Here is a 144179-nt window from a genome sequence, read left to right as displayed (position 1 = left end):
TAGAAGGTCGAGCCCTCGATCTCGAGGCTTGCCCTTATAAAGTTTGCTGCTGCAAAGGAGAGGCTAAGCAGAGAAAAGGACCTTTTAAAAGTTTTTTGGTCAATACATAGCAACTTATCTTACTCCAGAGCAATCCATTCTTACCATTCTTACCATCATATAGGAAAGAATTGGGTCCCAAATTTGTTCTTGACTTTTCTCCATGAATACTACTCAGCTCCATCATAGAAAAAAATGTCTATACACCTTTTATTGCACTTGCTGCCTTTCTTGTACATAAATGTTATCACTCACCCATCATCTGTAAGGCATGTGTATGGAATCAATTTCCTAGTAGAGATGGACTGACACTGCTGTCCTCCCTCCCTCGTGCTCAATGGTTGCATTTAGAAAAGCTCCAAGACTCTCTACTCTGAAGAAATATGGTGAATATCAACACCTATCATATCTGCTGAGGGAGGCCACAGAAACTGAAAATTCAGACAAACATGGATTTGCATATTGGTCCCAGAAATTATTTTGATTTGGAAGAAACTACCTAAGCTGTCTGAGTCTCATCTGAAAAATGATGACAATGGTTCTTGCCTCATTGGGCTCAGATGACAATCCCTAAGATGTTATGTTCAAGACACCAAACAAGAGATAGGGCGAAAGATAAACTCTCAATAAATGTTGTCTTTGCTATGCTTTTCTTCCCTTCCTTTAGTTAACAAATGTGCTTGGGGAGCTAAAGGCATCACTTCAGTTCTAATGGCTGCGTGTCCGTAGACCCAAACCTGAATCAAGTATCTTTGATCTAAAAGCAGAACATTATCATAAGTGACTGTGATCAAGAATGAAAGGATCCATTCTTCCTCTAAAATTTCACAGCATTGAGATGGAACTCATTGATTTCAGCTAACAGCTACAACTGGGCAAACCAGATGGAAACAAGTAAGGTGTGCTAATTAGTGAAACGGAATGAATAAAGGAATGGTGCAAGAGTTTCTGGTGTGGTTGTGTGGAAATCACCATCTTGGCCCAGCTTATTGGGAAAGGCTTTGGGAGAGAAGTGTGATTTGGGAATTATTTCAATATCGGTAGGAGGGAAGTTTTGAGCTAGGAGGGAAAGTGTGTCCCAGGTACCGGGTGTGTCCTGAGAGAGAGTTCAAAGGACAGACAGAGGTGAGCTTTTGAAGTGGGGAGGAGATGTCAAACCATAGCCAACATCGTTCAAAGTTGTTAACGCACGAGCAAATCCCAGAGCCCAGCCACTGGCTCATAAGAGACTATGATGGGGTCATTGGTTGAGTCTTCAGAGATGCATATCAGATGTTTCATCGAATGTGGATATTGCTTCAGTTTAGGGTCCCAAATTAGAATGAGAGGCAGGAGACGTGGGCAGTTTCAAAGAGGCCTAGCAATGGAAGTCCCCATGAGGAAAAGCCAAAGGGATTGGGTAATAGGACAGCAGAGGTTTAGGGGAGACTTTCTGCCTCTTCATTTTCTGAAAGCTGCTTTGAGAGTGGGGTGGCTGCTTCTTTTCCATCTCTATTAATGGCAGATGAGAAGAAATGTTTTAAATTTCAGCAGAAGAATATAATAGAGACAAAGATGAATCAGTGATTCATATATGGCTTATGAGACAAATAAAAATCTACACTACATATTTTAGATTCTTATAAAATGTAATTCCTATGAGTTCTCTCTGTATAGAAGAAACCCTCCTTGTCCTCATGCTACTATTGTTCATGATCCCTCGGTTCATGACACTCAATATACGAACATTTGTCAGATCCAAATCCATTAAGCAGAATATAACCGCAGCCTGCCGAGTACCCCGAGATCTGGCATTGTCTAAATTGCAGGTTCCCTTGAGCTTGCAGCTTAGGAAATCAGCCCCTGCACGTTGTCTTTCATGTCCTACCCCTTGGCGTTTCTTCAAACCTGTAATTTCCACCTGGGCTTCCAAACTGAATCTGAGCCACTAACCAGAGAGAAGAGATATTCCTCCGTTACAGAATGTGGAGACAGGAGGTCGCAAGCAGAGGGCTCTGTATAGCAGTTATGAATAAACACACACATGCACACACATACACACACACGATTCTTAAAAATGATGGTGTGGCAGACGCTGCTGTGTGTTCACCAAATTCCATCTCCTTTCCCCCGGCCTGTCTCATGGCCAGCGGGGCCACGAGGCTGCGTTCCGGGCGGTAATGACGTGGGTCACGCCCAGGCCCGGCCCTTAACAGTCTCTCCCAAGAGCCTCCGTGTTTCTCTTTCTTCCTGTGCCTGCCGGCCGGATACAGAGGATGCTGAGAAGGACTGCACAGCCCTAGGGGACAGCAGAGCCACCAACTGGAAGGAGCCTGAGTCTCTGCTGACCCTCTAGGACACCCCCAGCTCCCATTGACTCACACTGGACTGTGGCAGGAAAGAGAAATAAATCTCCATTGTGGTTAGCGACTGAGACTCAAGGGGATGTTTGTTATGATACTTGGTCTCCTGACTAATACACGTAGAGATGAGAGAGTGGCTTCTGTCTGGGCTATAGAAATGGCAGAGTGCATATTACAGTGAAGGACCTACAGAAAATCTGTTCCTGGAGGCCAGGTTATGGGGCCAGAAATGATGGAAGGAAATAAACTGAGGTTTAAAGAAATTGAGAGGAGCATTGGGTGAAAATGTAAGATAACATTTAAGCATATATTCCTTGCCCAGACAATTCAATAGGGAAAGAATAATCTTTTCAACAAACAGTGCTGGGACAAATGGATATCCACATGCAAAAGAATGAAGTTGGACAGAAAGTAGATTATGGGTTACAGGGGTGGGATGGAGCTGGGTTTAGGGGTGATGGGAATGGGGCCTGGTTGCTAATGGGTAGGGGGCTTCTTTTAGGGATGATGAAAATGTTCTAAGATTGACTGTGATGGTGATTACACAATTCTGTAAATATACTAAAAACCATTGAATTGTACACTTCAAATGGGTGAGTTATATGGTGTATGAATTACATCTCAATACAGCTTTTAAAAATCTTTTTTATTTGATTATATGACATGTTTCCACCTGCAGAGGGACATCACGGCCTCACACTCCTTAACAGGGCTGCAAAGGATAGTCTCAGTACCGTGGTCCAGCAAACACTGCTCCAGCCCCTGTCCTCCGAGTCCCCACGCTGGGCACCCCCAGCACCCCTAGGCCCTGGAAACTTAAGCAAGATCTTTCCCAAGAAACTTAGGAGGGCTCCTTGCAGTGACGTGCAGGTGGCTGACACTCTTGGCATTTGCCGATTTCCCTGGTACAAGCACTTCTCCCATGGCTGATCTCAAGTTACCAACATGGCATTGCTGAACACAGAGTTGGGGGAGAGATGGGCAGTACTAAACCACCATCCAGTATTTCCATTATACAGCTGTGACAGGTGCAAACAGCCTCGAGGGCATAACCAGTAGTAAAATGTCGTAAAATAATTAGGAAGTGATGAGTTGTGAGCATTTAATATCTCTGTCTTGAATATAATTCAATTGTAAGTTTGCATCATTTAATTTTGAGTAATGACTGTGTGCAAAATTTCTGAAAATTTAACCACTGGGCTGGTTTGAGTTGGCCCCAGCACCACTGGCCCCTTAGTTTATTTCAGGGGGTAGCTAGTCAGAGAGAGAAAGGGGGCAAATGGACAAAGTTTCTCGCCTCTGAGAACTCCATTCTCATCTTGCCCCCGCCCGTAGGTGAGCAGAAGTCCCTTGCCTCCCGATGCCAGACTCAGGCAGTCCTGAGAGGCTGAACATGGACTGGAGTTTTCTTTTCCTTCCTACCTAAATAAAGTTTCTAGCCTTAAGGTTCTATTCATCATCCTAATCTGCACCACCCCAGGTCCAGGCCCCAGGAAACCTCACAGGGGAACAAGAAAGGGCAGATAGGATGGCAGCTGGTTTAACCCCTTCTCTACGCTCTTCAGGAAACAAATGCTCAGGTTCCCGAAATTCACAGCGACCGCATTTTAAACTTATAAGAACTGTGGTTCGAATCTCTCACCCTCACCCTGGAGTCCAACGAGACTCATGGAAGAGCGATATTTACATGAAAATGTTCTACAGGGCTTTTTGGGCTGCTAGCCCTGACAACTTGAGGTCATATGTTTAGGACAGAATCCAGGCTTGTTGTGTTTGTTTGTCAAAACAAACGTCACTTTTCAAGATGGCGTGTGGGCTGCTCCTGGGCCACCTGGGAGGGAAAGGAGAGGATGCTCCCCCATCTCCTAATGCACCAGAGTCGCCCTGGACCTCCCAGGTAGGCTGACTCAGCATCTCCTCATGCTCCCACAGCCCCTTGTTGATCCCTGTCACTGCACTCAGTCCGTAAATATTTCTTGAGCACTCAGTATGTGCTAAGCAACTGGTTGTACAGTCATGAAAACACCAACCCAGTTTCTGTCCTTAGGGACCTTATACCTCTATTGAGAGAACTTACCACCTTGCATTATACCTATGTCTGCTAACACGGGTGCTTCCCACACACCTAGAAGTTTCTAGAACCCTGTAGGTGCTCAGTAACATTTGTTGGTGAATGAGCCACATCTGTAGAAGCAGACTCATCATGAGCCCAGGCCTCCAATAGGTCCTAATGAAAAGGGAACCTGAACCTCTCCAACCTCTCAGAATCAGGACACACATTTCTCCAGTTGCCATCTTCCCCATGACCTTCTAGCATCTTCCAGTCACTGGCCCCACCCACTTCATAGCCGCACATGAATGAATGAATATGTAAATCAGTAATTTAAGAGCAATTTTGATGACTGGGACACAAATATCCTGTGGAAAAAGCAAAATGATTACTCAAAAGAAGTTTTAAGATTCCTGGAGTTTGCAGGGTATGACTGCTGCGAGAAAGTCTATTTTTAACCAGCCATGGCACAAGAATTTAAGAAATGCTTTAAAAAAAAATGTGATGAAGACAAAAGGGGAACCAAGAAACAGACGGGAAGTTTCCAATGCTTTCCAGCGATACGCATATATCATCTGCATCACTGTTAATATATGGAACACAAAAACAAACATCTGTTGACTTCTAAGGGGTATTGGGTTTTTCTTTTTGGAGTAATGGAAATGATCTAAAATTAATTGTGATGAGGAACGCACAACTCTGTGATTATCCTAAAAGCCGTTGATTGTATACATTGGATTGAGTGGTGTGTGAATATATCTCAATAAAACTGCTTTAAAAAAAAAGAAATGGAAAAATAAAGCTATCTGGAATGGCAAAGTTAAAAAAAAAACAAAAAGAAAAAACATATAATCTTCTTAGTTTCAGCTCTTGCTCTGGGCTAAGGGATGTCAAGTTCAATCCTGACTGTCAACCAAGTTTATTGCTTTGAGCATTGCCAACAAATCTGTTTATTTGAGTCATTGATAAAATTCTAGAAATGTCAGGACCAGGTGAAGATCTCTAAAGCAGATCAACAGAAACCACCTTCTATGTTGGTTTCCACACCTAAGAGCATTCTGTGGGTACAGCTGATCAACACAGGGATGAGACCACATCCCAGACCTCATTTTTGCTTCTCGCCCACAAAGATTACTCAAGAGCCTAGTTGGTAAATGTGTTTCAGAAGGACTGTGTGTACATGAAACTTTGATGAGTCTGGTTTCATTTTAAATAGCCCTGGTTGCCTACAATCTAAAGGAATCATAGAGGAAATTTTTGGTACAGCACAGAACTCTTTAGTGAAACAAAAACTATAACCCAATTCGTCTGTTTTTTAAGTCTCGATTTTCATATATCGGGTTCCTGTATATTGGCTAAATACACATTACACATGAGGCAGAATACAAAAGTTGAAATTCTATGTTAGGTATTATAGTACTATAATAAGCCTTTTAAAATTATGACTAATGATGTGCATAACATGCATTTGAATTAAAACAGCTTTGGTGAGTGTTTCAACCAAAACACACACACAAAAACCCCACCTGTGAATGGATCATAAACACTGCGTGTGTACACACACTCACCAGAGACCCAGAGGCCCCACTCTTGACTTTTTGTTTCGACCAACGAGCTCATGAAGAGAGAAAAATATTTCATAAGTTACACTGAATAATCATTGCATAGGCGTAGTTCGTATAAACCCTCTGGGCTTTGGTTAATTAGATGCATGATCCGATAATGTTTAAAATGATCTCCTAATGTCTGATTTTATGCAAATCAAACAGGGCCTCCTTATTTGGGATCACTGTTTATCTCATGTAGTACACTCCTCCCTTCATCTATAGAGAAATAATGTGGAAAAGCCAAATGTTTAGGTCCTTTCCAAATAGCTTTCAATCTAACAGGAAAAATAGTTAGAAAACATACATAAGAATCCACCCACATAAGTCATCTTGGTTCGATGAGCTGCTGCCCATCACTACACGTAACTGTGTCACCTGTAGGAAGGAGTGAGGTCTTCAGAGCCACTCAGAGAATGTGGCTTTAGATTCTGTAGCACGAGGTCCATGAACTCACAGAATGAGCTAGAAGGGGTATGACAGATCTCTCTGTTTATAGGAGAGGAGATGAGGCATGCAGAAGTTATTGGAGTTACTGTCCATCAATGCCTTGATTAAACTCAACAGCTTGCTGCCTTTCTGATCTACTCTCTGTCTTACTTCTGCTCTTTGTTGTGGAAAGAACACCTGCAGGGTTCTCAAAATGTGGTTCTCAGCCCAGCAGCATGGGCATCATCTGGGACCTTGCTAGAAATGCAGATTCCCAGACCCCACCTTAGACCTACTGGATCAGCCATGGGGGTTTTCCCAAGCTCCCCAGGGGATGCTGACGCAGGCTAAAGTTAGAGCCACTGGGCCACCTGGAACAGGCGTCTTAGCCTTTGGCTTCCAATTGACCCTCTGCCAATGGGGAGCCTTGGCAGGAGATCCCGGACAGAAGGAGGAGGTATTTTCTCTCCTGGTTCCCTCCCCGTGGATTACCCAGGACTAGCAGGCCGCAGGTCTCCACCAAGTTCTCTGTACCTCTCAGGGCAGCCATTGAGCTGCCTTCTGCAGCCAGCGTCCACGCTTTCCCCTGAGCCGTGCCAGTCTGGGGAGGGAAACGTGCCATGTTACCAGCTCCAGAACGCTGCCCTATTGCTTGTAGTTCCCCAACACCACCCTCCACCCACACACACCTTTATAAAGGGTCCCCGTATTTAACCCTCTTCTAATTACTCTAATTTAAACGTGCCACCTGAGATGCTCAATGGAAGCACATTGAGACAGAAATCCGCTTGTCTGAGGCCGAGTGATGCGCAAAGAGTGTGGCGTGGTACAGTGGGAAGTTCAGTTCCTAACACAAATGGGAATCGACCATCCTCTCTTCAACCCCAATAGCATGAATGACACTGGGGTATTGCCAAATCCTAAATTTACTGTAAAATCACTTAAAATTTATTTATACCAAACATGACCATGCAGTTGGTTGTGTAATTTTGAAGACAAAATTTCTTTCTCCCCATGGATTACTTATCTTGAATTTCTTCTTTTTATCCTCTACCCCTCTCCTGGGTCCAGTTCTTCTGCATTGCATGGCAGATTTGGTGGATCCCTGGGCTCAGGGGAGTCTTCTTCCCTCTTAAATCCACTCTGCCCCTTCTCAGTTTTTTTTTTTTTTTTCCCACCTTAATGCTGATGCCTGCTCCTAGAATGTCCCCCCACATGACTATTTAAAGTCTCCAGAGTTGAGATTAATCTCCTCCTCCTTTGTATTCCCCTAACATTTCACACTTTTGTTTTAGCACTTACCACATTCTCCCTTATGCGCTAAGCATTTGCATCTGCCTATTTTCTCCATCTCGATGCTTGCTCCCCAGAGCCGACCGTCAGCCCAAGGCACTGCTCCTCTTAAAGCCTAAGATGCCAATGGACTCAAAATGCTGGGGATCATCACACTGGTGTCAGGACCAAAACCAGACCCAGGTTTCCTAACTCCCAGTCCGGGTCTCTTTCTGCTGCTGGGGGACAGTGGAGCCCCTTAAAGAAACTTTGCGTTGGGCTTGGAAATGAGATGTGGCTTCCTGACAGTAATGACTGGCTTTCAATTTCTTTAATACATTCACAATAAAAAATGCACATTGAATAACAAGGTTGTGCTCTCAAAGGCACAAAGTGCGTGCTGAAGCCCCGGTTTACGAGCTCCTGCAGGAGAACAGGGAATATTTTGGAATGGCTGGGTATCTGGCCATCAACTCTCAGTCCGTGGATGTCACCGTCTGGACCGACTGCGCAGCCTCTAGACCCAGCACAAACAGACGCTGCTGGAGTCTCCATCTCTATAGTTCATCCTGATGTGTTTTGCTTCTATCCTGATGTATTTTAATGGACTCTCTCCTCTGCAGGATTGATGCTCACGTGGCCTTCTTTTCCTGTAAGGATTTTAATGGTCTCACGGAAAATTGATAAGGTAAGGTAAAGGACAGGAAGGATGTCTATTCTAGTGTTGTCTTTTGCGGAGCTCTAACGCGCGGGCCCCACTCAGTCATCTGGAGGATGGGATAAGCAGTTGTTTTGCCTTCATGTCACCTTTCCACAGCTTTAGCCACAGGAGTCTCTTTGAGATTACGACGTAGACCCCGGATCAAGAAGGCAACACCCTGCTGACAAGACCTCCAGAAGCGCCGATGACCACTCAAATCTCTGGGAAACCAGGTCTTCTTATCGCTCCAAGGAAGAGGCCTCCCTTTGAGCACTCAAGTACAAAGTGAGATGGAGTGAGATCACAGGATAAAGGCCTACTTCCTGTCTTCATTCGCTTTGATTTCTTCTTTGGAGAATCTCAAGCGGAAAGTAGATAGTGATGGGAAAGTACGTGTTGTTGGCTTGAAACGTCTTCTCAGCACTTGTCAAGGTTTGTGTTAGTCATCCTTTGAACAGGGTTGTGAGAGAGTTAGAGGTCATAAGGAGCAATCTGATAAACTCCCATTTGACTGTTTCCTTCCTAAATCTCATTGCAGGGCCTGGGTGTAAGGCAAGCCATAGTAGCCAAAGTGTCTTGTCCTGTACATCCTAAGTGAAAGAATCAACAACTGTTGCTTCTGCAGGCATATTTCGATCCCTTTTGGTGGGTGCTGCCATCCTCCCACCACCAACAATTCGTGTCAGTGCCTGTCCCAGTGGGAGCACCACACAGCTGACCTCATCTGTGTCTTGGAGAGATAACACATGACAGATTTTCCAGGACTGTGTTTGCCATTTTCCATGAAAAATTCCAGGCGTTCTTTTGTTAAGCACAACTTCCTTTTATCACCAGCCTCCCTCCTTGTGAAACGTCCTGTCCTCAGTCAATTTCAAGCCTCCTCAGTCAAGGATTCCTTGACAAAGACTTCCCTCTCCCAGCTGTGGGTGCCTGCCCTCATTTCTGTGGGTTTGACCATAATCCAGAAGAAAAACATGGAGTGATTGCTGCTTGTTTGATTTCAAAATACTCTGAATGGAGGTCGAATCCAAGTCAAAGGTTTAATTTCTATACTTCGTTCACCTGCATGTCTACGCCACAATATTAAGATCATCCCTCCACCATAGGACAGGAAGACGGAAGTATTTACATACAAGGGTTACATATATTTACGTACAAATTAGAGGCGAAGGCTTCCAATCAGGCTGCCTGGGCTCATCCTTGTCTGTGCCATTACTTGTATGACCTTGGGCAAATTACTTGACCTCTCTACCTGTCCATTGTGCTCATCTGTAAAATAGAGACATTATTTCATTGAATCTCCAAGCCAATCGTGCAAAGCTAGGCCATGTAAAAATATTTAGTGAAGTACCAGGCACGTGGCAAGTAGTGGACGTTGGATTTATCTGGCATGAAGACACTAGTGAGCTGACAGAGGGTAACTCTAATGATGTAGCATGGTTTCCAGAACCCTCTCCCATACTCACATTTTAAACTGGAGCATCAAGCAGGACCCTTTAGGTTTATCCTCTACCTTTTACTGTTCTTGTTTTATGTACCCAGGCCATCCAATGCCCAGACCTACCCTTGTCCAGAAGCTCCGTGTCTTCCTCCCTGGCTATCCCATTCAGGACCTCATGGATGAAACCAGGTCAATGTAGGATCTAGTCCAAGATATGAACTCATTCAATACCCTTAGAGCATCTGTGAGGCCCAGTGCTAGACATTAGGGACACCACCTTGAGCCAGGCAGGCACGGTCTCTGACCTCACGGAGCTTACATCCTGGATGACAGGGTGATTCGGTCGGTCACTCTGCTCCAGCCACACTGGCTGCTTCAATGCTTCTTGAATATGGCAAGTGCATCCCTGCCTCAGGGCCATTGCACTGACTATTTCCACACCTTAGAATACTATGTCCCCAGATAACTTCATGGTTTGTTTCCTCAGTTCCTTCAAGTCTCTGCTTAAATGTTTCGTTATCAGGATGTCTTTTCCAACTGCTTTATCTACAGTAGCCTCCCCACCACACCCAGCCCATTCTGCTCTATCTGCCTTACCCTGCTTGGTTTTTCTTCATCACACTTATCAGCACCTGACACATTATATGGCTATGTCTCTTTGTTAATTGCTTATCCCTGTCCACTAAAATGCAATCTCCAGAGGGCAGGGATTTTGTCTGCTGCTTTAGCCCCAATTTCTTGAGCAGCCCCTAAGATGTCATGCATGCTCAATAAATATCGGTTGAAGGAATGAATAAATGCAAATAAGGACTTAAACAGCAATCACAGGCCAATGAGCTAAGCATGACAACTGGAGTTATCCAGGATGTTACAGGAGCACATGTGAAGGGTGCATGACTCAGATGTAGGGGGATAAAAAGTAAGCGCTGGGAAGGGAAAGTGTTTCAGGCAGGAGGAACAGCATGTGCAAAAAGACCAGGAAGTGAAAGGGATGGGGTGCACTTGAGGATCCGAAAGGCCTTGGGTTTGGTTGGAGTTTGTCCTAAAGAGCAAGAGATGAGGCAGGAGGGGCCAGATCCTGCAGAGCTGGGGGTGGGCGTCCCATCTTGGGGTCCCCCCTGCCAATCACACCTTTTTGTCCATTGGAGTCAGATAAGTAGCAATCAGGTAGTGACCCTAAGGGCTAGCATTAGAGAAGGAGCCACCGGTCTAGGCTGGGAAGGGAGTGAAACAGGAGACCACAAGGAACTTGCTATATCTTTGAGCTTGTGTTAAACTGAATGAATACATCCTATCGATTCATTCTTTAGTACTCTTTCATTTACTTTATTCTTTAATTCAGCAAATAGTGATCAAATACCCACTCCATGGCAGGCAGGCACTCGTAGTCACGAGGGTGACCGGCCATAAGGAGCTGAAGGAAATAAATAAGAGACAAATTGGCATGAACTCTGTGATGACAAGGTGGGCAGCAAGGGATGGTCAGGGGATGAGAAGATGGTCAAGTCGCAACTCTCATCATCACTCCTGGGGCTGAGGGCAATAGCCTCAGACGCTTCTGGGAGGGCCTGACCAGAGAACCGCCACTGTTGGCCGATGTGGGCACCCCATTTCATTCTGAAACTTCCCTTCCTCTCCATCTAATCACCGACCCTTTCTCCTTCCAGGATGCCCCGGGAGCCTCACCTCCTACCTCTGGTCCTTCACGGGGCAGCTCGGGCTGCCTCAACTGTCCCAGACGACTCCCCAGTGGCACCCTCCATTCTTTGGCCTTCAATTCCCTTAGGACCATGGGTATAAATACACCACCATCGCAGATTCTGCAGTGCAGGGTAGAGGGTCCGCCAAAGCCAGGGGCTCTCCTCTACCAAGTTAGATAAATGTGGTCCGTTAATGACCATTGAGGGGCAACCATCTTGGACGCTGTTCTGAACTCATTTCCCAGTTCCCACGGGATTCATTTTATGCTGAACGAAGGGCAAGGTGCCCCTTTCTGAGACTGTCCGTCAGGGGCCCCAAATATAAATCCACACTTCTGTCTTGACCCCCTCGGCGGCCGCAGTCTCCCCCTGGGGAGCTACCGCTCCGGCTGTACCTGTGATCTGGAGCCTCTCTCCTCCCCCACTCTACAAATTCCCCTTCTGCCTTGGACACAAGCTCTGAAATCTCTCTCTGCTCCCTGGGATCTCTTCTGTAGGAAAGATTCTTTCCCCAACTCCACCCTGTGGCAGCATGCGCCTCCCACGGCGGTCCCGTTCAACAGCCTGCTGCCGGCTGACGCCAGATGAATTGGCTTGTGTTCGTCTGTGAGCTCCTCTCCCGCCTGTGGGCTGCTTTATCACGAGCTTCCAGAGGTCAAGTACTGTCAGTTTATTTGCACGATTATGATTACAACGTAGATGTGTAAATGGAGCAAATGAGAGAACACATATAAACCGACCCGCAGAGCGTCTGTCCCAAAGTTGGGACAAGAGCTTGTTTGAACTCGGCATGCATTGTGTTTTTGAAGAAGTAATATATGAATATGGTATGAAAGGGTGAATCCTCTCCCCCGGCCATAGTTCCCCTCCCCAGGCAGCCACTGCTGCTGTTTCTTGTGTGTCCTTCCAGAGGCCAGGGGAAGAGGTTCTTAACATGTGAGGCTTTCTCTGTGGAGGAAAAATTACTATACTCTTGCTTCATTTGTTGTGCAGAAGCTACCCTCTTTCCCCTTTTCTGATCCCAGCCAAGCCCTGTTTTCACCTTGACATTCCCAGTCATTCCAATCTGAAAGAGAAAATAAATAACAAACGGGGTTTAAAGAGATGCAGACTCTCCACTTTGGGCAATTATAAGGCATTGTATGTAGCCAGGAGGTAGCAGGGCCTCCTAGATCCAAGCCTGAAGGAACTCTAAATGCAATTTGATCAGCATGAAAAGGGGTACAGAAATCTAATGTTTGATTTAATCATTATATATTTTAAAGTCTGTTTATAGAAAAAAAAGAAATAAACCAAATGCTCATTTACCAGCAAAAAAATTCACACACACACACACAAATATATATTTTAAGATGGTGGGACTATGAGTGGATAGTTTTCTTTCCTTTTTTTATTTTATAAATGTTCTTTAGTGTGCTTTTATAATGAAAAATATAGAATGTACTTTATGTTTTATAATATACTATTTGAATTTAATTTCATATATCTGGCTCTCACCCTGCATGCATATTTAAATATTAATTATACCACATTAGATGGGGAAAGATAACAAACTCTTCAATTCATTCAAATACATTCAGCAAATGAAATCATTCCATTCTTGCCTATAAGTTTATTTCTTGAGAGAACATAGAAACAAGGTGTATCCTTATAAGTCTCTCATTCTCTATCTTGCCAGAATATTGGGATCACCTGGAGAGTTTTAAAATATACTGCTGCTTCTTGCAGAGATTCTGATTTAGTTGGTCTGCAGTGTGCCCTGGGTTTGGGGATTTTTAAAAGCTACTCAAGTAATTCTAATGCTCATATGAGGTTGAGAACCAATGGCTTAAAGAAAGAAAAGAGGAACAAACCCCATTGAGAATCCATTGACGTAGACCTGTCTAATAAGAGAGTGTTTTTACAAACCACAACCAATCTTGTTCAAACTAAGAAGAGAGTATTTTGCAGTTTGAGAATGAAAAAATATCCCAGAATTTAAAATTTATTAGAAATAATAAGAGCCCCACAAATCAGGAGTGCCTGGCATTTTACACACACCCCCCTCTAAACCTCATGCACCCTCAGGAAGGTAAAGAGTATGTTACCACATTTCAAAGATTAGGCTCAAAGAAGTCAGGTAATTGTCCAAGGGCACAGCCTGACTCTCCTCCCATTCCCAGCCAACCTCTGTCTTCTGCTTGATATTCTTCTCATTGAGTTTTTCCAACCTGAAAGAGAAAATAAATCCACAGAGGGAGAAAGGGGCTTACACACAGGTCTGACGCCGAAGCCTGCCCCCATCTACTCCCCCATCTCACTTCCATCTAACAATAAAGCTGAACAGTGCACAGAATGGGATCCAGTTTTGCTTATGACACAAACAATCCTCAGTGTGAACACATAGAAAAAGGTCCAAAAGAAACCACAGTGGTTTCTTCTGAGGGGAGGAGGGTCCATATCACTTTTTACGTTAAGTACTTTAAATTTTCCTGCTCTTTGAGTCTTTTTTTAAACAATGAGCATGAATCATATTTGTAATTTATAAAAGCCCAAACAGTAAAAAGACGGAGCCATAGGGTGGGCAAAACCTCAAAAGTCCAGCTGAGGGGGCTACCTTCCCCCTCTCCCTCTTACCTACTGACTCCACGAGACCTTAGCTCCCTTCTGTGCCAGCCGGGGAGAACGGCAGTGCCAACCTCAGGGGTCTTGTGAAGATGTATAAGTTGCTATATGTGAGGTGCTTAGAACAGAGTCTGGAACACAGTAGGTGCTCAATAAATGCTACCCCCTATCATGATAATAATAGCCCATGTGGCTATTTACGCTGGACTATCTTTAAATTTCTCACTTAAACCTGGTAGCCAACATATGGTAACATCCCCTTGTTTGCATCTGGGAAGCCAATGTCTAACTCTCAATCATCTGATGGCTTTTAAGCACAGCTTCTGAAGATTCCTGATTCCAAATCTCCTTTCCAGCCCTGCTCCGCCTCTGAACTTCCAGGAGGTTCATGATTTCCCAAGAAGTAACACGGAATGGAGATAAGGTCATTTTTTTTAAAACTGCGCTTTCTTTTAAACATTAGGACATTAGAAAAGTCAAAATTAGTCAAAACAAAAACAGCAACCATATGTGTCCAGAGATGTCTGTGGAGAAACTAAAGATAAACAAGCCACCATCCTGCACTGCCGAACAGCAAACTGCCTCAGCAGGCTCTTCAAAGGCTGCACGGGGCCAAGTACTGGGCTTTCTCAAATCCCTTTTCTAAAACCCTCCTCTTCCATCCCCACAGCTGACCACAGGGGACCAGTTGCCCCTCTTGTGGTTTCTAAACGTTAGGTCAGGCCTTGGTCAAAGGAAGATCTGTGGTTTTCCTTTTTGCCTGACAGAGAACAAACCAACAGGGCAGACTGGCATCTGGAAGATCAAGGCCAGAGCTCCTGAGTATTGATGAGGGGTAAAAATCGCAAACCAGAAACACATTTAAATGGGCAGGAGAGCACAGGAGAACAGGCAAAATCATACGGCTAGACTGAGTGAAAGGACCTGCTTTTGAGTGCTTCTTAAAACCCATCAACTTCTCATATAGAAATAACCAATATGTAACCATCACTCTGACGTGGTGGAAAATAAACAACACCCTCTTCTCAAAGAAAAGCAACTGAAAGTTAAAGAGGAAGGACAGGCTGAGCTCTCCGCAGGAAGCAGGGATGCCCCGTCCCCTCACAGCCGTCTCACTCGAACACGTAGCTGGGGAAACCAGTGTCCAGTGGGGTTAATAATCAGTGTCGCCACCGGAGAAAGTTCCCAAGCAGGATGCCGAGGTGGAAGGAGAAAGCTCCTGGAGTGCACGTAGGGGCTCAGCTGCCCTGCTGGGCTCCTGACGGCCCATGGGATAAGGGATCTGGCAGTCAAGAGAGCAAAACAGGCACGTCAGAGAAAACACACGTGCTCTCTCGCACACACACGGAGGATGGGAACACAAAACAAGGGATCCAGCTGTGTAGACCAAATCCATTAATGGCAAGACATGTAATGATAAAAAAAACATTTCCTAATAAGCATCAGATTAGAAAATGCTGAAATGTTAGCACTCAGGTTACATACAGCCATGAAACTAAGGGACTAGGCAGTTTTATTTTGAAGGGAGAAAACTAATCAGTTAGGGGAGAGTGTGTGCAAAGGTTAAGGAAGGTGAAATTGTGGTGGGTGTGAAAGGTGTTTAACAGAGCCTGGGATCACATCTGGGAGCAGGAGTGTTTATCACAGAGAGGCCAAGGCCCAAGACCAGGTCCCTGGGATTAGAAAGGATGAAGCAGAACTTAGAATCAGGGAAATGAGGGGGTCTTAGGGGAGGAGCTCGGGGCAGCAGCTGACATGTAGGGAGCGGCTCAGAGAACCCAGCAGTGTCTTGCCATGTAGTGTCTCTTCTCTCCATGAACTTGAGGTGGGTTTATGGTTTCCATCTGAGTGAAGAATTCCGAGGCTCAGAGAGGGTGAGCAATAGGATCAGCTTGCACAGCCATGAGATTGGAGTGGGGTGGAAAGGGGAGCTCAACTCAGTTCTGCCAGATGCCCCTGCCCCTTACTCCATCCCCTCCACCACGTGGAAACTCAGGTGGGCACCACAGGACAGCTTCGAAGGAAGAATTTAAGAAAGCTGAGAGCAATGCAAAAGTAGCAAGTCAGCCTGGCAGACCCTGTCGGGGCCCTGACATCCTAAGGGGGACGGCAGCAGAGAAGATGGTTTGTCAGGGCCTTGCTTGTCCTACGTGACAAAGTGCCAGGATAGGCTACTTTAATATTTTGGCACATTGTCTTCCTGGGTGTGGTGCAGCATTGTTACGCACCGCACACCCAGACAACATTGTTAAAGGGTTGTTGCTTACCTGGAAACTCCGGGCACGGGGATTTTAACTGCAGGAGTCAGAAGGGGTCCGCCCTGGCCAGGTATCTTGCTGTAATAATAGCCAGTGGCTGTCCTTAACCCCGGACTTCGTGAAGATAACAAAGGAAGTATCGAGAAGGTCTGAAGCCAGGCTATGAATCGAAACCAAAGTTACTTCCAGCTAGCTTATAATTATATGCAACAACCCATAAGTGAACTGGAAAGGCATTGGAGCATACACTCCCAAATTCTTGTCACTGAGGAATAAGAAAAACTCTTAGCCAAGGGTGGCCTTAGGAATGTCCTCTTAGGAATGTTCTCTTAGGAATGTCCTCTGTTCTGGCCTGGTCTGAATTTCTCCACATCTTGGGTTTCCAGATTCTGGTGAGTCTCCTGGGCAGATTCCATATTCCATTGTCAAGGACCTGCAGTAAGGCCTCTGTCTCCACACTTCGGTATTTGTTCAAATTTCACCCAAAGCACCAGACATTCAGCAACGGTTCTCCTGAGGGGCTCGATCCTGCCCATCGGCCTGCAGAAACACCGGTTGCCTGTGGCTCATGGCTCTGCAAAGGGCTTTTCTATGTCCCCGAGGTGCAGCAGCCGGGCCCCTCGGGATTCTGGCCAGTGGCATTCCCTTCTGGTTGGAAGGGATTACGTTCAGCTTCTTTTGACAAAAAGAGGGACACCTTATTGGGGACCCTCCTCTGATCCCATGTGGTCCTGTTGCAACTCGTCTGGGTACAGCGGCTCAGGAGTGTCATGATTCGCCACTTCACCCTCACCGTGATGCCAGCACCATGATACGCTGCTAAAGGCCCAAAGACATCTGGGTCCTTGGGAGAAAACCGCTCAGGTCTTGCTGGTAGGGGAACTAAATTAGTATATTTACTTTAACTAAAATGTGCTAGGTGGTGCCAGGAGCTTTACATAATCGCTTTCATTGAGCCCTCAGGAGCTCTCTGTGAGGTAGGTGCTCTCTGCCCATCTTACAGATGAGTAAATGGGGATGTCAAGAAGTGAGCTGACTGTACAAGGTCAAGGTCAAGGTCAAGGTCACACAGCCACTACAACCAGCTCTAGGGCTTTAATCCAAGTCTGGGATTATCATCTGGTAATTACCAACTCCACGTTATACAGAAGATAGAAGCAAATGAGAAAGTGGTGTCCCGACCCTGCTCTTAACCTTCGAGCTCGGAGATGAGTCTCGTCTCCTTTCTCAGCAGCGTGCCCTCCCCACCCCTGCACTCACCTTCACAGGTTGTGTGGGCCACTCACTGCCCTCCCACCCTCAGACACACCTGACCTTCCCTCCTCTCTCCAGGCACGTACGACGGCTGGGAGCCATCTCGGCCCCAGTCTAAACAGCCCTGTGGCCGCCCCACCCTCCCGCAGCCGGCTTTGCTCTTGCCCAAGTTCGGCATCCCTGCAGGTTGTGCCACTGTCCCCTTGGCCAGTGACAGGCCTTGGGGCTCTTCATCATCTCTCTGGCTTTCGTCACACCCAGTCGGCTGCTCTCTTCTCCCCAGCCTGGCTCGTGTCTGCCCATATCTTCCCCCTCACCAAATCCTACCCAGACCCCTGCCCTGGCCCTGCAGGCTCCCTTGCACCTCCCGCAGAGAGCCCTCTCACCTTGGCCCCGTCAGTCTCGGGGCTCCTGCATGATTGTCGGATCGAATCAAACTCAGCACTGTCCCTTTCAAAGCTTTCCCCCAGCTGCTTCTCCACCTTGTCACCCACCTCTTCCTTGGTCTGCTTTGTTCTGATCAAGAGTATTTTCTGACCCCCACCCCCCCATCACCAATTTACACCCTTCACCTTCACTTCTAACCTGTGAACATGCATCCAAACCATCTCCAAGACCCGGACTCCTTTCCCTTACAAGGCCGAAGCAAATCCCTGCTAAGCTCTGCTTGCTCCCTCTCTCCTTGGACTGCAATTTGCAATCCCAACCAATTCCATCCATTGTCTCATTTGCCACATCTGATCTTTCTCAGGTTCCAATATAGTTAATCTTTATAAATGTCTTTGTAAACTATGTATTAATTTATCTTGTTACATAAGCTCCTTGGAGCACAACCCAGGCCTGCTCTTTCTGGTCTCCAGTGGCCCCCTTAGGTGAAATAATCATGGGTGTGGGGGATTTTCAAGATAATGTAAGAGCTGTTTCTCCAGCCAAGGTGAATTTGATGTGGCCAGTTAAGGGAACAGACTTGGAGGGGAGGTGGCTAGGGTTCGGTTTCGGATGCTGGTGAGCCCTTTGAAAAAAATGACCCCTGATGGAGAGCCCTATAAGTTTGGAGGTGTCATGTTTGATGTGAGACTTCCAGGTTTGGCCAAGACACTGGATGACCATGAGCACAGGTGCCCAGTGGCGGTGGGTGGGGGTGGGGGGTGCTCCAGGTGGGAGGCCTTTGGGCACCGTGTAGAGCCCCCACTCCTCAGCGTGATCTGACAGCAGTCAGGGGCTCCCCAGTGCTCCCTGCCCCTGCGGGGACAAACAGATGAGACCGTAAGGCAGATCAAGGGGGTGCCAAGTGTGCGGACACCACAACCATGGGGGAGCCTGGCCATCACCAGGGCCGGGGGCCCACACGCTGGACCTGCAGGGGAGCCCCCGTCAGTGGGGGCCAGTGACAACCAAAGAGCAGACACAACCCCCCACCCCTACCCAGATGGAGCAAAACATTCCATGAGCCTCAAACCATGTGCCATCTGGGGGAAGGAAAGGAAAGGTGGGAGAAGGGGACAAACTGAATGGCCTGAGTGGTTACTCTGAAGCAACAGAGTTTAAACAGGAAGTGACTGAGTTACTCGAATTGGCAAGCTCTGAGCGGAAATGGGGCATGTGAGCTAAGGACTTCATTAACAGAAATTGATAAAGGGCCATTTTACGGACTTGAATCCAAAATCAGTGACTTCCTCTCCTCCACCCAAACTGTGCATTGAGCAAAATGCAAGGCTTTCAAATTAGGGGTTGCATGGAGCTTAGAGGGAACCAAGCAGAAGGTGTCCTTAAAGATGATAAGGACCCAGGACCCAAGGAGAAGCAGGCATGCGGCTGGCTGGTGGGAAACCCAGCACCCAGTGTGGCCCCCTCTCCCGTGGCCCGCTCTCGGGCTCCCCTCCCCCACCCCTCCCCACCTCTCTGCACACCCTCCCCCACCCCCCATCGCCATCCCCTCGTCCTTCCACCGCCCACGGTCACTGCCGGTCACTGTCTGCTCATCTGTATTCTTTTCTAAGTGCAGGAATGCCACTGAGGAGACCAAGAAAATGTGAATCAAGTTTAATAGGTCAGCATCTATTCAAGTGAAAGGATTCCATAATTCCCAACACAACATTGTCCGTGTTGCATTAGGTGAAAGTGATATGGGGAGGGGGAAGAATCTATTATTTTTTTACCCTGAAATCAAGGCGGGGCAGAGCAGGCGGTTTCCCGCCCTCGCCAGGCCTGGCTCCTGGTGGCCTGGGGTCTGTTGTGTGGTCCCTGGGGCCACGTCCGGCGGAGCCCGTGAGGGAGCAGGGCCCGTCGGGGGCCTTCCTGGAGCCCTGGTTGGAGCTCAGCCTCGCCTCATGCCATCAGCATTGCTTTCCCTTCTGCAGGAGCAGAGCCTTCCCACCATCGCCCCGCACCTCTCCACAGGGAACAGACAAGAACCGACAACTTGTTCCTCACCTGCGTGGGAGCCCCGTCCCTTCCGGACCCCCTCTGCGCCCCCAAGCCCAGACGGAACACCCGAGCTCCGGTTAAGGGGCGTGGGTCCGCCCTCTGCCCCGGGCGAGGCCCCTTCGTCCATAAGTTAATACTTCTCTCCCGCCATGGGATCAACTACGCGGAGCACAGAAGCAGAGAATCATACTTAAATGCTTATTATGAATTAACTCATACTCTTTTTATGAGTATGTTTATTCCAAGTGGTAAGTGCAAGCACCTCCCTCGCAATCAGTGCTTCAGAAAGCAACTGTGTTGTCCAAGAGGCTCTCAGTGAATGAAAAGCAGCTCCCGGACCACAGCCAAATGTCTTCGTCAATTTCATTTGATGGAATGAGTTGGGACTTATGCGAATCAAATCTGTCATTTATACCCAGTGTATTGCTGTTATTATACTAATTTCCAGGTTTGTGAACCCAGTCAACCCAGCCACGTGGTTCCTTGGGGTGGGAGTGGCGTGGGGACAGTAGGGAGGGTGATGGATACCCCTGTCCTGGGCATCTAGCTGTGGGGTGATCGTGTATTTGTGCCCTAACGGTAAACAGGAACCATGCTGCCCCAGGTCAGGATATGTCTGTCCCGCGGGCTAGGAAAGGGCCCCTGCTCGGCCCTCTGGGTCCACGCAGGAGGCTGGGGACAGGGGAGTGGAGGTGGGGTTCATGCGCCGTCTACTTACAGACCTCCCAGGCGACGGGAGTTCCACCCAGGGAGGGCGAGTGGACAGTGGCCTCCACACTTCACACACATGGTCTCAGCTGATGTTTCTGAACACCCTACGAGGCAGGCAGGGTGAACCCCTTTCAACAGGTAGGAGGTCTTTTTGGGGGGTGCCTAAAAGTAGAAGTGGGGACCTGGCCCCTTAGGTAACTACGAAGCTGTTTTATTTATGATGCTAACCTAATACTAACGTGTGTGTGCTAACTCAGTCCTGCCTGGGGTCACTCCCCAGGGTGATGGAGCTGGGACCCTGGGCCTGACGCTTGCCCCCAGGGTGTACACTCTGACTCACTGTGCTGTGCCGTTTCTCTGGGGTCCAGGAAGTCACCATGTCCCTCTCCTCCAGGACCTTGATCAGCTTGCACTTATTTGTTTACTGCCATCTCGTTTGCCACCCCGTGCATCCCACGTGGCAAAGCCGAGCACTGCCAAATTCCCCACCATCTCTCGTACTGGGTGCAATACCTGCCACAGCCCCTCAATAAGCAATGATTGCAATAAAAGATCTGTCTTATATAGAGAGAAGTGAGCTGACAACATGCTCATTTTAATAATTATCTTGTTTGCTGTACCTTGATAACACTATGTATATGGGATTTCAAAAGTCCGAAACGGTCTAAAAACTATAGCTTTGCCAAATAGCGTTCCGAGATATCATCCATTGAAAACATGTTATTTTCATATTATTAAGCAGTCAATATGAGTGTTTTCATTCAATTCTTGCAAGAACTCTATGAAGTAGGCACTATTTTGACTAGCTCATTGGTTTTCGGCTTCAGATGCAGTTGCACAGCATTGGGCTAATCGTAGTTCTTGGTTCGAGACATACTGCAATTGTCCCAGGCCTAACCCTCCTTGGTTCATTTTTTACTCATTCATTCATATTTTAAACCATAAGATGAACGCCTATGAACCTACCACCTAACCCAAGTACTAGAACATTAACAATAACTTGCATTCAACTTTGTGTTTTTTTTTCATCTTATTCTCTTGTGTTCTTCACAAAGACAACCACTATCCAGAATTTTCTATTTATCATTCCCTTGTTTATTTAATTGTGTGCCTAAAACCCAATTGTTTGGTTTTAGTTATTTCTGAGCGTTACAAAAATTTTGTCCCACCTTGGTTCACTCAGCATTACATTCCTTTGCTGCATCCATGTTTTCACATCTAGCTGCAGTTCATTTATTTTCTCTGCCGTATAATTTTCCATTCATTCTTCTGTTGATGGGTGTTTCAATTGTTTTCAATTTTTTGTTCTTTCTATTGAATGTAATACTGACTTTACGGAAGAGGTAACTTCAGCACAGAAAAGTTAAGTAACTCACCTGAGCTCTCCCAGCCAGTAATTGGCTGCATCAAGATTTGAACCTTGATCTTTCTGGCTCAATTGCATGCGTTCTTTCACCACTATAGTATACAGCCTCAATCAGTCTTCTCATGAGGAAAAGATAATAGGAGCTAAAGAGCACACGTTCCTTCCTCATTTTAGTGTAGAAAGGCACTCCACCTGCTCTTTGTCCCTGAGAAGAAGAAAAACTTGTAAGTTGAGTTGATTAGCCTTTCCAATCAAATCACTTTTCCTCTTGAATGTAGTAATTCTTGGACTCCTCCCATTTCAAAAAGTAACATTTGTTGAGTACATTAATTTATCTGAGACTATATGTCCAAATAATTTTGTTTTATACCTACAATCTATTTAACACTTGGCTTTATTACTAAATTCTCTTTGCAACTGAATCAATTGTGTGTGAGTGTGTTTTAAATCCAAAGTTCTAAAGAAGAAAATGATGGAAAAATAAAGTAATATGTTGGCTTCTCCAACCTGCTATAAAGTTCCTAGAAGCAAGATAACTAAACTTACCACTTCAGATTAAAAATAGGTTTTACATGAAAAATAGATTTGTAAAATACAAGAAGCTCTGATGATTCAAACTGTAGAACACAAATTGAAACCAAATGATTCTTTTGCTTATTTGTGAAGAAATTTCCCAATGAAAATGCTTTAGAATTTAGGGGAAAAATGGGAATGAATGCATGAAATGCTTGTACTTACACACTTTCTGCTTAAAGAATTTTTTTTTTCTGTACTTTGCGGACACTAAACAGTGTAAACTTTGAATTTATGTAGGTTTTGGATGTGGACCAGATTTAGGTCTGGTTTCCACAGGTTGTGTCCCTCTCAGCCCCCACTGGTGCCAGGAACCTCCCTGTCTCCTCTGCCTTTATCCCCCTTTCCTTATAACAGATCATCCTGGAGGCAACCCATGTCTCCAACTTCTATTTCCCATGTCTGTTTCCAGCCTTCTGTGCAGGTGGATTTGGAGTATACAGATGTTTTTATTATCTTTAAAAATATAACAAAAAAATTCAGAAACCAGTTTAACAACTTAACAGTAAGTTCAGGGACTGGAGGGGGAAAAGATCATACCTACTCCCACCGCGCTCATATGACTCTTAGTATTGTCATGTGTCCCCTTGTCATCCCGGTCTTTGTGCACACACACCATCCACCGTGGGAAACAGGGGTTTTCTACAATGCCCTATCCTGTGGGTCGTGGTGTGGATTTTCCCAGAAGCAGACCTTGAGAGAATAGTTTATTTGGGAAGTGGAGGTAACACTGTCAGAGAAGTGCGGAAGAGATATAGGAAGGGAAGGCAACCAACAAAGAGCATTGATCAAGCGACAGAAACCTAATCTCCAAGGAAACTTGGGAAGACAGTGCAAAACTTGCACCTCGAAGTTATCCTACTCTAGGGGTGGTGAACTGGGTACGGGGTGGGGGAATTACCGCCTCAGCTGGGAGGCTTTGCGCACACGGGGGCTGTTGGGAAAGAGTCCCCCCACACAGACACACACAATCTGGCAGCTGGAAGTTGGCTGTAACACACCGAAAGTTCCGAGCTCAGTGGGCGGGCCCGGAGTGTCTGCGATACTGTATTGTTTACTTAACATTAATTATAACACAAACACTTCCTTGTTGCTACATAGTTTTTACTCAGGAGATTAATTTCTGCATACTATTTCATAACTGAATCATAATTTAAGTATCCCTCAAATATTTAGGTTGCTCCAAAATGGAATTAAGTGCATTAACAACAAATAGCTAACTCATTTCTGTCCAAACTTTAAAAGCAGGGGCTGTGTACCAGGAAATGAAAGTGTATGTGTCCTTAAAGATGTTGGCAGTTCTCTAGTCAAATGAGCCAAGCAGTACACCACAGGGGGTGGCAACCCAGAGAATCAAGATGGAGCAGCTCACACAGCCGGTGCCCTGAATTAGGCGCACGATTATTTAGGGTGGCACTGTCGCTGCCGATCGGTGTGTGCTCCCGCAGTGGCTATACTTTGTTCCTCAAAATGCCTAGGGTCTATAAATTGGGTATTTCAAATCTTTGCCCCAGAGCCATGACAGTCAAGAAGCACATGGAAAGTTATCAAGTCATTTTGCGGCAAAAAGGAATATTGAAAAGAAAAATGTGGATTTTGCTCTGGCTAGCCACCAAGTGCTAAATCATCCTGGGGAGGCCTCAGTGCATATCTGGGTGTCACTGCTAAGTCAGGGGGGTCACAGACACAGTCTCACCCTCCCCAGCAGCCTCTGCTACCCTTCCCCTTCTTCCTTGGGAACACAACTCTGATTTGTTGGGGCTGCTGGGTGGAGATGCCCTGTTCTCAGGGAAGTCAGCCCTGAGACAGCCCCAGGGAATAGTTGTGATTGGTTTGAGTCAGTTGCAGTAATCCATTCTCCTTGGCCACATACTCACGGTCCCAGCCTCTTTTGCAGTTAGGGATGGTCACGTTAAGAGTAATAATTGTTACACAACATAACACTTTCCGTGTCCTGATCTTTAAGTACTTTATATATCCATGTCTATAATGTCTTTTAATCCTCGTGACAACCCTATGAGCTTGGTAGGCTATCATCATCCTTATTTTACCACGGAGGAAACTATGAAACAGAGAAGTTAAGTAGCTCCCCCAAGGTTACACAGCTAGTCAATATTGGAGCAAGGACTCTCATCCTGGCCCATCTGACCCCAAGATCCTGCTCCTTTGTCAAATGTAGCCTACCCAGACTTGTTTTGATGTAACCAGGAGTATATGCAAGCATTAGCCCTGAGTCAGCCCAGGGCTGACCTTGGGAAACCTTGGCTTTCCTACATGGCCTGACCCTTCACCACTGATTCCCACAGGGCTTACTTCCCGGCTTTGAATTATCAAAATTTGTAGCCTACTCTTAAGGGTCTCATAAATAATTTTAAACATTAATAGAAATCACACTACTAAAAATGTATCAGGCAAGCATGTGTAATCCCCCTTTTCCTACCTTTTTCAGGTTAGAATTGTGCAAGATTAGATTGTTCATGGAATTTTCTCTCCGGTTCAGCTCCACTGTGCCCACCTTGACCCCAAGCACGTGCACATACACATACACACACACAACCACATGCACACACATGCACACACCATGCACGGGAAAGCCACATGCAAACACACAATCATGCGGTGTACACACACATGCACACATGCATGCACGCACAAAATTGCATGTGCACACACTCACACACACGCTTACTCATGCCCCCCACAAGAAAGTGCGCACACACACAAGCATATGTGTGCCCACACATGGCGTCCCGTATACATGGCGCTCCAGGCCAGGCCCTCTTCCTGTGTCCCGAGGCCTAAACTGCTTATTTGAAGAAACGCTTCCCCCAACCTCATCTCCACCTGCTCTCATCTGCTCTTTAGGCTGCTAACTTCTACTTTTTCTTTACTTTTTAACCTTTGACTCTCTTCTCAGTGTTAAGACACTGTCTAGTCTTTCAGGCTAGAAAGATGGGTTCTTTTGACAGAGATTCTTTATTTTCAGCAACTGGTTAAACACCTCTCCCAATTCCACAGGGCCTTTGGGTGACCTTGACCGCAGCTCTCAAAGCTGCACCCTCCACTGGGACATCAAAGACTCACAGGCAGTAAGTCCTTATCTTAGTTATTAATGCCAGGGTACTCTCCAGAGAGCATTGCTTACCCTTCATTCTAGGCCCATGTATTTATAACCCTAGTACAAGGAAAAAGCCTCCGGAGGTTTCATTTGAGGAACCACCCTCAGTTCTCTTTGAGAAAGCACATAAAATGATAGTTTCTAGAACAGTTTATAGGCACATGTCCCCGTCTTCCAGCAGGAGAGGGCTATAATGCAGAAACTATGGACTTTTCGCTTACTACATCCCAGACGTGACTGTGAACATTATAAAAAGAAATCCAAGAAGAATCCCTAAGAGCCAACATGAGTTCACAAAGCAGCAGTCAGGCTAGACTGACCTAGTTTCCATTTCCACAAAGGCTGGGACATCAGAGACATAAATCTTAACTCAATACCCTGGTGTGTTGGGATCAGGGAAAACAGGGAGGTTGAGTTATAACCAGCCCTCCAGCAAGTAGAAATGTAATTCAGTCTATCTTCATCTACATCCCAACCCCTTAAAATATAAAAGAGATGCTTGGGAGTAGTTTGAAATGGGAAAGCTTGTGTCATACATATGCTTTCACAGTTTTTCAAAAAAGAACCAAGAGAGAGAAAGTGATAATTAAATACAATACTTGATCCTGGACTGGATCTAATAGTGGAGGAGAAAAGGCCCAAAAGAACATTACTAGAATATATGAGAACATTTGGAATATGGACTGTTAAGCTTTATATCAAGGTTAAAGTTCTTGAACTTGGTAACTGTACTTAACAGAGGTTACATAAGTGAATATCCTTGTTCTTAGGAAATGTTTTCAAGGAGTATGATATAGACAACTTATTCTCAAGTGTTCAGAAATAGATAGATAGTGATGAATTGATAGTAGACAGACTGATACATGGAGAGATATAATGATCCAGCAAACGTGGCAAAATGTTAAAATTGATGGATCTGGGCATCTTGCAGAGGGTTTGGCATTATGTTGGAGTTCTCCATGTGGGTTTTGTATTATTTTTGCAACTGTCCTGTAAGTTTGAAAGTTTGACATTGTTTCAAAATGAAAAGTTATATATAAAGAGAAAGCTTCCAGGTAATTATGATATTCAAATACATGGAGGGCTGTTGCATGTAAAAGGGATTCAATTTCTTGTTTGCAACCTGAGAGACCAGAACCAAGATATGGCTGTTCTGAGCTCCGTATTGGGAAGAATTATCTAACATATTAGACCAGCATCTCTTAAACCTGAGTCACATACAGACTCCTAATGGATGAAAAACTTCTTGCAAATCCTCAGGGTTGACAAATTATTCTTAAGTAATGTTTCTTAATTCGGGACAAACATATAAGTAAGTATGAAGTCCTGATGCTTAGCGTTCTTATACCAATTTACAAATTAAAATCATGTATTACATTTACAAATGTAAAAATTAAATGCAAGCAAAACTACAATGTCCATAATAGTTAAACAAACAACCTTATTTTAATGGGAGAGATGATGTTTCGTTGAAACAAAATCACCTTTCACAGAGCATAGATGTGGTATCAATGATTTTGTCTTGAGCAGGCCCAGACCACCGTAAGAATTGTGAGACTCCAAACCTAGCTCAATTCTTTTCCTGAACCACGGGGAAACCACTGAGGAGGGATGCTGGGATGTTACTTTGCCTTCACCAAAATTCACATCACTTGTTACCTATTAAGTCCAACTCTTCTTTTCTCGTTTACCCCAAATGATGAAAGTAGTACTATTCTCTCAACACATAAATAAAAAGGAATGCTGAAAAATATCTTTTGGTGGTCCTCAGATAAAAAGCAGTCATATGAATTCTTCTTAGATTATTATTGAAATGAATAGATGAAAATATACAGATCTTGCAGACAACTCTTGGACCTCTAAGAAAATGTCTGTGCATTTCAGGGTCCCCACCATGGTTTAAGAGATGCTGAAATCAGGGGTTCGAGAATGGAACGGGGTACACTGGAAAGCTGTCAGATACTCTTGACTAAAAGTGTTCCAGAACTGCCTAGAAGGTCATCTTTCAGAGATGTTCTCCTGGGAATTTTTGCTTTTGGAGAGAGGTCAGAACACATGATCTCTAATTCCAAGATTATATAATTCTGTTTTTAATGAAGATTTAACCCCAAATTAATTTGCTTTTAGCTCTGCTTTTCACAGACAGTGCAGTGGCCTGATGCCAGACCAAAAAATGTGCTCAAACTTGTAGCTTTCTAAGTCCTTTTTTCTTATTCCCACAACCCTGTCCAAATCGCACCCATTTCATTTAGACCAACCAGTTGTCAATTTGGGGTCCTGGGAAAGAATAACTAATAAACCTGCTTCATCGCAGCCAACCCAGATTGCATTCCTTTCTGATGGCCGATCACATTCCGCTCTGAGCTAAGTACCATAGTTACAATTCCATTTCACATCTCTGGTGAATTCATTTTCTCACTGTTCCCTTAGAGAAACCCTAGAAAACCTTTCTGTTTCATTATTCCCTGTGGAAAATATTTCCTTCCAGGAATCCGAGGCTAGGATTGAATCTGTAGAAGTGCTCTTGTAATTCTAAACGTTTATATTTTTTAACTACTTTCTAGTCTTTATTGAATTCACATGTGTACCCCCTTGTTTATTTTTAGCAAATGACACAGGCATATTAGACGTTTTAACATCACTGGCACCGAGTATGCAAAATCTGCAGAGCATCATTTGGATCTAAATATTTAATTCCTTCAACTGGGATGAAATTCCTAAATTGTGGTAGAATCGTTCTCCACTTGTAAGAAATGTGGGTGTCTGAAGGAGGAACAGACACCCGCGCGACCTGGTTTCCCGTCCATCCCCATGCAGGCAGCACTCTCCCTGCTCCCATCATAGCACACTTCTCACCCTGCTGGCCGGGGGTTCGGCAACGCCCGCCGGCTTAGAAGGCTGGCCCGCCGTCTCCACCTACCGCCGGCTCCGAGAACTGCACCGACATTTCAGACGCCTAGCCCCAGACCCACCAGCAGGGGGCGACTCTCCTTCCAGCCATAGAAAGAGGGAAAATATTGGAAAGGAAAGAAAAAAAGACACGGAAGAGCAGGTGAACGTTCAAAGGTTCTGGGGAATATGCCTGAAAATCGAGTTGCCAAGGGAAAGCTATGTTACCATTTCTATTTCAATATTTACCAAAAGGAATTGATGACAGATCACAGCCAAAGACCAGTTAGTTTGATGGTCATGTGATGATGTTTTCAATGTAATAAGACCTACTTATTACTCTCAAATGGAATTAAAAACAGTAGTGAGAAAAGATTTCTACTGAGGGAGGTTAAATGCATTTGTTTTTATAAACACTATCGCAGTGTATTCCCTTTTTGAAAGCTATTAAACTGTTTTTGAAAACAGTAGCAGTCTAAAACGAGACAGCACATGGCTCCCTGATGTGCTGAGAGTCTTCTTTTTTCAGTTCAGTGGTAATTTTTTTTCCCCCATACTTTCACCAGTTTCAGGAAAGGGTGGGTTAGAGTCAGGGGTTTCCTGAACCTTTTCAGAACAAGAATTCTAATGAACCGGAGTATTTAGAGAATCGTGTTTTGGAACATACCGACCCCATGTGGTATTATCTTTGCCATATTTTGCGGGTTTCTGTGAAATTTATTTTTAATCTTTAACAAAGCATGTCCATGTTTATATAAATGCTGATAAAGGTTTAAGGGCTTAAAACAAAACTTTTAAAAATAATTAAATATACAATTGAATGCTGAAACATAAAAGTCAGACAAAATGTTACCTTAACAAGAAAGGGCTTTCTAAAGATCAAAGGGTTGCTGTTTGTTTTATTTGCTACAGACAAATAATAAGTACTTTCACTTTAAGGGGTGCTGGTGGCTACTGAAAGAGGCTGGGGGGAGTTTTTCTCACCCCACCCCCATCAAGATAACATTTGTTAAGAAGTTACACTGTGTGTCTAGAAAAACAGAATGCTGAGAGCCCATTGAAAACAGCATGTCTTTCCATTTATTTAAATGCTTGGGAGAAAGAGACAATACCTTGGGCTCTTCCTGATTTCCCGAGGGTAGTAAATATCATCGTGATCAGGGCAGCACTGGGTAGATCTGAGTGCACGAGCCGCTCTTCCCACACTAAAAGCAAATGCTCCCAGCATCCATCCACCTCTCAGGCTGAGCTGCTTCAATGCCACCTTTGATGCAGAGGAAAGAAAATGGGCTTTTAGAAAATGAAAGCTCCTTTTATCAACTGGTTACCTGCACCTTTGGGTTTTGTTTAAGTCAGTTATGTTTGGAAGTTCTGTGGGTTATGGACTCACATGTCAGAACAGGACAAGATGGAAATATACTCTCAGTCCAATTTGCAGTGGCCTGCAAGAGATGAGTTTGTACAATGGTGGTCTCTTTATTGGGCCATTGTCATCAGCCAGAGCCATTTTGGATGGTCTAATATCTGGCTGTTTCTAATCCGCAGTTATCCTGTGGCCCTACTGAATCTCACACACAAAAAATGTTATCCAAAGTGGAACTTCTTTTTTATTTATTTTGAATGTATCACCTCCAAACTGCTTCAGAATCTGTTTGCTATTTTTCATAAAAGCTTTCAAGATTATTTATTTTGCATGTGGCTTGACTGTGATTTGTTTTTTTGTTTCTTTTTATGGCATCGTTTCGGGATTCTCAACCCAGGAGGTATAGCAAAATGGTTAAGAGCTGGGGTTCTAGAATCAGGCAGACGGACTCCAACTTACCAGCTGTGTGACCTCGGCAAGTTTATGAAGGCTTTTAAATTTTAATTTGCTCATTTGTAAAATGGCAAAAATTAATCGTACTTCACTTGAAAGGTGGCTTTGAGGATTGACTGAGTATAAGAAGCTTCACAAAGCACCCGGTGCTTACCTTGAGATGACAACTGTTTTTATGGTAAGTGAGGATTTGCATCCAAGACCTTAAATCTATTACAAAGACCTAAAAGACTAACTTGGGCAGGAGTTGAGGGATATCTAATCTCTTCACCTAGCATCCTGTCTCTTCTAGTCTCATGGAATGGTCTGGAAGTTCTTGATAGAATGCACATTCTGTCGGTGGCCTACAGGCTCAAGCTATGAAAAGTGAAAGAAGGAAGAAGGTCATGAAGCAGAGAGAATGACGCTGCTAAATATAGACATGGCAAAATCTTCAGGCTGAGGAGGGTTTTGTTGAACCATTCATTCTTGGAAACTACGTGGGACTGAGCTGAGCTGCAGTGTGTGATAAATGATATCCCAGGACCTCAGGAAATCTTATGCGGGAGGGAAAAAAACACCACCCCTCGTGGTTGGGAGAGCAGAAATGCAAAGATTCCAAATATCAGATACTCCCCAAATCATGACTTCTGAATGCATCAAATCAGCAAATCACTTTGCTTTGCTTAAGGTACTTTCTTGGGAAGCAGTACAGCAGTATAGCGAATTGGGTTGCTCGAGTGTTACTATTTTAAAAATTACTTCATAGTGTTGTCATCAATAAATGCTTGTGATCGTTGATTTACTGGACAGCAGGAAAAGCAGTTTACATGTATTAGAGATAACAAATGTAAACTTTAAAATTAGCAAAGATGGAGTGTGAAACTACTGGTTGTTAAGGGTGCATTCAGGAAACAGGAGTCATTGTTTTGTATGATCTAATTCTTATTTATCAGACTTCTAAGAGAATTGTTTTGGTTTGTAGAAAGACTGGAGTTTGGATCAGTAAAGAGAATGTCCTAAGGCTCTAATTTTTAATCTTTTCACTAAGTTTTATATATAGGTTTTATTCGGTTTCCATCTGAAAAAATGATTTTTTAAACTCATTTCATCTGCGCCATGCTCAACATTACTATTTGGACTAATTTTATGAGTGTTTTTCCGTGTTGGGTTCTCATTCCATCAAATTCTGGGTATGAAGGAAAAGTCTTGATCCAAGTTGTGGCTGATGCTGAACGAGGGTACACTGTGCTAAAAGATGGGTCCACTCTCCCTCTGTTGGAAAATTTCCTGATAGCCACATCCTGATCTGCCAAATTGCTAGTGAGCAAGACAGTGTAACTCCAATCCCACAAGAATAGAATATCAGATTCTTTTAATATGCTGTTATCTAGATAAAACTATATCTAGGTCTTCCCTGACAAGTTATATGAGTCAGTGCTTTGTTTCTATGAACTAAAGTTAGAAACTCAGTGTGACTCACTTTTTTTTTTTTTTTTTTTTGTATGCATCTAAGCGCACGAGGAAATCAGACTACTTCTGGTATTGCTTTCTTTAAAAGAAAAAAAGGCATGCTTCTCGGGTATCCTTTTTAGGTCAGCAGTTTTGAAGTTCAGGACTTATTGGTATCCGAGCGGAAAGGGTTGATGCTCTGATTTATCACGACGCCCTGTGAGTGGGGTTCTTGCACGGCTGGAGAGAGGAAAACACTTGTTGTACTAATTCTGAATGTGCTTCCTGTGTAAAATAACCTTTAACTCTGTGGAGATCCCCCATTTTAACGAGGGGAAGGAGCTGGAAATCAAAGCCCTGTGCTGGTAGCCATTCTAACAGCAGACCACGCTGCAGCCCCCTTGTCACGTCACAAATGGCTCTTGTGGGGTTTTCAGCTGGGCTCATTTCTCCTACTTAAAGATGTGGCCGCATTAATTGTTTAAAAATGTGTGTGATATCTTGGCCCACTAAGAAGACTGGGCTCCACCAGGCAGTTACTGGGAAGTAGATTTGGCAGGGGGAAGAGGGTGGTGCTCTTACCAACACGTCTTTTGTGGGGACTGCGGGGAGCTCGGCCACCTGCAGAACCAGCTTGCCAACCTCAAACCAGACGGCTGATTTCTGTGCTGCCTCATCTTCCCTATAGAAACACTGAGTCTGGAGTGGCCCTGGCCATTGGAAGTCCTCTTTCTGTGCAAAACTTGAAGCAGGATTCCCTACACTGACCGAGGGGAAAACCCAGCCATGTTCAACTAGAGAGACACATTTTGCAAGTCCATTTGGGTTCTTGTAAACCCCTGCAGCCGCACAGCTCTTTAAGATCTGTGGAAAGTGCATACGTGTGGTGGGGGAACATGGGGGTCCCTACATGCTTTCTGAGCTTCCCCAGCAACCCAGCACCAGGTGTTCTATTGCAGGACACAATCACGTTTTTGTCTCGGCAAACTATGCCTTAATACTACATTCTGCATTCCCATCTGCAGCTAGAAGAGAGCTTTCCTCAGGCCAGTCCGTGATAAGTCTGCCTTTGAGCTCACTTGTTGATTGCTGTGCATGGCTCATTTTATAAAAGACGGCTGAGTAGACTGGGAGAGAGAAAGGAGAGTCAAAGCAACCGGCTATTTTAATCTCTTTCCCATTCTGTGCTCCCTCTCTCTCTCTCCCCCTCCCTCCCCACTAACATCCCCCACTCCCTCAAGCCAGATCTTCCAATTCATCTTGGTTTTCATCTGTCCCTCCTCCTAGTCTCCAGGAATGAAGAATTTGTCTCAGTAAGGACAGACCGAACCTTAGCACAAGAGTCTGGTATTTCACACGCCTTAGGCTGTATTCCTGGGTCAGAAATCTCTGTTTAAGTCTGGTAGTGGAAGGAAAACCACCGGGTACTTCAGCAGCTCCTTGAAAAATATTTGATGTTCAAACACTGGTTAGCAATCATGAGGGCCAGGCTTTCGTGAGAGTTCTACTACAAACGTGCTGTGTGATCTGCGGCAGCCTTCTAACCTCTCTGGGTATAGAGTATCCTGGCTTTTTAAAAAGAAATGGTACTTTTCATGATTCTTAAAATGAGGTATCCAACCTAGATGGGAGGTTTCAGGATTGTGTCAGGATGTACATAGCCAGAAGATAATCATCCTGGAGTACCAATTTTGCTTCAGGGCAAATAATCTAGAACAGTCTTATTTTCTGTTTTCATATGAAATCAGACAGGATAGAATAGGTACCTCTGCCATGTAAAGCTTGCATGAGTTTTCTACTTGGAGCCAAGAGTTTTGAATCCTGTCCATGGATTGCCCCCTGCTTGTAGGGAGTCTTTCAGTGGAGTTCTCTAAGAGGTACTGCCAGATGGTAGCTACTGTCCCTTTGAGCTCGTTTCTTCCCTACTCTTAAAGTACTCTCTTTGGGGCATCTCCTCCATGCCGAGGGCTTTAATTACCCACAATATACAGATCATTTAATCTCCTCTGGTCGCCAAGCCTGTATATCCAGCTGCCTACTTGGAATTTCCTTTTGTATTTCTCTGTGGTGCAAACTCAAAACAGGTCCAAAGCAGAAACCACGATTCCCCCTGCCCCCCTCCCCCAAATCTGGTACCTTTCCAGTGTTCCATACTAAGTAAATATCTCTGCATATATTAGTTGTATAAACTGGAAACTGAAGAGTCATCCTTGACATTTTTCTGTCCCTTACTCCCTGTAGCTAATCATCACCAATTCTTGTCATTATTGACTTCTAAAAAGCTCTCAAATCCATCAGCTTCTCTTGATCTTCAAGATACTGTCATCCCTTGCACGGACTTTTTGTTTTCGCCTCTTCTCTATCCTACACCATATTCTACTCTGGCCCCTCTACCGACAGGGCCCTGTGTGTCCTGGCCCTACACCCACCTCTGCCAACCTTGGTTTTCAGCTCCAGCCACACTGACCTTCCAGTCCCTTGTATTCCCAGGCTCCATCCCCGCACAGGACGTTGCTCCTACCTATTCCCACTTCCTCCAGACTTCACTCATTTAACTTCCACCCATCAGGCTGCAGAAGCCTTTTCTGACCTCCCTGACTAGTTCAAATATCCCCTTTTGTGTGCTCTGCTAGCACCATTTATGTCTCTTTTGTAGCACCTGCTAGATCTGCTAGTTCACTTTTGTGTATTTGATTATTTCATTGACGTCTGCTCCCCATCAGGCTGAAACTCCATGAGGACAGGAACCATTCTGGAAGGCAGTGTGATCTCAGGCACCAGCAGAGCAGACCCTAATCATTAAATATTTGATGACCCAATGTATACAGTCATTATTCACAAGCAAAGGAAGGGGAGCTATTGATAAACACCATCAACACTGAGTCAAAATATGTGAAGCACTGTCTGAATCTAAAGCACTATTGAGTTACTAGGTTCTGCTTTGAGTGAATAGTTGGGGATGTTACTTTTCAAACATGAAGGGCAATCATTGAATTTTGTTGCAGATTTATGAAGACAAAATGCAGATGAGCATTTGGAGTACCCAAACCATGTAACAGAACTTGGCTGCTACACCAAATCAAAAGAGGTGTTTCTATATATACATATAAACCAGACTCTCCATATCTATTAATTACTAAAATTATTGCGCTTCACTTACATAACTTTTGTTCCAGAAAGATGAATACATTTGTGCAGTGCTTCCCACTTAAAACAAATCTCCCTGAGAATTAATGGCATGGAGTGCCAGCAACAGAAATAACAAAGGGATGGTACTCCTTTACTTTTAAGACCCAAGAATTTTGTTTAAAAGACAAAGTGAGCCACAACACTAAGTTTAGAAAGTAATTCCTAAAACTACAGTTTTCCAAATAAATTTTCAGGTGAAGGGAAAATCTTACAATAAGTCATCTTTAATCTCTTGCTACCAGTTATAAACTTAGGCGTATGCACAAAGGCAAAACAAAGATTTCTCCATACACATGATACAAAATGATCAGGATTCATTTGAAAAATATTACTGAGCACTTACTTTGCTACCCAATGCTCTGGCCCACTTCACAGGGGAAATAAACTATCATGTTTTGATTAAGATTGCTTTGGCTGCAAATAACAGAAAGAGTGACTAAAGAGTACAGAGTTAGCAAAAGTGACAGTTAATTTTCTCTGATAGCATGAAGTCTAGAGATAGGCAACCTAGTACCCAAGGAAACCTTGGAGTGGCTCTTTCTCTCACATTTCTCCATTTTTGTCTTTGTCACCTCATGGCTTCAAGATGGTTGCCACAGCTCCGGATCTCATAACTGCATTCAAATGTGGTGGTGGGTGTAGAAGGGGGAGAGATGGGCCAGGGCAAAATGTGACTTTTTTCAGTTGGTTCTCTTCTTTTATCATGGAAGTTTCAATATCCCTAACATATTTCAGGTAGGATAAATAAAAAGAGATTAACAATAAGATTCATTAAAGTGAAATTCAGATGGAGAAAATATTAGGGCAGTCAGAAAGAAAAATAATTACAATCAGACTTATGGCACACTTAGCAGCAGCAACAGCGGAAGCCAGAAGGCAGTGGAATAACATTCTCAAAGTGCACAGAGAGTAACTGACGACCTAGATCTCCATTTCTAAACCTAGCAAAACCATCTCATAAGAGATGAGGGAAAAATAAAGACATTTTCAGATAGACCAAAAAAAAATGAGAGTTTACTACCACTCACTAAAGGAACTTCTAGAGGAGGTACTTCAGGATGAAGGAAACTGATCCCAGAAAGAAGGTCTGAGATCCAAAAATGATAGCTAGCAAAGAAAATGATAAACACATGGCTAAATCTAAGCAATCAGTGACTGTGTTAAGCAGTAATAATAATTTCCTATTTGTGGGGCTAAAAAATATTATAAAACTAAAATGTTGGTAAAAATGGCACATAAGTTGAAAGGAGATAGTCAGAAACAAGTTATTCAAAGGTCTGTGCTTTGTTCAGGAGGGGAGTAAAAATAATAATTAACTTAAAACTTTATTAATTATACTTTATCAAATTACACACACACACATACATAAGCTAAAAACTCTACAGCACACCATAAAATATAAAAAGCAAAACTGTAAGCTCCAAACTAGTTAAGGGGAAAAAATTGAATAAGGAAAAACAAAATATGAAACTTAATCCAAAAGGAGGCAAAAAAGAAGATAAAAAAGAATATAGAAAAGGCAGAACAACAGAATGCATAAAATAAGACGGTAGAAATGGAATCCAAATATCTTTTTAATATATTGTATATATTAGAATGATAAAAGTGGACTAGACTTTGTATCAAACAAGATATAAAACCAAAATCTTGCTACCTGTAGTTTACAAGAGCCACCTATAAAGTAAATAAATTCATGGAAGGGTTGAAAGAAAAAAGATAAAAAACAAGTAATAAATATTAACCCCCCAAAAAGTGTGTAGATATATTACCAGATTGTAAAACAAAAGAGAAAGAGATTTAAGGCAAAAAACATTATTAGAGCTATAGGTTTATTTAATATTGACAAAGATTCAATTCTTTAGGAAGATGTAAACAATTCTAAACTTGCATATTTCTAATAATATAGCTTTCAAAAATATCAAGCAATTAAAAAGATAAAACAAGAAAGAGAAACTGCCAAATATACCTACTGAGGGAGACAAACAAATTGTCTTAGTTTGCCAGGCTACTATGAAAAATACCACACAATGCGTTGGCTTAAAAATCAGGAATTTCTTGGCTCACAGTTTTGAAGCAAGATATCAGGAAAGCTTGCTTTCTCCTGGAGCCTGTGGTTTCTGGTGCTGGCGGTAATCCCTGCAGCTCCTTGGCTCATATCTCCTTCTCCCACACGGGACTATGTCTTCTCTTTCCAGCTTGGGTGACTTCCGGGCTCACTTTACAATCCTCGGGTAACCCTGGTTCTCTCTGCCACATCTTGACTGAAAATAACTTCTACAAAAGTTCTGTTTACACTGGGTTCACACCCACAGGGATGGGGAACAAAATTAAGAACATGTGTTAGTTGGGGTATACATTCAACCAACCACGAACACATTTCTCAGAAATTGATAAGAAAAAAAAATCAGTAAAAATATGGATGATTTAACCATCATAATAACAAACCAGGTCCAACGGACATATATAGAGCCCTGTAGCCAACAACTGGAGGATACATTTTCTTAACACAAGAACGATTATAAAAATTGATCATGTACTAGCCAACAGAGCAAGTCTCAACAAATGTCAACTAATCACTATCCTAGAGGCTACATTCTTTGACCACAATGTAATCAATAACAAAATATGACCAAAAATTTGGAAATTTAAAAGTATAATTCTAATCAGTTCATAAGTCAAAGAAGAAATCACAAGAGAATTTAGAAAATACTCAGAACCAATCATAATGACTATGCAGGAAACTGATGATGTACAGCTAAATGGGGGAAAATTAATAGCCTTATAATGCTTACTTTAAAAAAGAAGAAAGGCTGGAATTACAAAAAGAACAGGAAAAAACCTTAATAGAGGAGAATAAAGGAAATAAAATAGCACAAATTAATGAAACAGAAAACAATATTCAATAGAAAGGATCAACAAAGCAAAAGTTGGCTCATTAAAAAAATAATATATAATATATATAATAGCAATTAAATGGATAAAAATATTATGAGACACTACACACATATTAGAATTGCTAAATCAAAACCCTGACAACACCAAGTGCTGGTGGGGACGTGGAGCAACAGGAACTGTCATTCATTGTTGGTGGGAATGCAAAATGTCTTCCACATTGGAAGACAGTCTGGCAGTTTCTTACAAAGCTAAGCATAGGCCACCATTTGATCCAGCAGCCATGCTCCTAGGTAACTACCCGAATAAGCTGAAAGCACAGGCTCACATAGAAACCGGCACGTGAATGTTTACAGCAGCTTTATTCATAGTTGCCAAAAATTGGAAGCAACCCAGACGCCCTTCCATTGGTGAATGGATAAACAAACTGTAGTACACTTATACCATGGAGTATTATTCAGTGATAAAAAGAAATGAATTATCAATCCATGAAAAACCATGGAAGAACCTTAGGGGCACATTCCTAAGTGGAAGAAGCCAGTTTGAAAAGGCTGCACACTGTATGATTCCAACGATAGACATTCCGGAAAAAGGTAAAACTATAGAGACAGTAGAAGGACAGTGGTTGCCAGGGGTTGAAGGGGAGGGGGGAGGGATGAAGAGGTGGAGCCCAGGGCATTTTTAGGGCAGTGAAACACTTCTGTATGACCCTGTAATGGTGCGTAGATGATATTACACATTTGTCAAAGCCCACAGAACTGTACAACAGAGTGGATCCTAATGTAAACTATGGACTTTAATTAATAACTACATATCAATATTGGTTCATCAACTGCACACCAAATGTACCACCCAAATGCAAGGTGTTAATAATAGGGGCAATTTATGGGGGGAAGGAGGAAGAGGAAGAGGGGACATACGGGAACCCTCTGTACTTTCTGTGCAATTTTTCTGTAAATCCAAAACTGCTCTTAAAAAATAGTTTATTAAAAATATTATGAGCAATTTATCAATAAATTTAAAAAAGTAAAGTAAAAAATGGGCAAATTCCTAGAAACACATAAGTTACAAAACTCATTTAAGAAATTTAAAATATGAAATTTAAAACATCGGGGCTGATATCTCACCTGTATGGAATGTACAGTCAGACCAGACTGTTTGCTTAGGGTCAGGGTCCTGGGATTGATTAGTGCAACCATTCTGATTGGTTGTTAAATAGTTTTATTCTCACTAGCCTAAAATCATTGATGAAATTTTATCAGTAGTTACAATTTTTCCCACAAAGAAAACACCAGGTCCAGGCAGTTTCACAGGCAAGTTTTACAAAGATTTGAGGAATCTTGAACTCAGAGAGCATAAAAGGAGGAACATCCACTAACTCAGTTTATGATACAAGTATAACCTTCATACTGACGCCAAACAAGGAAAATACACGAAAAAATTACTGTCCAATTCCTACTCTTATCATGGATGCAAAAATCTTCAATAAAATATTAGTACGGATAGATAGATAATGATCAAGTGGGTTTATTCCAGGAATGCAAGGCTGCTGCCAACATTAGAGAATTAATTGGTATAATTTCTACCATGCTAAAAGAGAAAAGCTATGTGGTCATTTCAAAAGAGGCAGAAAAAGAATTCTGAAAAGTTTGCATGCCATTTTTAACAATAACTTTTAAAAACCTCTTAGCTAAAAAAGGAATAGAAAAGAACAATCTTAGCCTACCTAATAAAGGGTATCTCCAGTAAAACAATCCTCCCCAGTAAAAAGTTAAAAGCATTTCCTTTAAAAATAATGACTAAGACAAGAGGTAAACTATTGTTATTCCTATATTACTTTTTGTTGGAGTTCCTGCTATTGCAGAACATCAAGAAAAATAAAAAAGAAGCATAAAGACTAGAAAGGAAAAAACAAAATGGTTATTATATACAAATGAAATGCCTGTCTACACCAAAAACTCAAAAAAACTATCATGAAGTATAAGAAATAAGAAAATGCAGCAAAATTATTAGCTATATAATCCATAAAGCAAAAGTCAGTTGCATTTTTTGTCGGTAGGAATGTAAAACGGTGCAGCCACTGTGGAAATCCTACTTCTAGGTAGATACTCAAAAGTATCAAACAGACCCTTTTACACATGTTCACAGCAGCATTATTTACAATAGTCAAAAGGTGGAAGCAACCGAAGTGTCCCTCAACAGGATAAAAAAAAAACTGTGATCTATCCATACAGCCCAAAAAAGGAATGATGATCTGTCACATGCCCCAACACGGATAAAACTTGAAGACATCAGGTTGGGTGAAATAAGCCAGACACAAAAGGACAAATGTTGTGCAATTTCTCTTATGTGTAATACTTAAGTGTAAGAAAGATCATAGCGACAAGCAGCAGGATAGTGGTTTGCAGGAGATCGGTGAAATGGGAATGGGGAGTTACTGCTCATTGGGTACAAGCTTCTGTCTGGGATGACGAAAGTGGTCTCAAAATAGACAGTGGTGAAAATTACCCAACACTGTTGATGCAGTTGATTTCACAGGATTATATACTTAAAATTGTTTAAATGATTTTTATGTTTTATTCACTTTATCACCATAACAAAAAAGTCAATTGCATTTCTATATATCAGCAAAAAACAGCTGCAAAAGGATATCACTTACCATAGCACAAAAAATAAGGTATCTGGGAGGAAATCTACCAAAATATTTAGGAAACTTCATGTAGAAAACTATAAAACTTTACTGAAATATGTGTAGAAATGTCTAAGTAAATGGAGAGACATATCACATGAATGGACAAGTTCCATCAAGATGTCAATTTTCCTTGAACTCTACATGTTCAGTAAATATCAAAATAACCTTCTTAACCGACTCTTTAGTTTATATAGAAGAACAAAGTGCCAAAGACAGCCAAAGAAGGGAATGAGGAGAGTTGTCTTCAAGTCTTACCGGATATCAAGAGGTAGTATAAAACTCTAACTACTGAAACCACAGAAAACTTGCACAGGATAGACAAATTGGTCAAAGGAATAGAAAAGACAACCCAGAAACAGGTATTTGACAAAGCTGGCACTGCAGATCAGTGGGGGAAATGAAACAGAGATGGGACACTTCATACAGGTAAACTAAAAGGCTTACAGCTTTATAAGAAAGAGACAAACTAATAGACACATGAGTGAAAATATGAATAGGCATTCCACAGAACAGAAAATGTGAATTAGCCAATAATGTGAAAATATACTCAATTTCAATAGTAATGATGAAAATGAAAATGAAAACCACAATGAGATACAATTACATACCCAATAGACTGACAATATGTAAATGTCGAGTAAGATCACCTATTGACAAGAGTATGGAGAAACCCTTAGGATTAGCTGGAGTATAAATTTATTCAATCAGTTGGGTTAATATTCTGGTATTACCTTGTAGATATGTGTATATTCTACAACATAATAATCCCACTCCTAATATAGAAACTCTTGCATCTTTGCACCAAGTGACATGTACAAAAGTATTCATAGTAGCACTATTTATATGAACCATACATTTTTGGATTTGTGACTTGTATGGCTGTCCACATCAGATTCTTTGCCCAGTTTCTCACAGCAACTACTTTCTCTACTGTCTCCTCATTCCCTCCCCAACCCCCACTCCTGTCTGGAATCTTCCACCCGGTGGCTAGGGTCCAGGCAATCAGAATGTTTACTGCAGGAAACTTGGTGATAATTGTGCCCTGGAGCTCATTTCACCCCAGTTCCACCAGACCTCTAAAGCCTAGAGGTATTGTTTCCAGAGCCTACTTACTCTGGAGGTGATGTGGAGAATAAATTAGGGAGCAAGTGAGTAGGGATGAAGGCAGGCTAGTGGAAACGCTATTACTATATTACTAAGGAAAAATGAGGGCTACAAAGCATAGATGGTGAATGGAATTTATAGTCTAACAAGGAGAGGCACATGTAAAAACAATGCATTACAGATGCTGTGATACAATTACCAATATGCAGTGGTGACACAAAGGGTCTACTGTCCCTGGAAGTGGGGGAAGGCAGGGCGGTAGAGAAAGTCAGGAAAGGCTTCATTGAGGAAGTGATGCCTGACCTGAGATGGTACAGTAGAACATTCCAGAAAGAGGGGACACAAATTAAAGTACAGGGGCATGAAACAGAATGATTATTTTCAGAGAATTCCAAGTACTGCCACATGACTGGAGTAAAGGATTTGGGATGGGGGCAACAAAGAATGAGGTTGACAGTAGGGTCACAGAAGGCCTGTCTGCCATTCTAAAGAGTCTGGAATTAATTCTGCAGGGCAGGCAATAAGGCGCTACAGAAGGGCTTTAAGGGGAGAAGTAATAGATTTGAATTTTAGGGACAAAACACCTTTTGCAGCAATATGCCTTACTGGAATAAAGCAATGAGCCCCTCTGGTGGCTCAGGTGTCAAATAATTCCATTCACCAGGATACCTCTTCTCAAGCAGGCACGTTCACTGAGATATTTTAGAAATAATACAGCTCTTTCTCACTGATGTAAAGATACTTAACTATAATGATAAACAAACAAGGTCCTTTTATCTTTCCTAGGCTCTTTGTATAAATGTAGCTATACACTCTAATTTAATAAATGGAGTGAGGTTGAGAGCCTTTGGCACCAATCTCAGGTACCGAAACAGTGGGAAAACAACAAAACATGGAACATAATATCTATCTATAAATCCAATTGTATGGTTGGGGTTATGGAGCATTTTAAGAGTTATGATTTCCCTGGCAAAGTATCAAAAAAACATACCTTCGAAAATTATTCAGTGCAGCCATTTGGCATCCAACCATGCTGACAGAATGAAAAATGTTGAGTAAACAGCCTACGTGTAGTTCACCATTCCTGGTGATGTAAAGGAAGGATGTTTTCTAAGGCTTCAGAACGATATATTTTCTTAAATAATAATGTGGTCATGAAACAAAGCCAAGAGATAACTTCCCAGCTCATTTAAAAAAATGAGTCAATCTATTAATCTATTTTTTTAAAGATAAATAGATATATTCTGTCACACTCAGAAGAATGTCTGAGAAGATACCCACAAATATGGTCAATTGGTTATCTCTGAGTGAGGGAGTACTCCTTTTTGTCTACTGGCGCTTTCCAAGTTTCTAAAATGAACATGTATTGCTTTTAAAAGGAAAAACAAAAGGAGAAAAATAGACCAATTATACAATCAGAATATCGTAGGCTGTCTTTTCCAGTTTTCTGATTCTAACTGAGATTAATGTAAACCACTTCAATGTAACATTCTAGAGTGCTTTGAATATAGGCAAATTTTCTTTTCTCAAGTCAATTTACATCTTTAGTAAATGAGAGTCTTTTCGAAAATACAAAACTTCAACTCTTAATTATTCATGCCAGTGGTAGAGAATGACACTAGTAACCGAAAACAGCAAGGAATAAAAAATATCATGATTATCATATTAGGCTTTGTAAAGCACTGCATGGTATCTGGGGCAGATATGCCTTCTGAATTAAATTTTTCTTAGACCAATATTAAAATGACTCTATGCTCCTACATGTGGGCTGGCAAATGAAGGGAGAAGGCTATGGTAAAAAACAAACAAACAAACAAAAAACATGTCTAGGATTTAAAATGCATTGCATATAATCTACAAACTTTATGCTCCATAGGCAAATGGATAACGGCTCTCGATGCTAAAAATATAAACTACTTTTTAAACACAGACAGACCTGAAGTGGGCTACTAAAGCATGGAAAATGGAATGCTAACTTCTGCTGTGTCTGATGCAATGCAGATGTAAAACTGTAAAACAAAACACCTGGATTCAAAAGAGCCCAATGTAGTTCTTATTCTCAAACCCAGCTTTTCATAATCAGAGGACACTCTTTTAACAGCAGCTCTATCTGAAATCAGTCAGCAAAGTATTTCAGAAGAAATATGAAACACTCATCTTTTGGGGTATGAGAAAAGGGTCTGTCAAACGCATTTGGTCAGATACTTCTCCATCTCTTAATATTTACGAAGGGACTCACAACGAAAGATGTGTAAATATGACTTATCTTAAATTAAGCACATTGAACTTTCCCCAACACCATTAGGAATTTAGATCATTTAAAGTATAGTTCAGATGTATTATTTCTAATCTTCAGATCCTTTTCAGTTCCTCTGAAACATAACAGCTTTCTTATTAGTTACGATTCTGTCACCCACTCACATCAACTGTCCCCCCAACCTTGCCGGGAACACATTTTCCGAAATTTATCCCCACCAAACAACATTCTAATTGGTCCCTTGGAGAGAACACATTCTAGAAACTTTGTATTCTAATTGTCTTCTCCTCCCAGCTAACTCTCCCAGACAATGGAGCTCTCATATTTCTACCCCAAACTCTGAGCAAAAACCATTGCCACCAGCCCAGGCCTCTCCCGAATCCTCCGATTCTACTTTCAAAGCTCCAAAGACTCCAGCTGGTTGAGAAAAACTGTCCTCAGAGACTGGGGTAGAAAAAGACCAAGCAGACCTGGCCAGACCTGTAGTCGGCAGGGAGAGGGAGAGGCTGGGCACGTTCATGCATTACTACTTTTTGTCCCATCACACACATCTGTAGTTCTTCATGTTAGTGGAGAATGGCAGATTTTGTGGTGGCATGCTGGTTTTTACTGACCCTAGCCTTGGGGGGGACAGGGGATAATTGGAACCAGGTAAGGAGTCTGGGCCTTGGCTTTTAGTGCTGAGCTTCAGGCTTAGGAGGGTGCTTCTGGAAACTTCTCCAGTTATCCTGCATCACTAATATGTACCTCCAGCCTATTTCCCAACCAGACTGTCAGTCCTGGCTAGTAGGCACAGCTCTTCATTCACCATCCATCTCACACTCTTCATTCAATAAGCATGTACAGGCTGCTTTCTACGTGCCCGATGCAGATAGCATGAGAAGTAAGGTGTGGCCCTGACTCGAGGAGCTTATGGGAGAGAAGCAGCAGACAGACATGGAAACAGGTAAATGCAACCAGGTGTTCAAGGTTATGGTAAAATGTGTATAGGTCTCATCAGGGGCTTAAAGGCAAGTTCCTGGCTTCACCCCCTGTATTCCTTATTATCCAGCTAAGCCCCTGAACCCAAATCTGTCCTTTCCCTTCACTAAGCACTTTCACTATGCCCTGTGGAACATGCAACGGGACGTCCCTAATCTATTGCAACTAGATTAGCAGTAACTGGTCTATTGCCACTAGACTTCCCAGAATTTTTTTTTTTTTCACCTTGCCTACCAGTTGTCTTTCCACAACTGTGCCCTAACTGAAACCCTGCTTTCTCATAATGATGCCACCTGCCTCAAAAGTTTACTCTGTGGAGTCTACTCTTTCTCCCACTCTCCCTGACTCACAAGGCAAGAAAAGCCTCGACCCCACCCCCCCTTCTCCCCATTATTACTCCTTGGTCATTCATTCACATCATCACCAGCCACCTCTTCTTTGTAGTGACGCCACCTGCTTGCATCCTCCTTTCTCTGCTGCCTGAGAGGCAGGTCTCTCCCAAGGCTAACCTCCACCCCTGCCCTTGGCCCCTCACACCCGCTCTGGGCATCCGGGAGGCCATCGCCTCCATCAGGCCCTCTGTCTCTTCACTCTGGTTATCTTCACTTTTACTCCCTTCACTGACTCTTTCCCATCTGCCTACAAACTTTGATCTCTCCCACCACACGTGCACACACAAAACAAAGACAAAAACAAGCACGACCCTCTACACATTCAAACCCAAATCCTGTTTTTCTTTTGTGAGACCAACTTTTTTTTTATATTTATTTTATTGAGATATATTCACACACCACACAGTCATACAAAACAAATCGTACATCTGACTGTTCACAGTACCATTACATAGTTGTACATCCATCACCAAAATCAATCCCTGACACCTTCATTACCACACACACAAAAATAACAAGAATAATAATTAAAGTGAAAAAGAGCAATTAAAGTAAAAAAGAACACTGGGTGCCTTTGTCTGTTTGTTTCCTTCCCCCATTTTTCCACTCATCCTTCCATAAACTAGACAAAGGGGAGTGTGGTCCTTATAGCTTTCCCAATCCCATTGTCACCCCTCATAAGCCACACCCCTACACAATCGTCTTCAAGATGCATGGGTTCTGGGTTGTAGTTTGATAGCTTCAGGTATCCACTGCCAGCTACCCCAATTCATTAGAACCTAAAAAGGGTTGTCTATATTGTGCGTAAGAGTGCCCACCAGAGTGACCTCTTGGCTCCTTTTGGAATCTCTCTGCCACTGAAACTTATTTCATTTCCCCCTTTCGGTCAAGATGTTCTCCATCCCACGATGCCGGGCCTAGATTCCTCCCCAGGAGTCATATTCCACGTTGCCAGGGAGATTCACTCCCCTGGGTGTCTGATCCCACATAGTGGAGAGAGCAGTGATTTCACCTGCCAGGTTGGCTTAGCTAGAGAGAGAGGGCCACATCTGAGCAACAAAGAGGCATTCGGGAGGAGGCTCTTAGGCACAATTATAGGGAGGGCTAGCCTCTCCTTTGCAGCAACAGTCTTCCCAAGGGCAGGAGACCAACTTTTTTAAAAGAACAACTCAGCTGCCTCCATTTTCTTATTATTCACAAATTCTTCACTTCCTAGCAATCTGGTTTCTGCTCACCATTTCATTTATATTACTCACCATACATGAACAACATCCCACTTACCTAATGCCATGGATTTTCCCATAATCTCTATTTAATACTTGACATCATCAGTCATTCTTTTATCTTGATATTATATCTCCCTTGGCTCTAAGACATTTTCCCACCTCTCTTCTTCATGCCTCTTTACCGTCTCCCAAGTTCTAAAGAGAGATAAATCCTATATTAGACTTAAAGGTCTTTCTGCCTGCAGTACATGGGGTACTGTGTTGTATATCCAAACCAGCTTTTAAGAAGGGTCTAACCAAGCTGGCTGGTAGGTTTGGATGCCTAGGGCTTGAGCTCCAGCAAAGGATTGTAGTCTTGGTTTCCAGTAGCAAAAAGGGCCAAAGGGTAAATGTAATTCCAAGTCTCTAGAGAGCATCAAAAATTAAGTGAAGAGAACAAAACTCGGTTGAGTAGACTGAGGTGCAGGAGTAGGACCCAAACATGAGACAGCAAAAAGTAACAACTGGGGAAAGAGTCAGAACAAGGGAGGATTTTTGCCAGGTGTGAATGAAGCTGAAGTTCTCCTCGGTTTGCCTATATCAGTCATCAGACTGGCTTAAGAGTCAAGTCAGAGAAGACAACAAGTAACATAAAAAAGAGTACTTGTTCTCAAACAATGCACACAAGAAGCTCGTTTCTTCTATAAAATGGGGATAGAAGCAATGCCCATCTATGATGGTTAGTTTCATGTGTCAATATGGCTAGGCTATACAGTACCCAGTTATTCAAACACTTCTCTGGGTGTTGCTTGGAAGGTATGTTGCAGATGCGGTTAACATCTACAGTCAGTTGACTCTACGTAAAGGAGATTATTCTCCGTGATGTGGGTGGGCTTCATCCAATCGCTTGAAAAGCCTTAAAAGCAAAACAAGTTTTCTCTGACGAAGAAATTCTGTCTCAAGACGGCAGCATAGACTTCTGCCCAAGTTTCCAGGCTGCCAGCGCACCCTATGGATTTCAGACTTGCTAGCTCCCAGGCATGGACCAATTCCTCGAAATAAATCTCTTAATATCTATCTATCTATCTATCACCTATCTATCATCTATCTAACCATCCCACTGATTCTGTTTCTCTGAAGAACCCTGATGGATACACTACCTCATGGGGCACTGGGGGTTAAGTGAAACGCAGCATGTAAAGAACTAAGCACGAGGCCTGACACGAAGCAGATGTCAGCTATTATTATTATTCCATCCCCTGAACTACATAACATAAAGCTTAAACATGTATACTAAACCATCCCAATATCAAATCTAATTTAATTCTCCCAACTATTTAGCATCCTCAAAACTGCCTTGTATTAAATTACTTAATTAGTTAATTTAATAGACCACTTTAAACCAGATATAAATGTGGGATGTGTACTGCTCAAAATAGGTGGTTTCTCCCTGCTGCTCTAGTGAACTGCCTTCCTATCAGTCACCAAAGGGCTATTTTTAGGACCTGTGATCTCTCTTCTTGTTGTTGTCCAAACTTTAGAGTGTTTCACCCTCAATTTACTCATGATCTCTTTTTGACTACTTTTAAACTACTTTCTAACCTCTCAAAACATTCTTCCTCTTTGGATTCCAAGGTATCACTTTGGTTTGGTTTTCCTTCTGCTTCTCCCACTTCTTGGTCTCCTTGGCAGGCCTGTCTTCCTCTGGCTGTCACTTTGAATTCTAATATTCCTCAGGTACACCTCAGGCACTTTTCACCTCTTCCCACAGCCTTTCCAATATCCTACCTTAATTTACATTTTTGTTTCTTGATCAGATTATAGCAACAGCCTACATAACCTCATTCCTAGTTTCTCCCAATCCTAGTCTATCCCTCATGCTGCTTCCAGAATTTTTAAAATATATTTTTAAGTGTGTATAAATATATACACACAAATATATATGTATGTACATAAAGTATTTGTGAAAAGACCTCGATTATCTCCTGTCACCTACAACAAAAAATCCAAATCCTCAGCATTCCACACATGGTCTTTCATTTTGACCCAACCAAACCCTTCAACCTCATCTCATCTTTCTTCCTCCTATTCACCCAGAACTCCAACTATATGGAAATGTATTTCATTGCTCGGATTACAACATACGTTTTCACAAATCCCAGCCTTCCCATGTTTCCTCTTCCTTGACGCCATTTTTTTCCTGTTACCAACCACTTTTTCCCCCTAACCACTTTCTGAGCCAGCTTCCTTCTCTATTACAGCATTTGCCAAACTTCATTTCAAATATTTCTCTATGTATCTATTCCCCCAGGAAAATGTAAGCAGCTGAAATTTAGGGAAAAGCCTTTTTCTCTTCTACAGCTTCAAAATCTAGTACCAAGCAAGTGTGCACAAATATTTACTGACTGAATGGTGAGTAATCAACAAACATTAAAATGATTTTTTTAAAGCTGCAATTTAAAAATTCCTCCTTAGGTGGAAAAAGATTAAAATGAAACACTCCAGAGCAAATCTCAAGGTAAACATGGATAGCTTGAAGGCCAGAAGACACACAAGGAAGGCAAATGTGGACTACCCCAGAACTTCAAGGTTGTATGTCTGTGGCAGTGGATATACATAACAAATATGACCATACCACTCCCCTCCTTAAAATCTTTCAATGTGATCTACTGAAAAACATGTTATCCTGTGTCATTGCTCAATGGTGATCATACAATGCTACTAAGAGCATGACAAAATATAGAGGGACTTTTATGTGAAATGTTTACTATACTTTATCTCCCTATGTTCAACAATTTATAAGTATATATTAATCTCATTATTCAAAAAAAAAAAAAATCCTTCAGTTGCTTTTTTGAGGATAAAGCCTCATCCTTAATCTGGCCTACAAGGGCCTCCATGTGTTGCAGGCTTGTCTCACCTCACTCTCTGAACTTTAGCTACACAGGTCTTACCCACCTCAGTTTTTGCACAAGCTGAGCCATCAGTAATGTTCTTTCACATACCCTCCTACTCCAAACTAGTTTGTTCTTAGCCTTAAGAATGAGGATTCCTTAAAGCATCTCCATCAAATGCTGGCAGGGCACAAGAAGGTGTTATCACACTATATTTGGGGAGTCAATACAGTAGTACAGTGGTTACCATCGTGGATTATACTCAGGCTCAGTCCTTGGACATATTTATCTAACCTTTTTATGGATTAGTTTTCTCCCCTGAAAAATTGGGTTAAGAGCAGTACTTACCTCATGAGGATGTTGAAAAGATTATAGCAGATAATTGAGGGAAAGCAATTAGTACTGTGCTACACCTGAAGTAAGAGCCCAATATACGTCATTAATTATCACATCTGAATACTTCTATTATTTGTCACTTCTCTCCCTGCTCTGCTGCACCTCTGGCCCAGGGACCACGTCAGCCTGGTTCATCTCTGTATACTTAGCCTCAGCACAGGATCCTGAATCTAGAGGGTCTTTGGTATGAAATGATTAAAAAACGAAAATAAAAACTGCCAAAAGTCTTGGGTCCACTTTTGCCTTAAAAATGTCAAGCAAGTCACTCAACATACCTAAGACTCGTTTACCCTTTGGTAAAATGGGAATTGTAGCATCTCCCCTAGCGGGGCTTTGTATTAAATAAGGTGATGTATGTGCAGAAGCACGGAACACAACTTAAACTGTCCCCATGAGAGATGTTTATTACCAATAGAGTTGAGAGCCGCGACTTCCCTCCTCTCCGGCACGTCTCGTCCCGCCCGCCCTCTTCCCAGCCCACAACCTCCCTGCGCCCTTGGCCCCGGTCCCTCGGGATAACAGGCGTGGGAGCGCCGGCCGCACGTCGTTCCCTCCCGGCACTCTCCTTCCTACCTCGCCCGGAAGGACGCACTTCCGGCGGATGTGAGGGGGCGGGCCACGGAAACGGAAGTGAGCGGCGGGCCGGCTGGCGGTAACGGGGTTGAGAGGTGGTGTGGACAGCGGGCTGAAGATGGTGAGTGAGCTCCCTGCGGCTGTGGTTTCCAGCCGCGTGGGGCCGAGGCCCGGTAGGAACCGGCGGTCGCCTCCTAGCCCGTCCCCGGCGGCGGCGGCGAGGTGGGGCAGGCCTCGGGCGCCATGATCTGCCGAGTCACGGCGGCGGGGGTGGCGCGGGCTGGTCCCGGGAGCGGCGGTTAAGGCTTTGTGCCCTTCCCGCTGCTCTTCTCTCGGTCGCGCCCGTTTCGCTTCAATTCCCCCGGCAGGCTCCGGCCCCTTCCCCGTGCACCCTTCTGTGGGGTGGCGCCTCGGACCACCTTTTCCCTGAGGGGTAACCTTTGGGAGCCCTGGGACCTCAGACTCCTCGCCCAGCCTTGGCCGCCGCCCTGCAGCGCAGCCAAAGTGGGAGGCAAGGGGCTTCGGTGTGAGTGAACATTTTGGAACTGCCTTGATAACAAGCCCCACAACTATAGGCCGCATTTTTGTAGAATGCCATCCATGGTTCTTGGTGTTGAGCAAAATGAAACATTTGCTTCCCTCCGTTTGTCAGTGTAGTTAGTGCATCGCTCTCTCTCTTTAAACGGAAAACAAAAAGGAGCAACTTAAAAGATGTGACCTTTGGAAAAGACTCCTGAGTTACCACTGCCACTGGCTGATACCAGTGCTGGAGGCCATCCAAATCTGGAAAGCTCCTGGTGGTAAACAGTGTTAATCATTTTAAAGAAGTCTCAAATGTCGTTAATGGCACTTAGATTTTCACACATTTGTTTTTCTGTGCTACTTTATTAGAAACAGCAGTACTAACTGATCTTACAGAAGGAGATTAATAATGATGATATTAGAACCCAGAGACTGGAATTCCATTTTTCTGCTACCATTTTATAGTAAAGTGGTCTAGCAGGAGGAGAATGTTCCTATAGGAAAGTAGCAGGTGATGCTTTTGGAAAGGTACAAACAATTCTAGTCCTGCGGGTGTTCACCTACTGGTTCTGCTGAGTTAACAGTCCAGAGAGGTCCTTTAAATTGCTTGCAGTCACGTGGTAGATTGGTGTAGTCTGTACTAGCCTGTAGGCTAGATTTTTCTCCCTGATCCACAATGACTTCTCTGAAAGTTGAAATCTGTGAAGGTTCTTGAGTTGCAGCTGAGGACTGTTCTTAAAGGCTTTATCCTTCAGACCAGACATTGATGAACCAGCTTTGGGGAGGTTGTGTGTTTTAGGAAAACCTTGATATGCAGATGAAAGAAGCTAGAGGCAGCAAGACCCAGTAGTGTGCTGTTGAAGTTATCCAGTTGTGACACTAGAGTGGTAGATTGAAGAAACCTGAAACAGAATGAAGTACCTGACCAAATAAATATAACAGTTAGTGAAAAAAAATCCATTTAAACAAGCTGGGTTCTTCTAGAATAGTGTAAGACTTAATACCAAATTACTTGCAGCTGTTTTACATTGTTCTTCAGAATTGCAGTATATTGCACTTGAACAGCAAGTGATTTCAAGTCAGCATCTTGTACTTTACCTGTTGTAAAATTTATCACATTTTATTAGCTTTATTTGCTATGCTGTGTATTTCCATTAGACTAAGCCCTGGGAGGTAGACCTGTATCTTTTGCACCTAGCTGAGTACCTAACACATGGTGGTAGACACATAATAAATACTTGTTATTAAAAGCTTCATAATATAAATGTGCAGAGTGACAATCTATTAGTGCCAAATGTACTGTGAGTCTTTGCTTTTTTTGTTTTATACTATCCTGATTAGATACATTTCTTTTTTATAGGTAGTGGTGTCCTCTTATAGAAACCAAACTTTTCTGAAATTCTCTTTTTTCTTGTCACCACTTTCTTCTGGCTATCTCATCCCTTCTTATACCATTTCTTTGTTAGCCTTCCTTGTCCCTAAGAAGTGATGCTCCTCAACTTTCTTCATTCTGTGCTAATCATTCTCCATTGACAACTTAGGGGAGGGATCTTTCTGAAGAAAGCAAATTTGATCATTCTATAACCCTTCAGAGTCTGTCTTACCAATTTCAGAATAAAACCCAAATTCTTTGCACGTAAGGCTTTTCACTTTCTAGCTTTTACTTCTGCTTCTCTCATACATGTTTTTAGCCAGTCATCTCAATCTGCTTGTAGCTTGTTTACTTGTTTTCATGCCTTTGTCCATGTTCTTGTTTCTTAGAATGCCTTTCAATCAGACAGCATTCAAAGAAGCCCAGGACTCTTTCCCACCCCCATCTCCACCCCAAAGCTTCCTATAATTTTGTGTCCCTCTACTGTAATACTTAAGTCTCATCATAATTTTCTAGACTGTGGGCTCTTTGAGAGCAAGGGCCCTGTCCTCCTCCCCCGCCCCCTCCAGGGTTTACAGTTTTTTTACATAGGTATTAGTTATGTGTGCATGTTTTGTTTTGTTTTTCTTAATGAGTGAATGGTTTAATAGTATTGTTTGTGTTGTAGAATGCCAGAGGACTTGGATCTCAGCTAAAGGACAGTATTCCAGTTACTGAACTTTCAGCAAGTGGCCCTTTTGAAAGTCAAGATCTTCTTCGGAGAGGGTAAATGACAGTTGTGAAACATTCATAAACATTCATAAAAACTTTTTGTGAATTGTTTTTGACAATATTCTTTAAATATTTTGAGATGCCATAACTATATATTTAATTTGGCAGATACTAAGTTATATGCCTTGGACCTGGGGCAGGGCTGGTAGGGAAGAGGCTTAGATCTGTAGTGGATGAAGCATCTTAACAGAATTGTAGGTTCAGCCAGGATAAGGACACTCTCTTAGGAGGTGGTATCTTGTAACACGATTTGGGGTTCTTCTTTTGTAACTGATAACTTTGAGAGCCATTTGCCTCCTTCTCTCACTGACTTGCAGGAGTCACTCACTTTTCTTTTAGAGACACCAAAGCATGGCCCTTAAGAGCATGAACCACCTGGGTTTAAATTCTGGCTCTGCTTTTTAGTAGATGGATGCCTTTGGGCAAGTTGCCTAATTGCTTTGTGTCTGCATCCTCATCTATAAAATGTGGCTAATAATGGTGTACATCTCATTTTGAGGAAGAAATGAGTTGATAAGTGAAGAATGCGTAGAACAGTCCCTGTTACTAATGGTTTGATGGGTTGAGTACTAATTACTCGTTACTAATACACAGAGTAATATGTATAAACATGTTAATTAAATTTTTTCTAGATATATGGCAGTAGCAGTTTTTTGAAGAATTTTCCCTTGTGAATTGAAGTCTTTGACCACCAATACCTGTAATAGATGCATTTTAAAACAATAACCGTAGAGTACATTTCACTTTTTTCTTTTGCTCTATGGTTCTCTGAATTTTAATACATGTATAGCTTCCTGTAACCACCTCTGCAACAAGGATACAGAATAGTTCCATCATCCCCCCAAAAACTTTCTCTTGCTAATCCATTAAAGTCACAGCCTTGATAGATGCAATTTTTTTTTTAAATGAAAGCAATTTACTATAAGCTATTTACAGGATTCTAATCAAATCAAAGAAATTAAATTTTGACTAGGCTTGACTTATATACACAACATATTAAATGTCACAAATAATGTTGAGGGTTCCTTAAATATTGTGTTTTAACTTTTTTTAATTGTTGAGAGTTGTGTCTAAGTTCTTTTTTTACTCCTTTTTATTGAGATATATTCAGATACCATGCAGTCATACAAAGTGTGCATTCAGTTGTTCACAGTTCCATTGTATAGTTGTGCGTTCATCACCAAAATTAATTTTTGAACATTTTCATTACCACACACACAAAAATAATGAGAATAAAAATTAAAGTGAAAAAGAACAATTAAAGTGAAAAAGAACACTGGGTGCCTTTTTTTTTTTGCCCCCCATTTTCCTACTCATTCATCCATACACTGGACAAAGGGGACCGTGGTCCATATGGCTTTCCCAACCACATTGTCACCCCTCATAAGCTATGTTTTTATATAATCATCTTCAAGATTCATGGGTTCTGGGTTGTAGTTTGATAGTTTCAGGTATTTACTGCTAGCTATTCCAATTCATTAGAACCTAAAAAGGGTTTCTAGGGTACGTAAGAGTGCCCACCAGAGTGACCTCTCGGCTCCTTTTGGAGTCTCTCAGCCACTGAAACTTATTTCATTTCCTTTCACATCCCCCTTTTGGTCAAGAAGATGTTCTCCATCCCACGATGCCAGGTCTAGATTCCTCCTTGAGAGTCATATCCCACATTGCCTGGGTGATTCACTCCCCTAGGTGTCAGATCCCACGTAGAGGGGAGGGCAGTGATTTCACCTGCCAAGTTGGCTTAGCTAGAGAGAGAGGGCCACAGATAGATGTAATTTTGACATTGGGTTTTAAGTGTCTCCATTTAAAATTTTTATTTTTAGATTTCCTTGTGTGAAAAATGAACTTTTGCCCAGTCATCCTCTTGAATTATCAGAAAAGAATGTAAGTACGTTATCAAGTTCCTGTAACTTTATGTTTATATACTAGTACACAAATACTTATATTAAGACTTTATGGTTTTATTTTATTAAAACAATCCTGGTACTGAGGATTTGACCACGAAGTATATGAGGCCTTATTTCTAATATCCTTGTAGTATATGCTTTCAAATTGTCATACTTCACCAAAACTCTCTTTTCACAAATTCTTCTCTGTCTTTTTTATGGGCATCTCTTAAGATTGCTCCATATCTCGCCATTCCTCTCAATATTTTCTCATTTGATGATCCTGTTTTGTTTTATCATATTTTCTCCCTGTCATTTTTGTTGTTGACCTCTGAGTCCACATCTCTAGCTTGGACCTCTTTTTTGTGCCTTGTATTTCCAAGTTACTGAGGGGCATAGCCACTCGCTGGGCACTGTTGGGTACGCAGGTGAATATGATACAGGCCCCTTCCATAAGGAGCTTAAAATTTAATGGAGAAGACAGGCAGTGTGTAGGGACTTCATAAAGTGATACCAGAAGGCCAAGGATGGGGAAGCCACCTATGGTCAGGATTTGGAATACTATAGAGCAGGGGGCCATTTGAACAGTTTTAGAGTAGTGCTTACCAGGTAAATAGGTAGGGAAAGGTCATGCCCGAAAGAGGGTATAGCATCTGCAGATGTTCTGAAGGTAACAAAGTGTTTTTAAATATCCATTCATAGGGAATATTTTGGTAGAGTATCTTGGGTCTCTGCTACATCTATTCAGTGTTTTCTGGTTCTTAAAGGAAATTAGAGAAAGACTGTAAAACAGGTTTTTGGAAGGAAAAAAAAGCTGGTAAGGATAGCTCATTTTGATTAATAAATGAACTACAAATGCAGATGATACAGTTGACCAAAACGCTAGGCAAAAAAATTAAGAAAATCATGTATAAAGGTGAATGTGAAGTTTTGCATTAAGGTTTAGAAAATAAGTTAGGAGAGAACCTAAGACGGCAGCTAGGTGAGACAGGGCAAAAAAACACCTCCGTGAAAAAAACTAGATAAAAACCAGAAAGTGACCCAGAACACCACTTCCAGCGTAGCACCAGCCAGACAAGTTCTGCTTAATCCACAGGGAACGTGTATTTGATGAAACCAGGAGCCTACATTCTGAAACAAGTGAGTGAGCCAGCTGAAAGTCTGGCTGCTGTGCTGTGGTGTGGGGAAATGGTGGTCTGGCGTTTGGAGACGGACTAGTTCTTTAAAAAAAAAAAAAAAAAAAAAAAAGGGCCCTGGAATGGCTGCAGATAAGATGGGGAGAGCCGCACAGTGAAGCACAGCGGGAGCGGGCTGGACTAATGCCTTGGTGTCTGGTGTGGAGGATACCCCTTCCCACACCTGCTGCTGATTGTCTCGAGACCACGGGAGCAGAGGGGAGCCAAAAGGAGAAAAAAAACGCATTCCTTGCAGCCATCTCCCCAGCGGGCGGGGGGCGCTCCTGCCTGGGGCCGGACCCACAGCCCAGAGCCGCTCCAAGAAACCCAGTGTGACGGGGAGTCTTTCCCGCAGCACTGCACACACGCCACAATATCGGCCGTGGACAGTGGCCTTTAATGCACCCACAGCTGATTGTCCTGGAGCTGGGAGGGTGGAGCTGTGCGAAAAGGGGGAAGTTAATGCGTCCCATTCAACCGTCTTTGAAGTGGGCTGGGAGTGCCTCTGCATGGCCCGGTGACCCAGGGCTTCCCTGCTGGGCCAGCACACACTTGTGACGTGGTGTGGCCCTCCCTCGGCAGAGGTCCTGGAAGAGCACAGCCGGGAAGGGGGACCCACTAGGAAATCCCAGGGACTCTACGTGAATACCAAGGACTTGTGGGCCGGCAGGAGAGACAATCTGTGGAAAGACTGAAATGAAGGCTTAGGCTCCTGCAACAGCCTTAAATCTCCAGGAACACCTGGGAGGTTTGATTATTAAAGCTGCCCTGACTGCCTCACCACCCAGACACATGCCCCACATTCAGGGCAGACAGCACCAACAACACACCCAAACTTGGTGCACCAATTGGACCCCACAAGAATCAGACCCCCACACACCACAAAGACAAAGTTGGGGAGAACTGACTTGAGGGAAATAAGTGACTCACAGATGCCATCTGCTGGTTAGTTAGAGAAAGTGTACACCACCAAGCTGCAGTTCTGACAAATTAGGGATCAAGTAAAGCAGATGCCAAGAGGCCAGAAACAACAGAAAATTTTAAAGCGTATGATAAAACCAGACGATATGGAGAACCCAAACCCAAACACCCAAATCAAAAGATCAGAAGACACACAGTACTTGGCACAGTTAACCAAAGAACTACAGACAGGCAACAAGAGCATGGCACAGGATATAAAGGACATGAAGAAGAGCATGGCGCAGGATATAAAAGACATAAAGAAGACCCTAGAAGAGCATAAAGAAGAAATTGCAAGAGTAAATAAAAAAATAGAAGATCTTATGGAAATAAACTGTAGGCCAAATTAAAAAGACTCTGGATACTCATAATACAAGATTAGAGGAAGTTGAACAACAACTCAGCTTCCTTGAGGACCACAGAACAGAAAATGAAAGAACAAAAGAAAGAATGGGGAAAAAATTGAAAAAATCAAAATGGATCTCAGGGATATGATAGACAAAATAAAATGTCCAAATTTAAGACTCATTGTTGTCCCAGAAGGGGAAGAGAAGGGTAAAGATCTAGAAAGAGTATTCAAAGAAATTGTTGGGAAAAACTTCCCAAACCTTCTACACAATATAAATATACAAAGCCTAAATGCTCAGTGGACTCCAAATAGAATAAATGCAAGTAAACCCACTCCAAGACATATTCTGATCAGACTGTAAAATACTGAAGAGAAGGAGCAAGTTCTGAAAGCAGCAAGAGAAAAGCAATTCACCACATGCAAAGGAAACAACATAAGACTAAGTAGTGACTACTCAGCAGCCACCATGGAGGTGAGAAGGCAGTGGCATGACATTTAAAATTCTGAGAGAGAAAAATTTCCAACCAAGAATACTTTATCCAGCAAAACTCTCATTCAGATTTGAGGGAGAGCTTAAGTTTTTCACAGACAAACAGATGCTGAGAGATTTTGTTAATAAAAGACCTGCCCTACTTCAGATACCAAAGGGAGCCCTACCGACAGAGAAAAAAGCTGAGGGATTTCACCACCAATAGATCAGTCCTGTAAGAAATGCTAAAGGGAGTTGCACAGGCTGAAAGGAAGGCACACTGAACAATTGACTGAAACTACATGAAGAAATAAAGAGTACCACTAAAGATCACATGGTAAATATAAATACCAGTGCTACTGTATTTTGATTTGTAACCCCACTATTTACTTCCTACAGGATCCAAAATACATAAACTGTAAAGGTAAATCAGTGGTTTTGGACTCAGTGTAAAATATGTAATTTTTGACAGAAACTACATAAAGGTGGGGGAATGAGGGAGTGTAGGAACATAGTTTATGTGTCATATTGAAGTTAAGTTTGTATCAAAGAAAAACAAGATTGTTATAGACTTAAGATGTTAAATTTAAGCCCCACGGTAAACACAAAGAAAGTATCAGAGAATATGACCATAGAGATGAAAAGTAGAGTATGGGTTACGAGAAGTGGGGGAAGGGGCAATGGGGAATTAAGAAATGAGTGTAGGGTTGCTGTTTGAGGTGAAGGGAAATTTCTAGTAATGGATGGTGGGAAGGTGATAGCATTACGACATTCTAAATGTGATTAATCCCACTAATGGAATGCTAGGGAGGGAGGGGGTGGAATAGGAAGATTTAGGCTGTATATATGTTTCCACAATTGAGAAAAAAAAAAAAAAAAAGACAGTCTAAATAGATGACAGTTGAATGCCAAGGATGATCCTGGATGGGATCTGAGGATGGAGGACAGGAGGCTCAAAGGGACACAGTTGAGACATAAGGAAAAAAAAAAAAAAAGCAAATACATAATGTAAGCTTTTTATCAATGTTGAATTTCTTGAACTTCTCAGCTGCGCTTAATGGGATTGCATAAAAGAATGTTCTTTTCCATGGGAAAGGTATATGTGAATTATATTGTTTGCTCTAAGATGTGTGCAGCTTGCTCTCATGTTCAGAGGACAGAGCAATAGATGATGGATGATCAATAGGAAGGGAGGGAAAGAAAGAAATGGTGGTGTGACAGGATGTTAAAGTTGGTGGATCGGGGTATCGGGGGAGGGGGTTTGGGGTATGCTGGAGTTCTATATATGGGGTTTGTACTGTTTTTGCAACTGTTCCTGTAAGTTTGAATTTATCTCAAAATAAAATGTTTAAAAAAAAAAAAAAGAACGTAGGCACATTCAGATGTCGTAAACTTGGATTAGTACCTAAAATATGAAGATTTTAATTGACTGTATGCTCAGTATAAATCAGCAGATCACCCTGGCTACTATTGTAATCTTTTGCTTTATTAATAAGGTGGGGCCCAAGTCAGAGGAAATTAGAGTCTTACTTTTCTTGTATTGGTTTGCACACTGGACTTGGAATATTGGTTCAGTTTGGAGCAATACATGTTAAGAGAAACTTGGGCAAATCAAAGTAAGACTGGCCAGGATGGTGCAGAGTCAAAATTTCATAGATCCCTTGAGACTCAGCTTACATCTACTGCCTTCATGTATTCTTCCTTAATAACTTAACCAACTAAGGACAGTGTCTTCTTTCCTGAAATTCTGCGGCACTTGTTATCTATTATTAGTCTTTTAGTGTGGCTTGTGTAGTTGTACGGCATAGGTTTAAATTCTTGGCACCACAGTTATTAGCTAAGTGAACTTGAGCAGGTTACTTTATCTCTCTTTCAGTCTTAGTTTCTTTATCGGTAAAACAGAGTTAGTAAGAGCCTATCCTCATGGAACTCTTGGGGAGATAAATCAGTGGTTCTCAATAAGTCAGTGGTTCTCAACCAGAGGTGATTCTGTGCCCTGCACACATACGTACACACGCACACTCACACACACACACACACTGGGACTTTTGATGGTCCCTGGAGCTGTTTTTGGTTGTCACAACTTGGGAGAGAGGCTGCTATTGGCTTCTGTTGGGCAGAAGCCAGGGATGCTGCTCAACATCCTACGGTATGTAGAATGGCCTCCCATAACAAAGAATTATCTGGCCCAAGATATCAATAGCTAAGGATTGAGAAACACTGATCTCTACATAATGTCTTCCCAACTAAATTATAACGTCCACTACGGTAGACTATTTTGTTTGTTGTTTATCGCCACAGAGTGTAATTTCACACACGGTTGCTGATCATTAAGTATACATTGATTAATAATTACAAAGTGGGTGAGTTCATCCAAAGTTTATATAAATTGATTTTTTTTTTTTAGAACTGATTTTTTTTTTTTTTTCCATTTTTATTGAGACTGTTCAGATACCATACAATTATCCCAAGATCCAAAGTGTACAATCACTTGCCCCTGGGTACCCTCATACAGCTGTACATCCATCACACTTAATTTTTGTTCAATTTTTAGAAACTTTTCATTACTCCAGACAAGAAATAAAGTGAAAGATGAAAAAAGAAAAAAAGAAAAGGAAACTCTAAACCTCCCCTATCCCTAACCAACCCCCCTCAATTGTTGACTCCTAGTATTGATATAGTACGTTTGTTACTGTTTATGAAAAAATGTTGAAATACTACTAACTGTAGTATATAGTTTGTAATAGGTATATAGTTCTTCCCTATATGCCCCTCTATTATTAACTTCTAATTGTATTATCATACATTTGTTCTGGTTCATGAAGTGATTTCTAGTATTTGTACAGTTGATCATGGACATTGCCCACCATAGGATTCAGTTTTATACATTTCCATCTTTTGACCTCCAACTTTCCTTCTGGTGACATAGATGACTCTGAGCTTCCCCTTTCCACCTCATTCACACACCATTCGGCGCTGTTAGTTATTCTCACATCTTGCTACCAACACCGCTGTTCATTTCCAAACATTTGAGTTCATCCTAATTGAACATTCTGCTCATACTAAGCAAGAGCATCTACATTTCTTCTACAAGGCAGGAGGGAGAGTCAAAGAAGGTAGAGAGGCAAAAGAAAGAGGAAACAAAAAAATGACAGCTAGGAAGCAGCAAAAGGAAAAATAACCTTAAATCAAAGTAGAATAAAGAATCAGACAATACCACCAACGTCAAGTGTCTAACATGCCTCCCCTATCCCCCCCTCTTATCTGCATTCACCTTGGTATATCACCTTTGTTACATTAAAGGAAGCATAATACAATGATTCTGTTAGTTACAGTCTCTAGTTTATGCTGATTGCATCCCTCCCCCAATGCCTCCCCATTTTCAACACCTTGCAAGGTTGACATTTGCTTGCTCTCCCTCATAAAAGAACATATTTGTACATTTTATCACAATTGTCGAATACTCTAAATTTCACCAAGTTACACAGTCCCAGTCGTTATCTTTCCTCCTTTCTTGTGGTGTCTCACATGCTCCCCATCTTCCTCTTTCAACCGTATTCATAGTTACCTTTGTTCAGTGTACTTACATTGTTGTGCTACCATCTCCCAAAATTGTGTTCCAAACCACACACTCCTGTCTTCTATCACTCTGTAGTGCTCCCTTTAGTATTTCCTGTAGGGCAGGTGTCTTGTTCACAAAGTCTCTCATTGTCTGTTTGTCAGAAAATATTTTGAGCTCTCCCTCATATTTGAAGGACAGCTTTGCTGGATACAGGATTCTTGGTTGGTGGTTTTTCTCTTTCAGTATCTTAAATATATCACACCACTTCCTTCTTGCCTCCATAGTTTCTGCTGAGAGATCCGCACATAGTCTTATGAAGCTTCCTTTGTATGTAATGGATTGCTTTTCTCTTGCTGCTTTCAGGATTCTCTCTTTGTCTTTGACATTTGATAATCTGATTATTAAGTGTCTTGGCGTAGGCCTTTTCATATCTCTTCTGTTTGGAGTACGCTGCGCTTCTTGGATCTGTAATTTTATGTCTTTCATAAGAGATGGGAAATTTTCATTAATTATTTCCTCTATTATTGCTTCTGCCCCCTTTCCCTTCTCTTCTCCTTCTGGGACACCAATGATACGTACATTATTGTATTTTGTTTCATCCTTGAGTTCCTGGAGACGTTGCTCATATTTTTTCATTCTTTTCTCCATCTGCTCCTTTGTGTGTAGGCTTTCAGGTGTTTTGTTCTCCAGTTCCTGAGTGTTTTCTTCTGCCTCTTGAGATCTGCTGTTGTATGTTTCCATTGTGTCTTTCATCTCTTGTGTTGTGCTTTTCATTTCCATGGATTCTACTAGTAGGTTTTTTGAACTTTTGATTTCTGCTGTATACATGACCAGTGCTTCCTTTACAGCCTCTATCTCTTTTGCAATATCTTCTCTAAACTTTTTGAATTGATTTAGCATTAGTTGTTTAAATTCCTGTATCTCAGTTGAAGTGTACGTTTGTTCCTTTGACTGGGCCATAACTTTGTTTTTCTTAGTGTAGGTTGTAATTTTCTGTTGTCTAGGCATGGTTTCCTTGGTTATCCAAATCAGGTTTTCCCAGACCAGAACAGGCTCAGGTCCCAGAGGGAAGAAGTATTCAGTATCTGGTTTCCCTGAGGGTGTGTCTTAGAAAATTGCTCCACCCTTTGATGCCTTGGGTCACTGTGCTTTTCTGCCCAGCAGGTGACTCCTGTTAGCCTATAATTCTTGCCTGGTGTGAGGAGGTAGGGCTGTGTTCCCCCAGGCTCTGGGGTCTGGTTCTGAATGGAAAGGGCCCCACCCCTTTCCTCCTAGAGACGACAGACCCCTCAGGTGGAGGTCATTAGCATTTTAATGGTCTCCCTCTCTGCTTGTGGTGTCTCCACCCTTCCCAGAGTCACAGCCCTGGAAACTGAAAATGACTGGGGCTTTCTCCACTGAGCCAAAAAAGAAACAGATAGTCCCCTTCAGACCCAGTCCAAGGCAACCCTCCCGCTCTCCCAGGTCAGTCGTCACCCAAAGCCTCTGTCTGTTTTTTGGGGGCTGCATACCTGTAGTGAGCAGTTCACACTTGCTACTTAAAACCTCAGTTGGAGCTCAGCTGAGCTGTATTCGCTTGCTGGGAGAGAGCTTCTCTGTGGCACCACGCGGCTCTGCAGTTTGGGCTATGGGGGAGGGGGTCTCCCGACCTGGTTCTGCAGGTTTTACTTACAGATTTTATGCTGTGTTCTTGGGCATTCCTCCCAATTCAGGTTGGTGTATGATGAATGGATGGTCTCGTTTGTCCCCTCGCAGTTATTCTGGATTATTTACTAGTTGTTTCTGGTTTTTTGTAGTTGTTCCAGGGGGACTACTTAGCTTCCACTCTTCTCTATGCTGCCATCTTGCCCGTATATAAATTGATTTTTTACATAAAATTATATTTATTTTTCATTAGGACAACTCAGTATTTAAGGGGAACCCTTCAATTAGAACTTCAGATCATAGGTTTATAATAAAATGTTGCCGATTTTCGCTAAGCACCATGTGTCAAAATTTTGCTAAAGACGTCTTACTTTCAGCTTTCATATATATGGCCCCCAGGTCATGTCCCAAGTGTGCACTAATCTCTCAGATTTTTTTGGTTTTTGTTCTAATTTAAACAGGTTTACTCACACACCATACAATGCATCCTAAGTGTACAGTCATTGACTCTTTGGTCTAATCACATAGTTATACATTCACATTCACCACCACAGTCTATATAAGAATATTCTCATTTCTTTTGGGAAGAAAAAAATCGTATACACCTTATATCCCCCTGTTATTTACATTTAGCTTTGGTATAGTGCCTTTCTTAGAATTATTGAAAGGAATATTACAATGTTACTGTTACATATAGACCTTAGTTAGTTTTAATTGTATTTTTTCCCATATACCACCCTATTACTGACTCCTTGTAATAGTGATGTGTGTTTGTTTTGGTTCATGTAAGAACTTTCTTATATTTGTACAATTAACCACCATCATCATCCACTCTAGGTTTCACTAAATTATATTGTCCCACTTTTTATCCTCTAGCTTTCTTCTGGTGACATACACAACCCTAGCCTTTATCTTTCAACATACTCTGAGGTTCATTATTTACACTTGCAATATTGTGCTACCATCACACAGTATTGTTCTATCTATTTCTGAACCTTTACAGTCAACTTTATTGAATATTCTGTACTCCTTAAGCATCAATTGCCCAATCTCTGCCCTCTTTCTATCTCCTGATAACCTATGCTCTCGAATTTAACTCTCAGAGTTTATTATAATTAGTTCATTTTAATGATACCACACAGTTCTCAATAGGTTTTTGATCAGAATGATCTCTTCAATGACTGTTAGAAAAAACGCTTACTTAAAAAGAGTATAGAGTAATAAAAAATGATCACAAGAGATTATGTCACTATATCATTATAATTACCTTTACTCTATTGCAGTCTGTTTGCATACCATCTCCCCTATCCTTCAGAGGCATTTTGTGAAACTGTATGTTTTAGAATCTGTGAGTCACTTATCTTTCATTTTGCCTGAAGTATATTAAATTGTGATAGAAGTTTCCTTGGTGTAAGTATCGGTGCTTAGTATGATTAATATGATTCCAGGAAAAAAAGTGTACCCAACACAAATTAGACTTTTCAGAGTTTGGGTTTTTTCCCCTCCTTGAATCAATTATGAAAAAACATAGTTTAAACATAGTTTGATTAACAGGATGGTAAAATGGTCTGATTATGTTTTTATGAAATCCTTTGAGATATATACTTTCATACTTAGAAATTCTGTTACTTTTTGTCACTATATATATAACATTCTGCATCTCAAGTTAGACATGTTCTTTGCTCTAACAGTTTTGCAGTACTTCTAATTAAAAGCACTGAATGTATGATTATGCCTTTTAAATATATATGTTTTATAATAATTCAAATTTATTGAGATATATTCACATATCATGCAGTCATACAAAGTGTACAATCAGTTGTTCACGGTACCACCATATAGTTGTCCATCCATCACCAAAATTAATTTTTGAACATTTTCACAATTTTCACATACACAAAAGTCACAAGGATAAAAATTAAAGTGAAAAAGAACAATTAAAGTAAAAAAGAACACTGGGTGCTTTTTTTTTTGCCCGTTTAATATATTTTTGTAATGTAAAAAAATTCCTTAATGTATTAGTTTTATACATGTCAATTTTTAAATGGTAATTTTATATGGTAAAGTACACCTGCATGTTGGATAAAATATAGACATAAATGTTTAAAAGTTGATCAGGAGAAATTAGTAAAAGTGCTTTGTTTTTATTTCAGTTAAGAATATTAAAATCATTCATCTAAGTTTTGCGTTACACATCACAGCCAACTGTTTTGAAAGCAGAATGTTGAGTGTAACATTTAAAGTTATGTTGTTGTGTTTGGTAGTTCCAGCTCAACCAAGATAAAATGAATTTTTCCACATTGAGAAACATCCAGGGTCTGTTTGCTCCACTAAAATTACAGATGGAATTCAAGGCAGTGCAGCAGGTGAGTTTGGGAATCGCATTTATGTATGCATCCACATGTGTGCTGATACAATTGAAAGGACTCATCTATTTCAAATCTTACCCTGTCTGCTTCACTACAGCCTATTCTACTTTCCCCGTTTTTAGAATATGAACTCAATTCCTACTTCATAGGAAAAAGGAGCCATTAAATAGAAAATTCCTTCAGATTTTAGGCTCACTGTCTGAAAACTTACCTGCATCTACTTTCATATTTTTCACCTTCTGGGATGTTACAGTGAATTTAAAATGCCTCTAGGATACATCTAAGTGGAGGTATCTAGTTAAGCAATTCTGTATAGAGCTGGGTATACCTGTTGCTCACATATAAGCTCTTTGAAAATGTCCTTCCGTGTGTTTAAGAACTGTCCCCATTCCTGTGCTCTGGATCCTAGCCCATCACACTACCTTGGGGGAATTCCCTTTTGTTTTGTCTGTTTCTGTAAATGCCAATTTTGTTAGTACCTCATCTTCAATCCTCTCACCCTGTTACTGCCTATCTATTTCTATGGCTTTAGTTATTATTTATACGCTGATGACTCCCAAGTTAACAACTTTCATGAGCTGTAGACCTATAGACTTCCCAAATTGCAGGCACTTCAAATTTACAAGTACAAGTACAAAATAACTCATTTTTTCTTATCTATGAATAGACTTCTGCCCAAGGCAGATATTGGAACATTAGCTTTGGTTTTCCTTCTCGCCCGCTACCTCATTCCCAACCTTTTCCTACCAGTATCTGGTTAATTACCTAACATCACATGATTCCATTCTCATTTTTCCATCACCATTGCTACCCCATTGGTTTTAACCACTGTCACACTTCATCTGATCACTGCAACAGCCTTGCTGCTCCTCTAATCCATTATACACACTGTAGTCAGAATAACCTTTGTAAAACACAAATATAATTATGTTACTCTTCTCTCAGAAGTCTTTCAGTGTCTTCACTTTGTTTTCAAAATAAAATCCAACTCCTTAGTGTGTCTCTGTTCATGAACTGACTTTTTGCTCTCCAACATACTTGATATCTTCGTAAATTAATTGTGGTTTCCTGACTAATTATATTCTCCTATCTTTTTGCTTTTCCTACTAGTGTAGATTTATTTCTCTCACCTGACCAAAGTTGTGCCTTTTTCAATGAATTCTGTTAATTCCACCAATTGTATTAGCTATGTCCTTCTGGAATTTGCTTTTATGACTTTTTCTCTGAGGATAAAGCTCTCAGCATGGCTTTTTATCAGAATAACTTAGATTGAATCTTGCTTCTACCATCTATTAGTGTTAAGAACTTCAGTACATTGGAGACCTTTCTGAGCCTCAGATTTTTTGTTTGTTTTTAATGTGAAATGTAGTAGCAGTAAGAAGTAAGAACTATGTAGGATTATTCTAAAGATTAGATGGAATAATGTTTGGTACAAAATTGTTAGCTTCGCTTTTTATTCTGTTACTCAGATTCCAACTATATAGTCTCATATTTTGGGCCTCAGCTTTTAATCCCATTTATTCCAAACTTCTTTGCCCAGAATTCTTATCCTGTTTTCCTGATCTCTATTGTCTGACCTCATACTTTTGGAATTCTTCCTTGTCAAGATGTATAACAACTGCCTACTCTTCCCTGCTTTTGATGCCTGCTCTGGACTGTATCTCTGATTCCACTCTACTTCCCAGCCCCCTTTCTATTGGGTTTAACTCACTCCTATTTCTGTTTCTTCTTATTCCTCTGTCTTCCGCAGCACACCCCCTTTTTTTAGTCTTGTCATTATAGAGAAATTTTTCCATGCTAAAAATTTGAAATAACCCAATAGGCCGTTAGTAATTGAAAATAGTATCTTTAGGCAAATTTTGGGGGGGGTGGAAATCTGAGCATAACTGCCCCCCTTAAAAGCTAAAGGTTTGAGTATTTAAAATTCTAGCATTATTTAGTCACTGACCACCTATTACTCTTGGTTATCTTCTGGCAATATCCACAATTATCTGTGTCGATTTTAATTATGATCACTTGACACTAACAACAGAAAAACTGAAAGTTTGTTTTGGCTACATTAGTTTGTTCAGTGCCAAAGGTGTGCCAGTGACTATGCTATGTATATACTTTTCACTCCACCATACTACAGTTCTGAGAGGAAGCTTTCACTGATGAGGAAACTCAGTGAGACAGGTCAGGTAACTTGCAGAAGGTATATGGTTGGTAAATGCTAAAATCAGAATTTGAATCCAGATCTGTCTGCTACCACAACCTGTGCTTTGTCCACTACAGTTAGGTGCCATTCTATAGTTGTGCATATAAGGTGTTTCCTATACCAATACTCAACTGCAAAGGTTTTACATTAATATGGATTTAATACTTGGAAAAAGGAGATCACATTAGATCAGAATGGCACTGTGTTTTTAAAAGGTTCCATAAATGACTCTGATCTGGGACCCAGAGTTAGCTATAATAATGGCTACCATTTATTGAATGCAGTGCCTTGGAGTATAAAATACTCCAGATCACCAAACAAAGGGGCTATTTAAAATACTGTTGTCTGGTGTTGAGAAAATAAATGATTCTAATGACTGAGTGAAAAATAAATACATAAATAAATAAATAAAATGAATGAATGAATGAATGACTCCGATCTGCATGTCTTGTTACCACTGCTGTTTTAAAGGGTCGTACCTTACATTTGTACTTCGATACAAAATAGCATACAAATGATGTAATCAGTTTTCTAAATAGAGTAATACATCTCACCAAGTGGGAATTTCTGCAGGAGTTTGATCACCCCACATTTATTAGGAACAAGGGCATTTGTGTTTCATTCAATGGGATATGCTGTGGTTTGCCTGAATAGAAGAAGCAGAGCTACTATATTGGTGTGAACTTGATGGGGGTTATTAAGTGTTAATTAACAAAAGCTACAATATCAGTGCCTACATATTTTGAGTAAAGTTTTCTGGTATTTTTTAAAACTTTGGGTCTAAAATATGAACTGATGTGATTTTTCACTTGCTGAATTAATATTTTACTTAGTTTTGTGAATTTTACAAATAAGGAATGAAGAACATGAAATTAATATATTCTTTGTTTTCTCCCTCCACCCTCAACTCCCCCAATCTTGCCCAAAGGCTCAGCGGCTTCCATTTCTTCCGAGTTCAAACTTTTCACTGGATATTTTGAGGGGTAATGATGAGACTATTGGATTTGAAGATATTCTTAATGGTAGGTGTCATTCAGCAGTTTTTTATGGAAGCTCCTATTATATGTACAAGGCAGCAGCAAATAGACAAAATTGTCATCCTCATGGATTCAGTAGAATCTGCTTGTACTCACTACAGTAAGATAAAATTAAGTGGTAATCATTGTTCTTTGACCGTTTTTAAAGGTGAAGATTATTTATGAAATTCTGAGGTTATATTCATTTCAGTCAACTAATGGTAATTGTTAATTTCACGTTCATTAGCATAAAGTTTGATGGGTGGGTCTAATATAATACAGTCTGATAGTTTCAGGATTCAGAACATTTGTGAGATGTGACTAGTTTTTAAAGCAACTAAAAAATATAAAAGCTTTCCTTAAAAACTACCACCCTATTCTCCACCCCCACCCCTCCCACAATAATTTGAGTAGGAAAAAAGAATCATTTTCAACAAAATTCCCTGAATCATTGTATTGTGTATGAGATAAATGGCTTTTAAAGTAAGAACAATATGTGCAGCATCCTCTGTTTTTTCTCGTCTCAAGGAAGATAAACAGAATTCTGTCCCGTTCTGCCTTGGTTCATTACGCCCCAGCAGTTCAGGAGAAACAGAAAAACTCTACAGGATTAAATTATATTAGTTTTGCTTGGCTGCTGATGTCTGGTAAGGAAATCCTGTGGACAGAACAGAAGTCTAGTGAGCCTCCTCTTTGAGAATCTTCCCTGAAGGAATTTTTTTAATGCAGGAAATCCTAGGATTCCTAAGCTTTTATTGAACTTAGACCTCATTTAAAATTAGTAAAGTGATAGTTCAGGTCTATATATTTTTATCTTTTAATTAGTTACAACAATGGATTCATTTTTAAAGCTTCTGTAATTCTGTTTAAAGGAAGGAAGCAGTACTTACTGAGCATTTATTCAGTCAGTCAAATCTTTATTATGTGTCAGGCACTGGGCTAGGCTCTGAATGTAAACAGACAACAAAACAAACCTCTGCTTTCTTCTAATGGGGAAGACAAATGTTAAACAGATAAAATGCAAACTTAAAATTACAAATTGTGATTAATTAGGAATAGGGATGTAGTTGTTGGATTATGAGGGGTTCCTCTGGATCAACGCAAAAGTTGATTCCTGAAAGATGTATGAATTTGTTGAGCAAAAAGTGGAGGAAAGAATATTTCAGGCGGAAGAAGCAGAATGTTCTTCTGAGGACCTCTGAGCTGAGAGTAGCTTTGCACATTGTCAAGTACTGAAGGGTTTGAGATGAAGTCAGTTCATGGACGCTGGCAGGAGGCAAGACTCCTAGAGACAAAGGACAGTTTATTACTCTTGGTGGGGACAGCAGCCAGAGTATCAGCATTTTCATTGGTTTCTGAGCTCCGGTTCCCACCGGGCAGCAAAAAGAGTCTCTGCTGTTGCTTGTATGCACGGTATATTTCATCACAGGAGGGGAACCCGAAGATTAGGGCAACTGAATATTTTACGGTGGATGGTAAGCCTGGCTGTCCTGTGTTCCTGGGGAGACACTGTTATCTTCTGAAACAATGTTGGCTTTAGAGACACCCTTGAAAACGTAGTCCAGAACAAAAATAGTCAGTGCCTCTGCTTCCAAGATGTGCAGAATTGTGGGAGACTCATAGAGAATTGTCTCCCAGAAAGAAAGAGGATTTTTGGAAAATGAATGGATTCAGGTGAGGTAGAAAAGCCAGGCAGGGTACAGACTGAGCCAGAGCCTTGCAGGCCATGGGTTTTCTTCAGAGTACAATGGAAAGCCATTGAATAGCTTTAAGCAGGGGAGTGATAGGATATATCACAATGAAAAAGATCACTGGCTATCTTGTGAGCATTTTTTCTCCCTCATTCCTTGCATCCCTCCAGGGTGGCTATGAGCTAGGAGGGTCCCCTGTCTGGTAGTTGGTTTATTTCAGAATAAGAGCACCTCACTGCACTTCGGGTAATTTCCACTTTGTGAGAACTGTGACCATATAATATATGGGTATTTAGGGACTCACCTTGGAGCTGACATTAGCTGTTCCTTCTGCTTAGAATATCCTTTCCCCTCAGTTTTTGAATTCAACTTAAATGGTACTTATTCAGAGAGGCCCTCCGTGACTGCCCAATTTGAAGCAGTCCCCATTCATTCTGTCACCTCCCCTTTAATTCTTTGCCTTGCACTTACCTGGTATTTTTCTTGTTTGTCATTTGTGTTCTTCCTCGTGTTAAACATAAGCTGCATGAGAATTGGGGGTTTGGGCTTGTTAACTGTTGGATCCCCAGTGCCTAGTCAAGGTGCTTGACCTATGTAAGTTCAAACTGAATACTGTCTCCATCTTACAGCTTAGGAAGCTGAGGCCTGGGGAGGTGAAATCGTGTACCTAGGATTACACAACTGGTCTGAGGTAGCAGATTTGGAACCTAAATGTGTTTCCTTTTAAAGTTCTTCTTACTGTATTCTCCTCATCGCCTTTGACCCAGAATGAATCCTTAAGTCTTGTAATTAGGGAGTAGCTTGTTAATCTAAGCACTGTGTGAAGACAAACCACGATGAAAATCTTTGTTTCTCAGGTTTACATTCGTTAAAGTGTTGGAGATGATGAGATTTTTTTCTTGCTCGTTCAGTGAAGTACTTGGCCAAAAAACTGCAGGCTTTACAAGGAGGGAAAGGGAATATAAGAAGGGTAATGGGAAAGCAGAGCCAGACTTCTGATGAACTTTTCTTAATGCTGACAGAAGCCTTACTCCAGTGCCCTAACATTAGGATGAATAAACTGAGACTTAGAGAGAGCTTCAGCTCTGGCAGCCTGGCTCCTGCATGAGCTGTCTTTTGATGCAAGTGATTTACTTAATAAGCATAAGCTTTATCAAAGGCAAAGGCTGAAAAAATCAGAATTTAAAAGAAAGTTGTATTTATATAAATGAGTGTATCCTCTATTCAGAAGCTTAAAACATCATAGCTGACACTCATCTCCTGTGATCACCACCAATCCTGTTTCTCTCCCTTAGCATATGTCCTTCCAGACTTTTCTCTGTATGTCTTCATACAAATTATATATGTAGTCAGAAAATAGTTGGCAGTGTTTTGTGTGTGTGTGTTTTTTTTTAACACAATTGGTATATACTGTATGTGCCATTCTCCTATTGATGGGTGCTTCCCTTTTTTCCTCACGTCATCAACACAAACAGTGCTGCAGCAAAATCTTTTCCCATTTTTTATACTCATGCAAACATTTTTTTAAAGTTTAAGTTTTGAACGCCTGTTATATACATGGCCTTTTATTATATACTCTATTAAGTGCAGTCATAGCATTATCTTTTTTTTTATTCATTTTATTGAGGTATATTCACACACCATGCAGTCATACAAAACAAAGCGTCCATTCAGTTGTTCACAGTACCATCACATAGTTGTGCATTCATCACCAAATCAATCCCTGACACCTTCATTACCACACACACAAAAATAACAAGAATAAAAATTAAAGTGAAAAAGAGCAATTAAAGTAAAAAAGAACACTGGGTGCCCTTTTTGTTTGTTTGTTTGTTTGTTTGTTTCCTCCATGTGTCTGCTTATCCATCCATAAACTAGACAAAGGGGAGTGTGGTCCCTATGGCTTTCCCAATCACATTGTCACCCCTTGTAAGCTACATTTTTATACAATTGTCTTCAAAATTTATGGGTTCTGGGTTGTAGTTTGATAGTTTCAGGTATTTACTGCTAGGCTACTCCCACGATGCCAGGTCTAGATTCCTCCTTGGGAGTCATACTCCACGTTGCCAGGGAGATTAACTCCCCTGGGTGTCTGATCCCAGGTAGACGGGAGGGCAGTGATTTCATCTGCCAAGTTGGCTTAGCTAGGGAGAGAGGGCCACATCTGAGCAACAAAGAGGCATTTGGGAGGAGGCTCTTAGGCACAATTATAGGGAGGCCTAGCCTCTCCTTGTAGCATTATCTTTTTTTTTTTTTTTTTTTTTTAATATTCATTTTATTGAGATATATTCACATACCACGCAGTCATACAAAACAAATAGTACATTCAATTGTTCCCAGTACCATTACATAGTTGTACATTCATCACCAAAATCAATTCCTGACACCTTCATTACCACACACACAAAAATAACAAGAATGATAATTAAAGTGAAAAAGAGGAAATAAGTAAAAAAGAACACTGGGTCCCTTTGTCTGTTTGTTTGTTTCTTTGTTTCCTTCCCCTATTTTTCTACTCATCCATCCATAAACTAGACAAAGGAGAGTGTGGTCCATATGGCTTTCCTAATCCCATTGTCACCCCACATAAGCTACATTTTTATACAATTATCTTCAAGATTCATGGGTTCTTGGTTGTAGTTTGATAGTTTCAGATATCTACCACCAGCTACCCCAATTCATTAGAGCCTAAAAAGGGATTTTGTCCTTTTAAAGCAACTTTTCTTGTTCATGTCAGATGAACCAGGTCCATATGTCTACACATAACACTTTAAAGAGATTCTCTGACATTGAACTTTGTGAAAGTTACAAAAGGATTTGTTCAAAAGTATTGAACTCACATTCCAGAATGACACTTAGCAAAAAACTCTAATATCCTGTGGGTTTCATCCTCCAGACGTGGCTGGGGAACTCTCCCAGGTTTAGAGCTCTCCTTTTCTGGGGGTCCCATGTTGTTCTGTCTAGTGCAGTCAGAATGTTTGCTTCTGGTTCCCGCCTGATGGCTGTGTGGAGCTGCAGCTCTCGGTCTTTCCCACCCAACTGGCCTTGATCTTTGAAGGGGTTTGATCTCCCTTTTGGTAAGAAAAGCCACTTCCTAACCAGAGAACCAAAATTAGGTCTCCCGTGACACAGAAATGCTGACTCTTGACATTTCCTATGCCTCACTGTTTAATCACTTCGTACCCTAACTCAGTGTCATTCCTTGGCACACTGCTCAGCACCCAGTGAACACTAATAAATGATGTTGGCTGTTGCACGTGTCTGGGAGCTCACCACACACCAGTTTTGTTTTTAAATAGCCATTCTCCTGGGAACCAATGAAGCCTGTGGAAACTGCTTCAGGACTCTACATACAAGCATATACTCCAAAAATATGGATATGAGGAGAAGGATATCTTTACGAATAACATGGTTTCAAAGTACAGCCTAACATATCTAATGACACAGGCATGTTACTTTGTTTTTTTTTTTTTTTAATCTTCATTTTATTGAGATATATTCACATACCACACAGTCATACAAAACAAATCGTACTTTCGATTGTTTACAGTACCATTACATAGTGGTACATTCATCACCCAAATCAATCCCTGACACCTTCATTAGCACACACACAAAAATAACAAGAATAATAATTAGAGTGAAAAAGAGCAATTGAAGTAAAAAAGAACACTGGGTACCTTTGTCTGTTTGTTTCCTTCCCCTATTTTTCTACTCATCCATCCATAAACTAGACAAAGTGGAGTGTGGTCCTTATGGCTTTCCCAATCCCATTGTCACCCCTCATAAGCTACATTTTTATACAACTGTCTTCGAGATTCATGGGTTCTGGGTTGTAGTTTGATAGTTTCAGGTATCCACCACCAGCTACCCCAATTCTTTAGAACCTAAAAAGGGTTGTCTAAAGTGTGCATAAGAGTGCCCACCAGAGTGACCTCTCGGCTCCTTTTGGAATCTCTCTGCCACTGAAGCTTATTTCATTTCCTTTCACATCCCCCTTTTGGTCAAGAAGATGTTCTCCGTCCCACGATGCCAGGTCTACATTCCTCCCCGGGAGTCATATTCCACGTTGCCAGGGAGATTCACTCCCCTGGGTGTCTGATCCCACGTAGAGGGGAGGGCAGTGATTTCACCTTTCAAGTTGGCTTAGCTAGAGAGACAGGGCCACATCTGAGCAACAAAGAGGCATTTGGGAGGAGGCTCTTAGGCACAATTATAGGGAGGCCTAGCCTCTCCTTGTAGCATTATCTTTTGTTGCTAAGGCTACTTTGTTGTGTGACAAGTGCCAAGAGTATTGATTGCCAAACTGATGTGACATGGTATGAATGGTTATTTTTACAAGCTGATTTTACAGTTCAGCTCATTTAGTTTTTATTTTGTTTCTAGCACTATGTTGGGAATTAGAGGGGGAAAAAAGATTTTCTTGGAGGAGCTTGTTGTTTGGCAGTAATTTTAAAAGCTCTTTTTAAGTGTATTATCACAATTAAAATAAGACTTTTGGCTGACCCATCTGTAAACACAAAGGAGTGATGACTTTTAAGGTTTTAAGATATTCTTATATTAGATTTCTGGTTTGTGTGTGTGTGTGTGTGTGTGTGTGTGTGTATGTACATATGCTACAGGGTACACAATGAACCCTATATAAAAAGGTTTTACAAATTAAATTGAGATTGCTTAATCTCTTAATTAGAGATTGTTCCCAGTCACCTGGGAAGCCACTGGGGAAAGCTTAAGAACTTAGAAAAAGAACTTTTTAAATCTATTTTTTCTTTGTAAAGCAATGTACAGTAGAATGTAGTTATTTTTAAGAGCACAGTTCTGTGAGTTTTGACAAATGTATATAGCTGGATAAACACCCCTAACAAGATAACAGCATGTTTTCATTACCCCCAGAAAGTTCCCTTGGTTCCTTTGCACTCAATCCCCCAACCATGTCCCCAGGCAATCACTGATCTGTTTTCTGTCACTAGATTAGTTTTGTCTGTCCTAGATTTTTGTAAGTAAAATCATTTATTACTTTTTGAGAATCTTTTAATGTTTGTTTTTATTTGTTTTCAGATCCATCACAAACTGAAGTAATGGGAGAACCACACTTGATGGTTGAACATAAACTTGGTTTACTGTAACACAGTTGTGCTGTTAATGAAAATAGGGACTGCTTCTTGTTTATAGTTGTGTTTCTACTATAATTTGATGTACACAACATTAAAAGTACTGACATGTGAGAATTTTTGCCTAAATAGTATCAGTGATCATTTGAAATTATTTGGTTCTTTGGTTCATGGCCATGTGACAATTGAGAACACTAAAGGAAGACAATTTTAAAGCTAGTTTTATATTAAAACATTGGCCGTCTAAGTCTTTAAAAACTCATTGCTAATGAATATTATAAATCTGCCTGCAAGTTCCAAATAAACCCATTTTCTAGGTATTCCTTAAATTTAATTTTAAATAGTCATTATCTATATCTGAATGTGCAGCCTTCATAGTAGCATCTTTCAGAATAAATAATTGTAATTGATTTTACTGGCAACTTCAAGTTAAGAGCAGAATATGATGTTTACAGTTTATCCTGTTTCAGTATCAGCCATTAATACTCATAAGAATATATGCTTTATTGATAACTATTTTAAATTACAACCATTCTTTGATTCTTTCAAGTTGAAAACCATAAGTTCAGAGGTTTTGATTTTGGTCTTGTCTTTAAAGTGAAAAAATTAAAAAGTAACCAGCAGAAGTATATTAACCTGTGGTTCTTCACAGATTTGATAATATATTAATATATATTTAATATGTTACTAAGTAATACTGTTAAAAGAAAGCCTCATCTTTCCTTGTTCTTGCTTTATATATCATATGATGCTTAAATTTTAAAAATTACAACCTTCATACATATACTCACACAATAATTTCTTTAAAAATTTTCACCATGTTTGTTCTTTCTTACAAGGTATCCTTTATGAACCTGGTACATAAAAATTAAAGCTTTTTAGAACATTAGTAAGTGGGTCATCTTTCATTAAAACAAAGCTAATTGTACTATGTTTTAAATGAGTATTGTGAAGTGTCAATTTAAAAATGTGATGATCAAAATTTTGATATACACACAGTTTTTCAGGAACATCTTTATTAGGTTAAATCAGTGGTTTTCAGCAGAAGATGAACCCCCCCTCCCCCCACATACCCCCAACATTTGACAGTTTGACAGTTTTGGTTGTCACCGCTTTGCGGGGAGGCCAGAGGTGCTGCCGAACATCTGAACGATACACAGGACATTGACATATGGTCATTTAACAATTGAAAACACTGGAGGGAGATGATTAAAAGGCATCATTAAAACAGTAACCTTCTCTGTCTTTAAAAAACTAATTGCTAATGAAATTATAGGCAGCTGTATTGAGGTTGCTCCCCACCACAAAGAATCATCCAGTTCAAAATGTCCATAGCACCAATACTGACAAACCCTAAGATAAATCAAGTTAGACTTAAAAACAAAACAAAACACTTGCTCTTGATTATTATTGAGATTAAGTTTAAAACAGTCCTTAGCAACAGTATTTGCTAACCCTTTTGACATTTAAGTTATGAGAAAATAGAAAGCTTCTCTAATTGGTCGTTTCCAGACCTATTCTTCAACTGATGAAAGTCATGGGAGACTTCTGCACCTTAGTTGCAGGAATAACAGATACCCATCTTGACCAGTAGAGGGTACTATGAAATTAAAGAGCATGGTTTAAATGGAAAAGCTGATGCCTTAAATACAGAAATTGGTAATTATAAAGAGCTCTTAGTTTCTAATGATCTCTTTGCTTTCTTCTCTCCTTTTCCTCTGTCACCGTCTTTGTATTCATACCAACAGTCCCCATCCCTGGCTGCTGGCACTTAGGAATCACCTGGAAATCTTTTGAAGCAATGTTGGTGACAGGGTTTGACTCTTAGAAATTCAAATATGTCTAGTTTGGGGTGGATCCCAGGAATTGTATTTTTGAAAAGCTCTTTAGGGTTGATAACCTTTGGTTTATATCTTCCCCTGCTTTCTTTGCTTGCTTTTGCCTTAGTTAAGGACATTCATCAGCATGGGTATGTCTCAGATAAAATGATGCTTACTCTCTGCAGTCCGCAGTGCTTACTTTGAGCTGGGGAGTTATTTAGGTTCCTTGATAAGATTCTGTTGCAGATTCCTCTGAATTTCTTGCCTAGGCGCCTTACTTTGAGGAGGGCCTTTTTTCTTTCAGATGCTTGATTTTGTTGAAGAATTAATTAATTCAGTATTTTCTTTACCAGAGGAGTTTTGCTTGTCAAATATGAATCTTTGAGTTCATGGTACTTCATAGGTTAATGCCTGATTAAAATTTATTAACACCTAAATGATAAAATTCTCAATGAAAGTGATATACCTAATAAAATTCAACCTAATTCTTTCTTAGGCATTTTAATACACATGACAACAAAAGAGTTTGTGGGTTTTGCTGTCTAAAAGTATTGGATGTTTGGCAAAAAATTGAGCACTGTTTGGCACACCGTGGAATGGCTCGTTCACTAAACACAACTTTCCACTTCTACATTCTGTACAAAAGAAAAGTGATGGGCTTATTACTTTTCACCCTTAATTTTGCCCTTTTTGTGGGGATTACCCTCTTCTGGGGGAATACGTAAGTGTGGCATTGTGTTGCTCCTTGCAGTGAAGGCATTTAGGAATGCAAAAGATCATCTGAAGGAGGATAGTGTGAGAAAAATGACATAGTGTATAATCTGCCACTGGAATCCACAATTGTATAAATGTGTTTTCAAACACATGAGAAGTAAGTATATCTGAACCAAATTTTCTGATTTGCCTTTTTGGTAAAGCAAAATCAAAAGTGCTGTCACATGTCATTGAACTGACTTAGCTCACGATTTCATAATTGAGATTCAGGCTCCCTCATCTACAAGAAATGCTCCATTAAGAACCTGCACTTTTGTTTTATGGTAGATGCTTAAATACTATTGAAGAATAAGGGCATTCTGTTAATTTTTCAAATAGAATCACTGCGTTTTGTTTTGTTTTGTTTCCATATAGAATATATATGAGAGGCTTTAAAATATTTTTTTAAAGATGAAAAGTCAAGTTTCAAAAAATTGGAATTTGGTTCCAGATATGAATTTTATTTCCAGAGCCTGTAGATGTGCTTTGTCAGTTGTACTTTGTCATCTTGATGCTTCTCAGGGTCTTGACCTCTTGGAAACAGGGAAAAAAGCTATATTGTTACATATTGTTAGTCTGTGACAAAACTGATGACTTCCTGGGTCACTTAGAGGGTATGGCTTTGGGGCGGTGGAGGATTCTGTAGAATTCTGCTTTTACTTTGGCTACAGTTATTTGCTTTGGGGCAGATTAACTGATTTCAACTCAGATGTAAACCACCTTTTTGTTTTCTGTATGATACAGAAATGATGCAAGATGTAAGCCAGGTGATTTTTCTCCAAGTTTTTATTTGAAAAATTTCTCATGTAGAGAAAAACTGAAAGAACGATACAATGGACACTCATAATCCTGCTGTAGATTCCCCAGTTGTCATCATGTTGTCTTAATTTCCCATGCTTAGATTCAGGATAAACATTTTTAGCAAGAAGTCTGCAAAGTGGTGATAATGTACTTTTTATTAGGTCACATCAGGAGTCACAATGTCGGGTGTTCCCACTTACTGGTGATGCCACATTTGATCACTTGGTTAACAGGTGGTGGCTGCCAATCTCCCCATTATAAAAAAGTATAGTTTTCCTTTTGTAGTACTAATAAGTAGTCTGTGAAATAATTGTGGGGTTGGGGAGGACCGCAAAGTATATTACTTTATTATAATTTCTTCTACATTTATTGGCTGACAAGCTTCTGTAAAGCAGGGTTCTCCCCATTTCTCCTCTCTTTAAAGTGTCATGGACTTTTGGATCCTCACTTAATATTTTGTAATCCATTTCTGTCATTATTCTTCTGGATGCTCTAAAGCCAATCATTTTGCTAAACAGCTGAAGAAGAAAATTACGTTGGTGTTGTCAAAGTGCTAAACTGAAGTTTCTGTGTTAATGTTACTTCACAGTATAATACTGACTATAATTGAGATATTTTAGTTTGAATAATCACAGAAGTTGGAACGAAGAGCTAGGATGTGAGTCCTAAAGGGGAAACTGCTGACCTTAGTACTGCAGATGCTTGCCAGGTCACATGCCAAAGAGAGTCAGGAGGTCCACGGCAGTGAGGTCACTCCCAGGAGCTAAGCAGTCGAATCCTTGCTCCATGCTGCATGGAACTGAAGAGCAGGCACTGAGAAGTCGAGACAAGAACTGTGTAGATAAGCACAAGAAGCTTTTTTTTTTTAAGTTTTTATTATGGAAAATTTCAAACATCTAAAAGTCAACAAATACAATATAATCCCATGTCCCCATCATCTAGCTTCAAAACACTTGACTCATGACCAGTCATCTCATCTACATTTTTCACCTGCTTTCCTCCTCAATATTATTTTGAGATTACAGACATCATATTTTGTCCATAAATATTTTCATTTATATTGCTGATATACCCACAATTCCACTATCACACCTAAATTGATTATCTCTTAAAATCAAGTATCTTGTCAGTGTTCAAATTTCTGATGGTCAGTGTCATTTTTTGTTGTTGGCACCTGTTTTGTTTGAATCAGGATGCAGGTAACCCACACATTGCCATTGGTTTTTGTCCCTTCTGTTTCTGAACTTATGGGTTCCACCTCCATCTCTCTTCTTTTTCTTGTGATTTATTTGAAGAAACCACATTGGTTGTTCTACAGAGTTTCCACAGTCTAGATTTTGCTGTTTGCATCTTTGTGGTGTAGTTGAACATGTTCCTGTCTCCTTGGTATCTCTTATAAATTGAACTTACAGGCTTGACTGGATTCAGGTTCAATATTTTTGGAACGATCATTTCATTGGTGATGTGTTCTTCCACAAAAAAGACATCTAATACCTAACCATTTCTCTTTTCTGTGATATTGGTAGCTGTTATACCCAATACATTGATCTATTCATTTATTACAGGTTGCAAAATGGTGATTCTGATTCTGTAATTCTTCATTTTTTTTAGCCAGAAAACTTCCTAAGAGAAACTTCCTATTACCTATATTCTCTTAATATAGACAAAGCAGAGAAAAAATGCTTTATTCTTTCCCTATATTTTTAATTTTTTTTATTAGAGCAGTTGTAGGTTTACAGAAACAATGCAGAAGGTACCCGGCTCCCATAAACCTCCTCCCCCCACAAACACGCAGGGAGTTTTCTCTATTAACATTTTGCCTCAGTTAGTACCTTTGTCATAATTCATGATCCCTTAATTTTTAACAACTTTCTGATTAAGTTGGTATATTATCTTGTAAAGGTGACCAGTTAGTTTTTGTTGTCATCTTGACAGCATCATTATGAAGTTGCATGTCTGTTTTTGTTTTGTTCCCTTGTTTTTTTACAAGAATAAAAACGTCACAAACCCAATTATCGTTTTAGGAACTAGGCCTGGCTTTAATTAATAAAACAAAGTAATACCTCCGGAGGTTGGCTCTGGGGAAAAGATGGGTTAGGTCAGCAAGGAGATTCCATTACCCTCTGTTTCCTCTTCTGCTTTGTAGCCCTCGCTTGTCTTGTGCTGACTGCCTGGCATCCATCCTCACTTCCTGATAGACCCTGAATTCTTCAGGGGAACCACCTCGCCTCTCCGGTGTGTTGTCTTGGGGGTGGGGAGGGGGTGATGCCTGCCTCCCATGTGGAGTTCTGGGAGGGCACAAAGGCTTCCCTTTCTGCCCCTCAGGCTCGCCAGTCCCACTGCTCTGGGGGGGGGGGGGGGGGGGGGGGGGCGTGGGCCGGACTGGGACAGGGACCCGGGGTGAGGAAACCCAGGCAGCAGCAGTGTGCTCTTCACGCTGCATAATCCTTGTGGTTTCTGCTGCTTTATCTGCAGAGTTCCCCTGGCTCCTGATTGTTTTCTTAGTCTGTCCTTCAGCTATTGATTGAAGCAGTGAGCCTCTAATATCAGAGAGTACAGCTCCCTGTGCTTGGAGTAAACGGTACATTTTGTTGCTTGTGATCACGATCTCTGGATGATACCGCAGTTGGCTCCAGACAGATGGTGTGGCAGGAAACAGTTCCCCAGGGAAATGTGGGAGCTGGGGCCTCCTTATCTGACTGAGAAAGGTGAGGAGGCCCTGGAATCTAGGTAGGAAACCTAGCTGACTTCGGCAGGCACTTGTAAAATAGCTAACTATCTTATCCGGGTCACGTGAAATCACATGCCCACTTCATAGCAAGGTTCTGGGTCACCAGAATCTTCAGAGACTGGGATGGTAGCATGCCTGCTTCCCACAGCATTAGAACATTTACAGCAAGTGAATAGCAAGCTCAAATCCCCAAACCAAGCTACTGAAGCCTAAAGAAACTCATTTCTTATGGATATAGGACTCAGCCAAAAACAAAATCTGATTTAACCGAATGAGGACAGCTGCTGAAGTCGCTGCCCTCAGCAGATCACTGGGGCCTTGATTGGGAGACCAGTAGAACTCTGAGATTTGGGACTGAGTTAAATGGGACTGTGATTGAGGATGCAGTCTCTTCACTTAGAGAAAGAGGGTGTTCCCTTCTTAACTCTTCACTTGAGGAGGGCAGTTTACAGGAGGAATTCCCATCTTGCCACAGCCCTCATTGCTTCCAAACCCACAGACAGGGTTAAGAGCCCAGCAGGCCCCCTGGAGGCCAAATCCAAAGACTTCTAATGCGGAAAGAATTTTAGGACTTTGCTAATTTATATCCACAAGAATTTCAGGACCATGAAAGAGAATGGAATTTGAATGCACTTTCAGAATATCATTATGGTGCCCTTGCACTAGACTGGATTCAACTAATACAAGAACTTGGGTTTGGCTTTAATAGTTGGTAAAACTGGATTCAACAGAGGATGCACGATGTGAGGCTGAGGGGCAGAGCCCTCAGCTTAGTGGGGGCAGGTTCGCAGACTCCTGTGAGCGTCAGAGACCGGTGGAGCTCGGCCCCACCCCTAGAGTTTGTGATATAGAAGGTTTGGGATGAAACCTGGGAATTTACATTTCTAACAGGTTTTCAGGTGGTGCTCGTGCTGCTAGCCGGGGACCACACTGAGAGCCACTGGCCAAGAGGGAAGAGTATTAGAGACAAACGTGTTGGAGAAGCCAGCCTATGTAAATCCCCTGTTCACTTGCCACCAGACACTGAGACCTCCACCAAGGGGCTCAAACATATTGGTGCTGGCTTCAAAGTATCAGTAATAGTCATTTCTACTTAACCTTATTGAGGTATAATTTACACAAAAATAATGTACTCATTTAAAGTATACAGCTGGATAAGTTTGACAGATGTATACACCTGCACAACTACCACCGCAATTAAAATGTAGGATATTTCTGTTACCTCCCAAGTTCCCTCCCCTCCCCTGTAGTTAATTTCCCCACTCCCAGCCCCAGGGAACTACTGGACTGCTTTCTGACACAGTAGATGGGTTTTGCCTTTTGAAGGATTTCATGTGAACAGTATGATACAACATGCAATTTTTTGTGCTTGGCTTCTTTTGCTTCGCGTAATGTTTTTGAAACATATCCATGTTACTGGATCTATCAATCAGTAGTTCTGTTTTTTTACCGATGAGTCCGTTGTATGGATATACCGCATTTTTTTTTTGCACCATGTTGAAGCAATGTGTCTACACATTCTTCATGGCCTGTATCTGCCCCTCTGTGCAGTGCTGTCCACTTCCATTTATCTTTGGCATCTACATATTTCCTTTATTCAGTAATGAGTAAACATAGACTGTGCCCATTGAGAACAGAAAACATTAGAGGAGTCTGTACATTTCCCTCATGAAGAGCTAATGCATTCTGTGGCTTTGCATTTCCTATTAATAGCTGTAGGCATATTGAGTAACCATTTGATGCTGTAGCACATATAGGCATTCTCTTCAAAATGTAATAATTTATTAAGATTGAAGCTCCCTGATTAATGAGTACATCCACACTTTCAACATGAACTTTACATGTTGCAAGATCTAATGGTGTCCTTCCACTACTGTTTCTTTTTTTTTTTTTTTTTTTTTTTTTGGATATACCGCATTTTTATGGTCATTTTCAGGTCAGCAAACATCTACTGATCAATGATCAATCAAAGACTGCCCCTGTCCCTAAGGCACTCATTGTCATGTGGGGGAAACAAACAGGTAAACAATGACGGGAAATGCTGTGGCAGAAGTGCACACCAGGGGCCAGGACTGCCGGGGCCTGGGGCAGCGCAGGAAAGCACAGAAGGCCCCACCGGGGCAGCTGGGCTTTGGCTGGGTCGGGGAAGTTCCTGTGTAAAGCAGGGGGAAGGGCAAGCGGAACAGCATATCCAGCAGCAGGGAGGCACGGCGGGAGGCAGTGATTTGGGGGCCCAGGGTTGGGTCCCAGTGTGAGTGGAAGGAAGAAATGAGATAGGCAAGGTCAAATCATGACCACTGGAGGATTGAGAAATGCCCCTCTCCCCCTGTGGGGAGGAAGGCCTAGAGCTTCTGGTGGAAGAGCAAAGGGGCAGGGCCCAGCAGGGGGCTGTGCGATGTGGCTGTCCCTTCTCCTGAAGTAAGGAATGAATTGTGGCTCTACAATACTAGTTATTTTACATAATGACAGGCTGTTTGCTCAGATTTTAAGTTTCTTTAGCAACAATTTTATTTATAATCTTATTTTTTTCTCCAGTCATCCCTGTTTTACATAAAGAAATATTATCATGCTTGTCACTGATGAAACATTAGGAAAAGGATTTTGTATCCATTAGAAGCACTGAATATTCACAGCACCCTGATGGGCTCCATAAAACAAAGCTTTACTCAAGTTCAGGTAAATTCTAATTTAAATATTTGAAACTTCTCATTATTTCTCTATCAGTGAGTGATTCATCGTAATTTCCTATTAGTTATACCCCTTAAAATCCCTGAGAGAGAGAGGCCCGTAATCCATTTTGCAGATGACAAAGCTGAGGTAAAGAGTTCTCCTTGGACTCGATGAGATGAGTATGTCAAAAGAGATTATTGCTTTTGACCTTACCGAGTTTCTTAACCCTTAAGTTTCCATTTCTGAGCCCAAAAGTGGGAAGGGTTTGCAGATTTGCTCTTCTATGTACTCAAAATACCTCACGAGATTCACAAAGTGCCTCAAGTGCATGGCACTGAAAGATGCAGAGGCTCAGAGCTGGGTGTTAATGAAGTGTTAATCATTGGGTTAGTTCATATTCTTCAGAAGTCAGAGTATATGATGTGTGCATTTAGTTTTTTTTTTAATCCAAGTCATCATCCATCTGCAGTATCTTCCCTGGAATCTTCTTGTATAAGAAGTGCATAGCCTTCCTCATTCCACTTGGTGCACCTGACAACACTATAAAGCAAAAGAAGTTTTACAGTTGAGATTAAGGCAGTACACAAATGAGTAATCCATATGCCATCTTCTTCCTGGTTACATAGCTTTTAATATATTATGCAATTTATGCATAGAAGGAACACACTGGCATTTTGAATCCAACTGACTCTTTATGCATAGAGTTCTGAAAATAATAAAATATCAACACGAGTCCTTTCTTTTCCAGATCCTAAGATGCCCATCTGTCCCATTACCAACTCTATGTAGTCCACATAAAATTGTTATAACTAAAGCTATGACTGAAGCTAGAAGCCAAGGACACCTGAAAATAATTAAAATAGCATGCAGTTTTAATTTTAAAAATATTTGGTAATAGAGGGTTGAAAACATCCTAGAAAACCATCTACATTTACCTCATTATTAAAAGTAGTACCTTCATGTTCCGTGATCCATTTGTATTAATTTTTCTGATTCTAAATTTAACCCAGACTCAAAACAATTATTCATAAAAATATGAAGAAAAATTAAATTTACCCATTCTATTCTCCACATCTGAGATTCTTATTAGTTGAGTAATTTTTCATGATATGGATGCACCATAATAATCATCCTCCTAGTGGACATTTTGGTCATTTAAAAAATTTTTTGCCATAATGAACACCTTTATACAGAAATTTTTGACAACATTACTGAATTATTTCCTTAGGATAAGTTTCTAAAAGGAATCACTGAGTTAAATGCTATGAACTTTTTTTTTTTTAAGCCTTTGATGCATATTCTTGAGTTACTTTCCAAAACTGATGCTGATTACCACTACCACCAGCATTGTGTGAGCCTAACTGTCTTTCACGCAACTAGCATGGAATGTACATTTAATTTTGCCAACACAATAGGTGAACAGTCTCTTTGAAGAAAAAGATACCTAGTAAAAATAACTTTTCATCACAGAGGAACTGTAAATACCATTGTACTGTGTCTTACATGGATCCTAAGTATCAGAATTCCATTGTTCCAGGATGTATTGAGTGTCAATGAATACAACATGGGTGCAGCCCTTTAAGGAGTTCACAGCCTTGGTAGAAGCTTCCAGTGGGTGCTCCTGGGCCACCTGTGGTCCCTTGCTCACAGCCACTCCCCACACCTCCTGGGGGAAGCAGACAAGACCCTCTTTCCATTGACTCCGATCATTGTGCTGTGCTATCAGCCACCTGAAACAGACGTGGCCCAGCAGAGACGGGCTACTGAGCTCCAAGCTCAACACTTTGGCCCCGCCATGTGTGCCCGAGGTGTGACTTCAGTGGTTTAGCAACCACTTGTGTATTGGGCTCAAACCTTTTGGTAATTGAAAAGCAAAGAGACAAATATTTCCTTTATGTCCATGCCTTTGTTCTTTCTATTATTTGTACTATTCATAAATATCATTCTGCACTTTTATTTATTTGAATATTTACAGTTCAAAAGGAAGCCATTTTAATCAAGCTAACGCTTTGGAAAGAGAACTCAGCCATCGTAATATTCAGTGTGCTTCTGTCTGCTCTTATGGTTTATCCAAGGGTCTGCATTAAATTAAACCTTATTGCAGCAATTTCTGACCATCAAAGGAAGTCCTAGTTTGAATATATACATCTCTAATATTTTAATCAACTTTTCTTACTTAAAGAGATGGGGGTAATTCCTTCAGCTCTCTACCTGACCCAATCTTCCTTTCTCCTTTTTCTGCTCAGCCGTGTCACCGTCTCTTTCTTCTAAGTCTTCAAAATTATTGACAGATCTCTTTATGTCTAAAAGTTCTAGATGAAAACACATTGTGAGGCAAATTTTCAACAAATCTATGCTATTTGCCTAGTGGGGCTGGGGAATTCACTTAATCCAACTATCCTTTTGAAAAAATGATTAAAAGTATTTACATACCATAGACTGATGGCTGGAATTAGTAATAGACCAGCAGATAGCAGAAAAGTGAAGCCAGGGTACCACGCAACAGTGGCTGAATAAATTCCATTAAAAGTAGACACCGCAATGACTCCACCCAGTGTCTCTAAGAAAGCAATACAAGCAAACAGGGTACCTGTTTGGAGGTGGGGGGGAGGGAGAAAAAGAAAAGGTTGAATCACAAAACCACAAAGGAAAACTTAACGGAGAACACTGTTATTCATTGAATACAGCAAATGTGGGGGCACTTTTTCTTGATGAATGAAACTTATTCCTTTAAACTCCTGGAGGGAGGTTAATAACCCATCTTGCAGATGGAGAAACTGAGGTAAAGAGTTCTCCTTGGCCCCGATGTGAAGGATGTTGAAAACACGAAATAACTCGAGTTCCAAGGCCCAGGAGGGCAAAGTTAAAAAGGTCATAGCAAGGACTCATTTGAAAACTGCAGTGTCTGTCCCCCTTTGCCACAGATCTGCCATGGCCTCAACCAACCCTGACATCCAAGATGCCATCTCCCACCCACCCTCATGCTAATCTGTGATGCACTGTATGTGCAAATGCAAGTGTTCTCTGCCAGGGGCCTTTCTGAAAGGTGAAGAAATCCTTTCCATTTGCTTCTCTGGTCTTGCAAGAATCACAGCTGCAGGCAAAGGGAGATGAGTTCTTATCAGACATACTGCAGTTGGGATTTATTTTTAAGTTTTTTCTTTATTAGAGCAGTTGTAGGTTTACAGAAAAATCATACAGAAAGTACAGTTCCCATTTCCTAACCCCTCCCCCCCCATTTTCCCTACTTTTGATCCCTCCCTCCAAGCTGATAAAAACAACTCAGCCACCACAAGATTCCTGTATGTTTGATTCAACAGGTAACTACTGTGTGCTCTAGTGAAGGTTTATGTCACAGCTTGATGCTAAATGATTCTTTAAAACACATTTTCCTGCCCTATTTGCTTGCCACTGCCTCTGCTCTTTCCTCTCCCCAAAGTAAGAAGAGGAGGCAGGGTTCTGCTGCCCTTCCCCGCTTCCTACACACCGCACGTCGCACAGGGCCGGCCACCAAGCATCGCTTCAAGGCTGCTAAAGCACTGCAGGATCTGCTGCTGGGGCTCCTGGCTTTACGCCTAACGTTTCAGAGCTCGTGAGTAACAGCCATGGAATGTTCGAGAAGCACGAAATGAGCACATGGTCAGTCCAAGCTCACCCTCCGAGAGAAATAAGTCATTCTACCAATTTTTAGTTTTGTCTGGAATTCAAGGCCACACTGGCTAAAGAGTCTATCCCCTAAACTTCCAAAGGACCAGCTAGCTGATCATCTGGGTGCATTTTTCGTAGATTTCAAATTTTGCATCACTAAATAAAAATTTTTTGACCATTTTCAGCTCTCCATTATTAGTGAAAATCTTCAGTTATGGGCATGATTTCCTTGGTATAAGTTCATATGTAATTTCTGCTGTCTTCAGAAAGCAAGCCAATGTGCTTGTTCTTACTTTGCCAGGTTTACTTTTCAGATCAGTTGCAATGCATTTTTCTGAAAGGCAGTGCAAATCCTGTAAATCACTGTGAGTGCTTTGACTGATGGGGACAGTAGAGCCAAGCTTGGAGATAACCTTTCATAAGTGAACTATGGTTTTCAGGTCTATATTCTAATTTTCCCTATGGGCTTGATCTTTTAGACTGCATATTGCTTTTTATCCACACAAAACTTTTCATTCTGTTATACACATTCTCATATGTTGCTCCAGATTCTTCACTGAACAACGGGACATACATTCAGAAAGCATAAATCTATCTCTGCCAAACAATGATTACTTGTGCACCTTCTTTTAACTAAAATGAAAGGTCTGTCAAAGCCAAGTGCACATCTGCTTTGTTCACTGCTTCATCCCCAGGGCCTTTCTGTCCAGGGACATGGTAGACATTTAATAAATATCTGTTGAACGAACGAACCATAGCTTAATTCAAGAGCCCAGTTATCAATCAAGTAGCATGGAGACTTACTGTCTCCATGATTTATGATAGTACTTTATGTTAGTTTAATTGGGAGAAAGTACTCCTACTTGTCCATGGACATTGTTACATTCTTTTATTTCTGTATTGCTTGCTACAGTCATAATAGCAGAAGACAGACTGCACAGCACTAGTCCTATCATATGACTTTAATCCGTTCCTGATGGGAAGCAGGTCAGACGGTATACCATCTGCTCCGACACAAACAACCATACGTTTAGTACAGGGTAGCTTTGCTGAACTTTTCCAAGCAGTTAAATTTGTTCAGTAGTTGCCAGAGATAAATAGGATGACATAACAAAAAAAAAGTTTTTTTAATCAATAGACTGCAAAGATCAAGTCTGTTTTTACTATGTCCCAATCTGGCATCACAAAGAGTATAAGAGTGGTGACAGGTAATATAGTCCATCCAGAGTGGCTTTAGCCATGAGTTTCACGATCATTAGAGCCCAGAGATTTCCAATGACCAAAATTCCATTTTCTCACCTTTCTTATTTAAGTCAACAGATAGTGAGAAGCATCTGAAAACCTTTGCAGCCTTTCCCCTCTCCTCTGATTAAAGTGCAGAAGAATTTCACGAAAATAGCCGATTTTTAAAAATAGATAATGGGCGGGGATACATTTAGTTTTGGAAAGTTCAACACCTAAAAAGGATTTCTTAGTTTGCAGTTAAGAACAAACTTAATTAAACTCTCCTAGAATAATGGAATCACAATTCACAAAGTTAGAACAATTCAGAATAAGATATGCAGAAATCTAAGCAAAACATTTTAACCTGTCACTATATTTACCAGTATGAATGTCTTTTTAAAAGCCTTTATAAATAAATAAAATCAAATATAAACAAAAATAAAATATAGTTCTGACATGTCCATTTTAGTCCTAAGTCAAAAGCAGGTATATTTTTCCCTTTTTTTTTTAATAACAGCTTTTTGAGACAAAATTCTCATCATAAAATTCGCTCTTTTAAAGTGTGCAATTCAGTGGCTTTTAGTATGTTCACGGAATTGTGAAACCATCACCAACACTTAATTGAAAGAACATTTTCCTCAACCCAAAAAGAAATCCTGTACCCACCAGAAGTCACCCCCTCCCCCCAACCCATCCCCCAACCCAAGGCAACCACTCATCCACTTTCTGACTCTATGTATGGACTTGCTTATTCTGGGCATTTCATATAAATGCAGTCATACAATAGGTGGCCTTTTGCATCTGGCTTCTCTAATTTAGCACAATGCTTTCAAGATCATCCATGTTACAGCATGTATAAGACCTTCATTCCTTTTTATGGCTGAATACTGTTCCATTGTATGGACAGGCCACATTTTGTTGACCCAATGGTCAGTTGATGGACATTGGTTATTTCTACCTTTTGGCCATTGTTGAAAATCCTGCAATGAACATTTGTGTACAAGATTTTGGGTGGATATGTTTTCATACCTAGGAATGGAATAACTGGGTCACACAGTGACTCTACTTTTTTGAGAAACTGCCAAATTGTTCTGCTGCACCACTTTATAGTCCCATCAACAGTGTATGAAGGTTTCAGTTTCTTCATGTCCTCATCACTGCTTGTTATGCTCTGTCTTTTTTATTTCAGCTATCCTGGTGGGTTTGTGACATGCTGTCTCAGTGCAGTTTTGATTTGCATTGCCCTAATGACTAATGATGTTGAGCGTCTTATGTGTTTATTTGTCCATTTGTATATCTTCTTTGGAGAAATGTCTGTTCAAATTCTTTGCCCATTTTGTAATTGTGCTTTTTATTGCTGAGTTTTAAGAGTTCTTATATATTCTGGACACAAGTTTCTTATCAGATACATGATTTGCAATTATTTTCTCCCATTTTGTGGGTTGTCTTGTTCATTTTGTTGCTGGTGTCCCTTGGAAGCCCAGAGGTTTCAATCTTGATGAAGTCTAGGTTACTTATATTTTTTCTTCTGTCCATTGCACATTTGGATATCTAAGAACCCATTGTATAATCCACTGAAGCAGGTATATTTTTACATACTATAATGACAAATTTTCATATTCCTAAGCATTTTTCAACTTCATCATCATCACTTCCTGTATGAACAGCTACATGAACATACACCCACATCTTATGAGCAGAAAAGAATCAAAAAAAGCAATTTTTAAGTTTATTGAATTACGCAGTCTTTCCAGTGTTGACTAAACTGGCATAAATATAATAGCATAATTATCCATTATTCCTAAGTAATTAAATGTGAACATTTGCACCAGGCTAAAACATGAAATAAAAGAAAGCTCCAAAGTCCAATAAAATTCATATAATATAAAGCAGGAGGAGGACAACCCCCTGTTGTGTATATCTAGCTAGTAACAAGTTCTAACTGGAAGTTTAAGTTGTATTTTCCTTCTGTACTGGTTTTTCTCTGCTTGCCTCTCGACTCTGAGCTTTTGTGCCCTGCTCTGTGCTTGGGAGGCTGACCCCACAAGTTATATAACTTGGACTTCCTGGCTGGTCCAACTTCCGGATGCATTTGCTCAATGGGATTTAGGAAGGGAGAAAGGTTGTCTTTCTTCTCTGCCCCCTCCCTATTGGGGGCATCCATCTCTCGTCGATTTCCCTAACCCTTCGCCTCTCCACGCTAAGGACCCTCCAGTCAGGTCTCTTCATTTGAACAGGCTGAGTCGGATAGTGCTCCCTGCGGGGCTCTATTATCTGTAAGGGCCCAGGGGAAGAACAAATCGGAGGCCTCCGCATTTCATTCTAAGCACTCATGAGTTATCGTTCTGGCTAACAAACTGTTAACTACAGTATGTTCTGTGTCCCCATCTTGAGAGAGATACCTTCAAAGTGATCTGGAAGGCCAGACATAAATTTAGAATTCTCAGACTTTTCTAGCGCCCTCAGCCTTCTGTCCCCAGCATGAAGCCCACCCTCGTTCTGTTCTTCCCCTGGCTCCATCCTGCTCAGGAGTCTTTCACATGCAGTGTAGACACCCTACTCTGCAAGCCCAAGCTGGGTCAGTCCCTCCTATGAAAAGCCGCCCCTTGGCTGCCCTTCTGGCTCAGAGGTGAGCACCCGGGGAGAGAGGATGTGAGGAAGCCGATCATCCAGGCACTCACTGGAAGTGAGCCCAGAGCTGCTGGGGGCCTGGTACACAGACTTGTCCAGAAGGAAGGCCTGTGCTCCCAGTGGGTAAATCCCCTGGGTCCCGAGGGCTCCTCTCCTCTTGCGTGCGGCCTGGCCCAAGGCAGGCCCAGAGAGCCTTCTAAAGCAGGGGGTCCTGGCCAGGGGCCCCCGTGACTGGGCACAGTCCCCTTCCTAACGCAGTGCTGCCACTTCACTCAAAAGGAGTTCCAAGCAGAAAAGGGTGGGAGAATATTTCAGAGAATCAAACATTGATTGCACATAGATGTGAGCTGGTACAGACTGTAGATTCCTTATATTTCTTAAGCAAATTAAACTCACCTTGTTCAGTAGAACGAACCACTTTTGACAACATGGACCGTAGAACAGAGAACGGAACAATAGTAAAAAGGAACAGCAGCCTCACTGTGAGAGAGAGGATGGGAAGTCATTGGCCAAATAAGCACTTTGGCGATCACGTTTAACAGTGAAACATTTTCTCCCTGTCAAAGATTTCATTTCTACCAGTATCCAAACCCAGTTCATCAAAAGACTGAACTCAGTAGTAGAATTCTATTTAACAAATTAGAGTATGGACCAGTCAGTATAAGGTTAATTCACTCTAGAATTCTCATTCCGTGCTAAAAACAAGAGTTCATGTAAGTTTTAGGTCCAGGTCTGTATAATCTGCCAATTGAGACTGATCTGCCTATTTCCATTAATTATCGTAGTAACTTTTGTTTAGCAAGTTGTGACTGTTAGTTTTTAGATTTTGCTTTTCCAGACTTCGTATTCTTAGCATTAGCATTCCCTTACTATACTGATGAATTTGTTGATAAACTGGGTTTTTTGTTTTGTTTTGTTTTGTTTTTACCATCATGCTTGTTAATATTTGTAGCTGAATAGCTTCATGAACACAAACTTCTTCTGGCCTTAAATTCTGACCCCTGATAATCAGTAGCATTTTCCACCATATGACCAAATAGTAATATGCTACATTTTCAGATCACTTTGAGGTTTTCAAAGTGTTTGCACATATATCAACTTACTTAGCCTTGACAACCCTGTGGGGGCAAGGAGGAGTAGTATTTATTGAACACTAGGAATTGCACCAGGTGCTTGGCGGTTTTCTCTTCTAATGGTCACTGTAACCCTCTGAATTAGGTGCTCCTGATTCAGAGATACCTGAATCCAAGCCAAGGTTCAGAGTGGTTAAAAATTTGTTCACGATCACCTAGAGCTACAGACGGAAGTCACGCCCAATTCCGTTGGATCACACTTCCCTCCCCTGGGAAGGGGTGGACACCTGCATTGTAGAAAAGATTAGGCTGGACTTTGCCCAAGTTGCCACCTGACAGTCCGCAGAGCCCTTCAAATGCAGTATCTCACACAAGCCCTGCAAAAACACTTACCAGTAGCTAGGTAAGGCAGCTTCCAATTTGCCAAAAAGCAATTCATCAAAAGCCAATTCATGAAATAACCAATTTGCTGAAAGACCAATTTCAAAAACCCTGTTTTGAAGAATTTCCTTCTGAAATATATTCAATGAATATGAATTTATTCTTCTTATAAGTCTTTCTGAGCATACTTCATATAATTGTCCCAAATATATTAATTGAAAGTAATCTTAGAAGCATTTTCAGAAATGTTCAATTCAGCAAAAGCTAAATTAAAGAACTATCCATAAGATAACCATTCCTTACAACAAGATTTTGGCAAATATACAGATTTGGAAAATTGTGGTTATTCAGTGAATTGTATCCTTTTTAGGCAAACTGGCTTTCAGCTTACTGCCTTCTGGCAAACTAGCTTTTACCAAATTACCTTTTAGTGAACTAGTACGGGTTAAATAGGAAGCTTTATCTTAAAGTTTCTCATGCAACAGGCTAAATTCATTTTATATAATCCTTGAATTTGTGGTTAGCTGCAGGACTGCAGTTTTAACTCACCTAAAAGCATCATCAGGGTTGTTCTGGCAAAAGCAGTCACTGCCATCCCAGACATGGTGGTCAAAATCCCAATGAAGGCTATGTGGATATCATCCAGACAGCATGAAAAAATCCAGATTCCCAGGAAACTACTCAAAAAGGAGATGCTGCCCAAAGCTGACCCGTAACCTATAAGAACTTCATTCCAGCAGAGCGGGGAATCCAATTCATAAAGGATAAAAATTGGGGAGACGCCACTCACCACAAAAAAATAAGTGACCATTGTAAAAAGTAACAAACAGAGCAAAACCCGCCGCTTCCTGGAAGTATTTTTGAACAGCATGTAAGTTCTGTAAAATAGGTTCTTAAAGCTTTCACTACATGATACAGGAACATTCTGAGATGAAGATTCTTTCTTTGGATTGCCAAGAAAAAATAAAATATAGATCAAGTTGACTGCCATAACCAGAGTAATAATGAAATATGACCACACAAAACCTAGTTCTCGAATAAAATAGCCAGAAGACAGTCCCGTTAACCCAGCAACGAGGCCAAGAATTAAGTCAATTATAGCTATTCGAATAGTTTTCTGCTTCTCTTCTTTACATTGATCAACTATATAGGCAAAGCAGCCTCCAAAAAACGTAGTATAATTGCCGCAGAGTGCACCAAGGAAGGTGGATGCAATCAAAAGCTGGAATGGTAAGGCAAAATAGGAAAGCAAACAGAGCCAAATGCTGGTGGCAAGAGCTCCAACAGAAGACAAAATCAAAGGGAGTTTTCTTCCGTGATGATCACTATGGGACAAAAATATGAACGTAGATACCAGGCCGGGGATTAGCCCACTCATGTCCATCTGCAGGCTAAAAAGAGACGTTTTTTTCTGAACTTCCTGCAAATACATAAGAAGAAAGTGGGTTTACAGAGATTTATACAATGTGCTTTAAAATATCACTGTGCACACCTCTCAAAGGATGGTCCTTAAGTAACAGATGGGGATTCTGCTGTGCATGGTTCAGCTAGAACTTAAATCTTCATCTGGTTCACAAAGCAAATACCAAGAGGTAATGTAAGTATTCAAGTACTAAGAGGGGGGCTTCACCCCCTAAAAAGAAAAAGTGTGTCTGTCCTTTCCCCTTACCTTTGCTCTCCGAGTGTCTGTCTCTATAGAGGCCCCGTGGGAAACACCCCCAGGGACCGCGAGCCTCTGTCCCGGCCATGTGATTTTTCTCCTTCCCTGTGACACATCTTCCTACCTGCTCTAAGGAGAATGGAGGGCATGCTTGGTAGACCTTGATTCAGGAAGAGCTGGGTGGCCCTTTTTACACATGTATCTCCACAGACTAGTGAGAAACTTATTCCTGTTTTGCTAAATAAAAGGAAATTCAAAAATAAAAGAAAGTCCAAACAGGAGCCCTGCATCAACTAAAGATGGCAGTAGGCCATGAATTGAGGAGAAAGTGAACACAACTCCCATGGGACCAAAACGAGGATGACAGCCCAGAAATGTAACGAGGGCTGTGCTAGTTATTTGACGCAAAGAATTTTGGGTGATTTCCTCCTTGCCACCTCTTTGCATTTTCCAAATTTAATATAAAGAACATGTGCCATTTTATAATGGGAAATACAAAATCCATGTTTTAGAAAGATTTATTCGTGTAGTATCTAGAAAGCACCCTAAACAACTGGTTTCCTACAAAAATATCAAATACTGAATTAAGTGAGCCTATTTTTGTCTTTATGTATTCGTGCAACTCAAGCAATTCCATGTTGTCAGGAAATGTTCTCGTTACTCAGACTCGAAATTTCCATCATTGTCCTTGTTGCTTCTTGCCTTTCCCTCATCCCTCCCCACCCGTGCCCTCCATCGTAACCACCCATGCTTCTCACATGCTTTGCCTTCTTGACAGCCCCACAGCTGCCTTTCAGATGGGGACCCTCGTTAGCATTCATCTAGACTACTCTGGCATCTAACTGGTCTCTTTCTTGGATTCAGAATATAGGTTCCTGTCTTCTCACTTTGCAAAACATATGCCTCGATGCTGTGAGCGTCTAGCCAAAGCACACTATTGGCATGTCTTCGACCTGCTCAATGGCTTTCAGAATCCCCCCACTGCCGGCCAGGTAGAAGGCACCCACCTGAGTCAGCTGTGAGGGTCTCCAAGGTGTGGCTCAACCTAACTCTTCTGCATCACCCCACTTATGCCCCCAATTTCTCTGTGTGCCAGGTACAGGCCACAGGCAAGCCCAACTTGGCTTTCTCTGAAATTCCCAAACAGATGTCATCTATCCATCCTCTGAACCTTCCCATATAGCTTTAAATCTTCATTATGGCAATCGGCGTTCCCCCAGCTGTACTTTTTTCAGTGGTGCTCAAGGGCTTGAGCTCTGGAGTCAGATGAATCTGGTGCGTTCTCTACACAGCAACCACAATGGTCTTTTGAAAACACAAATTGGCTCACATTGCTTCCCTGCTCAAAATTCCGCAATGGCTTTCCTTTAATGAGCAAAAAGCCAAACTCCTGGCCATGGGGCACACAGGGATGGTCTGGTTTCCCTGCCTCTCTGGCCTCACCTCCCTCTGTCCTCTGATTTGTTCCTCTCCTGGCACACTGGCACCTGGGCTGTCCCTCGGCCCACCCAGGGGCTCTGAATTTGCTGCTCCCTCTGCCCGATCTCAGCTCGCTTCCCCAGTTCAAATATCACCTCCCCGGAAAGGCCAAACATGACCAATCAACCCTCTGACCCCACCCCAACACTCTCCCCCTCATCCTGCTATATCTGTCTTTAGAGATGTCCCACTATGTGACAATTCATGATCCTGTAGTTTATCTGTTCCTCCTACGCCTTCTCTACAGCCTGAGCTCCAGGAGGCAGGAGCTGCCTTTCTCCCCACACTCACCTGCTCCCAGGATAATGCTTGGCACATGGCAGGGACTCAATAGGTATTTGTTGAATGAATGAACAATCAAGTCAAATAGGGCCCCTGTAGCTCACCAGCCGGTGTGAGCTTGGTCAAACTGTTTCTCTCTACAGCTTCTTTATCCGACTAGTGGGGATCAGGACAGCTGCTACTCAAGGGTTGTCAGGAGGGTGAGATATAACAATGACTCTCAGGTGCTTGGCACCAGCTCTGCACAGTCAGCACTCCCTAAAGTTCAGCAATTTCGTTTTTACTAGACCAGACTTGAGTACATCTTTGCATCTCCTACATAGTAGCCATCAAGTAAATGTTAACAGAATAAATGAAACTGTTCTCTCTCCTTTTTTTTTTTTTCCCTAGAACAAGACAGGCAACTCTTTACTTAGATAACCAAAAATAATGTTCTCCAGAAAGGGAACATTAACAAGGAAATGTAGAGCTATAAATACCATTTCTCTCTAAAATATTTTGTGACAAATTTGCAATTTCCAAGCAAAGCTAACATTTGTCTGAGAGTTATTCAGCCTTGGAAAAAAAAATGAAAAGTTGGCAAAAATTTTTTTTGTATAATGCTAATAAATAACTAGAAAAATGTGTTTATTGCTGACAAATAACTGCAACTTCTCTTACTTGAACCAGCTTCAATTGTTTCGACTTCCATGACCCTTGCCCTGTTAGTGCTTCCCCTGCAATCTAGAGCGCAAAGCTGGATGGAGAAACTGTTCTTTCGGAAGCCGAGAGCTTTACTAAATGGCCCTGGGGTCCTTGGTGTGGTCATGTGTCCCGAGGCAGCGACACAAGCAGACTGGGCAGAAGTCCTCACCATGTTCTGCTAAAAACCTCAGAAAGACATCAGAGTGCTCCAGGAAAGCCAGCAGGTTCTTCTCAGAAAAGGACACCTTTCCAAGGATTTCTGGAAGTTTCCAAACAAGGAGGGTGCAGGCAGCTGGTCACTCGGGGGGTCATTGTCATTCATTGTTTCTCCTCCCTTCAAAGCCAGCAAACACCGCACTCCCTTCTGTGTTAGGAGGCAGAGGAACAGGTGACGGCGATTTGCTGTGGACAGGTGTCTTCTCCAGCTGCAGGAGCAGCACGGGCATGGTGGCGACGAGTCTGAGTGCTGGCACGTGGGCTGCGGGCTGTGCTGCTCCCAGATGGCCTGTCCCAGCGGAGGTGTGGCGAGGGGCCCGCGTCAGGGGCCTTGCGCCTTCTGGGTGTGCTGGCTCGCCCGTGGGAGGCAGACTCTCGGTGGACTGGGGAGTGGATGGATTCAGCAGAGCTGGGCTTGGAGACAGCTCCTCCTGGTTCCTGGTAGTGTTTGTGGCACCTTCCTTAATTTGGAAGGAAAAATTTGGATGAAGTCACCTTTTTGTACTTGAGCTTGTTTATATGGATAGAGCAAAACCAACAGGGACTGTAATCAAAGGTTCTTAATCCATCAACCAGCTCCCTGTGAAGGTCAACACGTTTCCCTGCTGGGTTAGAGGGCACATTCGTGCTGGCGGGTGACGTGGTTTGATGGTGATGAGGCCATTCATTGGCTGAAAAGGCTGCACTCATTGCAAAATGCTCTGCGTGGGATTCCAAAATAGTTATGACGTTGGTCTGGCCCGGCAGTGTCACTGTTTCCTCCTGTTATTGTAGTAACAAGCATCCTCAAACTTCTTCAGAACTTCAGGGATCGCTAGAATTTTTCTTCTTTGTCCCACTTTCCTTTTTGTGTGCAGCTCTAGTTTTTCTTTCACTTCAGTCTTTCCTTCAATAGCACTTTCTACACTTCTTATTCCACATCTGTTTCTTCACTACAGTCAGCAGAGGAACTGCCCACTGAGTTTTCAGCACTTTCACCTTTTTCTAGAATGGGGAGGCTTTTTAAGACACGGTCGACACCAGGCAACTTGCAGCACTTCTTTTTTCCTTTTCTTCTCAGATGAGCTACGGCTTTTCTTGCCAATTTACGCTATAATCTTCGGTTTTCAGCTATGTCAGGAAGCGCATGCTCTCCAGCTGCCCCCCATCCCAGCTTCTCTTCCAGCCATTCAAATGGATCAGATATTCTGGGGTCGTTCTTCCTTTTTCGTATTTCCCAATGACATCAACAATCTGGGTCCGTCCATCAGGGTGTCCACAGGTGACCCCCCACGCTGGGCCCAGCAAGTCCAGGAGTGATTTAAGGTGAAGGGCCAGGCCGCCCTGGCGTGCTGGTATCACGTGCAGAAACCCAAAACGGTTTGCTTTTATTCAACTGCTCAACAAGATGTTCAGTTGTGGTTTCCTGGTCCCCTTTCCACTCCTCCACCCAAATCCCGTCTTCCCTCTTCTGTTTACCATCCTCACCCAAACCTGTCCCTAGACCACCCTCCTCATCTGAAATCTAGTTTATAAAACACGGATCTTAACTAAGACAAACTCAAAGCATGTTTCAATCATAAATCACAGTTGAGACAAACAAATTATGTGTCTTTCAAACTCTAGAGAATTGTAATTATATATTATATAAGAGTAGATGGGAGAAATCAGAGTTTAAAAAAAATGCTATTTCCTACCCACAATTGAAAAAAATGATAGTGTACTGACACAGGAATAATTTTAGGAAAGCAATTATCAATTTTAAAGAAGTCACAATTTCATAGGCTAAAATGTATATATCAATTCCAATAGAGTAGAAAATATTCCATGTCTTTTTTCCTTAGTAAAGATCTGCTGGTAACAATGGATTGTTTTTGTTGTTAAAAGGTTTACACATAAATTCCTGAGCAAGAACAACTTCATGACCTTTTGGATTTCCCCTAAATTGTCCCCCTTCAATAGCAGAAGTCCCAACCTTAAAAGCAGCCTGAAGAGGACAGAGCATAATTGTCCATTTCACACTTCAAAACTTACAAATCATTTAGCAAGGGAAGAGGAAACATAAAGGGTTTAAAAATTCCTTTTCCTCAAAAGCCAACAAAAATGCCAAAATTCCTTACTTCTTTACTCCTTAGCCAAAAGTTTCCTTCCTACAGTGCTGGCATTTTGTTAAGGAATCCTTTAGAGATTAATTTCATTGCCCAAGAGAACTGTATAGGAGTACTTTATAATGCAGGGTTTAGAAAATTTGAAGATTTGAAAAATAGGGTAGGATCAATATTAAGTTCTTTATATGAACATATATAAGTTAAACCCAAATGGGTTTGAAAAATAAGACTTTTGCAATGCTAAATATAAGTGAAATAGCTCAGTTTGTTCTTATATCTATATCCTGAAATAGATACCTTGTATTCTAATACATATGTGTGTGTTTGTGATGTAGGAAGAATAAATAAATATGGCATAACAGAAGTCCAACCCATTTTTGTAATATGCACTATCTTCTTACACACACTTGTTCTTTTGGATGGTGGCAAGGAAAAAAATCTGAACTGGAAAAATCATTTGTTCATTCACTCATTCATTTTACTAGGGACTCACCCTGTGCTATGACAGCTCCCCTTTTTAGGGTTAAAAGGACAGACCACACAACCCTACACTTCTTTGAGTGAGGGAGTGGCCACTTGAGCAGAGCTGAGTGTCAAGAGACAGAAGCTCAGGGAGCAGGAAAGCACTTGCTCTTGGACTTGAAGGGGAGAGAATGTTCTTTAAGAAGCTGAGCAGATTGAGTATCCTGAGAAGGGGCCAGAATGAGGTACTGCAGAGGGTGGTGGGGCTCCTGGGAAGCAAAAATATTCCTCCATCCTAAAGGCCTAAAATGTGCATGGCCACGCGCCCCGTCCCAGTTGTGGGTGGGGGTGGCGGGTTCCTAGTTCTCCGGTCTGAGAAGCAGCACTTGCAAATCCAGAGCAAGAACTTTAATAGAAGGGATCTAGGCCAGCACGTTCTCTTGAGTACTAATCCAATTAAAAAACAATAAGTGAAAAAAACAGTTAAGCAATTTAAAAAATTGCTAACATCTTCAGAATGAGACCATTGCTCTGTGCAGTGGGGGCTCTGGGCGCTGGGCCAGGTGGGGTTGGGAGTCACTCCCACCCCCCTGCAGTGACAGAGGACGGACCTCCGAGGTGGCTGGCCCGAGGCCCTTCTCCCTCGCGCTTCCAGAAGGGCAAGAGCGGCAGACTTGCCCACACATTCGAGCCCTCTCCTCCGCTCGCCCTCCCACTGGCACGGGGCTGAGGGGGCCAGGGCTGCTCCAAGGGATCTGGGGAAGGACAGCACAGAATCAAATACAGACATGGACACACCTATTGAAACTCCTCACTCCCCGGGAATGACATACGATAGAAAACATTCCTGAAGGAGAAAAAACCACAAGGTGAGACCCTCTTCTCTTGTTCTCCAGCCACAGTACCCCAGTTTCTTTCAGCCCACATCCCACATGACCAGAAGCCAGGCCAGAACCTTGACGTCAGCAGGGTTGCCCAGAAATAATCAGTTCCAAGGTCATTTCTCCCACAGAAACAAGGAAATGAGTAAGAACAGGGACTGTGCCAAAAGCCAGGCCTCATTCCAGCAAGGATATGCCTGGCACTGGAGGGACACCTTGGGAAGTTCTAGAATCTTCCCTCCATGGCCAGCTTCGCCATTTCCTCCACACCTCAGACTCATCTTCCAGTTTAGCCTCAATTCTTTCCCTCTGAGAAGAGCTTGCACACAATGGGAAGATCACTTGAATTCCCAGAAAACTCTTCTCTGGTGACGGAGGAAGTGGCTCCACTCTGTGGCCGCCACTTCAAAGTTCAGAAGTATAGTTTGCATGTGGAAGCACTGCGTGTGGGGAGGGGGTTTTGGACGGCAGACGCTCTTACAGCCTTTGCATTTGGACATAGGTAGAACAGTGATTTGCCTCCTGCTTTAAACAAACAAAAATTAGGAGGTGGAGAGAGAGAAGGAAAGGCTCTGTCAGATCTGGCTCAGCATCTTCAGTGCCCGCAGTGCCAAGGGGAGTGATCTCCACTCCATACCTCCTCACAGCTGTTCCTCAAAACCCAGGGGGTCAAAGCTGATGTGACAACACAAATGGCAGGTGCTCTCTGTTCAGGAGCTGCCCCACTCCCCACCCTGCGACAGACACAGGCCCTGGGAGTCACAGACTTCAGTGAAGGCCATTTTTCTGGAGTCATAAAACTGGTTCACAGTGTTCACAGTGGCATTATACACAACTGCCAAAAGATGGAAACAATCCAAGTATCCACCAACTGATGAATGGATCAACAAAATGTGGTGTATACACACAATGGAATATTATTCAGCAGTAAGAATGAATTAAGCCCTGAAGCACATGACAACATGGATGAATCTTGAAGACATTAGGGTGAGTGAAATAAGCCAGACACAAAAGGACAAATATTGTATGATCTCAGTAATATGGACTAATTATGATACGTAAACTCATGGACATAGAATCTAGAATACAGATTACCAGGAGAGAGAATGAGGCTAGAGAAGAGGCAGCAAATGCTTAATATGTGCAGAATTTTTAACTAGGTTGAATATAATGAGTGGAAATGGATAGAGGGATGGTAGCACATTATTGTGAGTAAAATTAACAGTTTTGAATTGTGTGTCAATGTGGCTGAAAGGGGAAATTAAGAGTCATGTATGTCACCAAAAGGAAAGCTAGAGGTTATAAACATGAGAATATGAACCTTGTGGTGGACGATGATTATGAAAGGCACCTATTGCAAACTATGGACTACGGACTATAGTTAACAGGAGTATCACTATTCTTTCATTAACAGTAACAAATGCACCACACCTATTTTAGGAGTGAATAATGGGGGATGGGAGGAGGTAAGAGGTATAGCATATTTTGTTATTTTGGGAAGGGGCAGTTTGGAATAATGAAAATGCTCTAAAATCGATTGTGGTGATGAATGCACAACTATGTGATGATACTGTGAGCCACTGATTGTACACTTTGGATGGTCCATATGGTGTATGGACATATCTCAATAAAACTGCATTAAAAAAAAAAGATGGGAAAAGGTAGATCACAAGAACACTAAGCCAAAGAAAGCTGATGCAGCTCAATTAACATCAGACAAGGGAGACTTTAAACAGGAAGCATTGCCAGATTGGAAAAAAAAAAAAAAACCCACAGAAAATAAAACAAAACACAAGACTTGTTCATACAGAAGTAGTAGGAGAGGGCTAGGAGACAGAGAGAGCAAGGGGAGCAAGAAGCTCCACTTCTCATCCCACCCACCCCACCCTGCCAAGCAGCTTGTTGCAACCGGCCTTGGTTCAGCTTTCACTTTTGTTTTGCACAGACCATACAAAAAACTCCTTGGGGCTGGTTTTGGGAAAGCTCGCTCTGAAGTCTTTCCCTGGTAACAAGGGCTTAGGGCAATTGAAGTAAAGAACTTGGGCCCTGAATTGGAAATGGGATTCCATTTGGCAGGCAAGAACCCTACAAAACTCTTAGTCAAGGTTTGTTTGTTTTTATCATTGTTTTGTTTTCTTTTGTTTCAACCATAGGCAAGCAAAGGTAAGGCCAATGACCTTCAGCCAAACCAGAAATAATCCATTTTTTTTACTGATGTAGACATTCCCTGTTCCAATTCATCTAAAAGGCTGACCCAACCCATTTTCAACTTTGTCTCAAGATATTCCTTCTCAAAGCTTTGCCCATATGTCATCCCTGAACATCCAAAGGTGTTCAATGTCTAAGGGTAATGCCAAATTCTTCAGGACACCGTTTAAGCTCTCCAAATCTGGCCCTTCTCATCTGCCACCACCATCACTGCAAACCACAGAATGTTCTTTCTAAAACAGGCAAGATCCTCTAACCTTAGTCACTTTTTCTTCTCTGTTCTCCCTGGCATTCTACTTGCCTCAGTCTTCTATTTCCTTCTTCTAAGCTGCGTTCAAAGATTCCATTTCTATCAAGTCTTCCCTGGCTGTCCATCCCAGCTGTCGGTGACCTCTGCCCTCTCAACACCTGGGGTCTTGTTGTCTGTTGTCGGCTCCAGCTAGTCAGCATTTAGTTCCCCTGTGAGGTCTGTCATCTTTGTTTTTCTTATCTAGTTCCCATTGTGCCCTGAAAGGATGAAAGCTCCTCAAAGAAAGGACTACCTGCTACTCTCTCTGCACTATGCCAGAAAAACTTTATGATGATTTGAACTAATCCAATAATTATATACAGAGCACCTGCCAAGCAAACATCATTGCGCTAGGAGCTGTGAGAATAAAAACATGGAAGGTGAGACAGCTCTTGGATTTGAAGTGTTTCTTGTGAATTGTGCTATTTCCTTGGTATTGACTATGCATCCGGTTCTTAACCTCTCTTACCTCAGTTTCCCCAGCTATGAAAGAAGGGCAACAATAATGTCCACTTAAGAAATTTATAGAATATGAAGAACCAATGTCATTTGTCTGGGTGTATTTAGTTGAAGCCAGGGAGATGTGTGCTAAATCAGAGGGCAAGAGTACAGAAGGGAGAAGCCAGGTCTAAGAAACCTTGGGCAATACCTTCACTGGGGGAGATTCTGGAAGGGGCAGGGAGACAGCTGTGGGGTGAGGGACTGCGCTCAAGTTTTCTGAGAGAAAGGAGGAGAGCAGGGTCCCAGGATGAGAAGGGGGTTTTAAGAAGAGGCAGATCAAAGGCATCAGGAGACTTCAAACAGGATGGAGCAAAGGCCACTTCGTTGGGGACTGAGTGTTATGGTGATCCCTGAGAGACCCATGCATGGTGTGCACACTGCCATCTTTCATTTATAATGTAAAATGTCTTACCTCCTGCAATACAAAAATGGGGCTGCTTTTGTTTTCTTCACACTGAGAAATATTGCTATTGATAGCAATACTGTAATTGCTCGTTTCTTCCCATATTCTCCTATACACATACTGGGTCGTCAGTGGCGGCGTCAAAGTCATAGCGAAGGCACTAAGGAAAATGGCAGGTTCTACAAATAAAATCCTCATATTGCCTGGGTAAGTGGCTGAAACCTACAAAACAGCAGAAGGAGAGTGATAATCAGCTGCATGCCTATCTGAGAGGCTCGATTTTCAAGGTCCCTGAAGACAGAGAAATGTGGGGTAAACAAAACCACATAAACAAGTAAATAAAAATGACAAAGCAACCAGAGAATGCAGAGCAGGAAACTCTCCCTGGGAAAATATCCTTGGCTTGAGCAAATGGAGGCTGTCAAACTTCCCATTTTTAAGAGTCGGCCTTTTTAGCACCGGAATCCCCTTTCAGAGACTCTTAAAAATAATCTTGATAAACTGTCACCCCATCCTGCTTTCCAATGACCACGCCACAGTTCCCACCTTGTAAACTGCCAGGTGGCTTTCACCGGGTAAATAGCGAGGTTCCTTTTGGGGAGGCGGTTGCGGAACTGTTTGTTGTTGTTTTGCTGCTTCGTAACAAAGGACCAGGGGGAGGCCTTTCAAACAGCAGCTCACAATCAGAAGGGGATTTTTTTTTTTTTAACTCACCCCACGATTACAGTCTTCCTGCCAGGCTAGGTGCAGGTCTGACCATTTTGGGAGCCCCCAAATGTTTTGGAGGTGTCTCTTTGGATCCCCCGCGCTCGTGCGGCGACTCCCGAGCAGCGAGCGCAGCCTCCCGGGCCCGGGTCAGCCCGGGATGCGCCGGGGCACCTTGGCCGCTGTCCGGCACTGGGCGAGAGGCAGGGACCCGGGGCCAGGTCTACGCAGCCGGCGCTGGGGGCGGGTCTACACAGCCGGCGCTGGGGTGGGCAGGGGAATTTTCCGTTAAATTCGGCCAAATACTTCTGCGGGGAAACGCGAGTTATTTTAAAGCAAACCAAAGAGCGCGCAGTTCCGCTTCCAAACTGACACCTGCTAGCGTTTTCGGCGCAGCCTCCGCTTCTCCGTGGCCGGGTGGACTCGGCCTCGGCGAGCTCGCGGAAGCCCCGGGCGCCCCGCGGCCCGCTGCCGTCGGTCGGTCGGTGGGTGGCCGGCCTCGCTCGGGGTGACGCAGCCCGGCCGCCTGCCCGGAGGAGGCGAGACCGGCCCGGGGCGCGTGACGGAGCGCCCTCCCCTCCCGGGCACCCAGCCTCGCCCCCACGCGGGCCCGCCCACAGCCTGCGTCCGCCCCTGCTCGCCTTTCATTGGGCCCCGCGGCCGGCGCCCCCGCGCCGATTGGCTTGCCCCGACGTCACTCGCCGCGCTGCTGGGGACAGGCGGCTGGGGATCGGCTGCGCGCAGGTTCACTGCCGGCCTCCGCGGTTGCAAAGCATTTCTGGGCTCGACTATTGTTTTTAGTCGCACACATTACATTTGCTGGAAAGGGAACTCGTCTGTGTGGTTCTCCGTCCAACATCCGGGTCGGCCGGGGGGGTCCCCGCAGCATGAACGCAGGGGAGGGCCCGGGCTGGGTGGGGCCCCGGAGGGTGCTGGGAGGTGCTCACCGCAGAGAGCGCGGGCCTTGGGGTGCAGGTGGTCGCTGGCTCTTGCCGGCGGCGTGACCTTGGGCTCGTTATTTAATCTGTATGAGCTAACGTTTCTTCACGGGTCAGGTGCGGGTTGGACAACAGTCTTCACCCTCAGCGCCTAGAAGCACCGGTGCCCCCAGCAAAGCCCGCCAGGGCCACCCCCGGGGGTGGGGGGGGAGTCGAGTGGCTTTGTGACTCCTCCAGCGTCCCAGTACGGGGATGTTGGAGTTCGTCATGGGATATGGGCTTGTGCAGGGCCTTGCCCTGGATTGGATGCTGTCACGAAAAGGGGGTAATTCTATGACTGGGTTATTTTAATACTCTTATTTCGAAGGAGTGAAGACTAGGTGAGGAAAAAGAAACAGCAGGCACTCAGCCATTTTCGGTCATTTTTGTGGTTTAGACAAGGCTCATGTTTTGTCTGTGCTCAGAGGAGATTACAGAGTTATCTTGTTTTTGTCTTGATGCGTCATGGTCACTGAATGGCCTTGTCTGCTGTTGATGTGTGAAAACTGTTTATATTCAGCAACACCACGGCCCTCTGTCGGCCCACTGTCAGCCCACTGTCGGTGCCAGACCAGCCGAGAGTGCCCGAGGCAAGGACACTAAGAATAAGTGAATAGTCTATGCAAAAATGCTGTTTATCTTGGCTGTTCTTACTAACATAACATCTATTTTTGTGCTGGCTGGATCCACTTTCTAAATTTTTTGGCTGGCTGCGCCCCTCCTGTGGCCTGCTGGACTTGGCCTCAGGGAGCTCAAGGAGTAAAATGACCAAGGCAGGAGCTTGGTCATTTTTAAATTCAAGGTCAAGGTCATGTCCCAAATCTTAGTATCTCATAAAGGCAAAGGTTTGTCTATCTTTCAAGCTACAGGCCCATCTTGAGTTGGGGGGGGGGGGCTTTAGTCCCTGTCATTTTCACTCAAGGACACCAGCTGAGGAAGGGACTGTGGGGAACCTGGCACCAGCTCTTGAAGGCTTCTTTGTAAAAATGACACATGTCACTTCTGCACGTTTGATTGGCCCAAACAACCACAAGACCACGTGGAGGGGCACAATCCCATCAGGTTCCCAGAAGGAAGAGGAAATATCCATAAATAGCTCTAATGACTTCTACCTCCCCAGACCATGCTGTCTCAGGAAAACCAATAGGAAAAAAAAAAAAAAAAAGTGCAATTACAAGATGTTCTTTCTTATGGGGCAGAAAGTATGAGCATCCAACACACTTCCAGGTTTTGCTGTCCCTGCTTGTTCCCACGGGAAAGAGAAAGGTGGCCCTCACTGATCTGCTGGCTTCCATGGTGCCCATAACCATCGTGTAGACCCCTTTCTCTTTTTCCATATAATGCCAAGTGCTTGTGTGTGTATTAAATTAAAGAATCCTTAATGGAGTGTCTGTTGAAATCTGGCACTAGGCTAGGCATTGTGGATGAAACAAGTGAACACACCATAACTCAGTCATCAAAGAAGTTTCCACGCATTTGGGGAGAAAAGATGGAAAGAGATGACTGGAATAAAGAACAAACCTAAAACCAAGTATCTGGGAATCATCATGGAGCCCCACCGTCCACCAAGCACATTCTACATTTGTCCCTCCTCACAGGCTCCCGGCTCAAGCCTTTTTCCTCCAGAGACTCTGAGAGAAGAAATTGAAAATAAAGTGTAGGCACGAAAGGAGGGCATGGCCTTTCAATTGACATTATCTCCGAGCAGTGTTTCGGAAACTTGTGTCAACAAGTGTATTCTTACAGGGGGCTCCAGGAGGATTTTAAAAAATAGATTTATTGAGACATAATCCATGTACCACGTAATTCACCCATTTAGAGTGTAGAATTCAGTGGATTTTATTCTATTCATGAGCAGAAATACAAATTCACCGCAGGCAAATTTAGCACATTTTCATCACCTCAAGAGGAAACCCCATATCCTTGAACTGTCACACCCTATTCCCCAAATCTCCCCATCCCTAAGCAACCACTAACTTACTATCTATCACTGTAGATTTCCCTATTCTGGACTTAGATATGAATGGAATCATATGGAATGTGGTCTTTTGTGACTGTCTCAGCATGTGTTCAAGTTTTATCCATGTTGCAGCCTGGATCAGTACTTCAGTCCTTTTTATGGCCAAATAATATTCCATTGCATGGCTAGACCACCTTTTATTTATCCATGAGCCCACTGAAGTTCCTTCAGTTGTTTCTACCTTTTGGCTATTGTGAATAATGCTGCTAAAAAACATCTGTGTCCATGTTTCTGTATGAACTCCAGGAGGATTTTTAAATGTTATTGTTTTCAGTTCCATAATCTAAAAATTTTGACATAATGTATCCTGAATTGTCTTGTATCCAGGTCCTGATACTTGACTTTATTGCCTGCATTCGTGTTTCTGCTCACGATCACATTGGCACCAAGTAGAACTACTTTAATAATCTCAGACTAATGAGAAAACGAATGGACTAAAGACGTAAATGATATGCTCAAGCCAAAGGAAGAGCAAGTGATTTCAGATCTTGTTTTTGAAAGAAGTTTTCATAGTATTCCAATAAAAAGTGGTGGGAAAATTGAGTCATCTCCTGACACAGAAATAGACATACCAAACTCGAAATATCCTTCCTGAGCCGGACAGTGCCATACTCAAATGGCAAAAGCCAAAATAGAGTATAGTAGCTACTAGAGTTAGCTGGTTTCAAGAAAGTTCCTTTTAGCTTCTAATTAAATCAGCAAAGTAACATGTGATGAAAAGACCTTCATTCTACCAGTTACTGCATAGTAGGAGATTGTCAATACTGTGCTAATAAGAGTCTAATGTAATACAACACCAAGCACAAATTATTGAAAGGAAATGTAATCTGATCGTACAACCTTGGGCAAAACATACCTGAATAGGTCTTATATAACTAGCTGAGAAACACATAACCAGACTTCAACCCTTGCCTTACTTCACCTCTATTTGTTTTCGACACTGTTGAACAAATTCCTCCTTGAAATCCTCTCTCCCTTTGGGTTCCATGACACACTCTGTCTTCCTCCTGCCCTGTGGGATCCTTCTTAGTCACCCCTACAGGCTTGCACCTAAATACCCAATTCTATAGCTTTCACACCCTTGATATAACCCATATATCCTTAAGCCCTATGCTGGTTTGAATGTATTATGTCCCCCGGAAAAAGCCATATTCTTTGATGCAATCTTGTGGGGCAGACATATTAGTGGAGATTAAATTGGAACGTTTGGATTAGGTTGTTTGCATGGAAATATGCCCCACCCATCTGTAGGTGATAACTCTGATATTTCCATGGAGGCATGGCTCCCACCCATTCAGGGGGGGCCTTGATCAGTGGAGCCATATAAATGAGCTGGCAAACAGAAGGAACTCAGTGCAGCTGTGAGTGACATTTTGAAGAGGAGCTACAGCCAAGAGGGACACTTTGAAGAAAGCACAGGAGCTGCAGATGAGAGACAGTTTGACGACAGCCGTTGAAAGTAGACTCTTGCTCTAGAGAAACTGAGAGAGGACAAATATCCCAAGTGCAACTAAGAGTGACATTTTTGAGGATCTGCAGCCTAGAGAGGAATGTCCTGAGAGAAAGCCATTTTGAAACCAGAACTTTGGAGCAGACACCAGCCATGTGCCTTCCCAGCTAACAGAGGTTTCCCAGACACCATTGGGCATCCTCCAGTGAAGGTACCCAACTGCTGATGTGTTGTTACCTTGGACACTTTTGGGCCTTAACACTCTTAACTGTGCAACCAAATAAACCCCCTTTTATAAAAGCCAATCCGTCTCTGGTGTTTTGCATTCCGGCAGCATTAGCAAACTAGAACAAGCCCTTTTTGGTGTGTGGCAGTTGCGCCGGACAGCTCTTTTTTCAGCTTGGCTAAAGTTGGGTGCTCTGTCTTGCCATTGGTCCAGTGGTGAATGGAATTTGAAGGTTGCTGGAGAAGAAATGGGCAGATATGCAAAGGAACCAAGGAGTTCCCTGGTAAATCAGAAATCCTGATCCTTTGCCTTTGAGGTTTCAAGCTGTTACAACACTTCCGATGGGCTAGGATGGTCCTAAGGAAGCTCAGTTGTGAGAAATGTTCAATAACGGCCCTCCAGAAGAGTTCTGCCATGATGGTGGTGGTGGTGGGGGGGGTTGAAGGGGGTAAAACAGATTGAGCTGTTATCCAGGCTCAACACCAGGGCCTAGCTTGTCCTAAGGGAGGGTCAGTTAGAACAGAGTCAAGAGGCTGCAACCCATCTTCATCCTCCACCTTGAACCTTGGGATTCTCCAGGAGAAATGACTGTTTACCAGTAAATGAAAGCATCTGTCCCTAAGAGTTGTAACTGGGAAACCCGTCCCCTGTGTGCGGAGTAAGCATCATGGGCCTAGCACCCACCCCAGCTCCCTCCACTTCCCTCTGCTCTCTGCAGCACTGTCTGCAGTGTCGACCCTTTGACCTAAGAGCTGGACTCCATGTTTTCTGCTCCAGCCTCACCAAAGCAGAAGTTAGAACCCTGGTTGGAACCTTTGCTTCTTTTCTGCACAACACTAGTAAACAGGACTGACTCCTTTTGACTAAGTGAGTACCTCTGGGGTTCTTACTTTTCAAGGAAGGGAGAGCTCAGAATGAAGAATGGACTTCTCACCATCAGTAGGATGGAAGCTTGAATTTAGTTTGTCTAGTAACTTAACTGTGGTTTTGTTTTCCACCACAGCGGATGAAACAGGATATATGGGAAAGCTCCTAACACAGGGCCTGACTCTTTGTGGGTATTCAATCATGTTCCAATTTGAATCTGAATCTTGCCTGGTCCGACACACATACACACTGTGTCTGAGAAGTGACAGAAGAACTTAGCACTTCCTCTGGTGACACCACAGTGTAGACTGTTTTTAGAAGGTTCATCTTCCTCCATCCATTGCCAGTTTCTTGGCTCAGGCCACCGTCACCTCTCACCTGGATTGCTGCCCCAGGTTCTTACCTGGACATTCCACCTCTACTCTCATCCCACTTTCATCCATTCTCCACACAGCAGCAAAGCATGATCTTCCTCTCATGGATGTAGAATTGCTTCCTTCCCTTGCCTGAAACCCTTGAGCGGGTCCCCCACTGAATTCAGAATAAAACTCAGCTTCCTCTCCAGGGCCTGGCCTCTACCCATTTCTACCAGCCAAATGCCCACCTGCTATCAGGATTGCCACACTTAAGCTTCTTTCACTTTCTTGACCAAGCTCTTTCCCTTCTCAGGGTCTTTGGAAATGTTCTACTAACTGCCCAGAATGCTCTCTCCCCACCTCCACCTCTGCCTGGCTCTTCCCAGGGGCGGCTCCTTCTCTTCTCTTAGGTTTTAACTAAATGTCACCTTAGAGGAGTCTTCTTTGATTGTCCTACCCAAAACAGGAAAGTGGGTTTGCTTCTGCTATTCTCTAACTTCTTGTTTGATTTCTTTCAACACTTCACATTTTGATATTATTTTCTTTGTCTGTGTGCCTACCTGCTCCCTGCACTAGACAGCAAGCTCCATGCAAGCACAGACCAATGACCAACGCCGACTTGTTTGTGACCATCCTCATTTAGAACGGAGATTGGTATGCAATAAATCCTTCTCAAATGAATGAAATGAGATTTTGTTCAGTTTTCCCAAACTATGGAACTGTATACTGAATCTGCCCTTGGAAACCATGCAAAATAACTATCTTACATATTTATTTTTCTAAGACACCAAATTTATGACTACATGATCTGTCTCGCTGAAGCACGTAAAAGAGATATGCCAGCATATTCAACAAACTATGACTAAAACAACATTCAAATATGACATGTAATAATGACAGATATAGGAAAGTTTTTATTCATAAAACTAGTCTAAAAGGTGTAACCCCCAAACTAACTGAAATTCAGTTCTCTGCTAGAAAAAGAGGGAAAAAGACGTTCAACCTCACTAGTAATCAAATAAATGGACAATCGATGACAAGCTATCATCTTTCATGTTCAAAATGGGCAAAAATTTTGTTTTAAGATTAAATTGATTTGGCCAGGCTGAAGTCAAATGAGCATACTTTTACACTGCTGGTAAAAAACTAAATTTGTAAAACATTTTTCAGAGGAGGAATTTAGAAATAACATGTTAAACCCATTAACATTTTGGATACACGCTGCTTACCCACCTAGTCCTACTAGGGAAATAATAATGAATTTATACAGCATTTAAGTTACTTGAATTATTGTCACAAGGTTGTTTTTAATTTGAAAATATCTAAATATATAATTAAATGTGTGTGTATATATATATATTTTTAATTTATTTATAACATAATAGGGGACTGGTGCATATGTAAATGGTGTTTACAAAGGCATCATATTATATTTTTACATAATATTTAATGACATGAAAACTTTTTCATGCTTTGACATTAGGGGGAAGAAAAAGCCACAAAGGTATATAATGTAATCCCAATTTTGTTAAAAAATAAGTATACATATGTATGCATGGCAAAAAGCCTGCAAAATAGTATATCAAATGTTAGTGGCAATTATGGGTTTATGACCAATTTTTATGTGCAAATTAAATACCATGGCTAGCATAATTTTCTGTATTCTCCACATTTCAACAATCAACTTATATTAACTCATAAGAAAAAAGATGTTATTTCAAAAGAAATGAGAAACAGAAACCATAAAACAGTATCCTGCAAAGTCATTCAGGAAACTTTTGAAAAAAGTTAAAAACCTTTGAAAAAAAACTGTAGACCTCTTCAAAAGGTGATAATTTCAAAGTGTTCCAGAAGCTATAAAGTTGAATCAGCAAGCACATGGCAAAAGGACACTCCTGGATTGCCAGATAAGACAGGATGAAGTACTGACAGGCAAGGAGAGGCCTTATCTAGAAAAAGTTATCTCAGGAATGGAGAAATAACCCAAGGGAGGGACCAGAGAGAACTTGGGGGCTGCTTGCATCACCTACTTAAAACCAGACCCCCCAATAGGGGAGAGTCACAGAACGTAAAATCCTCTAGTCCAACCTCCTGACTCCACACCTGGGAGAAGTGAAACCCCAAGTGAGACACCTGCATTATCCCTCACAGCACACGTTTGCCAAGCTCCAGCCCTGTGCCCAGACACCTACAGAAAGGATCCTGTCTTTGCCACGTCCCCAGCCACCCAGCTTTCTTCCTTCATTTTCCTGACAGAAAATGAGTGAGATTTTCAGCTGGTGGAGTTTAAGGAGAAGCTCCCCTCTCCAAGGTTAAAATGCACTCTCTTATCTGTCCCTCCTCCACCTGCTTCCATCGTTACTCAGCTTTTACAACTGGTGCCCCCAGGGGCAGGCACGCCCAGGTCAGGAAAGCAGAGCAGTCATGTTACCCTATCCTTGGGGTGTCTGTAAATGTAAGGAGATAGGATTTGGCAACGTCCACAGCAGTCCCCAACAATTACATTATGGTTTACTTTATTGCTATCACCCTATAACCCTGCAACAAATCGATAGATTTGCAATATGCAGAACATCTTCAGAACCCAACCTTCAAGTTTTTAGACCCAAACTCAGCAGAGCACTCCATCGGGGGCCATCTCCTTACCTGGTGCAGAAGCCGCTGGAGCCACAAACTGGGAGACACACTTAAATGGCCATTTTAATGAGTGGCTGGAGCCGGGGTGTGGACTAGCCCGAGAGGGAGCAGCTCCTAGGGGCTGCAGTCTCAGAGATGCCCCCTCTCTGTCATGGGTTTCACCTCCACAAACCCCGGGAGATTCTCACAGGGAAGAGCTAAGAAAGAACCTTCCTGAATCTGGCAGGGAGAGGAGAATAGTAACCTGTGACAGCCCAGAGTGTAACGACAGGCTGCTCTCCAGGGCAGGAGATTTCACCTGAGCCTGCTCCCACCTGCAGCTGCCCCCTCTAGCTTTCCCGTCTGTCCTACAGGAGAAAACAAAAAAGCTCAGAAGGGCTGGTGAGGGCCACAGCCCAGGGATACAGGTCCACCCGAAGACTGAGATTTAATTATAGGATGATAGAGGGCTTCTGCCGCATAACTTCCCACCACATCCTCCACTCCAGTGTAGGAACAGAGGGTTACAGCCGAAAGAGCTGCCAGGCTCGGATTCTCCTTAAGAAGGAGCAGAAAGAAGGACAGTAGAGGAATTTGAAGCCCTGACAACTACAGCTACAACAAGGATGAGAGGCAGCCCAGCTCCCAGCCAGAGTCACATAAAACCTCACGCCCAAGGTTTGTTTCCCTCCATTCCTATGACCTGAGACACCATGTCCTGCTCTCACCAACAAATTACAAGGCAGACCAAAGCAGAAGCAAAAACCCAACCTGCAGAGACGAAGCAAGCCCCGGAACCAGACTCGGCTACGTCACCTGTTGAGAATCATCGGATAGGGAATTTTCAATAACTATGATTACTGTGCTATGGGGTCTGAGGGAAAAAGGAAGCAACATGCAAGAGCAGCAATTCTAAGGAAGAATGAAAGGAAATGGTAGAAATCAAAGACACCAGCATCAGTGACGAGGGCCTTGGCTGGGCTCCTCAGCAGACTGGGCACTGCCGGCGTGACCTGAAGACGTGCCAGCCCCCACACCAGGCCCCGGTGACCACCCAGAAGCCAGTCCCTCAAGCCTGACCGATCCTTCTCATCTTCAGTCTCAGTGCCAGTCTTCACCTTCTCCAAACTCTAACACTTTCACATCTGATTTTCCTACCTTTCAATCTTGCCCCACTCCAATTAATTCTTTGCACCGCTGCCAGGGAAATCAATCTCAAATACAAAACTGGCTGTTTTCTCCATTTAAATGGTTACATGTTGTCATTTGGATAAAGTCCAAATTCCTAAGCAAGATATACAACACTGGCCTCTACCTATTTCTTAGCTTCAACTTTTGCCACTCCCTACCTGGAACTTAATGTACACACACACTGAACTCTGGTTTCGTAACATGCAGTTCTGATCGGCTAAGTTCCCTCCTCTTAATTGCTTGTCCTTGCTCATCTCTTTCCTGTCTGCCTCCAATTTATCCTTCAAGACACGATTCAAGGATCCATGGCCACGGGGAACCATCCTGACTTTGTCTTCTTGCCCAGCATCTGAGTTAGGTGCCTCTCCTTTGCGTTTCGTAGAACTCTCTGCCACGGCACTTACCATGGTGCATCGTGACCATCTTCTTTCTAGACTCTTCTGCCTTGGACCAGGCTGAGAGTTCTTTAAAGGCAGGGGCCATGTCTTAATAGACCATTTATTTCAAGCACCCAGTCCTTTGGCATATAAGATCAACCAGAACTGTGTGATGGATGAATGAATGATGTAGGAAGAAAGAGAGAAAAGAAATTCAACAATAAGAAACCAAACTACACCAGGGATTTGGGTGTATTAATCAAGATTCTTGGTTTCACATAACAGAAACCGACTCTGGTTAAAGTAAGCAGGAAAGGAATTTTCTAGAAGGGTATGAGGTCGCTCACGGAACCGACAGGAAGGCTGGAGAGTCAGAGAAGAGACACAGCCAACAGCTTGCCACTGGAACAGTCTGCTTGGCGTGTTTGCTGGGGAGCTTCTGGGCTGCTCCAGCCTGCCAAGATCCCAAATTGATAACCGAGTCACGCTTTCACAATTCAGTCTCTGGGGGAGACTCTGATTTGCATGCTGGGGGTAATGTGTCCATGATGTAGTCGCTGGAGGTCAGAGATGGGAATAGCTACTTTTTGCAGCTTCCCAAATGGGATGGGTGTTTGCCTGCCAAATGGCTAAAGTGGCAAACATGGGCTGTGCAGGATTTTCTCAAAGACCCACGTATGTTCCCATCCATGTTACCCATCTCGGCGTGGTGCAGACAAGGGGTAGCTCGTCTGTGAAGAATGTAAAAACATATAAAGATGACTAAAAGATGGTCTGCTTTTTATTATCAACTCCAGCCAGCAATCCACAATGTCAGTGATAAAATACTTCTCCCCAGCAAAAAGAAAAAAGAAAAAAAAATCTGTTCGTTGCTGTAAATAATTGCTGTTGTGTGGTGGTTTTAAAAATATGTCCATATATTCTTTGATCCTCTTCCCTTCAAGAGATGGAGCCTGTTTCCCCTCTTCCAAATGTGGCCTGGACTCAATATTTTTGTTTGATAAATACAAATTTTAGTTCTTACAAAAGAAATTTTACTGAATTTGAATTCTATCTTTCAATGGATATTTAACCTTCCTTTAAAACTGTTAATTGTTTTGAAACTATAGAAGGAATCAGGCAAACGAATATAAAATTAATTACAAAAATAAAAATTATTTTTGCTAACTACTGAAAATAATTATTTATAGCTATTAGGGTGTGAACAAAATGATTTGCTCCAGTTATCAAATATGCCAGGTATTATGCCACAATGTTCAAATTTGATACTCAGAATTATGAGACAGTATAAGAACTCTAAAATGTAAAGGCTCTTTTGATGTCAGAGAGTTAGATTATATAAATAAAGAGTGAAATCACATCCCTACCTAAGCTAATGAAAAATTCATTAAAATCAAGTTCCTTTTTTTTTTGCTTGAGAAATGGCTTTTTTCATTTCTTTTAATCAACTTAATTAAAAAAAAAACTTGTATTAAAACATATGTAACATAAAATTTCCCATTTTAATCATTTTTAAGTGTACAATTAACTTGGTGGCATTCACCATGTTGTGCTACCATCCATTGCCAAAAGCTTTTCAACACCCCAGGCAGAAACTCTACACCCATCAGGCATTAACTCCCCTTTCTCCACCTCCTGGGCTCTTATTCTAGGTATTTCATATAAGTGGAATCAGACAATATTTGTGCTTTTGTGTCAATAAAGTTTTCTTGCGTACCCCTATGTACTCGGAAAATATATGCCAACAAAGCAAAGCCCCTTGGCCTGTGAGCAGGCCTTTCAGGGGCCCACAGGTGTACAGCAGGTGAGAGGGGAGAAGTGCTGTGGGGAAGAAAAGTGGAGGCTGTCGGGAAAGATGAGAGTGCCAGGGGCGAGTGGGGTGGGTGTGGCTGCAGGATCATTACACAGTGTGATCAGGGTGGGCCTCCCTGAGAAGGAAACTCGAGCAAATACTTGAAGGGAGCCAAGGAGTCTGGCTTGCAGAGAGCTGGGAGAACATCTAAACCAAGCCGCCAGCTCCAGCTCACTCCCTGCACGAAGGGTCCCTAGTGTGCTGGAGCAGAAGCCAGAAGCCAGCATGACTGGAACTGACTCAGCAGGAAAAGGAGAGTTGGAGACTTCCCCGGGGTGAGGCAGCTCCCCCAGGGCAGGCCCAGGGGACAGCTCAACCGGCTGCCTTCACCTGCCGGCACTCCCAGGCCTGGAGTGGGGCCAGGGGTGCTCCCAGCAGACAGCACCGAGCTAGACTTAGGGCTGGAGCCCATTTATCTGGATAAGAAGAAAAGGGTGATCCTAGAAGGTTAACGTATTAGGAGCTTTTCATGTAATCCCCAACATAGTTGACTCACAGCTTCTGAAAGCCAAAGACATAACATTACACACGAGACAGGTTTGCATAAATTGGGCAAAGCTCGGGCCTTAAGATGGATACCATGCGGCAAGGGACTACAAAACGCCACAAAGATTTCCTGGCTACTTTCTTCTCCCTCTGAGATGCAAGTCTAGAGAGTAATTTAAGAGTGTGAGGTACATCTTTTGTGTTTTACCTAGCACGCTTTTAGACATTTAATAGCATAAAATTTCAGAGTTGGACGAGTTATTAGAAGTGTTTGAATTTGATTTTGCCTCGAAGCCAGAACCACTGGCATGTTGTTAATTCCCTGGAGACTTGAACTTTTCTGGTTGGCAAGTCTGGTCCATGGATCCGTCATTTACACGAGGCGAGAACATGGGATTCCAAAGGAAACTCTACCCGTAGTAATAAGGAGGAGACTTCAGGAGGCACCAACAATACTAACGGTAGGAACTGACACCACGTAGTTCATACTGGCCCAGGTTAGAGGCCGGGGTCCCAGGGACCACCTCAATTCTGTACCATCCCTGGCTTTCCTGGGGACATGCCAATCACCCTGGAAGGGTGTGGGATTATTAAATAGTTGAAATTTGGGTAAGGAAAAGGGGGTGCGAGCAGAGTCAGAGGATGCTGACTGTGAGTAGGGGACCATATACTTTCCCAATCTGGGCACTTCTTAGAGTGAAGGCACCACAGGTGCCAGTGGAGAAATGGGGACAGACGGTCACCCTGATATTCCAGGGTTATTACAGGAGAGGCTCTGTGATTAAGCAAAGGGGCAGGCACTGGGGATGTGGGGACCCCCTGGCCCCCCAGAGCTGGCATCCTAAGGTGTGCCCCAACATCCCTCCTCAGCCACGCTGGGCAAAGAACAGAAGGTACAATATCTTACAATATCAAGCCCTATATTATTTTGGCAGCCCCAGAAAGGTCACCACTACCTGTTTCCCCGTTTAACTTCCACCAATTGATTCTAACTGTTTTCTCCAAGTTTTCAGAATAACTTTTTAATCCTCAAGTTGTCAAAATTCAGTATTTGACAATTAATTGAAACTCATCCCCGAATTCTGTACCCCGGCAGCAGATTATGCAAAGTGACATTTCCTCTTAAGACATAACATAGAATCTGAAAAACATGACTATTAAATCACATTAAACTTGAGTAAGTGCATCACATTTAATTGTCACAAGGATGACAAAAGCCATGTGCTTATCTGACACGTGTCTAAATATCTGCATTGACAGAGGAGAACAAATGTTAATACTCCACGGGGAGCACCTGACAAACAGCCAGAGGCTAAAAGTCATACCATTAGAAAATATTATCAGCAAACTGCACATTTTCAAAACCTGGAGAGGGAGGCTATTGTAAATGTGTCCCCTGCTTTCCCTCCACATTTTTTAACTTTGCCATTAGAGCTTGGGTTTTGTTCAGATATTTATTCTCCTCCACAAGCCCTTGGCTTTGGGGCCTTGGGCACCCCATCCCCAGCCCCAGAGGTTGAGTTGTTATTGGTTTAATCTAACAGTTTCCTTGGCTGTGATTACTTTAGTCATGGGTGTGGAATGTAATCCTGACCCAAGAAGCATGTGGAGAAATCTGCTGCGAGGCTTCACTATTAAAAATACACACAGACACAAACCATCCCTTTTATGCCTCTGGAAGTTGGGTGCTTGTGAAACCTGGAGCTGCTGCAGCCTTCTTGTGCCTGTGAGGAGAACTAGCCAAGGACAAGTTTGCTGCTGAGGATAGCAGGCAAGGTGGAGAGATAGGAAGATGTCAGATCCTCGAATGAATCACAACAGTGGCCTGTCCCTTCCCCTGGACGTCTTGCTGCTCTCTGTAAACACACCAAGCATCGTTGTTTTACAACTTGCATCTGATAATTCTTAAAAAAGATTGCATGGTCTGTTTCTGCTGTTTCTTGTTTCCACTGGCCTTTTCTCCAGCAGCCTTGTTTCCTTATTTCTTGTTTATGTTTGTGCAGAGGTCACTGCCTTTGAAAAGCTTCTTGTGGGGACTCCCTGGGCCTGGGATAAAGGCATGCTTCCGTAGAGGATTTGCACTGGCTTCTGCCAGGGGCCTTGGGGCACAAGCATTCAAGAACACCCTAAACCAGATTTCTGGCTTGAGCTTCCATAAGGGCACCTGGCCTGTGAGTGGACTCGAGGCTACAGGGGCAGCTGCTCAAGACCCCTCCGGGACCACCTTCCCCTTTGCTTCCTTCCTCTGCCTGCGGCAGGCACCCAGGAACTGGGGTGGAGAAGAGAGGGAAGGCTGGTGTCCAGCTCACACTGACCCTTGCAGGGGGACCCTTTGGAGCAGCAGCCTGCAGGAGGGTTGCCTGTAAGATGCCTCCACCTGTCACTAGCTTCCTCTCTGCTGCAGCCCCAGTGTCCTTGTCGTGGCAAATGCCCCGGGGAGGAGAAGCAGCTCTGTCTCCACAGCCTTCTGGATCCAGTCCCCTAAATCTCCCTGGATTCAGGCTTTCCCTCTGACTTTGACCTGAGACTTTGCTACCACCTTGTCAGTTCTTTGATATTTAAGGTGATGCTCTTTAGATTTCATCTAGCAAAATGCCGTTTTCATTGAAGGATAACTCTCTCTCTGGAGTTAGGATGTGAGAAAATAGATTCATTTCTGTTTAAGTCATTTGAGTTTTCTGCTACTTGGCAGTCAACTGGGTCTGCTCTTGACATCTTACCAGATTCTGGAGAAATTTCTCTTGGGACACCTGGAAATTGGCCAAATTTGGTATTCATCGATTCAGTAAGGATTTTGTAGTTATTCAGGGCAAAAGAAAAAAAAGTTGTAAAGGAGATGTCATTGTGGCAAGAAAGAAAAAGTTAACATTTGTTGAGGGCTGGTAGGTATGTAACACTTTAGTTTTATCTCTGCAATGGAACTCTGAACCCTCAGATTAAACAATGAATTTCTATTACTTAAGACATCTGATTAAACATAAAAATAGAGGTGGACAGGGACAGATAAAGAGATTGATCTATTCACAAAAGGTAGCTTACTCCGTTTTCCATATTTTCTGTTTTGGGTCAGTCAGAACTTCTGATGCAGTAAGTCCTGAAGTCTCTGGTGGATTTTCCTCACTGGGGGTGGAATCACAGCTTGCAAATAACACTGTCAATTTTACGGGCCATGCAATTTACACTTGGCTTTATGCTTTCAAGCTGGGACCTTTGATTAAAAAATGAGCCGCCGGAGTTGTGGCAAATATAAAATTGGTTTTAGCAGGACATGCTATCTTGGAGAGAGCCCCAAGAAGCCATGGTCCTGGGCCCAGCTTGCTTTACAGGTTGCCTCTTGAACTTGGCAGAGTCTGGACAGATCTGAGTTTTTGCTGCTGGCTATTAAATGGAGTTGATAAAGTGAGCTTGAAGATTCCCTTAGATTCTGAAATGCTCTTTTAAGAAGGCAAATTTGTTCAAGATACTTTAGGCCTGATTTGACTGCAAATCATTTGAGATCAATCCTGTAATACTGGCCTCATCCCTGTGCTATGCTCCTCATCACTTTCCCAGTCCAATCAGCACCTTGCTGTTGTGGGTGCTGGGGTGTGTGATGCAGACCCTGCAGGGCTGAGGACCAGCTGTGGGGTTCAGGGCCCAGTCCCGGCCCCGGCAGTGCCCCTGGTGAAGGGAGCTGGTCTTCCAAGGGGTATGGCACCCAGGACCCCTTGCCACGAGACAGGACAACTGGGGACCTGCACCCTGGCTCTCCACCTTTCCGTCATTTGACTTCCAGGGAAGAGCAGGTGGGCAGCGTATAAAGAAGGCGATCCTTAAAATTAGAGCTTCCCTGGACTATGTATTTTAACGAAATAAAGAGTGACCCACCCCTGGAGGGGATTCAACTAGAGGGAAAGTGTCTAACTCATTGTCACCTGCCAGCTCTTCCTTCAATCATCAAAGGGCTTAGAGGCTCAAATAACAGCAAAAATTGTATCATGTTTCTGATCTTGCTGTTTTTCAGTCAAACTTAGCCCTATTCCCAAGTTCCTAGGGGCCCCAAACAGGTTCACTCCCTCCCTGCCCACCCATCTTGTACCAGCCAAGGGAAAACTGGGGGTCATCGTTACTGCAGAAAGGAAGATTAGAGAGGAGTGAATTTAATTGAGAAAGTCCTCTCCACTGCGCATCTCTTACATGCAGGGCCCTCCGCCATGGAGAACAGGAAAAGAGAAGAAAAGCCTGTGCTCTGAAGTGGTTGCAAAGCAGATGAGGAGGTGAGTCACTTTCAAACTGAGGAGATGCGTCCAGAAGGGAGGCCACTGGCCCCTAAACGGACGACCCAATGACAGAAACCTCGCTTCAGGAAAATGCCTGGGGTAACCCCAGCCCCGGGAAGCTCTTTATTTCACCTTTAAATGCCACATTCCCTCCATCAGGAGTCAGTTAGGGATCAGTGATAACTGGGCCTGAATCTGCAAAACATTGTTCTTGGGGGAAGACACAGGGGACAGTGGATTTCCAGTTGCCTTGCAGGGGCTGTTGATAGTACTGGACTCAGTGCAAGAGGACAGTTGGCAACCCCTTGCAAATATCTGAAAAGACTTGAGCTCTTTGGAATCAGATGTGAAGCAAACATAAAGAATAGGTTCATAATAGTAATACTAAAAAGATGAACACATTTCTCAGTTTTTCTTTGCATACTGTCATCTCTATTCACAGAACCTACAGCCTCAACAAAAAGTTAGTATATTTATGTCTGTCCTGTTTACTTTGGGAGTCCCATCCATGTACTTAAAAATAAAAAAAAAAAAAAATCACATCGAGTCAAATTCATAGTCTATGTAACGAGTATAGGAAGCTCTCAAAGATTTAGAGGAAAACCTTTTCAGAATCTGAAGGAGAAATGCACACCATGATTAGCTACCTAACTAATGTGTGTGAGCTCTGCTTGAGCAATGTGCACTGTCTCCATTTTTCCCTGGGAGTGGCATATGCAGCAAAGTGTCCAGGGAGAATTAAGCCTCCCACGGAGCTTGGTGCCAAGTCTACGGAAGACAGCAGGGGCGTTGGCATGAATGGCGGGATGGCCCCAAAGCCGAAACTCTTGAGGTCATCGCTGGGCAAGGCCAGGCTGGCATGAACCACAAGCTCTTCCTCTGGGTTTGGTTAAGGGGAAGTTCTAGAAGTCCTGCAGGGATCCTTTATGGAGGCAAGGGGAAGATTTGGGCTATATGCTCTGAAGTCAGTTTAAAACTTAAGAAGATTACATGGAGATGATAAATTGCCCTCTCTCTGTGACTCCCTAAAGTAACTCCGAACCTAGCCTGGGATTCGAGGTATGAACTGGATTTGCCCAGCAAACCCAAGACTGGTTAGGTATTTGCAGGTTCAGAATCCTCCTTGGATGTGCTGAATTGACATAGATCTTTTAGAATCCATTTACACTGCTGGAGAAGCAGGCAGTGAGCATCTCATGGCAGAGTTTGGAGCTTTGCTTACAATGTACTTAACCTGGACCTTCAACAATTTTATACTCAATTTAAAATAACATGAAAATACACTCAGTTCTTTTTCATGACTTACACTTCTCTGTGTATGCTCTGTTACGAGGAGCTGTTTCTTTGGATTTTTTGGAGGGCAGACTCTTTTCTGAATTTTGTAGTAAGTTCTGTGAGGAGGGATGAGGGCAAACAGTTCATTCAGTTACGTGTAATGAAGATATACTGTGTCTGTACATCGTCATTTTCTTCCAAAGACCTCAGAGCTCTCCCAGCCATTATCTTATTAGTTTGATTTTATTGACAGAAATAGACACACACATAGACACATATATAAAACCAGATTAGTGTGTATATAAAGATGCGATAATTAAATGTATATGTGCGTATAGATATGGAAGGGGGAGCATTAGAAAGGTGGTGTGTGGGTATGTGGCCTCTCCCTCCCACGGGGTATTGGATTTTTTAAAAATACGAGCAATTAGCAAGATTTTTAGTTTCTCTGAGCTTATTCTGAAGGTGACCTTCTCAGAACCATCTGGAGTGCTTGTAAAAATGCAGATTCCCAAGTAAACTGGGATCTCTAGGAGCAAAGTTCCGGGATGTGCAGTTTTCAGCACTTTCCTGCACATTCTCACTTCAGTTCAAAGGAATTCAAAGGAATGCCCCCACGAGTAGAACTTGAGGCAGGCCAACAAGCTTTTGGGTCAAGAGATATGCGGGTGAGAGGGCCTTCCTGGCACCCTAAAAATCAGAACACGTAGGAGAACTGAAGCCACCCCTCGGGGTAACCGCATGGTGCTGATTCAAACGACAACACAAGTGAAAGAAGTTGCACTTGTCCATATTGTGTTCTCACGTTTTCAGTCTTTCCAGTCATGAGCTATTGAAAAATCCAACCAAGTTCTGGAAACATGACATTTTTAGCGACGGAAATGAGCTTGATCAAAAACCAGATTTTCACTGGTGATACTCAAGTGAAATACCCCATTATCAGCTTCCTACAGATCCCCTACGAGGCATTCTCAGGCATTTCGGAAGCAATCTCCGCGACGGCCACTTCCCCAGCTACAACGCCTGCTGGCCAGTGACTCATGCCTTTTGTCCTGTGCCTGGAATTTGGGGATGTTTATGAAAAGTTGGTGTAAATACTTGTCATAATTCCTCTTTTCACAAGATCCTTTATTTCAGAAAAATGAGTATTTCATCACGTACAAACGTCATATCACTTCCAGCCTCGTTGTCACCTGGAGGTATTCTCTCTTCTGTTCCAGAGATTATTTAACAGCTGTTAAGAGTGGGTCATAGAGGCCTCGAGAACATGGTTTATGAGTTACCATCAATAACGCTGAAGCATAAACTTGCGTCACTGGACCAACTCCATCTTTTGAGGCCAGGATGGAGAGTCCGGAAGTTAAGAATTAAATGCTTGATGCAAAGAAAAATCTTTTTCAAGACAGGCTCCTTGAGTCTCAGTACAATGTCTATTTGCTTGCTTCATTTAAATTTGCAAAGCAGGTGGACACTTTAATATATACATCAAGATGACATTTTCCATCACACAATAAAACCTTATTTTCAAATGAAACTGCTCTGATATTGAGCATTACAAATTTAAGGTAAAGTATGATGGTTCATAACTTTTTAAAAATTTAGAGAAAAGATTACTTGAGCTTTCTTTTCCAGGAGCATCACTCAGCATCCTACTTAAGCCCTCAGGCACAGATATTATGGTAGCCCAGAAAAATACAGTAAAATGAGCCATAGTCCTGATGAAACCAAACCAACCAAACACAAAGATAATATTCCATTGAATTCCTGTAAGTAGAAGTCAGTTGTGTAAACTGTCACTTATCCCCAACTATCCTTGGCAAATGTTGATGGAGGGGTAGAAGAAAGTTAGAAATAAAATGGTCAGATGTGTGTGCCTATTCAACAGAGTCTGAAAGAAATATATACTGATGGAAGCAGGCATTCGAAACTTATTTTTTTTAAGAAAAAACTTAATTGTACTATTAGTTTCTACAGAGATCTGCTGAAATGGACATTCCCTTTCTTCATAAGTGCTGCTGCATTCCTCCAAATGCTGGCTGTTTTATAAAGGCCCTGAGACAGGTACTGTGCCAGTTTGGATGTATTATGTCCCTCAAAATGCCTTGCTCTTTGATGCAATCTTGTGGGACAGATGTATTCAGTGTTGATTAGATTGGAATCCTTTGATTGAATGTTTCCATGGAGATGTGACTCAATCAACTGTGAATGAGACGTTTGATTAGATAATTTCCATAGAGTTGTTACCCTGTCCATTCAGGGTGGGTGTTAATTGGATCACTGGAGTACTTTAAAAAGAGCCACACAGGCCCAGACTCTTGCTACAGCCAAGAGGGACACTTTGAAGAACGCATAGGAGCTGAGAGAGGAGCTGCAGCTTACAGAGACATTTTGGAGACAGCTTTGAAAGCAGACTTTTGCTCCGGAGAAGCTAAGAGAGGACAAATGCCCCAAGAGTAACGGAGAGTGACATTTTTGAGGAACTGCAACCTAGAGAGGAACATCCTGGGAGAAAGCCATTTTGAAACCAGAACTTTGGAGCAGACGCCAGCCACGTGCCTTCCCAGCTAACAGAGGTTTTCTGGACGCCATTGGCCATCCTCCAGTGAAGGTACCTGATTGCTGATGTGTTACCTTGGACCCACTATGGCCTTACGACTGTAACTTTGTAACCAAATAAACCCCCGTCATAATAGCCAATCCGTTTCTGGTGTTTTATGAAAAGGCAGCATTAGCAAACCGGAACAAGTACTAACTGGGCATTTGGTACCAAGTTGGTAGACTTGGAAAACTGCTTTGATTCTCATTTCTTCTGTTCAATAGAGGACAATAGCTATGGTTTCAAATGCAGGGGAAGAGTGCTTCTTGTGCCCACAGATCACCTGGGGACCTTGTTAAAATGCAGATTCTGGTATAGCAGTTCTGGGGTGAACCTCAGATTTTTCATTTCTGACCAGCTCCCATGTGATGCTGCTACTGCTGGTGGGAGAACCACACTTGGAGATGCCAGAGATTAGGGCACTTCGTTGTGCCCAGGGAGAAAGGGCTTTTGCATTTCTCTCTCTCTCTCTTTGTGCTGTGGACAAGGTAGCAGATTACATTTGCACCCTGTTAAAACGGCCACCATTCAGAAGCAAGCAGGCGCTTCACACTCTCTCACAGCAGCAGAACAGAAAGCCCTAAATAACAGGAAGATACCCCCAAGGGGATAATGGAACCCTCCCAGCTCTCAGCCTCTTTGACTCTATTAAAAACCAGAGTCCTTGCTTTGAGACGTAAAAGTTTGCTTTATACTTTCTGGTACAAACAAAGCTTGCTGTGGATGGTTGAAGATCCAACAGCTTCACCAGAGACAATAATGTTCTCATTTTAGACAGAAATCCAGTCCCTATAGGACACCGTCCTCCTCTGGGGACACGTCCGAGGGTCGGTGGCCTGCACCTTCCCCTCTCATGGTGAACTCTCATTTTAATGCGCACGCTCCTGGCCTGCCTGTTGTTTTACTTCACAAAAAGCGTTAGTTAAGACTCTCTGCTCCTGCCCGCTCGCCAGACAGCCGCATCTTTTTGTGCAGTGCCAGCCGCATCTCTGAGACACGATGGTGAAGGTCAGAATAAATGGATTTGGCTGTATTGGGCGCCTGGTCATCAGGGCTGCTGTAACCTCCGGCAAAGTGCAGGTTCTGACCATCAATGACCCCTTCATTGACCTCAACTACATGGTCTACATGTTCCAGTATGATTCCACCCATGGCAAATTCAAAGGCACCGCCAAGGTGGAGAACAGGAAGCTTGTCATCAATGGGAATCCAATTCCTATCTTCCAGGAGCGAGATCCCACCAACATGAAATGGGGTGATGCTGGTGCAGAATATGTTGTGGAGTCCAGCGGTGTCTTCACAACCATGGAGAAGGCTGGGGCTCACTTGAAGGGTGGGGCCAAGAGAGTCATCATCTCTGCCCCTTCAGCCGATGCCCCCATGTTTGTGATGGGCGTGAACCATGAGAAGGATGACAACTCCCTCAAGATCGTCAGCAATGCTTCCTGTACCACCAACTGCCTGGCCCCCCTGGCCAAGGTCATCCATGACAACTGTGGCATCGTGGAGGGACTCATGATGACCGTCCACGCCATCACTGCCACCCAGAAGACTGTGGATGGCCCCTCTGGGAAACTGTGGCGTGGCGGCCATGGGGCTGCCCAGAACATCATCCCTGCATCTACTGGCGCTGCCAAGGTGGTGGGTGAGGTCATCCCGGAGCTGAATGGGAAGCTCACTGGCATGGCCTTCCGCGTCCCCACCCCCAATGTGTCCATCATGGATCTGACCTGCGGGCTGGAGAAAGTAGCCAAATACGATGACATCAAGAAGGTGGAGAAGCAGGCATCAGAGGGCCCCCTGAAGGGCATCCTGGGCTACACGGAGGACCAGGTTGTCTCCTGTGACTTTAACAGTGACACTCGCTCTTCCACTTTTGATGCTGGGGCTGGCATTGCCCTCAACGACCACTTTGTCAAGCTCATTTCCTGGTATGACAATGAATTTGGCCACAGCAACAGGGTAGTGGACCTTATGGTCTACACGGCCTCCAAGGAGTAAGAGCCCCTGGACCACCAGCCCCAGCGACAGCATGAGAGGAAGAGAGGCCGTCAGCTGCTGGGGAGTCCCGGCCCCAAATCGATCCCCTGACACCGAGCGTCGCCCCGTCCTCCACAGCTTCCATCCCAGACCCCTGAGGAAGGAGAGGGGCTGAGGGCCCCACTCTGTCATGTACCATCAATAAAGTACACTCAGCCCAAAACAAAGCAAGCAAACAAAAACCATTAGTTAAATTTCTTCAGGAATGAAAGGTCATTTTGCTCCAGTGTCCTGGCACAGAGAACAACAGGGACTTGGGAAATTCAGGGGGGGCACAGACAGAGGACAAGGGTACCGTGGAGAGTTGCCAGCGAAACCCAGAGTCTGCCAATGCCACGTTTCTGCCTGTTTTCCATCCCTGCTTTCTTTATGACTGGATGTTTTGTTCAGAGTCACAGGGTTGTGGGTGAAATAGTTTCAAATTTCTCCTCTTCCTAAAATGCCCAAATGCAGCTCTCCCTGTGCACCTCAGATCCAGTGGCAGGTTCCTAAACTGATCACCGAGCAGCAGATGTTTCCTGGTCCCTGTCTCCATTTTTCACTGGCAACTACCAGCTCCATCCACGCACAGGCCCCCCTACCAAAACGTGAGCTCTCACCACCGTGTTCCTGAGTAGCTCTTCATGCTTATCTTTAGTAGAGATCCACGGGGGTGAAGATGGCTTTTTTTTTCTTTTTTTTTTTTTGTGTGTGATCAGATGCTTCCTGATTCCGACATGGTTTCCTTCCCTCAACGTCGTGATCATCAGGGAGGTGCATTAATAAACAGGCCAATTCTCCTCCTTTCTGAGTCCACATTTACTTGTCCCTTTAAAGCGAGGCACACGTATCCCGCGTGCGCCGAGGAGACGTGGGTGGAAGTTCTGCGGCACTTGCAGGAGGCAACGCTGAGAGCCAGCGCGCAATTCTGTTCCCTTCCTGGCATTTCGCTGGTGGGATCCTCTGTCCGACCACCAGCCTGGGCCCCCGGAAGTTACAATGAGAAGAGGAGCCCGTCACCCCCATGCCTCCCTCCCTGCAACCCGCCGCCCTCCCCCGGCGCAGGTGCTCTAAGCCACGAGCCCACCTCCAGGGTATTGCGCGGCGGGGACAGGTGCGCGCGAGAGGTGTGCTGCAGCAGGTAACCTGTTTCATCCCGGCAGACCCCAGGCGGTCGCCGGCGGTGGGACCACCCGACTGTAAATACAGGACTGCTAGGAATTACTTTTTTTTTTAAAACATAATTTTATTGAGATATGTTCCCACACCATACAATCCATCCAAAGTATACATCAGTGGTTCAGGGTATCATCACATGTTTGTGTATTCATCATCGTGATCATTTTGGGAACATTTGCCTTATTCCAGAAAAAGAAATAAAAAGAAAAAAGAAGACCCCAAACATCCCATAGCCCTTATCCCTCCCTCTTATTGACCACTACTGTATTGCACTCTACCTAATTAAACAACTTACAATAGAGGTAGGCAAACTAAGACAGTGTAGTACTGTCAGAGACAGATATACAGATCAGTGGAACAGAACAAAATATCCAGAAGTAGATCCATACAAACACGGGCAACTGACTTTTTAAAAAATATAGTTATAAAATCATTATCAAAGGTCAAGGCTATTGGATTACAGTTCAACAACTTCAAATATTTCCTTCTGGCTATTCTAAAATGCTAGACACTAAAAAGAAATATCTGTATAATGAGTCAGTATTCACAGTCATTTGTTAAGTCTAAATTTCTCAGTTACACCTCCTCTCTCTCATTTGATCTTTCTCTCTATCTTCAGGTATATCTGGGCAGTGACCATTTTAACTTCTTTGGGCTGGAAAGGGGGTGTTGACCTCATGGGGTAGAGACATGAAACCGGTTGATGTTCTGGGAGAGTCCGGTACCTCTGGGTTTCAGGGCTTATCTGGCATAGGAGGCATCTGGAGGCCTCAAGGGAAAGTACTTTTTGGAGGAGTCTTCATCTTCTATTGTAGGCTGGCGGTGGGAAGGAGAGGAGACTTCTTTCAAGTTTAAGAAAACAGTTATCATAACCACCGTGAGGAGTCTCCTTCTCATCTTCTCAAGCAGCTGGCGGACCTTTCAGTCAAGACCTGAAATTCGTTCTTGGACATTGTCAGGGCTCCACAAATATTTGTTTATTTTAAAAATGCCCATGATGCATTATTGTTCATTCTCTCAAGGGCACATTTATATTGGAGATTATATATATGAAATAAATATAACCCAATCTTCGTCAAAGTTGTTAGTAGAAAGACAAGTGTGAGAAATCACAGAGTTTCTACAAGAGGGATAAAAGCAAGTGCACTGAAGTAATTTTTTTTTTTTTTTTTTTTTTTTTTTTTTTAATGAGAGGACTTGGGTATCATAGCAGCTTTTTAATTTTATTGTTTCGGTTCAATTCAGTAGTTAATTTTGGAGCCCTGGCCGGCACCGAAGCTTGGGTGCAGTTTTGCTCCTTTTCCTGTTGTATCTTACCACTCCTTTGACTTGATGACCGAAATCGCCCCTGTCCAAATGTTCTCTCCTCACCTTAACTCATTTCTGCAGACACTGCCAGAGCTGATAAGCAAAGCCTGGTCATCGTGTGGACACTCCTTCCTGGACTAGAAATTAATATGCATTGAGAAAACCCTCAAGCTTCCCGTTGTTCGAAATCATTGATTTCTTTGCTTAGAGTGCAATTCAGAAACTACGTATGTAAAGCTGAAAAAATTTTGGCTATGGAAAAGGTAGCATTGTGACATGATTGAGAATTTGGCCTCTGAGCTCAGGTTGCCTGTGTCTGAATCCCACCCTGGCACTTACTGGCTGGGGGACCTTGGCAGCTTAACCAAACTCTCTGTGCCTTAGTTTATGTAGTAAACTGTAATATGAGGTCATAAGAGGGCACCTTTCCATTGATGATTGCTGTGAGCAGCAAAATGCGTGACACATGCCAAATTCTTGGGACAGTGCTTGGGAAACAGTAGGTGCCGAAGTTTGTCCCCAAGGTAGTTCAGAAAGGAGAACGTGGAGCCCCTTGGAGGACACAGGCCACAAACTCAGACAGCCAAGTTAATGACATTGACTTCAGTTTCTTCATCTGCCAAATGGGATAATAATAAGACCTATCTCAGAGGAGTGCTATGAGGCTAAAACAAAAAAAAAAGCTCTCAGCGAGTTCTGCTGGGACAGTATATGCTGTCAATCAATACCAATTATTACTGCTATAATTTTAAATTGTTATTATTATTTTAATTCTCAGCATTTCAAAAGAACTACTGCCACCTTCCCAAACACCCCATGCTTTCCTCTTCTTTTGGTGGCATTTCTCTAGCAGTTTGAAAGCTTTAACTCCTGGTGTTGACTAGTTTTTTCTTTGATGAAGTCGCTTCTTTGATCTCATGGGATACAGTGTTTATGTTGGCTGTCTACAGGACAACGCCCAGGAATTATTTTTAAAAACTGTCTAATGAAGTTTGCCAGAATTTCTCCACAAAAACAGACTTCTTTGGGGGCAAAATAAATTTGAGGCTTCCATTAGCTCTTGTAAACACCTTATAACTCATCTCTTGGAGGCCAGTGTTTTCCTGCCCATGCTGATCCTAGGCCAGAAATTGCATGGCTCTGACATCTAAAATGAGAATTGTTTGCGTTAATTCCATACATTCATTCTGGTATGAGGTATATTTTGTGCTGGAGATGTAAAAGAATTGCTCTGTGTCTTATTTCTAGACCGCAGTGACTTGTTTTTCTGTCCTATAAATTTATTCAGTTTTGGTTCCCACTGAAGCATTCCAAGGCTTGTTTGTGAGATCTCCAAATGTTTCAGATCTAAGCGGACGTTATTACCTGTCACTTCCAAAAAATCCACATTCATTTCAGTTCCTGTATCGAAAGGTCTCTAAAAGTATCTACAGGTGTAGAGATAATATTTATTCTGTGTTAATTAATACATTTTTTCTCTATTAATAAACATTTCTTTTTATCTCTTCATGATTACAAACGTAATCAAATTTCCTGGTTCATGGCAAGTCCTCGCATTTTACGTCTCTCAAAAAACTAGAACTAAGTACATTTGTGAATAATGCTGATTCTTAGATATATTCAGAAAGCAGCACTTTGACATCAGGGTCTACTTGGCTTTGTTATTCTCCCCATGCTTTTGGGGACGTGCTGAGTCAGTGCTGGGTCCTGCTCCCAGGCCTGCAGTTCATGAAAGCCACATGCTGGCAAGAGCTCAGGATGGACGTTCTCAGCCTTGGTGGCGCGACTGGGCTCCTTAGCAATGCCAGTTTGGTTTGGTGGGATCCTTGCAGTCTGTCATGGGCCTGGCAGGAGTCATCAGAGGCCCCTTGGCAAAGACAAAGGAGAAGTACAGGGGAAGCTCCGCTCCTTCAGAATCCACACGTGCTGTAGGCTGGGAAAAGGGTCTCTAACTGGAGGTGGTGGGTGAAATGTGAAACCAGTAGACAGACCTCTGGGTCATCTGGACCCCGGGAAAGGCTGGAGTAGGAGGCGGAAGTAAGCTTGAGAAGGACGTATTGTGCAGATGGAGCTGCAGCTAGCAGATTTTGACTAAATAACCTGATATTTGGGAAGATGGAGAAATTGTACGGAAAAGAAGTCCCGACTCTTTGCAACACTCATGGAGGCGTACTCCCCCTCCCCCAACCCCAGTGCTACCCCAGTGGGCCGTGGCTCAAGTCCACCTCCACCAGGGAGCACTGCCATCCATGCAAAACCAGCCAGTTCTTTTCCAGGGGCCTCCACATGGTGCTCTAAACACAAGGGAACAATTTGAGAATAATTCAACTTAGGGTCTCAGTTCTGCACTACTCTATCTTCATTGGACGCCCCCTTCCACCCCTTGACGTAGCTAACTTTTGCAAATTATGTGCTCCCAGTGATGCTATTCTTGGATTTATGTAGCTCAACCTTGCAGCACATCCGCACGAGTAAATACCCCCCTGCTATCTGCCTCCCATTTCTGCCAGCTGCCTCTGAGGGCTGCTTTAAGTCTTCAGATAACTAGCTTGAGCTCCAACCTCCTTCTGCTCCCTCTCCTTCCCTCCCCAAGCCCTGTCTTCAAAGCCCCTCTCCCCTTCCTCTGTGCTGATAACATCCCCCAGGGCAAGCCCGTTTTCTGCAGCTGTTTACTGACAGGGAGAGGTTATTTATTTTTCCGCAGGAAACCTCAACATCTAGGTGGGAACGGCCTGGCTTCCTGGAAGAGTGCTTCTAGAAAAGCCATCCCCCTAGGAAACAAAACAAACTTTTTATCTAGGTACTTCCTGTTTCCTAAGTTTAAAGTACTCCCCTGGCCCAAGCTCTGTAAAGTACTTCAAAGGCTTGGGCCTCCCACATTTCATCTTCTTTTAACTCTTTACGAGTTACTCTAATTGGACGTTTACTTGTCTTACTGAATGGGCTTTGGTTTTTCAGGGAGGATAACTGTTAAATTCTATTCAACTAATCCCTGCGGATACTCTTGGGTGTATCTGATCTTAAAATGCTTTTCATGTTATTCCTGTGATCTGGGGCTCCAGAGGAGGAAGCATGCCTTCTCCAGATGTGAATTGGAAGGCACCCAAGGAAGGTGCTGTCACTTCTAAATTTAAATATTTAGAATTATTTATTAAAATGTGCAAAAATACATGCTGATTACCCCTTCACTTGGTAAAGATATGATAATTTATATTTCTCCATGGCTCAGCTTCAACGCAACATGTAGTTCTTCTCCTTGAGAGACACAAATAATAATAGCCCATAAGAGCCTCAAGATTAGGGAGTCATTTCTCAGATGCAAACACTGTTTTTAAAAATCCCTTTTAATAAAGCTAATATTTCTTGGAGGGAACATGTAAAGGAGCTATCCATCATTTCAACTTTAGTATAAATTAGTCCCTTAGAGGTTGCAAAGATCTTAAGAAAAGGAGACAAGAGAATAGTGAGCTGTGGAAACCCTGACAAGTTACCACCTCTCAGAGCCTCACCTCATTTTTCTTCTTGAAAAGTGGGGATGATAACTATCTCCAAAGTTATTTGAAGATCAAAACCCAATGCTGATGATAATTGTGCAAGTACATCATAAAACTTCAGTGTACTGAACTCATGTAAAGTACTGTCACTGTCGTGATGGAAGGAGCGGAAAGGAGGTGGCAGGAGTAGAGAAGGAGAGGGGGGAGAGGGCAGAATGAGCATCCCAAGTGCGAGCACCCCATGTCTCCAGAAGAGGGGAAGAGAAGTGAGAGGCCCAGAATACAAGCTTGGCTTCTTTCAGAGTTTTGCACCATGTGCGGCTCGATCAAGGTGCAAAGACTCAGAAGAAAGAAATGCCCACCAAGTGGAACAGTTCAAGGGTGAGGCATTGCTGTTGGATCATGTGTGGGTCTATGGGGCTCCCTGGGGGTCCACGAGGTCAAAGCTCTTATCATGACAATACTAAGATGTTATCCACATTTCCCACTGTGACGACATTTACACTGATGGTGCAAAACCATGGTGGATAAAACTGCTGGTGCCCAGCAAGAAGCAAGAGGCAGTGGCCCCGACTGGACTATTAGCCAATGAATGCCCCATTGCCATGCGTTCGCTGTTTCACTTAAGAAGGTCCTTGACGAAGCAGGAAAAAAAATTGTTTATTAAACCTCAGCTCTTGAGTACACGTCTTTTTAATATTCTCTAGGTAAATGGAAGTACATTTAAAGCACTTCTCTCTCATATGAAGGTGTGATGGTTATCTTCAATTGTATAAGTTGTGAGCTCAACCCACCACTTTTTTTTCACAGAACACCAATTTTACTCAAAGAATGACAAACAGTCCAATTATTGTTATTCAGAGTTGGATATTTAGCAGACATATTCTCAAAAAGGAAGGAAATGAGCATGTCATTGAAAGAAAACAACTGGCAGTATTTGTTGCTATGATACAATTTGAGCTTCCAAATGAAAATGAGAATTTTATCTCTACCACCATGAGATTGACAGTTGCCTAATACCTAAAAATTTTTTGATGGGATCAATGATAGTAACCAATGTGATTTTTTTTTTTTTTGATATTGTGTAATTAAATGTGTCAACACTTGGAAGAATTCCTTAACTAGTGAACCAATATTTTCTAGCTGACCAGGGCCTGATATCACAAAATCACACATGGCTGAAAAGGTCCATTCAAAGCTCAAGGTAGACCAATGATTTTAATGTAACGGTATGAAAAGTTAATTTATATGGTTTCAAATTCTGCATTGCAACTAACCATTTATTGTGTTTTGACATAGTATCAAAAAAGAATATCCACAATTATCTGAAAAGGCTATCATTATACCCCCTCCTTTTCTAACTACATATCTGTGTGATGCCGGATTTTCTTCATAACCTTCAACCGAAACAGCGTATCACTACAGATTGAATGCAGAAGCAGACATGAGTATCTAGCCATTTTCTATTAAGCCAGGCATTAAAGAGATTTGCAAAAATGTAAACCAATGCCATACTTCTCTCTAATTTTTTTTGTTCTGAAAAATATAGTTGTTTTCACACAATACTGTTACCTTGTTAATGTTAACATACAATGGTTTATTATTATTTTTTAAAGTAAATGAATAAATGTTTTAAAATTTTCCCTGTTATAATTTCCAATATGGTGACTACTGATAACTATTACCCACTGTGCCAGTTTGAATATATTATGTCCCTCCAAAAGACATGTTTTAATCCAATCTTGTGGTATATTTGGATTAGGTTGTTTCCATGGAGATGTGACTCACCCAACTGTAGGTGATAATTTTGATTAAATTATTTCCATGGAGGTGTGGCCCTGCCCTTTCGGGGTGGGTCTTGATTTAGTTTACTGCAGTCCTTTAAAAAGAGCCACCCAGGCCCAGACTTGCTGACACTGATGCTTAGACATGGTTGGAGATGCAGATAGATGTTTAGCTAAGAGATGAAGCCCAGAGTTTGCCCTGGGTGTGCTAAGATGAGGACCCCACATGCCTACAGAGAAATGTCCTGGGAGAAAGAACCAAGAACGCACAGGAGCTGAGAGAGGAGCTGGAACACAACCCGGGATCAGCAGATGCCAGCCACGTGCCTTCCCAGCTAACAGAGGCCTTCCGGACACCAACGGCTTTCCTTCAGTGAAGGTATACTTGTGTTGATACCTTAATTTGGACACTTTTCTGGCCTTCGAACTGTAAATTTGTAACCAAATAAACCCGCTTTATAAAAGCCAGTCCATTTCTGGTATTTTGCATAATGGCAGCATTAGCAAACCAGAACACCCACATACATACTCTTTGGGATCGTTAGTAATTTTTAGGTGTGCAGAGAGGTCCTGACGCCCCAGTTTAAGAACCACTACTTTAGACCACGACAATCGCTTCCAGACAAAACCAATACCACCCTCTTCCCAGAACTGATCTGACAACTCCATTTAGCGAGCCGTCCCCGCGTAGCTCCTCTCTGCGCACCGCCAGGCAGCACTGTCAGCAGAAGAGGGGGCAGGAAGAGCCAGAAAGGACAGGAGGCCGGGAGCTCCCCAAGGCAGGGTCTCACTTCCCCGGGCAGCTGCAACACAGGGCCACGGAGTGAGGGGCTTACGATAGAAATGTCTTCCCTTCCAGTTGCAGAGGCCGGAAGTGGGAATCAGGGTGTTTCACAGGATCAGCCTCTCCTCGATGCCTCCTGGGGAGCACCCATCCTCACTTCCTCCAGCTCCCGGCGGCCCCAGGTGTGCCTGGGCGTGTGGCAGTGCCACTCCAGGCTCGGCCTCGTCTTAACTGCATCTGCAACGACCCTATTTCCAAATAAGTTCACAGTCTCCGCTTCCAGACGTTGGGACTTCAACATTTCATTTTGGAGGGCATCAGTCAACCCCTAACAGGCAAGTGCCTTCCCCTGCAGGGACCCTTTTCCTATTTGAGTCCCCCTTCCTCACCGAGCTTGAGTTCAAGAAGTGCTTTTTGCCACTAAAGGCAGCTTATCTGGAGCCACCTGGGGTCCTGGAATCACCCTTTCGCTGACTGTTTGATGTCACCTGATTACTATCAATATGTTGCTTGGAATTAGGAGAGCTTCTAAAAGTCAGGGTTTTTTGTTTCAAAGAGGAAATGGAAGGAATTGCCTCGAGGGGTGGATAGCTCCCTGCCGTTGAAGTTCTCGAGAGGACTGTGAAAATACCTGTGGTTGACATTGAAGAAGGCACTATTTGAGAAGTTGGTCAACATGACCTGGAGAACATACTCCCTTCCAGCCTCTGTCATGGAAGTAGGAGGGAGAAGCACTTTGGGAAGGAAGTCTCAGCTAATCAATGTCTGCTGTAAGCACACAAAGCTCTGGTGGGGAGAACTGATGGCCGTTAGTGTGGTTGGCATTATGAGTTTGAGGATTTCAGGGCTGATCGAGAAAAAAAGACTTGACTGCTATGTGGCAGCAGCACACGACAAGCTTTATCTAGGTGGTGCTCGGACAGGGTCATCTGGGAGGGGCCATCCCCCTCAGCAGGAGACCTTCCAGAGGCTGGGGTATGAGGGGACACCCAGACAGGGAAGCGGGGCAAGAGGAGTATTGGGGAGAGGGGTATTGGAGAGGAGACCTACAAGTGCAGGTGATGCCACTCGGTCAGCAGGCAGGCTGTCTCTGGGTTAGAAGGAGCAGAAGCAGCTTGGGGTCTTTACAGCCCTAGGGTTTATCTTGTCTATAGCTAGCTGATGTTGGGTGCAGTTTTGCAGGGTATGCAAAGCAGGTAGGCTCAAAGTCTAAAAATATTTTTATTTGGACTGTTTTAAAAGCAATTGGATTGTAAGAATTTGAGTTTGGTGCCAGCAGGCTTTTGGGCTAGTGATCTTAGCCTGCCATAAAGAAGCAAACCCCACACAGGGCCAATACGCAGGGGCTTTCTTTGGCTTATTTATGGAACCGCTGGAGGATGGAGTGTGAGTGAGAAGAGGTGAGGCTGGAGGAGTGAGAAAGGATGGCATCAAGAAGAAAAGAGTGAGTTTGGACTTTACCTTGAAGACGCTGGAGGATGTGCAGATATCTGCTGCTGTGTAACAAACCATTCCAAGTGTAGTAGCATAGAATGTCCATTTTATTATGCTCCCGGATTCTGTGCATCAGGAACTCTGAGCGGGCACAGTAGGAATGGCTTATCTCTGTCACATGGGATCGGGGGCTTCAGCTCAGGTGACCGAATGTTGGGAGGTGGCTCACAAGTCTGGGGGCTGGGTTCATGGAAAGCTTGTCTGGTGCCTGGTCTGGGGGGGCTTGAAGTGAGGCTCGGGGGGTGCATTGGCTGGAGAGCCTCCATGTGGACTCCCCAGGAGATGGCTGGGGCTTCTCACACGTGGCGCCTGGGTTCTGAGGGTCAGTGCCTGGAGAGTGAGCATAGCAAGACACCCAGGCAGAAGCTGCAGGGATCCTTCTGACCCAGCCTCAGAAGGCAGACAGCATCATTTCTGCTTCCTTCTGTCGGCTCCAAGCCTAGGACCAGTCTAGATCCAAGGGGAGGGGAATTAGACCCCATCTCTTGAAGGGAGAGAGACACGGTCCCATTGCAAAAGAGCACGTGGGGTGGGAGATATTGTTGCAACCATCTGTGGAAAATACAGCCTGCTCTAGAGGATCTCTGAAAGGGTTTAAGTGAGGGCAGTAATAAGATCAGACTGTTGTTTTAGAAAATCATTCTGGCTGCAGTTAGAGAATTGGTTGGAATGGGCCAAGTTCCTTTTTAGTACCTTTTATTTTCTCTGAAAAATAGAAAGCCAGACCATCATCTAAAGTGGGAAGGAGGGTGGTGAAATTAGTGGTTTGAGGAAAGTGGAATGGTTTGAAATAGTCATTGTGGAGAGTGGGAGGGAGATCTAACTGGAAGAAGTGGCTGGAAAGTTTGATGCCCAGTTTAGGTCAGATACCGTGAGTTGTATAGTGATACCGTCTGTGAGCAGGTAGGCTTTTCTTCAGTGCTTAGCAGCATTGAGGACGCCAATTGTTGGAGCAATGCTGGGTGGGTGTGTGTGCCGGTTTGAATGTCTTGTGTCCCCCAAATGCCATTATCTTTGTGGTCTTGTGGGGCAGACGTTTTTGGTGCTGGTTAGATTTGCTTGGAATGTGCCCCACCCAGCTGTGGGTGATGACTCTGATGAGATGTTCCCATGGAGGTGTGGCCCCACCCATTCAGGGTGGGCCTTGATCGGTGGAGCCATATAAATGAGCTGACTCACAGAGAGGGAACTGAGTGCAGCTGTGAGTGACGTTTTGAAGAGGAGCAAGCTTGCTAGAGAGGAACGTCCTGGGAGAAAGCCGTTTTGAGGCCGGAGCTTTGGAGCAGACGCCAGCTGCCTTCCTAGCTAACAGAGGTTTTCCGGACACCATTGGCCATCCTCCGGTGAAGGTACCTGATTGCTGATGTGTTACCTTGGACACTTTGTGGCCTTAAGACTGTAACTGTGTAGTGAAATAAACCCCCGTTTTATAAAAGCCTATCCATCTCTGGTGTTTTGCATTCTGCAGCATTAGCAAACTAGAACAGTGTGATAGAAGGAAAATGGGTGAGATGGTTGAGGATAATGCCCAAGGAAGTTGGATATGATAAAACATAGGGAGAGAAGGGGATGTTGACAAGAGAGATGGGGAGACAGAAACGAGGTAGAAGATTCAAGGGATTGGAGGTCTGGACAAACAAAAGAACCAATATAGTAGGAGTCACTTGGTGAGCAAGATGGGAGGACGGATGTGTGGCCTGGACATGGGGACATTGGAGCTGGGATTTCAGAGGAGGGGGAGGTGCAGGTGAGGCAAGATGCGGCTTGTGACTGAGGGTGGGAACGGCATGAAGGAGACAGTCTCTGTTGATGAGGCGGTCACAGAAACAGAAGACAAGGTTTTAGGAGGTCACCCTGAGGGGGTTGTATTACTTTCCTAGGGCTTCTGTAACAAATTATCGCAAACAGTGTGGCCTAAAACAACAGAAATTTATTCTCTCACAGTTCTAGAAGTCTGAAAGCAAGGTGTCCTCAGGGCTATGCTCTGTCGGAAGGCTCGAGGGAAAAACCATTCTTTGCCTCTTCCTCTTATGGGGGCTCCAACATCCCTTGGTGTTCCTTGGCTTGTAGCTGCATCACTCTAACCTCTGCCCCCCTCCTCCCTGTGTGTGGCTGTGTTTTCACACGTGGCCTTCCTATAAGGACAAAGACCCTATTTCCAAATAAAGTCCCCCCCCACCGCCCCGACTTGGGTCCAGCCGTCTCTGGGCTACTGTGGAAGCAAGACTCAGGTTTCTAACTCTTGCAATTCACTGCTCTTGGTTTTAAAATTATTGAGAACTTCAAAGAGCTTTTGTTTATGTGGGTCTTATCTATCAATATTTACTGTATTAGAAAGTAAAGCTGAGAAATGTTTAATATCTTTATTTATTAATTCATTTTTAAAAAGTCACACATGTTAACCTTAATACCATATTTATGAGTAACATTAATATATTTCCCAACACAAAAAAACACTAGTGGGTGTTATTATTTCACATTTTTATAAATCAATTAATATCCGGCTTAATTGAGGACTGTTGGATTCTCAAACCTGCTTCTGCCTTCAATCTACTGTGATATCCTGTGTTGTGTGGCCTCTGGATGGCTCCAATGTACACTCACGAGAGAATGAGAATGAAAAAGGCAAATAGCATCTCATTATTATGAAAAGGTTTAGACCTCATGGATCCCCGGAAAGAGTCTTGGGGAAGCCCAGAAGTCCCAGCATGGCATTTTGCCAACCTCTGTTTTAGAGTTTCCAACCTTGTAGGAGTCGGAGGGTCACTGCCCCTCTTCTTCAAAACTTAGGACACCCCAGTCACCTGTGACTTCTTCTCTGGGGCAGGGGAACCCCGAGTATCCAAGACTCAAAGGCCTGAGTGCACTCTGGGGTCAGGTGAGTAAAATGCCTCTCCTTATTTTTCAGTGAGTCAGCAGCAGAAATCACGGCAGCTCACTGCTCGGTCTGGCTCATCTGCTGCAAGGGGTGGCAGGTGCTGTCAGGTGAGGGTGGGTGGGGCAGCAAGGAGAGGGGTGAGGGTGGGTGGGGCAGCAGCCCCTTGGGAGCACCCAGGACCCTTCCAGGGTCCCATTAGAGACTTCCCTCTGGTTTTCTCCTGGTCTGATCTTTTTGCCTCTGTACTTACAATTTTAGCCAATACTTGTATCTCATTAACGTTTTTCCTTTATCTTCATCCTTCCTTCTCTCCAGATTAGCATCTTTTGCTGTCCAGTTGTAATCTTGCTAGCTGCATGGCCTTAAGCAAGTTGCTTAGCTCGCTTAGCCTCACTTTCCTGATCTGGGAGTGGGGATGACAGATAAATAATATCCCAGAAGAGAGTGCAATTGCAGGAGAAAATGCCTGTGTATATCCAGACAGTCAGAATCTGGCCCCATCAGATCCTTACTTCACATTAGTTGAGAGTAATAAGTATCCCGGGTGGGGCCTCTGTGAGATGCAGGTGCCGACTGGAGCTTTTGCAAGATAGGACTTTTTACCCCATATCCTTTCTACAGGTTTTTTTTCTGTTTGTTTTTTTGGTCTTTAGACATCCATAGGTGCTTAACATTCAAATTTTGTTTATCTTGTATTGGGGGTCATTGAGAATCTTCTTACTGTGCCCATGTCTCCAAAATTCATCCAGTTCTCTTTGTCACCACAAAATGTTGGCCATGAGAATCCCTTCAACATAATGCTTCCTTTGCTTATTGTTTCTTCCCATTCTTTTTATTTAATTTTATTTTGTAATTCGATTTTATTGAGATATATCCACACACCATAGAATCCATCCAAAGTAGACAATCAATGGCTCACAGTATCATCACATAGTTGCACATTCATTACCACAACCAATTTTAGAACATTTCCAGTAATCCCCAAAAAATTAAATTAAAAAAGAAAATGCAAAATATCCCATACTCCATGTCCCTGCCCCCAATATAGACCCCTAGCATTGGTTTGGTACACTTGTTACTGTTGATGAAAGACCATTTAGATATGACTGTTAACTATAGTCCATAGTTTTCAACAGGTCCACTTTTCCCATACCACTCTATTCCTCATAATAGTGTCATGCATTTGTTCTAGCTCCTGAAAGAACTTTTTAATATTTGTACAGTTAATCACAGTCATCGTTCAGCACAAGATAAACCGTGTTACACATTCCCATGTTTTAACCTCCAGCTTTCCTTTTGGTGACATACATGATGCTATATTTCCCCTTTCTACTCATTCACACACAGTTCAGCACTGTTAATTATACTCACACTGATGTCCTAGTATCACCTCAATCCACTGCCAAGCAATTAATTTTGACCTAGTTAACAATTCTGCACATATTAAGAATCTGCTCCCATTCTCTAGTCTCATTCTATCCCCTGGTAACCTATATTCTAGGTTTTATGTCTATGAGTTTACATACAATTAGGTCATATCATTGAGATCATATAGTATTTGCCTTTTGTGTCTGACATTTCATTCAACACAATGTCATCAGGGTTCATTCATGTTGTCGCATGCTTTGGGACTTCATTCCTTCTTACTGCTGAATAATATTCCAGTGTATGTATATATCACATTTTATTTATCCATTCATCTAAGTCCCCTTCTTTTTAAACCAAGGTTAGTTTAAGTCCACCATGCATTACTGAACAAATACTGAAATGCAAAATCACTTCCAGTTGAAACACTTCTGCTCAGTTGCTCTTCTCCCAGGCTCGTGGCGCTGGGAAAGGCGGGGCCACACAGCTGCAGCCACTTTCCTGGGGCTCATTTCCCGGAAGCAGAATGAATTGTTTAGTCCTCTCTGGCTCTGCCACAAGGGCCACTCCACCCTTTGCCCAGCTGCTCAATTCTATGGCTAATTTGGCAGAAAAAAAGACTTGCATTTAGTTAGCAAGAATCAGGTTTTTAATACCCTTTCAGAGGCTTTCCCCCCCTTTCTTTTCTGATTTCATGTTTTAAAAGGAATAACCTAACTAAAAAATCCCATTTCTTCAGCTTTTCATCCTAAGGTACTTGGATATGGCAGCCAGATTATGTAGGGAATTGTGCTACTGCCATACATTCAAAATATATTTATTTAGGGCCTCATATGTTAGAGACGTGATTCTTGGTTCTGGAAATCAGCAATGAACAGGCAATGTCCCTTCTCTGATAGAAGAGGGTCAGGGTGGGGTGCGGGCAGACATCCAATAAGAAAAAAACCCAGAAAAGATCAGCCTGGAGGCCAGGTGTACCAGGTAGAGATTTTGGTTGTAAGCAACAGAGACTAAATTTGTTTAAATAAAAGGCAAAAGAAGGATTTTCCTGGGAAGTTAAAGGGACCACAGAACCGAAGGAAAGGCTGAAGAACCAAGAGTTGCAAGTCCCCAAACCAGAAAAACATCAAGGATCTAGGAAACAAGAGGTGACAGGCCATGTGTTTTAAGTACCCGTCCTAAATCCATCATTACTGGGTATCTCTCTTTGGGTCAAGATGCCCTCAAAACAAATTCCAGAGGACAGCCAGTTGTTCTAGCTTGAGCCACAAGCCCATCTCTTGGCCGGGGATGGGTGACCATCTGGATTGATTTTCTCTCCAAGATTCTATCCAAGGGATAGAGTGGTAAATCCTCAATGCAAAAGTAGGAAGAAGTAGGAGAAATGGAGCAGACAAAAGAGACAGATGTCCATTGGTTTTAAAGCAGTTTACATAAGAGATCTAGGAATTTTAGTTTATGCAAATGTTCCTAAAATGGATGTGATTTTCGTTTGTACGAATTAGATCCACCTGGGTATCAAGGAGGTGATCACTCCCAATGTTCTCTATAGTGGTAGAATAGGGTTGAGGATTTAATTTTAGGTATTTTGAAAAGGACATTGACTATTGTAACTAGTCTGAAACCCCTTAAAGAGATATTAGTTGTCTTACTAGTGTGATATATTCTAAATGAGTTAAGTAGTAAGGTTCATTCCCTCTTTGAACCTTATTTAGGATTTATTCTATCAAATACTTCACTACAGAAATAACTAAGTATCTCAACCTCTGATCGTTTGCTATTTCTGCATTTCTGTTTATTCCTCTGTAAAATGAATTTGAACCAGATTACCTCTGGAGTCCCCTTGCATTTTAGTTTTATGTTCTACAAATCTCATCATCTTTACTGATCTAAGACAGCTATGTGGTAAATAATATTATCATTAACATGGTACCTTTGCTTGCCAACATTTATTCTACAATATTTTTGTTTCTTTCCAAGAATGTTAAATTAATCTTTATAATCTCACTTCAAATACATAAGGGTCAGATGAAATTTCTTCCAT

The 144179-nt window shown here is 42.6% G+C and overlaps 3 protein-coding genes, 1 long non-coding RNA gene and 1 pseudogene across 9 annotated transcripts; 2 read left to right on the top strand and 3 right to left on the bottom strand.

Annotated features, from left to right (window-relative positions):
- Positions 1-35630: 35630 nt before the first annotated feature.
- On the bottom strand, positions 35631-47056 carry LOC119507248. Its single transcript, XR_005211173.1, has 3 exons — positions 46813-47056; positions 37180-37507; positions 35631-35934 (listed from the first exon to the last, which is right to left on the bottom strand). It is a non-coding gene; the product is annotated as an uncharacterized LOC119507248 (long non-coding RNA).
- Positions 47057-50573: 3517 nt separating this feature from the next.
- LOC119506721 (proteasome maturation protein) lies at positions 50574-76319 on the top strand. The gene is made up of 6 exons (XM_037799807.1): positions 50574-50720; positions 53161-53258; positions 55088-55148; positions 65574-65675; positions 68804-68897; positions 75641-76319. Exons 1-6 carry the CDS (start codon positions 50718-50720, stop codon positions 75706-75708), a joined length of 426 nt encoding a protein of 141 aa, XP_037655735.1. The 5' UTR covers positions 50574-50717; the 3' UTR covers positions 75709-76319.
- Positions 76320-84281: 7962 nt separating this feature from the next.
- Positions 84282-105871, bottom strand: SLC46A3 (solute carrier family 46 member 3). 5 transcript variants are annotated; one of them, XM_037799802.1, is made up of 6 exons: positions 105624-105871; positions 104587-104799; positions 93975-94845; positions 92368-92451; positions 86902-87058; positions 84282-85008 (listed from the first exon to the last, which is right to left on the bottom strand). In XM_037799802.1, exons 2-6 carry the CDS (start codon positions 104773-104775, stop codon positions 84924-84926), a joined length of 1386 nt encoding a protein of 461 aa, XP_037655730.1. In that variant the 5' UTR covers positions 104776-104799; positions 105624-105871; the 3' UTR covers positions 84282-84923. The 5 variants fall into 5 exon arrangements, with proteins under 5 accessions (XP_037655730.1, XP_037655729.1, XP_037655731.1 ...); XM_037799801.1 differs by having other exon boundaries at positions 105656-105870; XM_037799803.1 differs by lacking the exon at positions 105624-105871 and adding an exon at positions 105292-105601.
- On the bottom strand, positions 96723-101085 carry LOC119506720 (annotated as a pseudogene).
- Positions 105872-126734: 20863 nt separating the features above from the next.
- On the top strand, positions 126735-127831 carry LOC119507323 (glyceraldehyde-3-phosphate dehydrogenase-like). Of its 2 annotated transcripts, XM_037800489.1 has the most exons (2): positions 126735-126952; positions 127007-127831. In XM_037800489.1, exons 1-2 carry the CDS (start codon positions 126830-126832, stop codon positions 127829-127831), a joined length of 948 nt encoding a protein of 315 aa, XP_037656417.1. In that variant the 5' UTR covers positions 126735-126829. The 2 variants fall into 2 exon arrangements, with proteins under 2 accessions (XP_037656417.1, XP_037656416.1); XM_037800488.1 differs by having other exon boundaries at positions 126735-127831.
- Positions 127832-144179: the final 16348 nt, after the last annotated feature.

Source organism: Choloepus didactylus, chromosome 12 (genome assembly GCF_015220235.1).
Source record: "Choloepus didactylus isolate mChoDid1 chromosome 12, mChoDid1.pri, whole genome shotgun sequence".
Lineage (NCBI taxonomy): Eukaryota > Metazoa > Chordata > Mammalia > Pilosa > Megalonychidae > Choloepus > Choloepus didactylus.
The sequence above is the reverse complement of the archived record's forward strand: the minus strand, read 5'-3'. Positions and strand labels throughout refer to the sequence as shown.

Excerpts from the sequence above, each read along its gene's own strand:
- LOC119506721 (XM_037799807.1), top strand. Across the intron at positions 55,149-65,573 it reads TTGAATTATCAGAAAAGAAT|TTCCAGCTCAACCAAGATAA; the intron begins GTAAGTACGTTA and ends TGTGTTTGGTAG. Across the intron at positions 68,898-75,640 it reads ATTTGAAGATATTCTTAATG|ATCCATCACAAACTGAAGTA; the intron begins GTAGGTGTCATT and ends ATTTGTTTTCAG.
- SLC46A3 (XM_037799802.1), bottom strand. The coding sequence starts at position 104,775 with ATGAGGATTTTATTTGTAGAACCTGCCATTTTCCTTAGTGCCTTCGCT. Across the intron at positions 92,452-93,974 it reads AACCCTGATGATGCTTTTAG|TGAGGCTGCTGTTCCTTTTT; the intron begins GTGAGTTAAAAC and ends TCTCTCTCACAG. Across the intron at positions 87,059-92,367 it reads GGTTCGTTCTACTGAACAAG|GTACCCTGTTTGCTTGTATT; the intron begins GTGAGTTTAATT and ends ACCTCCAAACAG.
- LOC119507323 (XM_037800488.1), top strand. The coding sequence starts at position 126,830 with ATGGTGAAGGTCAGAATAAATGGATTTGGCTGTATTGGGCGCCTGGTC.